The 144,179-nt window shown below is 41.1% G+C and overlaps 1 protein-coding gene and 1 non-coding gene across 4 annotated transcripts; one reads left to right on the forward strand and one right to left on the reverse strand.

Annotated features, from left to right (window-relative positions):
* Window positions 1–2,384: 2,384 nt before the first annotated feature.
* Window positions 2,385–2,491, reverse strand: LOC135269453 (U6 spliceosomal RNA). The gene has a single exon (XR_010337747.1). It is a non-coding gene; the product is annotated as a U6 spliceosomal RNA (small nuclear RNA).
* A 37,874-nt stretch (window positions 2,492–40,365) lies between these two features.
* On the forward strand, window positions 40,366–104,822 carry AMOT (angiomotin). 3 transcript variants are annotated; one of them, XM_012451773.2, is made up of 14 exons: window positions 40,366–40,786; window positions 48,931–49,008; window positions 56,480–56,628; window positions 58,494–59,427; window positions 66,105–66,621; window positions 71,224–71,368; window positions 72,628–72,720; window positions 77,155–77,300; window positions 87,763–87,912; window positions 88,982–89,172; window positions 97,480–97,602; window positions 98,704–98,936; window positions 100,041–100,724; window positions 101,056–104,822. In XM_012451773.2, exons 4-14 carry the CDS (start codon window positions 58,556–58,558, stop codon window positions 101,151–101,153), a joined length of 3,252 nt encoding a protein of 1,083 aa, XP_012307196.1. In that variant the 5' UTR covers window positions 40,366–40,786; window positions 48,931–49,008; window positions 56,480–56,628; window positions 58,494–58,555; the 3' UTR covers window positions 101,154–104,822. The 3 variants fall into 3 exon arrangements, with proteins under 3 accessions (XP_012307196.1, XP_012307198.1, XP_012307199.1); XM_012451775.2 differs by lacking the exons at window positions 56,480–56,628; window positions 58,494–59,427 and having other exon boundaries at window positions 40,371–40,786; XM_012451776.2 differs by lacking the exons at window positions 40,366–40,786; window positions 48,931–49,008; window positions 56,480–56,628; window positions 58,494–59,427 and adding an exon at window positions 62,257–62,342.
* The last annotated feature ends 39,357 nt before the right edge of the window (window positions 104,823–144,179 follow it).

Below are 144,179 nucleotides of genomic sequence, written 5' to 3' on the forward strand. Positions count from 1 at the left end.
TCTGCCCGTTTGGCTTTGCTGTTTCTACCTCAGCAATAAGAGCTCAACTGTCTGTAGCCCCATTATGAAAACTATAATAGGATCCCTGCTTCCTTTATTTGAATTCCTGCCCTTACATCTCTCTCATTTGTCCTATTATCCTCTATTCCATATTGATCTAATTCTCCCTTTCCATTCCTCTTAGTTTACTCTCTTTGTCCTCTAGCCAGCACCCTTTTAAAGCCCAGTGATCAACCCTGGTAATATCCCAAGTCACTCTATGATAAGGCCTGAAAACCCATAATACCTTTCTTAATGGAGTATGCATATTTTCCAGACTTCCTGGACTCCAGGGCTGCCACAGCTATCATGGAATCCAGCTTGCCTAACCAGAGAAACCTGTATCAGTGAAGCCATCGGAGTCTCTCAAAGCTAACTGATTGTCTCTGGAATGTAGAAATCTTCTTCAACAGTCAATCTTCTAAAAAATATCATCATTGCCAGGTGTGGTGGCTCACACCTATGGTCCCAGCACTTTGGGAGGCTGAGGCAGGCAGATCACCTGAGGCCAGGAGTTCGAGACCAGCCTGACCAACATGGAGAAATTCCATTTCTACTAAAAAAATATATATATATACAAAATTAGCCAGGTATGGTGGTACATGCCTGCAATCCCAGCTACTTGGGAGTCTGCGGCAGGAGAATCGATTGAACCCAGGAGGTGGAGGTTGTGGTGAGCAGAGATCACGCCATTGCACTCCAGCTTGGGTGACAGAGTGAGACTCCGCCTCAAAAAAGAAAAAATCATCAGGTGTTCATTTGTTCCTCATGGTCACTGTTGTTAGGCAAACATCCAAGATTCTTGCTTTGGTAAGAGTAAGTCTTTGGTTTCTGATCCTCATCAAGAGGTTTTGAAAATCCCCCTAATTTCATGGCATAAAAAGATGTCCATATTGCCTTTGTGAAAGGCTGCCACCCAGTCATGAAACATCTTCTAGAAAATGTAACGTAGTAGAACAAACACTGGATCTGATGTCAGAAAATCTGGATCCTTCTTCTTGTTATGTCACTTATTTATTTAGAGACTGAGTCATTTGCAACAGGATGCAGGTAACTTATATGCATAATGTAGAGGCCAGTCTAGCTGGAAACTTGGTTGTTTCCAGATTATAATGTTCATGACTCATTTCTGTGCCTCTATAACCAATAAGACAGATTTCTAGACATTTTTTATTCTATTTGAAAAGCCACATAATGTTATGGTTTCCTGGACCTTTGTGGCTGTGCTGGGTAGAAGGATATGAAAACAAACAAATAAGCAAAACAAAATAATCAGAATAAAAGGCTGGTTGCAGGTGCTTCTGTTTTACACTTAGACACAGCCGAATTCCAGAAAAGCAGAGTTCACAGTGGTGAGTGTCATGGAAACTGCCTATGAATGTTACAAGACTTGCACATAAACTGAATGCACCATTGCTGGTTGAGGAGATAGAAGTGGAGAGGATTTTGTGCAGATGATTTTCTCCTTTTAATTGAACCACTCCAGTAGCGGGAACCAAACTGAAACTCCCTTAGACATTTAAATGACTCACATATTTTAGTGCTTAAACGTCAGCTCTGTGAATACCTAAAATGGGGCTAAGTGAAAATTGGATAACATTTGCCTGACATTGTCATTGGCCTTTCTCTAATGTCAAAGATGGATTTGCATAATTATGCTGAAAGCTAGGAAACTGCACCCAGCAGGAGGTTTCCTTGCTGGTGTTAGGTTTTAGTTCTACTCCAGCTGTGACTCTCAGGATGAAGAAAATCTTTCAGAAATTAACAGACAGAGTGCACACTTTCTAAGACAGTATAGTAACAGCCTAATGACAATTTAACTTGCTTACTGATTTCCAAGGTATAATTAAGATAGGCCTGATAAGCAACTGATTGACTGAACGACCTTTTGCTTGGTATGAAAAGGGCTTCAGAGAGTAGAGTGTCCAAGCAATGTTGCCTCATAAACTCTTCCTGATTAAAATTCTTTTAAGCTGGCCAGATGCCTGATAGAAGCAAACTTCTAAAGACTGCCACTGTAACAGGTGTGTGTCTATGGTGCAATCTTGTCTTTCCAAGGTCACTGCAGTCATAAAACATCTCTTGAATGTATCTACAAGGGGAAAATGCTGAAGCAGGTGAGGCCTCTCAGGGTTCCAACTTTTTCCCTTTACATGGGGCACTTACTAATCTCAGGCTCTCTTTCTCCATCTGCTTGTTCATTTTCAACTCCTGCTGTCACAAAAGAATTTGAACCCCTTAATATACTAGAGAATCACTTCTCTTAGTCTCTCAAGAAATCATCACAATGTTTTTAGCTTTCACTTGTAAATGACAACAGGTCTGTTTTGCTATAATTGCTTTTTTTAAATATGGAATGCTTCATGAATTTGCATGTCATCCTTGCGCAGGGGCCATGCTGATCTTCTCTGTATCGTTCCAATTTTCGTATATGTGCTGCCGAAGCGAGCACTGTTTTCCTATAATTTTCAATAACACCTAAGTACTTGCAATATATTAATAAGAAAAATAATAAGTATAAAATTCTTAAACTCCTGGAACAAAGCTCCAACAGAAAGTGAACATCCAGATTGCAGTCAACTAACAGAGAGCCACATTCCTGAGGATGACTACTAGTCGGTTCACCTGGTACTTGTGAAATCATAGCATTTAGACAGCAATAAGCTTGGTTTTCCAAAGCAATATTTTCAAGCAGACCTAACAATGTATTTCTCATTGAGATTTCACGGCTTACAAAACCTTATATGCTTGTTGTTCACTCTCCTGTTAATTAAAAGAATGTCCATGCTACCTCTGGGTTTCACTACAGAATTCATCAATATCTAAGATTATTTCATGGAGAAAAGCACAGATGAAAAGTAGCCCTTTTTCATTCACATGCACTACTTGCTAGGTTCAAAATATGATTGTTTCTGTTTGCTTTTACTGCTTGTATGGCGCTAATAAGCAGAATCTGCACATGTAGTTCTCCTCTGACCATGTTATCCTGTCTTGCACATATATAGAGAGATAACTTTTGTCAGACTTCAAATGCCAAAGGGCAGAGCATATCTTCCAGCTTATTTCTGGTTTGAGCTGGAGGTCGCAGCTTGTGCAATTTGCTAGACAGCAATTCGCCGTGGAACAAGCTCATAAACACTGATTAGGCAGATAGATTGATTCAGAATTTCTGAATTTTTTTAAAGGGCAAGAGAGCAAATGTCTAGTTTCTAAGGCAAAAAGGTAGCAGCAGAAAGAAAAGCTACACATATTTTAAACGAGTACTATTGTTATTATTAACACATTGCACTACTATCACACTTTACAGTTTACAATGACCTTTTACAGCCGTTATCTCATTTGATACACCCACCCTGTGGAACAGATATTCACTAATATAGGCATTTGACAGATGAAGAAATTCGGGCACAAAAAGGTTAGGGAACTTACCCAAGGTTGTACTGTAAGTTGGTATACATATGTTGCCTTTTGTGCTAGAAAGATAAGGAATGGAGGCATCTGAAGAACTCTCAATTCTATTTTTTCTTTATCTTTTTTTTCTTAGAAGATTTAGTAATAGTAACATATCAATTCTGTTTTTTATGAGTCCCAATTGAGAAGAAAATCCCACAGCAGTATGCTGCATGCTCATCTTTATTTCAACTAATGTTTTCAGTATGTAAAACACTGTAGAGGAGCAGCACACTTGCAGGTTGCTCAGTGAAATTGGCATGATGCAAATGTGATGGGTAATGTTCAATAATGAACTAAGGCTCAACATTATTTGCCATTTAATCAATGTGTAGTGTGGCCTAACCACTAGAAAACATCCAGATTTAAAGCATTAATTCTCATGGATTTTATTTCCTGATAAATTTGGTAAATGAAAGTCTGCCCCTCAAGCAAGTCATGGAGTAATTATTCTCATGGTTTGATTTTTACTAACCATCAGGCAGCCCACTTAACAAATGTCGAACAATAACCTGTTGTTGATGTGTCTCCCAGACTGTGAGAGACACGTCTCAAAGCTGAGATATTCTGTGATATCTGTTAGGATTAATTTCCAAGATCTAGAATGGTCATGCTCCCCAATGTCTCTGGAGTATAGCAACAAATACCAATTAGCGAGAATACTGGGATACTTCCAAATCCCCTTCCTACTAATTTTTTTAAAGGAAAAAACTGAAATGGAAGTTATAACATATTCCATGAAGGCCGTCTTTCAAACATAAAAAAGTGGGAGCTTTGCAGCATTTGTAGCAAAACTTTGCCTTCCTTGGAGATATTTTTAAGATAATTTTATATTCTGTGTTTTAAAAGCTACTTCTATAGGGAAAAATAAGGTTTAGTCACCAAATTTTATTGTTGAAAGATAGCTACTAAACCTGCTAGCTGAAATGTGTTTACGTGAAAAAGCTGCACTTTGAAGATGATAATTACCACTTTATATGTTTCCACTGCTACTGCTCAATTCCAATTTTCATAGTTTAAAAAGAAAAGCAGGTTTAAATAATGCAATGCTTATTAGCGTATGAATATGGACCTAATTGTCTGTTTTTAACTCTAAGAGTTAATTTGGAATATAGTCTATGTAAGTGGTTTAAGAAATGTGCCATTTATGCAATTATGACTAAAAACTTTCATTTTGAAAATTGCAACCTTATCTCATTGTCTTTTCATAGCAATGTCTTTCGTGCTGCCTGTCACTCTGCACTTTCCTTAAAAGGTGTTTATAGGAGTATGTGTAGAGTAGTAAAACCAGTGCGTTAAATCAGAGCAGAGTTGATCAGTGCCTTGTAGCACTGTCTAATACTGCATATACGCAAGTTGCATCAAACAAAGCCACAACGATAGTTGAAAAATGAAAATAAAAACAAAATGGTTATTTGACATCATGTAGACCCTGAGATAGCCCCCAGGTTTTTCTTTTAAATTCAGTTTCCTTTTGAACTGGAAAAACCTATTCAGGAAGTGACATAGCCTTAAAATGTTCTAGAAGTTTCTCAGAGATGTCTTCAGTGACCTTTCCTAAGACTTGACAAAAAATGCTTCCACCCAACACTGCAAGTTTCTTCTTTCTACCAGCTCAGAAAATGCCTGTCACATTTCAAAACATGTGCTAGTGACCAATGAGATTTTAGTTACATTTGCTTAATGATGATAAGCACTCATTTTTAAAACACTGGTCTCATTTATATATGTGATTGCTCAACCTCTTAAAGTGAAAACTCTCTTGAAGAACCAGATTTCCTTTGGACTGTGTATTAACAAATAGTAGTTTGGTTAATTGTGTTTCTGTGGTTGGACTTTTATCCAGAATGACTAATCAAACTGCCATTTCATAGACCATATATATGAATTTCAAAATATCCTTGCTATGCACACTTGATATCACATGCAACCATTTTTAATATACTTGTTCTATGTTATACTGACATCTATGGACCCCATAAGAGAAATTCAGCTTTTTAGAAAAATTCTGTTAGCTGTTTATGAGCAACTTAAAATGTGTCTCAACTATGTAGACTTAGGGTCCTTCAATCTATTGTGTGTGAGTGACTAGTTGATCTTTGAACTTCATCACTTTTTTCAAAATCATTATAGAGTTATTCTCCCTACCTACAATCAAAACCTAAGAGAGGCAATGAGTGAACCTCCCTTAGTAAAGAATTAGGGCCTCTTAAATAAAAGAGTGGTCCTTGGCTGGGCACGGTGGTTCATGCCTGTAATCCTAGCACTTCGGGAGGTGGAGGTGGGTGGATCACCTGAGGTCAGGAGTTCAAGACCAGCCTGGCCAACATGGTGAAACCCCATCTCTACTAAAAATACAAAAAGAAAAAAAAATAAGCTGGGTGTGGTGGCAGGTGCCTGTAATCCCAGCTATTCGGGAGGCTGAGGCAGGAGAATCGCTTGAATCCGGGAGGTAGAGGTTGCAGTGAGCCAAGATCACGCCACTGCACTCCAGCCTAGGTAAGAAGAGCAAAACTCTGTCTCAAAAAAAGAAAAGAAAAGAAAAGAAAAAAAAAGAGTGGTCCTTATTGGTGAGACAGTAAGGGGGGTCCTGTTAGTTCACTTGTATCTATTTATAGTATTCATTCAACAAGATTTATTATTATAATTATACTGTATACTGAATACTGCACTAACAACTAGGGGTACAATGATGATATATCTAGAAGTTTCTCAGAGATTTCTTCAGTGACCTTTCCTAAGACTCGACAAAAAATGCTTCCACCCAACACTGCAAGTTTCTTCTTCCTACTGATATAAAAAGATATACTGATCCTGTCCCTCAAAGAATTTCCAATCTAATGGAGGAGATAAAGTACAAAAATATATAATGTACAAGAGAGGACAATAAGTACTATTATAGTGTGTTTTTGTCAGGATAGGCTAAATGCTACAAGAAACCTCAAGATTTCAGTGGCTTAAGTCAGTAAAGTTTTGTTTTTGTTTTTGTTTTGAGACAGACTCTGGTTCTATCACTAAGCTGGAGTGCAGTGGCACGATGTCAGCTCACTGCAACCTCTGACTTCGTCGTTCAAGAGATTCTCCTGCCTCAGCCTTCTGAGTAGCTGGGATTACAGGCATGCGCTACCACGCCCAGCTAATTTTTGTATTTTTAGTAGAAACAGGTTTTCACCATGTTGGCCAGTATGGTTTCTATCTCCTGACCTCATGATCCGCCTGCCTCAGCCTCCCGAAGTGCTGGGATTACAGGCGTGAGTGACCATGCTCAGCCAAGATTTTTTTTGCTAATTGGAGTCAAAGTCCAATGTGATCAGTAGGAGCAGAGAAGTATCTAATCCAGCCAATCACTTAAGGACTGAGACTCCTTCAGTCTTATAATGCTATCATCTTCCGTGCATGTTGTTCAGGGTCATTGTGAAGAGGAAAGACAGAGCGTGAAGAAAACAAATCCACTCCTACCTGCCTCAGCCCAGAAGAGACACATCACTTGTGCTCACATTCTATAGGGGAGAACCAGTCACAGTGACCCACTTACACAAAGGGAGACTGGGAAAGGTATTTCAGCTCTGTTCCTAAGAAAAAAGGTTTGATGAACAACTAATGATAACTAGATGTAACTGTTAGTAACTAACTTGGTAACTAAAGGTAACTAAAGATAACTAGAAAAGCCAAGAAGCAAAAAACAAACAAAACCAAAATCCTCTAGAATCTAACTTATTTCATGTTAAAATCATAGTGACAACTATAGAAAACTAGAAAAAACAGATGATCATCTTAACTAGTAACTACCTAACTAGATAATCAGGATAACTGGAACAAGCCAAGAAACTCAGATGATATTTTCATCTCAACTGTAATTTCTCATCTCTTGCTTAACTAACTACTGATAAGTAGATATAACTAATGTTAATTATATAATTAATTAGAGATAACTAGAATAACTGGAGTAAACCAAGAAGCTAAAAAGTATTCCTCTGGTGTTTCATTATGGGAAAGTACATTTTCAAATGACAGAAACCCAAATCAAACTCACTTGGGAAAAAAATCCAAAATGATAGGCTTCTCTAACTGGGAAGTCCAAGGTAGACATGGAATATTTGAGTCACATGCTCAAATGATACCATCAAGAATTTTTCTGTTCATCTTTTGCTCTCCTTTGTTTGTTGGCTCCATTGTCTTCTCCTATGATAGATCTTTCCATGTGGCAGGAATGATGCCTGTCTGGGGCTCCCTTTCTTCTTCTAGATTTATGATCTCAAAAGATACCTGTTTTCTCTAGATCAAAATTGAAAATTTCAAGGAAGCAATCTGATAGGCTAAGCTTAGTCATATACTCAACCCAGAGTAATTAGTGTAATTACAGAAATGGAGTTTTATGTTTGAAGGGGCTTAGGTCAGAAGCCAATCCCTGTGACCAATGAGATAGACCACTATGATTAGCAGCTGCCTCAACAAAAATCACATGATTGTACAGCATGAGCAGTTCCGCCAAATGAGGTAAGGGTGCTGTACAGAAAAACCAAGATATATCCACTACAGTATCCAAGCACTTGTAATCTAATTTTTTTGAGCAGACAAGTCCACACCTCTATTCAGATGTCCTCCGGGGGTTTCTCATGGGTTGGAACTAAGTTTATTCTAAGGTATTGCTTACTGAAGGATATTTCTGCCGTTTGACTATTTGTCAGGTAGTCATCTATGATGAAGACAGCATTGGACATGGATTTGGAAGATACAAAGATGAAAACCACATTTGGTGTAGAGTGAAGTATTCTTGGTAGATATGTAATGGGGTCAGTGTAAGAGACATCCAGTGAGGGTGGTAAGACTACCTGCATATTTTGCTATAGCAGGTATAGAAATTGAGTCATTGCTCAAAAACCTGGGACTGATATACAGGAGATAAGTTTGTGATCAGTAAGATGTCAAAGAGAGACTTTCTAGATCCAAGAGTTGAATTTAGATAGAAAGCAGAACATTTACCTAAGGATGCATATTTGTACAACGTATTTTTAAGAGAATCTAGTTTCAAAGTAATGGATGGCATCATAGCCCCAAAGTTGTGAGTCATCTGTGATCAAATCAGAATTATGAAGGTCCATGTTAAAAACAGTGTTGGATATATTAAATTATATAATACATAGTAAATGCTTAACACAATCAGCACATATTAAATATTCTCATAATGGGAGACAATGGTTCTCTCATTATTACTATGTGCATGGCATCATGCCAGGTATTTTAGATACATTATGTGACAATAATCTTATTTAGATCAATATTGTTACAATATTTTTAAAAATTTGCTAAGATGACATAAATTTTTATCTGCAGAGTTGGAATTTAGCCTAGATCCATTTGACTCCAAAGCTTGTGTTCTTACCATTATGCCACAGGCCTCCCATGAAAGTTTGGTAACATCCCATGAAACCTAGATAGGTACTATATGGTATATTTTAGAGTATGGTATGGTTTTTTTGAGTTAACATCTGAATTCCTTACAAGATAAGAAACTTTGACATTAAAAGGTTAAATTGAGGTGAAATTTCTAGAGTTCTTTATAGAATTGATGCTGCCACTAGATCTGTCCAGAATGTGATGTTCTATTCACTCAAACATTCCATTATTGCTGAAGTAGACTGATAACCCCACACTCTTCTAGTACATCATGAAATATAACTTTCAAGAATTTCTGAAACACTTCAAGGCTGTTATGGAGAGTACAGTGTCTGACCTGGTGCACATTGTACTTAGTCTGGAAGGTAGTTTTCTTCTAATCTTCCTTCCAAGTTTATACTGATTTGAATGTCTTTTAGAAACCTAGGTGAGAGGAAATGTAGTCTAAGAAGTCATGGATAAGAGGCATCAGTTATCTATCCTGGACAGTGATGACACGGAAGCTTCAATAATACTTATGAAACTGCAGTGGGAAGTAGGAAGTGGTAGACTGGCTCTGTGTAGGTACTCTTAAAGAACTTGAAATTATGGATTTAAAATTCATTAAACTATTTGGCAGAAATCATCACCCCAGGCATCTTGGAGATAGTCTAATCACATTTAAAGATGAGGACATCTCTCCTTAACTTCTTGCTTCTCTAGCTAGTTCTGTATCTTTTATACCTGGGGTGCTACGTCAGGGCAGCATTTGTAGTTACCTAGATGGCTGATATAACCAAGTCAAGAGGCTACCTACTCACTGTGCTTCTGTGTTTCATAGAACACTAGAGTCCCACCACACATATATTGATAGATTAGATAGATAGATAGATAGACAGACAGACAGACAGATAGATAGATGATAGATGTTGCTAGGGAGAAAAGAAAATATATATGGTGGTCAAAATATCTTGGAAGTAGTGGTTTAAATGTTTAATAGGGCCAGGTGTGGTGGCTCACACCTGTAATCCCTATACTTTGGGCGGCCAAGGCAGGAGGATTGCTTGAACCCAGGTCTATTGTCAAGACCAGCTTGGGCAATATAGTGAGATCCCATTTCTGTAAAAAATATTAAAATTTTGGCTGGGTGCGGTGGCTCATGCCTGTAATCCCAGCACTTTGAAAGGCCAGGGTGGGCAGATAACCTGAGGTCAGGAGTTCAAGACCAGGCTGACCAGCATGGAGAAACCCCATCTCTACTAAAAACAGAAAATTAGCCGGGCATGGTGGCACATGCCTATAATCCCAGCTACTTGGGAGGCTAAGGTAGGAGCTTAGCCATTGCACTCCAGCCTGGGCAACAAGAGCAAAACTCCATCTCAAAATAAATAAATAAAATATAAAAATTAGCTGGGCATGGTGATGCCTATAGCCTCAGCTACTCAGGAGACTGAGGTAGGTGATAGCTTGAGCCCAGGAGGTCAAGACTGCAGTAAGCCAATATTGTGTCACTGCGCTTCGGCCTGGGCAACAGAGCAAGGTTCCGTCTCAAAAATAAAAATAAATAAATAATAAGTGTTCAACAGTTTTATTATTTATTAAATAAATTCTCAGAGATTTTAATAAGCTCATGTACTTTGAATCTTTAGGAGAAGCAGCTACTATGAACTGTTTTCAAATGTATTTGACCAGGGATTTGTTTGCTTGTTTGTTTTTGATGACTACGTGCTAACACACCATAGAAAACCAGTATGTTTCCATGAAATACAGTTTAGAGGATGCTGGTCTAGGCTAGCATAGGAATAGGTATGACACAAACCAATTGGTATCCACACTGGACGATCAAGGCACTAGATATTTCTGGCAGCCAACCGAAAAATTCTTGAATTAACCCAGAGAAAGCTTGATAAGAGTACTTTCCTCACCACACAGCACGTCTGCCAAGCATCTTTTAAGCCCAGGAACCAATGTGTCTGAGGACAGTCCTGTGAACTCTGGGCCCACTCAGGTTATATACCCTCCCCAGGCCTTGCTTTGCTGAGTTCACTGATAAAGGCTGGGCTTCCTGTTTCCAGAGCACACTCTTGTTCTCTCACTGGCACAGAAACTCTTCTCTCCATTCCAGTCTCTATGGCATTTACCCTGACCTCTTGCTTAATTCTTATCAGATTCCTCTCCTTGGAAACTCTCAATGATTAAATAACAATGTATGATAAATAAGTGACATTGCCTATGTTTTAAGAGGTAAATTACACATGTAAAACACTCAACACAGTGTCATTTGGCATATACTCAGTAGATGTTAGTTTCTAAACAGATGTTAAAGATTTCTTTAACAAAGCCACCATCCATCCCAGACTTTTACTTTTCATTTTATACACTTTGATATTATTTGGAATTTTTAAAGCCACAAACTTAAATTACCCTCATTTTAAAAATTAAAATAACTTAATAAGCCCATCACAAAGAAAAAAGCACTCTGTGATTCCACTTACGTGACATACCTGGAGCATTCACAGAGGCAGAACATATAATGGTGGTTGCCAGGGGACGTGGGGAGGAGGAAGTGTTGAGTTAGTGTTTAATGGGTATAGATTTCTAGGCTTGCGAGATGAAAAGAGTTCTGGAGCTTGGTTGCACAAAAATGTAAATGTACTTAACACCTGTAAGCTGTACATTAAAAATAGAGACTGGTTGTACAAAAAAAAAATGGTTGAGATGGTGAATTTTGCATTATACACATTTTACCCCAATTAACAGTTTTAAAAATTAAAATAACAATGAAAACACATCTCTCCCTTCCTCTTGTGCTGCTTAAAAGTCTCTGCCTATCCTTTGTCTCACCTTAAACTATTTTCCATATTGCCATTGGAATGGTAAATCTGAACACAGTACTCCCCATTAATCACTATAGGATAAATGCAAAGTTTTCCACCTGATATGCAAGGCTCTTTAACTAAAGCCCCTACATAGCCTCATCTCCTAACACTGCCCCATTTTGTACCTCTGATCAAGCCATACCACATTGCTCTAACTTTTCAAAATGTGGTATTTCATGACTTCTTGTCTCTGCCTAAAATGCCTTCTCAGAATTCTTTGTATGCCTGCTGAACACCTCATCCTTCAAGACTAGGCTTAGTGTCTGCTCTGTGGAGCTTTCTTTGACCAAGCAGAACACTGCCTCTTTTGTATCACCACTCTACCTGGTAGAGCACTCTATCACTGCAGGTAGCATGCTGTATTGCAATGGTTTGTTTATATGTCTGCATCCCTCAGTAGACTGGGAGGACCTCAAGGGCTCATTCACGTTTGTATCCCCGGGGTTTAGAGCATGGTGCCTGCTACATAGGAATTGATTAATACATGGTTGTTGAGTGAGTGAATGAATGTATAGAATTGGAAGCACACATCTGAGAATTTGTATCACTGTTTTCACTACTACTATCAATAAAAATCCACAAAAAAAATCCTTGAAGAGACTGTGCATTGTCAGGATAGCAGGCAGACCAATACCTGGTGATAGAAAAGGGGGGGGGGGAAGCCTCAAATGCCTAAAAGTCTCTGCCTTCCTTCTCCTTTCCTGTCCCTGAAGAGATCACCACTCTCTGGGAGTCAGGGGCATTCTCTTTCACACTGCCTGTCTGTTAAAGGATTGAGTAAGAGTAGGGAACAGCACTGGAGGGGAGTCACCTCAGGAAAGGGGAATTTATTCTGGTCTTCCTATATTGGATCAGGACTGTTTTTCTTTTTCTTTTTTTTTTTTAATTTATTTTACTTTAACTTCTGGGATACATGTGCAGAACATGCAGGTTAGTTACATAGGTATACATGTGCCATGGTGGTTTGCTGCACCTATCAACCCGTCATCTAGGTTATTTGTCCTAATGCTCTCCCTCCCCTTGCCCCCCACTCCCCAACAGACCCTAATGTGTGATGCTCCCCTCCCTGCGTCCATATGTGTCCACATTGCAGAACTGTTTTTCATAGAAATGTTATTATATATGACGTACACAAATCTTTACTTCAAGTACATTATAGGTTAAGTAGCCTTGGGTGGACTGGTTTGGGAATATAACCATAATTTATAACATTGTTTATATAGGAAATTTGTTTCTGAGTTCAAAAAAAACTTTTGGAACAAAACATGAGAACTCCCTAAATTCTTTTTGGACATATAGTAAGTGTATCAATAGGAATCTAGAGATTTATGAACATGAAAAGTTTTAATTAGGGGAAAAGTGATCATGGCAATATTTAGCTGTAACACTGTAGGCATTATGACTAATTTATACCAATCCTATACTGTAGTTCTCAAATTACCCACTAGTCTTAAACTCTACAACAAGGTAATTGAAATAAAGTTTAAAAATGCAAGTTTCCATTTTAAACCCAGTCTCATAAAGGTCCAGCATCCAATATAACCTGTGTTGTGTCATACACGATGCCTGCAACTTGCTTTAGGATGCCAACAGCCTGTAAAAGTGATGCACCCTCTCTCAAGCACTTTAACAGCAAAATATCAAGCCATGAAAATGACTCACTAACTTACAGTTTGTCATCAGGGTAAAACATTCTCTGAAATGAAACAGTCTTCTGTAGGAACCCTCTGTATGTAAACAGATGCATTTGAAACCCATATGACCTATATGGTTATTTCTGGCCATTCCCCTTCCCACATCCAAATGTTTGTGATATATTACTATGCAGTTGAAGGCTGCAAGGCAATACGCATGATTTGAGAGGAAACAGTTCATTTACTGACACTACACAGAAAAGTTGAAGAAAGAGGCTTTCTTTAAAAAAAAAAGAATCTAAAACTGCTTTTAAGAATCACCCATTTTCCTGTTACAAAAAGCAATCGTGGATATCTGTCAAATACTAATGACAGTCTGTCAATCATACCCAACCCACCCCTCCCTGTTTTCAAGAGCTTGTCTTCTTATTGTAAAACTAGCTTTTAACTTTTTCCAAAGCAACAGAATTATATTGCTGCTATGTGTGACTGAAATGTGTGACAGGTTGTTTGGATTGTAATTCCAAGGTCCCAGTTATGACCTACCAGCTAATACACTCTCCTTATTCAATAGAGCCTTGTGTCTACATAATGTCAAACAAATGGTAGGGCACTAAATAAATAATGAGCTAATTTAGTAACCTGTGGAGTGTCTCAGGTTATGCTTGCTACATAGTAGGTTGGCAACTTACTATTCTGAGAGGCACAGTGAGGCTTGTCCCATGGTAACACTGTGATGTTGAGTGATTGTCTGAGCCACTGTCCCACATCTTGTCTGGGTACATAGTACTGAACATGGTAAACACATTCATTCACTAAATACTTAAATGAATGGACCCTGAGGAAAGACTTTCAGATCTTTCTGAGATAGACTAAACTCACCTATTTTTTTTTTTCCTATTTTAACCAACCGATTCACACACATTTCAAGGAATCAACTACTCAAACAGCAGCAATATTTTCTTAAATGTTCCCCCAGGGAAAACTTAGGCTATGGCAAATTAAGAGAATTGCTCTGTCTGGTGACTCAGGGCCCGGCTGGATTCAAAGAAAACGATATATTAAGTGTGGGTCCTGTGGAGAGCAGGAGTGGGAAATGGCCTGAAGTGTTCAGGGAAGGTAACAAAGAAAATATGGGCCTTGGGAACTGCTTTTTAAAACAGATGACACTTGTCCTCTCAAACTCTGCTTCTCTCTACCACTGAATTAATGAAAGCATCATTCTGTCTAATTCCAAAATATGATGTACACCTAGTCATTCTCCATGTTCAACCTTCCTGGATTTCCTATGGACATTTCTAATATTTATTGTCACATTCAGCATGGACAACTCTACTAATGTAGCTAGTACCGTGGCTTGTGTACACAGCTGAATCATAACCTACCTGAACAGAGGGAGGGGCCTTGCCCTCTACTTCTCACTGCGATAGCTTTGCAATGCTGAGTATCTTTTCTCTTCCTGCTCCTGCTGGATGTTTTGACTCTTCTTTGCTTACTAAGATGCACAGGACCTTCTCACTGATTAAAAAAAAAAACAACAAAATCATGACTCTGACTTCCCTAATGTTTTATCAACAATCTTCTTACTGTATTCCTTTCCCTAGATGATATCATCCACTCTCAGGATTTCAACCAACAACTACAAAGATGGTTTCTTTTTTCTTTCTTTCTTTTATTTTTTTTTTTTGAGATGGAGTCTTGCTCTGTTGCCCAGGCTAGAGTGCGATGGCATGATCTCAGCTCACTGCAACCTCTGCATCCCGGGTTCAAGCAGTTTTCCTGCCTCATCCTCCTGAGTAGCTGGGATTACAGGCACACACCACCACTCCTGGCTAATTTTTGTATTTTTAGTAGAGATGGGGTTTCACCATGTTGGTCAGGCTGGTGGTCTCTAACTCCTGACCTCGTGATCTGCCCACCTCAGCCTCTCAAAGTGCTGGGATTATAAGCGTGAGCCACCGCGCCTGGCCAGAAGATGGTTTCTGGATGGCAATCTGCAGCCCTGATTTTGTCTTAGAATTCCAGTACTACCTCTCAAAACTGCCTGATGCCTTGCATAAGTTTTTGTCATCTCTTACCTGTCCTAGGAATAAAATCCCCCTCTAACTTCCAAACTCACTTTTCCTCCCTGACATTAAGATTTCTACTAATGGAGCATGAGTCTTCATATTATCATATTGAGTTTACTTTATTTCAGCTAATATTAATTGTGGGCTTACCATGAATAAGACATTAAGCCCAGAAATCTTGCTGGCATATTTAAATATTTCCTCTCATTCTCTGTGTTCAGTCTAACCTAAATTCAGTATGTTCTTCGTTTGAAATGTCACCTGTATCTAAACCTTCCTCTTCTCTATTCCCCTTGCCACTCACCTCAGCAGTCCCAGGACTCATGATCTTATTATGCCTATGTTATCACAGCCTTTTGGCTAGTTTCCATAGTATCTCTCTTTTCTCTATTGAAGTGGTTCTCAAACTTTCCTGAATGTTAAGAATACCCGGAGATCTTTAAAATCTTAAGGCCCAGGCTATATCCCATACTATTAAATCAATCTCTGAAGTTAAGAGGAAGACATCAGTATTTTTTAAATCTCCCCAGTTGATTTTAATGTGCATCCAGGTTTGAGAACCCAGACTATTCCTCTCTACTCACTATTGCCCGGACATTTACAAACACTGCTCTCATTATGTAACTTACTGGTTCAAAAACCTTTAATCACCCCCTATTGATGGATTTCAAGGCTCTTTACATTCTGATTCAATACTAGCTCATAAAACCTATGCCTTCCCACCTCCATGACCATCCACTGGAATGCCTATCCTCTGCTTATCCAAATCTTACTTGTCCTTTAAGGTCCAGTTTTTTTTTTTTTGTTTTTGTTTTTTTTTTTTTTTTGAGGCGGAGTTTCGCTCTTGTTACCCAGGCAGGAGTGCAATGGCGCGATCTCGGCTCACTGCAACCTCCGCCTCCTGGGTTCAGGCAATTCTCCTGCCTCAGCCTCCTGAGTAGCTGGGATTACAGGCACGCGCCACCATGCCCAGCTAATTTTTTGTATTAGTAGAGATGGGGTTTCACCATGTTGACCAGGATGGTCTCGATCTCTTGACCTTGTGATCCACCCGCCTCGGCCTCCCAAAGTGCTGGGATTACAGGCTTGAGCCACCGTGCCCGGCCGGTCCAGTTTATTTTTTTAAAAAGCATTCCCTAAGAAATCTAGACCACAGTGATTATCTCCCCTCTGCACACTGACAGCACTTTTGCCTATATAGTCCTTTCCTAAGTATCACTTTATATTGCAGTAATATTTTCTGCTCCTATATCTCATTTTCAAACTAGTTTGTATGGTTTTGAGGACATCGTCTGTATCTATCATATGCCCCCTACCATACCTACTGCACAGTGCTGCAGTGCTATGAAAATTACAGACATTCAATAAATACATAGACTGATTTATGTCCATCCAATCATAAAGAATATTTCAATCCACATGTAACTAACCTTAAATGTTTGTGCCATGTTGTAATATAATAAAATTAAACAGTATGCTTAATATTCTCTACTTTTTGTCAGTAGACAGATGAACAGAAAAGAGGCTATCACTTTGAGATGGGGCTACTTGTCTTGAATACCTCCTAAGTGAGTATATTCAAAGTATGTAAATAGATTGTATGTAATAAACCCAAGGGAGGATATTAACAAGTCAACATTTCCTGTTCATGTGGGAATGCTAATTCCATTTATCAAACAAAGATAGAAACAGTATTCTTTTAGTCTGATCCTCCCTTTTCAGCTCCTCATGGCCCAAGACTATCATCACTAGTAGAGCCAAGGGAAGAGAGAAAACCCTCCCACTGACCTTCTGACCACAGGGTAAGAAAGTTAGGCTAACAATAAAGATTTTTAAGTTCAGAAATGATTAAATGGGCTATTTGTAACTGGAGGTAGCTAGGGGTCATGTAAAAGAGAAGCCGGGTTCAAATCCCAGCTCTGTCACTAAATAGTCCCTGTGACTTTAAGCAAGTCACCAAGTCTCTGTGAAACTCAGTTTCTTCATCAGAAAAATGGGATGGGTAATAGAGAGCATAGTGTTTGGGAGATTATTAAATAATACAATATACTGACTGTCCCTAGCACATAGTAGGTACTCAATGAACATTAGCAGATTCAAATAAGAAGGCTAAAATAATCAGGCTGGGCATGGTGGCTCACCCTTGTAATCCCAGCACTTTGGTAGGCTGAGGCAGGTGAATCACTTGAGGTCAGGAGTTCAAAACCAGCCTGGCCAACACGGTGAAATGCCATCTCTACTGAAAATACAAAAAAAAAAAAAATTAGCTGAGTGTGGTGGCAGGTGATTGTAATCCTAGCTACTCAAGAGGCTGAGGCAGGAGATTCCCTTGAACCCCAGAGGTGGAGGTTGCAGTGAGCCGAGATCACGCAACTGCACTCCAGCCTGAGTGACAGAGCAAGACTCTGTCTCAAAAAAAAAAAAAGGCTAAAATATGTTATTTGCATATTTAGCATCTAATGCAAATATTTCAACCAAAGGGAGCCATCCAGCTCCCCAAGAATGATCCACAGATTTTTTAAAATGAATTTGTTTGGAAATAATTTCAAACTTAGAAAAATTACAAGAATAAAATGGCACAATGAATACTCACCTATACTTTACCTATAATAACCCTATTATAAACATTTTACCCTACTTGCTTTATCATTTTTATCTATCTATCTACTCTATCTAAATTTCCAAATCATTTGAGAGTAAACTGCATATATCATGGCCCGTTGCCTCTAATTGCTTTGGTGTACATTTCCTAGCTATGAGGATATTCTCTTACATATCACAGTGCAGTTAATAATTTCAGTAATATTAACATCAGTCCAATATTTTATGTAATCTACTAACTCATTTCTAGTTTTTTAAATTGTCCTAATAATGCCCTCTATAGGATTGCTCCTTTCCCATACAAGATTCAGTCTAGGATACGGTATCTCATTTAATTATCGTGTCTATTTAGCCCCATTTTATCTAGAGCATTTCCATAGCAGTTCTTTGTCTATTATGACAATGGATGTTCCCTAAATTTTGAAATTGAAACAAGATACTTTTACAAAGTATAGCAGTTAAGAGCATAGGCTCTGAGGCTAAATTGGCTGAATTAGAATCTTACCCCTGACACCAGTTAGCTGTGTGACCTTAGGCAAGTTACTTAATGTCTCTGTGCCTCAGCTTTTTCATAAAAAACGGGGCTGATAATGTTACTTCATGAGGTTGTTGCGTAGATAAAATAAATTAATACACGGAAGACATTTGGAAAGTGCTTACCACATGGTAAGTCCTTAATGTTACATATTAATATTATTATAATTCCAATGCCAAATGAGACATACCCAAATTTACTGAGTACCTCTTACATGCAAGGTATTAACTAAGACCAAGTCATATGTATCACAACAATTACAAAGTCATAGAATTTTGAACTTAAAAAGAGCTTAATGATCGTGGGTTCTTAATTTTTATTTGTATCACAGCCCCCAGAGAATCTGGTAAAATCTATAAACAGATTTCTCTGCCCATCCCCCACCCCACACATATATACACACACACACTCTTTCTCTCTCTCTCTCTCTCTCTCTCTCTCTCTGTAGTGGTTTGAATGGTTGCTCCCAGAAAGATATGTTCACATCCTAATCTCTGGAACATGTGAATGTGACCTTATTTAGAAAAAGAGCCTTTTCGGATGTAATTAAATTAAGGATCTTGAGATGAGGCAATCATATTGGATTATCCAGTCCGGCCCTAAATCAAATAGCAAGTGTCCTTCTAGGAAGCACACAGGCAAGACAGAAGAGAAGGAAGCGATATGAAAATGGAGGTAGAGATTGGAGTGAAATAGCTGCAAGTCAGGACATTCTGGCAGTTACCAGAAGTGGGTAAAGGCAAGAAACAGACTCTCTCCTAGAGCCTCTGGAGGAAGCTTGACCCTCCTGACCTTTTGATTTCTGACACCTGGCATCCAGAACCATGAGATAATAAATTTCTGTGGTAATTTGTTATAGCAGCCTCAGTAAATACAAATACACATATGCACACACAATTTGGTAGATTTCAGCTAGTCTGTGGATCCCGGGTTGAGAAATCCTACTCTTATCCTACTTTATAATTTACCAATCAGGCACCAGATTCAGATAGACCTATAGCTAGGTATTGAACTAGAGTGAGAGAGGGCTGATAGTGACAACCCCAAGGCCCTGAGATGGGATGAGATATGGCTCATCTCAGGAAACACAGCCTAACTAGTTAGGCCTAGCAAATCAAGGGACAGGGCTGGAACATTTTCCCTGCACTTCATCAGCATCTCAGCCCTTCTTGCTTCCTCAAGACCCGTCTTTTCCACCACCATCAATATTTGCAAACTAAAGAAAATAAACATAGTTACACTGAAAGAATTTGAACAAAGAATACTTGAACAAAGAAAGCAAACAGTGGGGAGGGTATACCATTTGTCCAAGTAAATTAAGATATTGGCTGGGCGAGGTGGCTTACTCCTGTAATCCCAGCACTTTAGGAGGCTGAGGTGGGTGGATCACAAGGTCAGCAGTTCAAGACCAGCCTGGTCAACATGGTGAAACCCCATCTCTACTAAAAATACAAAAATCAGCCAGGCGTGGTGGCGGGTGCCTGTAATCCCAGCTACTTAGGAGGCTGAGGCAGGAGAATTGCTTGAACCTGGGAGGTGGAGGCTGCAGTGAGCTGAGATCATGCCACTGCACTCCAGCCTGGGCGACAGAGTAAGAGTCTATCTTGGGGGGGAAAAAAAGTAAATTAAGATATTGAAAACATGATCATTCAAAAAAAATAAAAAGATTGTACAAAGGAAGTTAGACAGAAAAAGTGAGAGCTTGACCATGATAGAGATCAAGCCCAAAGCTAGGTCTGGAAAAATTATGTTCCCTAAACGTAATAACCAAAAAATGCTGTTAGGATCCTGGGTTCATTTGGGCCCTGTGGGTTAAATTGTGTCACTGAAAAGATGTGTTGAAATCCTAATCCCAGTACCTGTGAACACGACCTATTTTGAAAATGGGGTCTTACAGATGTAATCAAGTGAAGATGAGGTCATTGGGGTAAGCCCTAATCCAAATACGACTAATGTCCTTCTAAGACAAGGAGAAGAAACAGAGAGAGACACAGAGAGAAGAATGCCATGTAGAGACACAAAGACACACAGAAGGAAGACAACCTTGTAAAGATGGAGACAGACATTGGAGTGATGCTGCCATGAGCCAATGAATACCTGTGGTTACCCGTAGCTAGAAGAACCAAGGAAGGATCCTTCCCTAGGCGCTTCAGAGGGAGCCTGGCCCTACCAGCACCTTGATTTGGGGCTTCAGGCCTCTAGGACTGTGATAAAATAAATTTCTATTGCTTTAAACCACCCAGTTTGTCTCACTTTGTTATGGCAGCCCTAGAAAACTGATACCAACCCTTATGTGGGAATCCAAAAGACATTTACTGAATAATATGTGCCAGGTACTATGCTAAGCCCTGGGGAAATACAAAGGTTAGACAGCCTGTTTTCTTGCTTTAAAGCTGACTTCAGTTTTCTACGATGGAGTAGGTAATTTCTAGGGCACCACAGATGCCTTTCTCTATCCTGTGACCTGCAACCATATCTAGTTTTCATCCTATTTGCTCATGCATGTAGAGTATGTAGGTGCTTTAAAGACAAGATGTCTCCTGGCATTTCTGACTATTCTATTTCATATTTATCCAGGAACACAGTCATTCAGACAGCTCCTTCTCCATTTTAAGGTTCCAAGGAAAGAGGAATGGGGAAGGAGAAAGGGAGGTTCCAGGATAGCTTTTATTTTATTTCTGGCCCATACCTTTCCTGGTAAAGCCATATTACCAATAACATCTCCCCTGCTCTAAAGTGAGGAGCTGTAATCCCAGCACTTTGGGAGGCCAAGGTGGGCGGATCACAAGGTCATGAGTTTGAGACCAGCCTGGCCAACATGGTAAAACCCCCATCTCTACTAAAAATACAAAAATTAGCCAGGCGTGGTCTCTACCAAAAGTACACAAATTAGCCAGGCATGGTGGCACACATCTGTAATCCCAGCTACTCAGGATGCCGAGGCAGGAGAATCACTTGAACTGGGTCCCGGGAGGCGGAGGCTGCAGTGAGCCAAGATTGCACCACTGCACTCCAGCCTGGGCTACAGAGCGAGACTCTGTCTCAAAAAATAATAATAATAAATAAACATAAAATAAAACAAAACAAAGCAAAACAAAATGAGGAGCTCCTCACACACTTTATCAAACTCTGTACACGGACCACAATGTGGCACTGTTTCATTCCCAAAATTTAATAAAATACACAGTTTATTTCATAACATAATATGAGGCCTTCGCCTCATGGTTTATGGTGTGTCTGTAGGGTACATATTTAAAACCAATCAAATGTCTACCTCAGTAACAGAGCCTAGGCTTTATCACTTGGTGATATTGTGCTGCTATTATGGGGAAGCCCTTGGCAAATTGATGAAATAGGCAGTATTTACCTTAATTTGATTCCCATATTCATAATTAGAGATCCCATTTTCTATCATGCTCTACTTTCTCCCCTCTGTTTACCCTAGTAAGGCATTTCTTACCTTGGGTCCTTGTCACAGTCTTGCTTTGGCTGGTTGTGGTAACTTATAACAGGGTGACGTCTTGAGATATGATCCCTCGGAAAGGCATTTATTTTTAAAGTGGGATATCTTAGAGATGAAAAAACCCTTGAATCTAGCTTATCGTATTCTTCACAACAACCTTGTGAAGTGGATATTCACATGTTCATTTTAAAGAGAAGGAAACTGAGGGCCAGAGAACTGAAGTGACTTGCCCACGGGCAGAAAGCAGGAATGCGTCAAAGTTAGAACAAGTTCTTCATGCCTCTCTGATTTCCAGTCAGTACTCTTTCTTCTATACCACACTGCCTCATTTGACATGTTACAGATGGAAGGAATGCCTTCTATGTGCAGGATTCTGCCTTGAGCCTTCTGGGATGATGCAGAAAAGGGTACAGCATGTCCATGCCCTCTAGCAACTTAGAATCTATTTTCCATCAAATTGTATGCGGGCAGTGCCTCAAGGCCAGACTATCTCATGCCTTATCTTGCCCAAGTCTAAAGAACTCTCTTTCAGGTTGGGTGAAAGGGGGAGGTGGTTAACCATGCTTTCATTCGGATGCTTTCTTGTGACCGAAAGTCTGAAAATCTTTTTCCTTCTATACACAATGTCTATTTTCCCCTGGGTGAGCAGTAGCCTTCTGTTAACCTCCAGAATCCTGTTGTGCTCTACCCTCCCAGGAAGTCAGCTATTTCTTCTGGTTAGGCTGGACTGTTTCTCTGTTGGAACAGAGATTCCTATCTTGCCAGGGCTTGCCCTCTCCAATGATGGGCAGTTTCTGTGGGACCTTCAGCGTGACTTTCTCTCTGTTCATGGCATCCCCTAATGTTCCACATAATAACATCTTCCCCGTATTTCAAGTCCTCTGCCACCTTCATGCTTTCTTTGCTCTGTACCTATCAAACCTGCTATTCTCTCAAAGGGGTCAGGTATCAGCCCTTTATATTGTCACTTTGAATACGTTTAAATTTATTCACCTATCTATCCCAATTACAAATACTTTAAAAAATGTAGGTATTGATGATAGAAAAAAGACATGGGCCCTTTCCCTCAAAGAACTCATTTTCCTTTAGAAGAGACAAACAGACCATTACAATATAATGGAATGTGATGCCTTTTCTATTCAAAGTATGACTAGAGTACCATAGGGGCCACAGAGGAACATCTGACCCACACTAGAAGGATTCAGGAAGGGTTTCTCAAGGAGGTGATGGCGAATGATAAGTAGTAAACAAAGAAGCAAAGAAGAGGTAAGAATTTCCAGAGAGAGTGTATGCACACAGTATGGGCTAAGGCACTGGGGCATGAGCAGGCACTTAACGAAGGAGTAGGTGTTCTGTGTGAATGGAACACAAGTCATGAGTTGGAAAGAAGAGTGAAATACGCTAGAAGGCTTGTGAGCCAAACTAAGGAGTTTGGGTTTTATCTCGAAAGGAATATGGGGCACTACTTAAGCCCTGTACATAGAGGAGTGGCAAGATTTAATCAATCACTAAAATATTCACTCAATATATCTTCTTTACCACCCATATTTAATCAACCAGTAAAATATCTCAAATCTGTAAAATATCTCAAATCTCTGAGCTATTTTAGTGATTGATTATGGGTGGTGAGGAGTTGGAAAGATTTTTGTAAATCTGTGTTTTGTGACCTCTCTGGGTAATTAGGCAATTAGTGGTACCATTCATGGAGATGAGGCATGTAGGTAGAGGCAGAAGAGATTGATGGGTAGAGATGGAGGCACATGATATGTCTGGGTTTTATATATTCTTTTTTTTTTTCTGATGCAGGGTCTATGTTGCCCAGGTTGTCTACTACTCACAGGCATGATCCCACTACTGATCAGCACAGTAGTTTTTGGTCTGCTTCATTTCCAACCTGGGCTGATTCACCCCTCCTTAGGCAATCTGGTAGTCCCCAACTCCTAGGAGTTCACCACATTGATGCCAAACTTAGTTTGGACACCAAATTAGCATAGCATACTATGGCCCCAAACTCCTAGACTCAAGCAATACTCCCACCTCAGCCTCCTAAGTAGCTGGGACTTCAGATGTTCAGAAATGTTGAAATGTTGAAAGTAGCACCCAGCTGATTTTATACATTCTAATTTGAGATGCCTATCAAACATGCAGAGCATTCCAGCAGGCAGTTTGATACATGGATCTTATAAGAGATCTAGCAGGTGGTACTGATTTTGGAAATATTAGCCACCATGATCAGCTGTCCTTTGAGGCCATAAAACATCTTTGGCGCTGGGCGTGGTGGCTCACGCCTGTAACCCCAGCACTTTGGGAAGCTGAGGCAGGTGGATCACGAGGTCAGGAGTTCAAGACTAACCTGGCCAAGGTGGTAAAACCCCGTTTCAACCAAAAATACAAAAATTAGCCAGTCGTGGTGCTGGGCACCTGTAATCCCAGCTACTCCAGAGGCTGAGGCAGAGATTTGCTTGAACCTGGGAGGCAGAGTTTGCAGTGAGCCACGATCACGCCACTGCACTCCAGCCTGGGTGACAGAGTGAGACTCTATCTCAAACAAACAACAAAAACATCTTTGGCTTCTGAATCTTCAAGAGCAGCTACAAGAGGCATTTTTAAGGGAGAGAAACTTTCAGGTATCTTTAAAACACTTTCATGGTCTTGCCACCTGTTGAATATGCATTACCAGCCCAGTTTAACTGCTCTTAAGCCAGCATGGGTATGTAGATTTGGCTGCAAAATCTGATATATACAGTGGTTAAGGTATTTTTCAGAGGATGGTAAAAGACCCAGGAAGTCAAACTTTGTATTTGTCAGCTTTGCTCCCTAGCTAAATAGCACGTATGCACCCAGGAGAACTAAGCAGAATAAATAAGATATTGTATACTCCTGGTGTTGATCTTCTTGGTTCTTAATGCTCTATAAAATCTTCCTAGCCTCTTGTTTATACACCCTCTAAACCACTCTGAGCCACCACAAGGTTGCTGTGTGTAAAATAGCACTTCCCTCAGTCTCCAAAACCTCTGAAAGAGCAAGTTCCAATTGCTCTAGTTGCCATTCAAGTTCCTCAAAAATTTGGTCCTACTTTACAGAGCTGAACTTAACTTTTCCTAACCTCTACACAAATTATCTGCTCCAACCAGGCCAGTCTGCTCACTTGTATTGGAAACAAACCCAAGTTTTTCAGATTATAAACCTTTGCTAATGCTATTACTCTATGAGGTTGGAAAGCTTTTTTCAACCTCTCTTCATAAAGTCATTCAAAGAATCTGCATTGAATACCTACTATGAATCTTCTTTGATATTCAAAGCTCATAATGATCTCTCTCTTCTCTACTACAGAAGGCATGGTTACAGTGACTGTTTATTCAGAATAAAGTAACAGTTCGATATATATATATTTAATATACATAAATATTTAATATACTTATATAAAAAACTATGGAGAGACAATCAAGAGAGACTACTTAAAATTGAAGCCATTCACTCATCAGGATTGTATCATAGAACCCCTCACGTAGTTATTTAACCATTTTGTCTCTCCAGCTACACTGGAGTTTTTGGAGGTTTGGAGTCCAGTTTTAGACCTCTTTGTGCCCCACATGGCACCAATAACATGCTAGGTATCTAATAGTTATTCAATAGGTATCTGTGTTTGGACTAATAGCTAATGTTCTTTGTTTGAGTTTGGCAACCTTCTTTAGGTGTGGCCTACCCTGGTAACTATGAAGGTGGTGCACAAGGAAAACCAATGAGAGTAAGATTAAATTCAGCAGAAAATACATTTTAACAGAGGAGATTAGTTCTTCTGCTGAGTAAGCTGAGCCCTCGTAAACTGATCCGGCCTTCTTCCAAAGAGCTATGGAAATAAATCACCTTGTGGGTGAAACAGAGTTAGTCTCCATTTGCAGGGGGATTTTAAGTGTCTCCATGGTTTAGTCGTCCACAAAAATCTCCCCGTATTTAACATCTGCTCTGTCTTCAAATTACCCTGAGCATTTTTCTGAGACTGTGAAAATGAGCAAGGAGCTCTCACTTTCCAAAGTGTCCACCAAAAGCCAAAGGGATATTAATTAGAGGCAGGAGGGGAAGGAAGTTATTCCCTGGGAAAGAATGAAATATGCCTTCAGGAGGTAGAACAGAAACCTTTTAAACTCTCCATGGCTAGACTGGAAACTGAATGCAAGGGATAGATAGAGATGGTAAAATGGGGCGATAAAAGTCAGAAATTTCCTGTAACCGTGGAAGAGAAAGTGGTAGGGTCAAAACTGCTTCAAACTCCATTTTTGGATACTAAGGAAAACTCTGTAAGTCAGCACACTTTTTCTCTAATGAGCCAAACAGTAAATATTTTAGGCTTTGCGAGCTACATACCTATAGTCTCTGTTGCATAAACTTTGCTTCATTTAAGAACCCTTTAAAAATGTTACATATATCATATGTATATATAGAGAGAGAGCGAGCTGGGGGGTTCACCAAATACCAGCCAGTGCTGGACAGTAGTTTACCTGGTCTTGCTCTGGAAGATGGTGATAGTGCAAATTCCAATTCCATTTCAACTTGAGAAATACTTACTGAGCACCTACCAAGATAAGATCAACTATGCAAAGCCAGTGGAGGAAGCCCTCTATGATAAACATGAATAGGATTCTGAATGAGGAAAAGACTAAACCTGGCAATAAACTAATCAGGGCTCCTCAACCTGCAATAGACAACGACTTCCAGCAGGAAGAACTAGCTGGAGAGGGGGGCAGGTTTGAGCAAATCTAACAGTCTGTGCAAAAGCTATTCAAAGTGAAAAAAAATAAATGCTGAGTGCAATTTGAGCAGGACACTGAGCATCTGGCCAAATTAAAGCTGGAGAACTCCCTCAGGAGATTTCAGTGCAGACTCGAAAGCAGTCTGGAAGCTGGGGTCAAGGAGAGAGGCAAACGTTGAGGGTGTTTTTTGACCACAAAGGCAGGGGAAGTCCTGGGTTTTGTAATTACCAACCAGCTGACACCACTTTGGGAATAAGTGAAATCTCTGCAAAATGTAACTTACCTGCCTGGGATCAGTCTAAAATATCTTATGGGTAGACTCTGATGGATGTAAAGAAACTATGCCTGAAAAATTGGAGTCTGGGGACCCTGAGAGTTCTGATGCAAGGGAGGAAAGGTTGGAAATGTTCCCTTTTCCCCTTCCCCCACAATAACCACTTTTCACTAGAGAGGACAAAGCTGGCCTGAAGGTAGAAGCTACCATAGTATCTAAAGAGCACCTGACAAGAAGCTTTTGAGAAGCCAAGGGAGTGGCTCCCCCGCACCAGATACTGACTGAAAAAGACTTAAGGGCAACAAGTCTTAAGCCAAGATCAACATGTCAAGAAGATAGGAAGAACAATGCTTTCCCCACCCACTGATAGCCCAGGGCTAGAGTGTTTTAAGAAGGAATCTATGCTTAGTGCCTAATGGGAGGAGGAAGGGTTAGTATGCGTGGTAACCATGCTAACCACAGGTGTCCTGAAAATAACCATCTATTTCAGTTTCCAAGTTGTTTTCACAACCATTGTTTGATCTAAAGCTCGAAAGTCAGTGAGGTACCAAGACATGACAGGAGTTATTCTCTCATTTTTTACAGACGAGGAAATTGAAACTCAGAGGGGTTAAGATGATTGCCCGAGTGTGCACAGCTTGTAAATTGCAACACTGCAGTCAAATATCCTCCAAATCCAACGCTACTTTTACACTAAGGTGGGAAGTGATTGGCAAATAACATTTTTAGGATAGATGATTCTCTTGGGAGTTAGAGTGGGTGGAATGCAGATGAACAATGGAAAGATAAGGATGGTGGAGTCCGGAAAAACAAGACTTTCAGAGGCCTGGAAGTTTAAAAGGCTTTTAAATTAAAACAGTTCTGAATCCAGAGTCTGCGTTCCAAAGAAACAGAGTTGAATTTATGAAAAAAAAAAAGTTGAGGACTACCTGGGAAAGCCGCGGAGATGCAGTCAGGATGGCTTGTAGGGGTTTTCTTGAGACGGAGTCTCGCTCTATTGCAAGGTGGCTTGATCTCAGCTCACTGCAACCTCCGCCTCCAGGTGCAAGGAATTCTCCTGCCTCAGCCTCCTGAGTAGCTGGGATTACAGACACGTGCCACCACACCCAGCTAATTTTCGTATTTTTAGTAGAGATGGGGTTTCACCATGCTAGCCAGGATGGTCTCCATCTCCTGACCTCGTGATCCACCCGCCTACGCCTCCCAAAGTGCTGGGATTACTAAAGGCATGAGCCACCGCACCCAGACCCATAGGGGTTTTCATCTAAGGCAGAGGAATACTCTGTAAGAGCAATGACTTTGCCTGCTGAGTTGACTACAGATACTTAGAAAAAAAAAATAGCTTTGGGCTGGGCGCAGTGGCTCACGCCTGAAATCCCAGAACTTTGGGAGGCCGAGGTGGGGGGATCACGAGGTCAGGAGATCGACATCGAGACCATCCTGGCTAACACTGTGAAACCCAGTCTCTACTGAAAATACAAAAAATTAGCCAGGTGTGGTTGCACGGGCCTGTAGTCCCAGCTACTCAGGAGGCTGAGGTAGGAGAATCGCTTGAACCTGGGAGGCGGAGGTTGCAGTGTTGTAGTGAACTGAGATCGCACCACTGCACTCCAGCCTGGGCAACAGAGCGAGACTCCGTCTCAAAAAAAAAAAAAGAAAAGAAAAGAAAAAAAAATAGCTTTGATTTTGGATTTAAACACAAAGTAGGATGTGGCATCTCAAAGGATGATAAACAATTCACTTACATAAAAACCTATATTTAATAAAAACCCTATATCATAAAATACATGTTTCCTTCATCTGACAAACAACTACAGGGTACCCACTACATGCCAGATACAGCTTGTGCTAGGTGTTGTGGGAGACAGCAGTGAACTGAGACACTGTCTATGATGTAGGAGGCACCTACAGCTTACCTGGCAATACAGAGAATAAACTGTTACAAAACAATATGATAAGTAATCTGATAGAGATAGGAACTAGGATGAGAACTGAAACCTAGGGAAAGGAAGGAAGCTAGGGGGACATGTGCTGCTAGCCCAAGGTATACTGTGTCTCCCTGAACACCTTGAGCTAAATGCCTGCTCCATCCCTGGGGGGAGGGGAAACAGTATTTAAAATGCTGGAAATGTGATAGTATATGAAACATGGCACTTGGTGAAATTAACCACATAAAGTGTGAAACATAGTCATAGTTCTTTTCTGCAATAAGGTAAAAACTGCAAGTGAAAAAAATCAAACTAGATACTATGAACCATGAAAAGATATGAGCAGCATCTTCTCCTTCCCCCATTCTGACACACTATGCTTCTATAAAGGAGGCTATGGAACTAGAGGAGTGGGATATAGAATTTATGTTAAAAGTTCAATTGGTTAATGTCATCCATGTAACAGTACGATGGGAGTGGTTGTAGGGGAATGTCATTAATCCAGATGCACGCTCTTTGATCTGGAGATAATGAAGCAGGAAAGTTTATCCAAACAAACATTAAGCCTACAGTTCAGGGCCACCCTGGGCTAAATTTTACCTCAGGAGGGACTGCTACTGAGGAAACCATAGAAGAAAAAAAGTACTGGTATTTAGGGTGGAAAAACTCGTGCAAGCCCCCTGCTATTACTATATTGCAAGAATCTCAAGTACTTTTTTCAAACCACTTATTATTGTCCCTTGCACAGAAATTAGCTGGTTTCACCTGACGGTTTTTTTTTTTTTTTTAGATGAAGTCTCGCCCTGGTACCCAGGCTGCAGTGCAATGGCTCGATCTCTGCTCACTGCAACCTCTGCCGCGCAGGCTCAAGTTATTCTCCTGCCTCAGCCACCCGAGTAGATGGGATTACAGGTGCACATCACCACGGCCAGCTAATTTTTTGTATCTTTAGGAGAGACGGTGTTTCACCGTGTTGTCCAGGCTGGTCTTGAACTCCTGACCTTGTGATTCATCTGCCTCAGCCTCCCAAAGTGCTGGGATCACAGGCATGAGCCACCGGGCACGGCCTCACCTGAGTTTTGTTTGTTTGTTTTGAGATGGAGTCTTGCTCTGTCGCCCAGGCTGAAGTGGAGTGGCACAATCTCGGCTCACTGCAACCCCCACCTCCCAGATTCAAGCGATTCTCCTGCCTCAGCCTCCCGAGTAGCTGGGATTACAGGCATGTGCCATCACGCATGGCTAATTTTTGTATTTTTAGTACGGACAGGGTTTCATCATGTTGGCCAGGTTCGTCTCCAACTCCCGACCTCATGATCCTGCCTCGGCCTCCCAAAGTGCTGGGATTACTGGCCTGAGCCACCACGCCCGGCCAGAGTTTTAACAGATGGTAATTGCTTTATTAAAATATCATAATAGTAACAGCTTTATTGAGTACCTACCCAATTCCAAGACTATAAGGACATCATGAATCATCACAGATCTTAAATATCTACCCAGATTCCCATATCCCTCCAAAATATAAGTTCTATAAGGGCAGGAATTTTGCCTATTTTATTCACCAGTGTGTGCCCAAATGCTTAGAAAGTGTTTAACACATAGTGGATGCACAATACACATTTGTTCAACCAATCAATTAGAAAATTGAAACTTGAGAAGTTAAGTGATTTATCCAGGGTCACACAACCAGCTGTATGTGGGGAATTTAGTCCAGTTCTATTTGATTCAAAATCTTTGTTTCTTCCACTATACTTGGCTCACTTTGGGAAAATCTAGTCCTACTTCACAGTTCTGATGGGGGTACAGGAAGTGGCAACAACTGTTAAGTCATCTAGAACCGTCTTTATACCATCACAGGCATTGAGCCAGCCAGTCACATTTCACTCCCTAGTACTCATGGCTGCACTGTCTTTCTCATTTACTAGTACCAAATAAACACTCCACCTTTTGTTTAAAAAGTTCACACCCACATTTCCTAGATATATTTCAAAACTCCCCATTTTACACCAAGATCAAATAACTAGGGGGGCAGGAGGATGCCACTTCAGCTACAGCTTCCCACTCTAGCATTCAGAAAACTTGTCAGCATTCTGACAACTGTTGGAAGTTAACAGTTGCAAGGAACCCTGAAGATCATCTAGTTCAATGCCCTCACTTAGTGTAGGAATAATTCTAAAAATTACGAATTCCTTAGGGGGTAGGAAAGAGGTGCCAGCAGGTGCACAGAGCTGCAGGATAAGCATGAAGGTTCTTCCTGGACCCAAAATCTTCTAGACTGGGAAACAAAGTTAAATAATTTACATATTAAATATTTTAAGTGGCTGAACATGGTGGCTAATGCCTGTAATCCCAGCACTTTGGGAGGCTGAGGTGGGCGAATCACGAAATCAGGAGTTCAAGACCAGCCTTGTCAGGATGGTGAAACCCGGTCTCTACTAAAAATACAAAAATTAGCTTGGAGTGGTGGTGGGCACCTGTAATCCCAGTTACCGGGGAGGCTAAGGCAGAGAATTGCTTGAACCCAGGAGGCGGAGGTTGCAGTGAGACGAGATTGTGCCACTGCACTCCAGCCTAGGCAACAGAGTGAGACTCCATTTCAAAAAAACAAAATTAAATACTATTTTATATTAAAACAACTTCCAATATAGTTTATCATGTAGAATGCACAATTCACATAAATATTTAAAAACAAACAAGAGAAGGGAGTGTAAATTACCACTCATGGACTATTTCTCTGAAAAGATGACATTTAAGTTGAAGCCTGAGAAATGAATTGAATTAGTGAGGCGAAGAGTGGGAAGAGAGTGGGGCTGAAGTTGAGGTATGCAGAAGGAGTGGCGTGTACAAGGGTTCTAAGGCAAGGGAAAAGTGTGGAATTAAAAGAGCGGTAGGTAGGCTGGGTGTGGTGGCTCACACCTGTAATCCCAGCACTTTGGGAGGCTGAGGTGCGCAGATCACCTGAGCTCAGGAGTTTTCGACCAGTCTGGGCAACACGGTGAAACCCCATCTCTACTAAAAATACAAAAAATTAACTGAGTGTGGCGGTGTGCGCCTGTAGTCCCAGCTACTCAGGAGGCTGAGGCAGGAGAATTGCTTGAACCCAGGAGGCAGAGGTTGCGGTGAGTCGAGATCGCGCCACTGCACTCCAGTCTGGGCGACAGAGTGAGACTCTGTGTCAAAAAAAAAAAGAAAAAAAAAAAAAGAGTGGCAGGCCTGAGTGTCCCAGGCCCATGCTCACAGCACACATGTTCTATTATCCTGCAATCTCCTGCAGCAGCACCTCCTAGGAGTCTGTCTTTCCATTCACATCCTGCCAAACCCCTGTGAGAATCTTGTAGGTAGGAGGTCCAACACCTAGAACTGAGATGCCTAGGACTGCCCATATCACCCCCAATTCCCTAGCCAAGATCAGGAATCCAGGGACACATAACTGTTATTTGCTTAAGGGTTTTCAACACTCTTACTAAAACCATTCACTGGTTTAAGTTAGAAACTGCTGGTAGAAAAAGTAAACACTAGTCAGTCCATTGTACAAAATATTACAAGTAATAATATCAGCTAATATTTGTATATAATTGTCATTTTATCTTTACAACAATCCTCTGAAATAGATGCTGTCATTTTACAAATGAGGAGACTGATACTCAAAATCTGCCTGAAGTCACATAGTTAGTGAGCAATAAAACAAAGACTATGAAACTAAGTCCGTTTGGTGCCAAAGCCCATAGCTTAGCCTCACACTGCCCTGTGGAGCAGATTTAGTAGAGAAGAGTGATTTTGAGGGCCTTACAGCTAGGCACTTTTTATCTCTATAAGCTACCAAGCAAATCCATTGTCCTACACCCTGGAATGCCCTAAGAAGAATGAATGGAGGGGCATGAAGAAATAAACCGTGTTGGCTGGGCGCAGTGGCTCATGCCTGTAATACTAGCACTTTGGGAGGCCGAGGTAGGGGAATCACCTGAAGTCAGGAGTTCGAGACCAACGTCGCCAACAGGGTGAAACCCCATGTCTACTAAAAATACAAAAATTAGCCAGGTATGGTGGCCCACTCCTGTAGTCCCAGCTACTCAGGAGGCTGAGGCAGGAGAATCGCTTGAACCCAGGAGACGGAGGTTGCAGTTAGCCAAGATTGCACCACTGCACTCCAGCCTGGCTGACAGAGCAGAACTCAGTCTCAAAAAAAAAAAAAAAGTTCTCAAAAAGAAATAAACTGTGTTAAGGGACTACTATATGCCAGGCATCATGATAGGACTTCTAAATGCATTATTTCATTTAATCATCAAAGAAACCCCTTATGGTGGAAAAATTATTATCCCTATTTTACAGATGAGGGAATTGCAGTCCAGGGTGGTTAAGAAATCTGCATCTTTGGTAGGTAGTGGAGCTGTGACTTGAATCTGGGCATGGATAACCCCAAAAGTCTATACCACTTCCACAGAGCACACCAAGGATGGCTTACTATTTAACCCTTCCCAGGTTAATATTTGCACTTTAACAAGAGTCTTTCCTGTGTGAATTTCACAGGACAGTGGCAGACCTGATGAGAAGGCTGATTGGGGCCTGCAAGGTGTGCCTGCCTTAAATCACACTGGAATGGCATTGACCTGCCTTCTCCCTGGAGTTCCTAAAATAGGGCAGCAAGCCAGAGAAGATAAATCTCTACTGCAGTCATAGCTTTCTTCTCCCCCAACTGGGATAACAACTCTCAGACACTCTGGCAACTACAGAAAGAGAGAGAGCTCTGAATCAATCAAGAGTTTATTTGCAAAGGGTAATGTCAGAGGATGAACTTCCTCTAAATCCTGCTAACCCTGTACATTTAATGTGCTTACTGGCTCAGGAATTTGATTTTCCTCTGACTTGCTTTCAGAGATTTGTTTTTTACCATTGACTAAAATTATATTTTCCCTCTCAGCCCACCACCTTTCAGGATAGAGACTGATGTACATTCCTCAGCCTCCTAACTCCCCTCTTGCTCCAGCTAACCTAGGACTTTGCAAATAAACCCTACTGAGAGTATGGACAGTATGGGCCTTTCCAGAAACTCAAGCTGCTGAAGGAGATATGGTATTTAGTTAAGCTGAAGTGAAGCCCTGCATAAATCATAAAGAGGCAAGCCCAGGTTACTCAAACAAGACCTTCAGAGGTGTTTGGGGAATAGACTTGTAGGCAGCTTTATTTTCCTACAGCCGATTTACTTCCAAAATGCTGGGGCCCACAAATACCCCAGGAGTAACTTGGCTCCCAAATGCTGGAGCAGGTCTTGGCCTTGGAGCACAGTTCTGGTGTTGTTTCCTGAATTCCCACATTGCTGTTTTCCACACATGGATCAGGCTTCAAACTTCCTGTGTCTGGACTGTGTGTGCATGCGTGTGTGTGTGTGTGTGTGTGTGTGTGTGTGTGTGTGTATGCTTGGGAAGGGTGGAAGGGGGGAGGGAGGGGATCCAGAAGGAAGAGCATTTAACTGAAGTCTTATAGTGCATATGTGTCCCTTTGTTCCTTTCCTGTTCAGATAAAGCTGATATTTTCTGATCAGCTGGCTTCTGCATGTACAGGGCTACTGCCCTCATGAATCAATAGGAGGCTGATTTTTGGAGGTGTCCAGAAGAAAGCTGCTTCTCAACATTTGTCTTTGGAGGGATTGAGGGGGACAGTTATGTGTAGAGACATAAATCCTTAAGATTTATATTTTCTAGCATACGTGCTTGCCTCTGCTTTTGTTCATAAATGCATTTAAATCATTTAGTTGTTCACTAGGCAACTAGAGGAAGATGTGTGCATTCCATACTCCTAGTTCACTTGGTAAGTAGGGGAGAATGCCATTCAATGCAAAGCACTATGGTTTTATCATCTTTTCTTCAAGAAGAATCTAGCCAGGGATTGGGGAATAGACTATAAGCTATACACGCCTTCCTACTTTTCCTGTACATTGGACAAAAATATTGCACACAAAGGGAAGATTTTTAAATTAAGACATTTATTAGTTGGCAAAATGAAAAACTGGAGATTTTCTATTAAAAACATTTGACTTCTGGTTTCTTTTAAAAAATCAGAAGCTCTGGTCACATTGACAGGCATTTCCCCGTAGTGGCAATCAGGCTGCCCTTTTCACGTGGGTTCTGCCTTCTTGCAACCCCTATCACTGGCATTGTCTCCTGACACTAAGCCTAAGGGTTATTACTTTTTGTGTGTATGTATGTGTGTGTTCGTGCGTGTATGTGTGGGGGGGTAAGAGATACATAACAAAATTTACCATTTTAACAATTTTGTTTTGAGACGGAGTCTTGTTCTGTTGCCCAGGCTGGAGTGCAGTGGTGCCATCTCGGCCCACTGCAACCTCTGTCTCCCAGGTTCAAATGATTCTCCTGCCTCAACCTCCCAAGTAGCTGTGACTACAGGCACTGGTCACCATGCCCAGCTAATTTTTTCCTTTTTAGTAGAGATGAGGTTTCACCATGTTGGCCAGGATGGTCTCGATCTCCTGACCTCATGATCCACCCACCTTGGCCTCCCAAAGTGTTGGGAATACAGGCGTGAGCCACCACACCTCACCAGTTTAACATTTGTTTTTTTGGAGATGGAGTCTCGCTCTGTTGCCCAGGCTGGAGCGCAGTGGTGCCATCTTGGCTCACTGCAAACTCCGCCTCCCGGGTTCAAGCAATTCTCTGCCTCAGCCTTTCGAGTAGCTGGGATAACAGGTGCCCGCCACCATGCCCAGCGAATTTTTGTATTTTTAGTAGAGACGGTGGTTCACCATCTTGGCCAGGCTCGTTGTGAACTTCTGACCTTGTGATCCACCCGCCTCGGCCTCCCAAAGTGCTAGGATTACAGGCGCGAGCCACTGCGTCCAGCCTCATTTTAACAATTTTTAAGTGTACAATTCAGTAGCTTTCAGTACACTCAAAATATTATACAACTGTCACCATTATCTATTTCCAAACCTTTTCATCATCCCAAACAGAAATTGCACCATTAAACGCTAACTTCCCACTCCTCTTCCTCAGCCCCTGATTACCAATACTCTACTATTTCTGAATTTACCTATGCTAGATCGCTCATATAAGTGGAATCATGCAATATTTGTGCTTTTGTATTTGGCTTATTTCATTTTGTGTAATGTTTCCTTTTCAAGGTAGACTTTTGATTTTTTTAATGGACTTTATTTTGTACATGATAGATAATTGATTTTTATTGTGCAATAAAGGTATATTACAAGAAAAATATAAAGGTCAAACAGGACAGGTAGTTTAGGATGAAGAATTGTGACTTCTGAGCCTAAAATGATCCTCCTTTTTTCCGTATTGTTATATGGAGGTTTTTAATGTGTAGTATCTAGGCAACCCCATGTCTTTACACAGGTGTTTTACAGCTAGTGGTTAATTCTCCTGGTCTCCCCCAGAGGGCTTTCTATACTTTATAGTCAGGATATGAAGACACAGGGATGCTGTGGGGATTAGTTAAATGTGTGTGGCACAGTTTGCTGTATAAACTAACTCTCTGGAACTAGTTTTCACTCTCTGCTCTTAACTTCCACAGCTTTTACTGTCAATACCATTCATTTGGCACTTAGCACATGCTTGTTAGTTGTCTTTTTATGTTTATATCCTTGAAGGCAGGAGCTAAGTCTCATGCCTCTTTGTTTTTTCAGTCTTGTCTACAATAGCGGCTCAATCAATGTTTGTTGACGTTGGCCTCCCCTCCCCCTCTCTTTTAAGTAGAGCAGGCAATGCATAGCTTGAAATCCAAACTCGGTTTAAACAAACTGAAAGGTTTTCAGGGTGAAAACAAAGAAGTCTTGCATAGCAGGATAGAAGGCTTGGAAGACCTGGGTTAAACATAAGTACCAAAAAACTGTTTGCCACAGGTTAAGAAGTCACTCGCACACAGCATCAGAGTTCTGCTAACTATTTCATCAACATTTGGAGAAGAGTAATGCCCAAGCAGTGTCTGAGGAGGCGGTGTTAAAGGAATTAAGTGTTTTAGAGCTTTTCATTGCTCCAATTCCATTGCTCCACAGCACTAGTTGCTGTGGCGAAAGCATGTTAGAAAAGTGTTTTGAAGGCAACTTCAAGGCTAGGGGCAGGCATACTACAAATGTAGCCACCAGGCCTTTGTTACCAGGATTTTTTTTTTTAATACCATCTTCTGTAGTGGCAAAAGACAGGAAATAGCCCAAATTTGCCTCCAGTTTTTTGGAGATTAGTTAAGAGCGGAGAGTGAAAACTAGCTCGAGAGAGTCAGTTTATACAGCAAACTGTGTCACTCACATTTAGAGTCTTGCTATGTTGCCCAGGCTGACCTTGAAATTCTGGCCTCAAGGGATTCTCCTCCCTCAACCTCCCTTGTAGTTGGGACTACACACATGTGCCACCACTGTGTCTGGCTCCCAAATCCCCATTTAATAAGTGGATGAATAAAAGAATTTTGGCATAGCAATGTAATAGAATACTGAATTATAATAAAATAAATAAGGTAAACAGTTATCCTGAGATGAAAGGATATTTCAAACGCATTGTTGAGTAAAGAAATGTAAGGTGTGCCATGATTAATGATTTCACTTGTAAGGAACAAAAAGGGAATAGGCACTCATGCTTGAATATGCAAATAATCTATTTGAAAGATGACATACAGTCATAAAGAGAATGGGACTATGGGAGCAGAGTGGTGGGGAGGAACTTTTCACTGTAGTCTTCCATTATTTTTTTTGAGACGGAGTCTCGCTCCATCACCCAGGCTGGAGTGCAGTGGTGTGATCTTGGCTCACTGCAACCTCTGCCTCCTGGGTTCAAGTTATTCTGTCTCAGCCTCTCGAGTAGCTGGGACTACAGGCGTGTGCTACCATGTGTGGCTAATTTTTGTATTTTTAGTAGAGACGAGGTTTCACCATATTGATCAGGCTAGTTTTGAACCCCTGACCTCAAGTGATCCACCCGCCTCACCCTCCCAAAGTGCTGGGATTACAGGCGTGAGCCACCGTGCCCAGTCCAGTATTATTTTATTTGAATTTTTCATGTGCATGTTTAACTTTTTTCACTTGGACAGCATTGATTTTAACAAGTATGCTGTTGCCACTGTGATTAATTGTAGTCCTGCAGCAAATACCGCCCCCCCATCTAGTTCTCCTGTCCACTCCAACAACAAGGCTGAAATAATCTTCCCTTGCTTCACAAACCAGGTATCTCCATATCTTTAATGTTCAAAAACTCACTTTTTCCATGAAAAATCACCCAAATAACCTCACTTCATACATAAACTGAATCATAACGAGAATCATTTTGTGCACACTCCTTCTGAATCTTTCCACAGAGCATGCTGCACACTCCATGATGTGCAATTGTCCCTACTTTTCCTGCACTCAGAGTTACATTCTGAGCCCCAGTTTACTGTGTGATAGTGTTTCCTTTAAGCACACTTCCTCTTGCATGCCTTGATCCATGGCCCCTCAGATGGCTCCCATTAGGCAGGCTTGAATTGGATGTCACTCTCATGGGCATGAGCTCATTATAACAGCCTTGCGCTGTCAAGGCCTTTACAGTTAGGCTTGCTTCCTACTTGAAATGTTTTCTAGGAAATATGGATCTGTAGAGAATGGTGGTTTCCATGGTAAATGGTCCTTCATATTTGTTTTCTCAAGTACACTTTGCAGATACACAGCATGATTTCCTCTTTCAGTACCAGAACCACAATAGCTTTAAGTTGTCATGAAACCGTAGAACTTTAAAAAAGAAATCTCATCCACCCTGCTTAGAAAAGGGGTAATTTATTATTCTAACTGCAGGGAGTCAACTTCATATCCATCCCCAAAATTGTAGGAAAAGAGCTGATTTTTAAAAATAAAGCCACAAAACCTACACGACCTTGGATGTAAATGCTTAAAACAGATGAGAAAATTAATTCTCTAACATATGTAAGACTCTCCACTATGTGTCATACACAAGTAGGAACACATACATGTTGGAGTGCTTTATAGTTTTGACACACATTTCATTTTTACACCAGTGCCATTAAGTTAATAGGGCATATGTTACAGCATTTATTTACAGGTAGAAAAATTAAGGATGAGAAGTTAAGCCACTTAACATTAGTCATACAATTAGCTAGTAAGTGCCAGAGCCCCAAATGAATTCTTCTTTTGGTTCTAAATTCTATGTTATTTTGCTACCCCTACACTGTTTCTTTGTGCCTTCGTTTTCCCAGATGTAAAATGGTAGATTTGCCGTGTCCCAGGATACTGTTCTCAACCCTCTGTTTTTAACCAATGTCAGTTTTTTTTTTTTCTCACAGCCAGGAAATGTGAACGCCACATTGGCACTTCATGTACTTTCCCCCCTCCGGATTTAATGAATTAAGGGGATAGAAAAGTTACCTATTCGCGAAGGGCTGGACAGTGCCATAAACATAAAGGCGTACCAGAGTCAGCCGACACACTGCTGCACTCTTTTATGAGACTGAGAAAGCGTCTCATCTTTCTCTGCCCAGCGGTAGCTGCGGTAGAACATAGAGCTACACAATAGCCTCTTGTTTAGTTTTATTAATTTTGAGGACTGGTGGGACAAAAGGATCAGACTGGCGACTCCCGGGCCCAATCGGAAACGTATACTAGGCCAGGCCCGGCCAACGAGTAGCTGCAAAAGAATGGTGGGCGGGACTTACGCTTCAGGGGCCCGCTCCGCCCAGGCCGCCGCTAACAGCCCGCCCAGGGGCGGAGCCTCTGCAGAGCCCCGCCCACAACCTCCTCCTCCCTCTCCCCGCAGCTTCTGCGGCCCGCCACCGGTAGGCGGGGGAAGCGCCTGGGGTAGGGGAGCGGAGGAAGAAAGGAGGGTGTCTCGCAGAGCTGTGACCTGGGTGGGGGCCTGCTAGTAATAGGAAGCGAGAGGGGAAGGAAAACGAAGGCGCACTGCTCCTTCCTTCATTATTTTAAGCAGGCTTTGGTGGAAGCTGCTTTTTAGCATTTCTATTATTTGCTTTTCTTCCTCCCGCTGTGGGGCGGAGAGCTGCACTGGCTCTCCCACGCGACTATGCCGCGCCGTTGCCGTAGGTTATTATTGTAGTCTTTTGCAAAACCCTTTCCTTCTTCCCAGCCAGTCCCCGCGCAGACTCTCACGGCTACGGCAACCGAGTCGTGCCCCTCTAGTGGAAAGGCGAGAGCGAGGGTCCCCGGCTTTCGCCCGAGCTCCCGGACCCCGCGGTTTAATTGTTTGAAACTTCCCCGCCCCCCGGCCCCGCCTCTCTTCCGCGCTCCCCTTGCTCCTCACTTCCAGGGTCCAGGCAGGCTCCCGCCCTTCTTTCCCCGCCCTCTACTCCGCCTTCCTCCCCAGTCCACCCCCTCCCCGCCGCGCCGCTCCGGGGCGGTCCTAGCCGCTCACCGCAAGAAGAAAAGCCACCCGTTCGTCCCCCTCCCCTACCTCCCATCCTTTGCCCAGGAGCTGCCTTGGCAGTCACGCCCCTTCCTTCCGAGGAGCTTTCTGGCTGCCTAAACTGGTAGACCCCCTGAATTACTCCTCAGTCTCCGCTCTCTTTCGCCTCCTCTTCTCTTAGTTCTCTCCGCCTCCCCCCCCCTCAACTACCACCACCTCCAGTCAATCTCGCCTCCGACCATCCGCTGCTCCACCCTCTGGCCCGGTATCCTGCCTGTCCACTGCCACCAAGGAGAGCCCGGACGGAGCAGCGAAGAGGGGAGCAGCCGGGAGTTGGGGCTTCCCCCCTGCCCATCCCTGGCCGCTGGCCCGGGACCGAAGCCACTTGAGCGAGCAGAGAGTCGTCACCTTGTCTTCGTTGCCTTCAGGGGTAGGAGACGTGTGGTTACTTTTCGCGGGGAACTGGGGCAGGAATCCATGGTGGCATGAACTTGGTCGTGCCCTCGGCGTGAGTGAATCGATCTAGGCGCGTGTGAGAATGCCCGTGTGTTCTACTTTCTTTGCAGCTGGCCATGAGTTTTTTAGGATGTGCAGCAAGTTAAATCGGTTAGAGTGTGCGCTGCTTTCCGGTCCTACTTAGGTGAGGAGATGCTAATGGGTACCACTACTAGATGGTACTTTTACTTCCTTGCCTCCTGGGGTTCTTCTGGGTCTCTAGGAAATTAATCACATTGAGGAGCTAAAGACCCGAGGGAAGCTGAAATCTGCATTTAGCCTAGCATGCAAGTCAGTGCTTATCTCAGATAACTAGATAGGTTTCTCCTAAGTGCTTAGGCTTGGGGTGTGGACTCACACTCCCTGAGGCGGGAGAAGGAGGGGTAGGACCGTGAATTCTTGAAGTTTTAAAGTCTGTGTAATCTAAAACACAAGGCTACTTTTTGAAATGTGTGGTGGTGGTGGTGCTTGTTGTAGTGGTGATAGTGATCATAAGGAGGGAATTGCCCCTATCTACTTTAGAAGATCCAAAGATGTTAGTAAATAGTTTTGGGGGATCAGGCAGGTGTCTTGAGGGTCCAAGCCTGGGCCACTGTACATCGGTGCTTCAACAGTAAGATGAAATTCGTGGACATGTGAAAATCAAGAGAAAGAAAAGTGGGAGAAAAAATAAGTCTTTAATAGACTGTGAGCAGTTCCTGGTAAATTTCCACTAATAATAATATATGCATAAAGGGACTAAATAAGATTAAATGAGCAAGGAAAGAGGAAGTCGGTGAGAAACAGCATTTTCAATCTCTAGCGTATGTTTTAGAAAGAATTTTTCAACAACCTGGGATGTTTAGTTCAGTTCTCCTCCCTCCCCACCATGAAGAGTGGAAGTTGGGAGGCAGTTTAAAACTTTTATGAATATAACCCTCTTCTCCCATTCAGAGAGGAAGATAATTAGTCACCATAATCTTCAATGATGAAGGGCTAAGGGTATTTACGTCTCCTCGAGCTAGGCTTTGTGAAAAGTTCTTTCTCAGGCCAGCCTTTGTGAAGCCTTCTCAGACCTTTCAGCACCCTCATTTAGTAGCTAAGAATAGTTTGAAATGCCATTTTGGATGTGGGATACATTTTCATCCATCTCCCACCTATCTTCAATTGGACAAGTGCATCAAGCTTGTAAGTGGTGGTGTTCAAAGACTTATTACTGAGATGTCCTGAACCCATTGCTTATTTGGGAACACATTATTTACATACATTTGAAAATAGCTTTGGTTGATTTTAATGAGGGAAAGGAAAGTAGGAAGGTAGAGAAGGAACGTTACATGGTGACAATTTTAAAGGCTATCCTGTTTCAGATCAGCTGGGGGGGAAAAGCTGGCCTAACCAAACTACATTTTATAACTGGCCTGGGACATTTTAACAGCCAGGTGGTTGTAGAGTAGTTGCATCTATTTACAGATGATAACTCAGGTTCCAACTATTCTGTATGGGTTTATCTGGTGTCATTGACAGACACTTTCTGGCACGACATCATACTTCATTTTAAATTACTTCTTTCTTTGGAAAAGTTTGTGGCTTTGTAAAATTGAAAGTGTTTTTTCTACCTTCATGGTGTAGATGTGAAGTAAACCTCGTTGTATGTGGAGTCACTTTTACATGAAATTTGTGGATCTGTTTAGCTATTTAAAAGATTTTAGAAAGGGAATTTTAATAATTCATAGTCAATGCAATTTTGGATTTAGAAATTAAAATCTCATTTCCGGTTTATGAAGTTGGATTTATTAGACTAATTCCCAACTAGGACATTTGTAGAGTTGCTTTCTCTGAGGTTTTGTAAAGATCACATCAGACTCTAGAATGCTTTAAGAATAGCCTAATCAGAAGGCAGGGGGATGGATACTATGACCTTGAGGTCCCATTGAGTGCCAGAATTCTAAGTGGGTACATCTGCTTCTGTGCCTCTCCTAAGAGCCCTCTCCCAGGGCCTGCGCCTTCTTTAAAAGGGTGTCTTTGTAATTAAGCAGCCCTTCTTCCCCATCCCCCTTTCTTCCTTTGATCCAGCTTTTTAAGGCCTTTTTTTCCATTTGGAGACAAGAGGAGTTTCTCACACTTTCCTGTTCCCCTCTTAACGTTTCTTTTCCTTTACCTCAGAAAAGTCCCCTGAAGTTCTCAGGATGGTTAGAAGTTGTTTTGTTTTGTTTGGGGCGTGGGGGTGGAGTGGGGGAGTTGTTACCAGTGAGGAGGAATAGAGGATATATTCCCTCTTGGGAAATGCTTGCGACCAGGTAGCCTCCTCCATGGAGACTGAGCATTTGGAATGCATGAGAACAGTCTATTCTTGGGGACTGTCTGGTAGAAATTGTCCTTTGCACCCATTAAGCCCAGCTTAAACACATTGAAAGGGGTGGGGAGAGGTGTGTGTGGTCGTAGTGGAGCCTTTTAGGATGGTAAATGGGTAAATGTTTCCAAATCTCCTATTACATCATCTCTTTCTCCCATGGATTCAGTAGGTTTAGCGATCTGCTTGACAAGTTAATTAGCTGGGGACTAAACCAATTTGTTTAGAATTGTGATCCATTGATTTCCTGTCCCCAGGAATTTTTGTTGGTGTTTTACTATGATGTGTTGTCTTTAGTCTTACTTACTTTTCCCTCCTTGCTGCCTTTTGTGGACTTTGGTCCAAAATCTAGGGTTCCACCCCCAAGTCAAAGGTTAGAATTTTGTCCCAGGAACTAAGGGGGTATTAAACAGACTGGCCATACTGCATTACTCTCCTCCATGGTGGGCTTCTGACCCCTTTTAACCCAGAGAAAGGAGGGAAGTCGCCCCTTCCACACACAACACACACAATCTGAACAAAAAAGAAAAAGAAAAAGAAAGAAAGAAAATAGGAGGTCATTTGCTTTATAAAAGAATCCACAACAGGTTTCTTTGTAAGTACTAGCTTTCCTAGTTAGTGCCTTTAAACTGTGACTTGATATATAAAAATTCACTCTAACTGGGCCTTCTCAGAAGCATATTTATTGCATAAAGGAATACATAAGAATTTGTAATGATTTATCGCTTAAATGAAGTGAGGCCATTATTTGGCCTTTGAAATCTTTTTGTTATATGGAATGGAGTTAGTTAATTGTCTAAATCATTCTGGCTTGTAATAATGCTGGCCACGTTAGCTCCGGCCTACAACTGCTTGCAGAAGAGAGCTAGTATTACTTTTTGAAAATAAATCAGACTTTATAGATTTTGAATAATTCTAAGGATGAGACTATCCACCCCATATAGGTAAAATATTTTATTTCCCATCACTGTATTTGACTTACCCGGGGATCCAGAAAGTTATTTCTAGTAAATAGTGGCAACTGATGCCACTTTTAACCTAAGAATCTGCAATAAGATTTCCTAGTGAGCCTATTGGTGAGAAGGACCTGGGCTCTAGGCCCAACTGTAACTCCGTTTACTACTTCTGTTAAGATTTTTTTTTCCACTGTAAATTGTGGGTTGGGACAGGGTGATTTTGAGAGCCAGTTCTCATAAGTTTATGGTTTTCTTTCTAGGCCTCAATATCTAGTATGAATGTGAATGATTGCTACTAGAAGGGAATACAACAGTTGTTAGAAATTCAGTCATCTAGTCATCATGTTAAAACAAAAGATCCTGTAAGGATATGTCAATATAGATGCATTTTGTTTTGTATTTTAACAACTCCAAATTAAGAAGCTAAGACTCTGCCTAAAACTTTATGAAGAATTCCATCATCCTAACAGATCACCTGCTTTCATTTTTTCTAGTTCCTTTCAAGTCCTGGTTCCTGTACTAACATGAATTTTAGATAATTAAAGCCACAGATATATGCAATGTTGCTTTTCAATAAGAGCCCACCTTAGACTTAGCTTTGTAAACCCATGTGGAGGAACGAAGGCAGAATCTGACCGAGGACACATGAAGACTCCCATATATTTTGTTTCTCAAATACCAGGAGAGGTTAACGGATATAATAAGTAATCCCTAAACACTTTCTGTGATTCAGGAGTTGTTCATGTATCTAGCAAGGCTGTTAATTCAATTCCTTTGACCTCCTGTTATCTCTCCCCCATTCTTGTTAACAACAACAACAACAAACTAGGGTTCACTGTTTACTTTGTCTAAATCGTTGGCAATGATTTTTAAATCACTGTATGGTGATATCCCATCAAGTGAGTACAAATTTGGGTGGACTATGAAATCTCCAGTATGAGAAAGGAGAAGCAGGAAAGCACAGATATACTTGTTTTATAGCACGGAAAATAATGTTTAAATTAGACTAAAAGATAGCAGAGAAACTAAGGATTTTAGACAGTTAAATAAAAGACATTAGGTAAGCAGCAGAATGCGCCATGCATAATGGGTTCTTCATCTGAGATCTTCACCATATAGTAAAAGTTCAATTTCATAGTCCTTTAATTTTTCTTTGATAACAAAAGTATGGTATACATGTGATCTTTAAGATTTGATGGATTCACTGGGCGCAGTGGCTCACACCTGTAATCCCAGCACTTTGGGAGGCAGAGGCAGGTGGATCACCTAAGGTCAGGAGTTTGAGACCAGCCTGACCAATATGGTGAAACCCTGTTTCTACTAAAAATACAAAATTAGCTTTGCATGGTGGCACATGCCTATAATCCCAGCTACTTGGGAGCCTGAGGCACAAGAATCCCTTGAACCCTAGGAGGCGGAGGTTGCAGTGAGCCAAGATCACGCCATTGCACTCCAGCCTGAGCAACAAGAGTGAAACTCTGTCTCAGAAAAAAAAAAAGAAAGAAAGAAAAAAAGATTTGATGGATTCATTCCTGGAAACCAGTGGCTCATCATAAATTAGATTAAATTTCTCTAACTGGAATAGAAAGTGTGGTACTGGTTTTTAGTATTTAGAAAGTACCAAATGAGTAACAGGAACATTTTTTTTTTTTTTGGTAATATATGATCCTGGAGAAAATGCAAATGAACATATTTGCCGATGTTTCCTGAGGCAATTCTTGAAAATCTACTCTTTTAAGTCTGTGGGCTTGCCTTGACATTTGTAAAGGCACTTTCACTCTTACCCTAACTCCATGAAATATCATTAGCTTGTGTGACTTGAAGCCAGCCTTTGTGACTTGAAGCCGAGATCTGGTTTTCTCTGCCCAGCCCCTCTCTGGCTTACCATGTGACCAAGGGTGAATGAATTAGCCACTCTAAGCTTCAGTTACCCTTCTGGGAAGCAAAGATAGTAATACCTTACAGAGGTGTTTCAGCATGCTTCATATTGGGCACATGCTTTGAGGTCATTGGATGAAAGGTGTTTGCATTATGGCAAAGCAGGTTTATTATAGGGTCTTGAGCAGGTGTTCCTTTTTAATGAGCTTTGCTCTCTTATAACATACAATGCCCTTTGGTGCCCCATTACCTTACTGACTGTAATTATCATTAACCCAACATTTGGATTATTTGCCCTCTCGGCTTTTTGGAAAAAAAATTAAACAGTTTTGTACTGTGTGGTAAGTTGAGGTACAAATAAGAGGACTCTAGCATCTTCCAGGGTGGTGAAAAATAGCTTCAAAAAGAAACATTAGTTGAAAAGGACCATAGAGATCAGTGAGTTCTTCAAAGCTCCTCCAAAAGATGAAAAAGAATAAAGCAAACGTCTGTGTGTATGTGAGCATGCGTGTTTTAAGGGAGAAAGTTTTCAGTAATATTTGCTTGTGACACATACTGATGATAGCCAGTAACTGAAACCCAGCCATTGTAGTGTTTTATACACAGCTGGTTTTTATTAATGATGGAATATTTATGCTTGCTGTACAATTCGTGGCTCATTTCCATGTGTATGTCAGAACTTAAATACCCCCAAAAGAAACATTAAGATAACATGAAATATAAATGTGGCCAAGCTAGGAAGGGTGGATTTGGTGGGAAGTCTCCCTTATTCTTATTGGTGTCATATCAGACCACAATAACTGTGCCCCCCCCCACCACCACTACCAACTTTAGGCATTGATACTGATCTTTTTTTCCCCTTATATATACCCCATAGCAAACTTTATATTTTGATCTTTTTGATATGGACAAATGATCTGCTCTCCCCTTTATAATGCAGATAAAACTGATGTATGTGTTTTTTAAGAGCATATTTTCCCTGCACATGCTTCTCATTATCCGAGAGGCCTGGACTCAATCAGTAAAGGAGCAGAGAAACCACATAATTGAAAGGAGAATGACGGTGGTGCATACTTGGAATATTTGTGGGAAGGGGATTGCTGACATCAGAAAATGTAGTGGCCTGAGTGTTAACAGCATTGAAGAGAAATCAGCTTTCTGTGTGTCTGTGTATTGAGAATTATTTTTAAGGGCATAAAAATATGGGCCAGGTTTGACATCCTTTTATGAAGTTGCCCTGGAAACTTTGATGAAGGTTGTTAAAGAATAGCTCAATTAAAACCTTCCCCATTAGGAAGCTAATTAGTACATCCCTTACTCATTTTGGTTGTTTTCAAGGGGCATGTATTTGCATTGAATTAGTGACATTTGTTCCATGTGATAGCAAACTAAGATAAAAATCACAGACGGGGAAAATTATTTAGATTGCCTATTTTGAAGAAACTAATTTCCTCTTTATTACATTTAGATTTTCAGTTCAGATTTTTGTTTTACTATATTTATATACAATGATCACATTTGAATGTGGTAGCCAGTTTTGCTTTCTGGATCATGGGCTGTAAACCAAAGCTTATTTGAATTTCCCATATGAATTAGGGAAATAGAACAAATGACAATAAACCATTTTATTAAGGTAAGATTTGATTTTTTTTTTTTCTACAGTTAGTTTATCTTTGGCCTCTGTGTGTGCCTGAGAGAGAGAGTGGGGGAGGCAGATTTTTTTTTTTTGTAAAGCAGACAATTTTTGGAGCTAAGAAAATTTTGATGACCCCCTTTACTCCCAGGAACATTCTCTCTGCCTCAGGCTGCCAGTTGGGCTTTCGTTAGGTGAATATGATGAATTTTCTGACTTGGTGCTTTCTGTGACCAGATTAAGTGGTTCTCCCTTGAAAGCCTGAAGGACAGAGGTTATGGTGAGAATAGGAGTGCAAGATTTCTAGCAGGTTCTTTTTGCTGTACTCCATCTTTTTTTTTGGTGGGGGGTGGTGAGTACTTCTGAGATTTCAGGGCTGTTTGCAGTAGAGTCAATGCTCTGTAGCTAAATATAAAATGTGGGTCTGTTGTGGCCCTCCTTTCTCCCCATCACTTCAGGAGATGGTTATTCTGTACCTAGGTTCCCTGATGCTGTGCCCATGGCGTAGATGTATGCCTGCAATAGTTTGTGCAAGTGAGAAAGTTAGCTGAGTTACATGATTTGTGATTTAACTGATCTCACCATAGTCCTTCCTGGGAAGGCACAGTTTAGATGCAGTTCTGCAATGGCACCTCAGGCAAGGCAGGTTCCCTGTGCTTGCAAGGCAACAGCAGGAGGAGGAGGGGCTGCCTTCTGCCTTCAGAGAGTGACTCAAGCCCTTTGGTATGAAGATATGAAATGCTGGCTCCTGTCCATGCACCTGCTGGATGCCACACCTGCAGTCAGCACCTGAGCCCCACTCAGACACAAAAACCAGACTGAAGGCAGATGAGGCTCCCTTCAAAAGGGGTACAGCAAAACAGGGAGCTCCCAATTATGTGAGCAGTCCCCACTGGGAATTGAGTTTAGTTATCCCAATGTTGGCATGGGGAAACATCTTAGATTATTTTCTTTTTTTTTTTGTTAAGATTATTTTCTTTCAGATGCAGCTCACTCACTTAGGTATGATACTGTTGAAGTGCTATGGGAGTTTGCTCTTTCCTGATGAATTTCTCTTGTGAACTGTCCTCCTAAAAACCAGAGAGGCGATTCTGTGGAGGGTTGTGTTTTGAACCAAGCACACAGCAGGAAGTCATAAGACCTGGGTTTTGATCCTGGCCCTACCAGTGGGCAACAGTGAAATTCTGGTCCAATTAGTTATGATTAGCTATTTGTTCTGGACTTGAGCTTCCCTCTCCAGTTCTAAAATGGAGTTAATCACATCTACCTTTATTTCCCCACAGAGCTGCTGAGAAGGACAAATAAGATAGCAGAAGTGAAAGAGCTTTAGTCTCCTTAGAAGGAAGACTGAGAAACTAAAGGTAATATTATTATTATTCCATGTCTTTCTTTGTTTTCTTCTTCTGCTGTGGCCTCTAGCAAAGTTTTGGGGAAGTTATCATTCACTCAATATGCAACTATTAAGCACATTTTATGTACCAGTTAATGTTTTAGGTATTGGGATGGATACAATGAAAAATCACGCACCCAGCCCATGCCCTCTAAGATCTTACAGTCTAGCAACTTCCATTTCCATTTCTGGCTCAACCCGTAACAGTGATTGCTACCTGGGCACTCAGAAGCTTAAAAGGTGAGAATTAACTTCTTTTTTTCTCTCCGCACTACATCTGGGGATTTCTGTCCCTGGAGCAGTATATTCCAAGGTCTAGATTGGAGATATATGGGAGGAAAGGCTGTAGGGACAAATAAAGGAATTTCTTTCCCTCCCACATTTGCAAAGTACCTAACCCTTGAATGATCATTTTTTTCCAGAAGTCCATGTTTAGTTTCATCTTGGGTTCTGTGGTGTTCCTAATCAATATGGTCCAGCCCTCTCTTATGACCTTAGCTGTTATCCTTATGCTGATGACTCCCAAAGATATATCTCAACCTATCTTTGATGTCAAGTTGGTCATCACATTCCATGTCTTCTATTCAGCTCATAGGTTTTTTATTTTTCCTCCTCTTGGAAGCTTTTTCAGGTAGCCTGGGGTTTTTGGCGGGGCTCTCTGTGTTGCTGGAGCTATCAGCTCATACCTCTGTTCTCCCATTGAATTGTGCCTCCTCTGTTTGACTGGGAGCTCCTCGAGGACTGGGACCATTTTTTTGTTTTGTTTTGTTTGTTTGTTTGTTTGTTTTGAGACGGAGTCTTGCTCTGTCACCCAGGCTGGAGTGCAGTGGCCCAATCTCGGCTCACTACAACCTCCGCCTCCCGGGTTCAAGCGATTCTCCTGCTTAGCCTCCCGAGTAGCTGGGATTATAAGCACCCACTACTGCGCCTAATTTTTGTAGTTTTAGGAGAGAGGGGGTTTCACCATCTTGGCCAGGCTGGTCTTGAACTCCTGACCTCATGATCCACCTGTGTTGGCCTCCCAAAGTGCTAGGATCATAGGTGTGAGTGAGCCACTGTACCCAGCCGGGCTCTGCTTTATTTTTTTATTTATTTTTTGCCACCCTAGGGCTTACCTAGTACAGTGTCTGGCTACAGTAAGTGCTCAGTAAATGTTTGTGGAAAATATGCTGTGATAAGTGTCATGATAGAGAATTCATTTTCCATATTGAGCAGAGTTGAGGTCAGGAATAGATGGAGAGGGATTAAGGAAAAACCTTGAAAGAGAAGGTGGAAAGCAGAACTGCCTTATTTTGAGAGTTCTGGCTAAGAAGTCAAGGAAAGAATGCCAGTTGTGTCCACTCTTGCTAAACCAGGGGCATCTCTGGACTATTGCCTCCCCTGCTTTAGGATTGGATGACCTTTATGGTCAGGTCTGCAAATAAACCTGTGTATAATACATTGACCATTTAAGACAGGTGTCACTTAGTCATATAATATTAAACAGAGCTGACCTTAAATGTGCCACCTTAACTGAGGCTGAAAATAGAGCTACACACACAGGCTCATTGATCATGCCTGCTTAGCTCTATACAGCAAAATGTTCCTTAAGATATATTGAAGATTGGGATCTAAAAACTGACAAATTCAATTCTCAGAATGTAAGCAGGTTGGGTCATAAGAACTGAATGTCTTCAAGCTGACTGTCAGATCTTTCCAAGGGCAAAAATGAAAGATGATATAAGCTATTACAGGCCATGAACCTGTTCTCACCCACCTGATGCTTTTACTAATTAGCTTCTTGGCTGGGTGGCAATTTGGGGCAAGTGCACGCAAGCTGGATTCACAGGGGAGCCTGCATTCCACTCTGCCATTTTGCAAGCCACTGGGATACTAAACTGCTTCTCTTGGCTTCTTTCCCTCCCAGAAGCCCTGCTCTGCCCTGGTGGAAAAATGAGAACAGGATAAATTTTCATTAAATGAGGGAGGGATTTCATGGGACTGTGGTGTTTTGCTAATTTTATTTTTTAGTGGGTTGTCTAAAAACACTTATGCTTCTTGACCCATCAGTTTCGCTTCTGGGATTCTATCACGGAGAAACAATCTACAATATTGATAAAGGTTAAATCACAAAGATGTTTTTGTAACATTATTTAAACTAACATAAAATTGGAAGCAATTTATATATCTTAATAATTGAAGAATGGGTAAGTGAATGCTGATATACTTGTTTAATGCACTATTATGCAGCCATTACAATGTTATGAAGTTATTGCCACAACACGGAAAAAGTATGACGAAGTGAAATGCAGGATCCAAAATTACATCTTATTAATAATTAATTGCTTTGTAAAAACACAAATACACATAGGAAAACTAAAGGAAATATAATGTTAACAATGTTTAAGTTAAGGTGCTGGGATTATAAGTGATTTTTTTCTTTATTAAAATAGATGCATGCTGTGCTTATATTACTTTTAAAATAAAAGATAAGTAGATATGAAAATGGATGGTCTGCCATTGGAGGTTAGAGATTGGTAAAGCGGGCAGCTTCTAGGTATATTCTTAAACTTTTCTCATTTTAGACTCAATCTGATTACAGGGTTCCTTTATACTTTTCCTGAGACAATAAGGAAGGGGATGTGATGACATTGTCTACTCCTCTTTTGGAATGGATGTTTGTGCTGGTGGATAGAGGGAGGTGGCAGCCGGATTCTCCTTGCTACCCAGTATGTCACTGGTCACATGCACTTGAGGGTTGATCACATTTGTTGCCTATAAACATGTTCAAGGTAATTGCTTCAGAGCAAAGCAAAGTCAAACTGGGACCAAAAACAACAAAGACCTTGAGTTATCATCTCAGAAACGGATCTCTCACACTGATCTCCAGTAAGATTTGCAAATGCCAAGGCTTTGCTGTGGTTCTTAAAATAATTTTTCAACCTAATCTAATAGGTTGGTGCAAAAATAATTGCGGTTTTTGCAATAGAGTGTATTAAACCGTTCTTGCATTGCTATAAAGAAATACCTGAGACGGGGTAATTTATAAAGAAAAAAGTTTTAATTGGCTCACAGTTCTGCAGGCTTTATGGGAAGCATGGTGTGAACATCTACTTGGCTTCACAGGCAAGGGCCTCAGGAAGCTTTCAATCATGGCAGAAGGTGATGGGGGAGCAAGCATATCACATGGCAAAAGCAAAAAGCAAGAGACAACAGGGGAAGGTGCCACACATTTTTAAACTACCAGATCTTGTGGGAACTCACTATCAGAACAGCACCAAGAAGTTCTGCTCCCATGATCCAATCACCTCTCACCAAACCTCACAATTCAACATGAGATTTGGGCAGGGACACACATCCAGACTATACCACAGAGGAGCAAAGAAGAGTTGGGGCTAACTCTTCTCTTAAGCCTTTTCTTAAACTCGTGCTAGAGTTAAGTAAGAGCAAACCCCAAGATGGAATGATGTTGAAAAGACCTGGAATAGGGACCCTGGAAACATCCATCCATGGAAGTTCATGTTGCTGTTCAATCCATCTCACATCTTAGCCTAAAAAGAGAATTTGCAAAGCCCTTCTATAATACTTCTAACTAAACACTTCCCTCATACCTCCTTGAATTTTCCTTCCTTTCATTAACATTTTACTTCCAATGGAACTGGAAAAGCAGTGGTAGCATTAAGGCAGGTTTATAGCCTTTTAAAACCAGGGTCAATTTATGTAATAAATAGTTATGAAGCATCTTCTTTGTACAAGCAAATAATGCTAGATAATATGTAGTAGTGGAAGGGCTCTTGTCCTAGGTGTTATAAAGACTTTCATTTTGGTACTGGCTCTCTCTCTCTTATCCCTTAGAGGCCTTGGCATCTTCATCTGTAGAAGAAGAGAGTGGGACCACTAGGTGGTCTCCCAAAAGCCTTTCCAGTTCTGGCTTTTAGTGATCTAAGGACCCCTGTGTAGTAGACTGAGTTGCAAATAAAGGTTTCTTTAAAAAAAACAACCTTTCTTCATAAAATTGCTGTACACTTCTAAAAAAAAAGGCTACTTAAAAATAATAATTATAGTAATAGCTTACTTTTATTGAGGCCTTACTATGTGCCAGGCTCCATGCTTAGCACTTTAAATGTATTAATTCCCTTAGTCTTTATAATAATCCTATGAAGTATGAGCACCATTATCCCTATTTTGTAGATGATGAAATTGAGACTCAATTCATCAAGAATTGATGGGAGATGAAGAGACATGTACAAGGTCTGTTAGTAAGCCATAGATCCAGAATTTAAACTTGGGCAGTGTGATTCTAGGCCCAGACTCTGTACCATGGTGCTTATGATGCCTACCCATTACCTGTTGAAAGTTTAGGGAATAACCTGCAAAAGGACCATTGTTTTTCACATCCCAAATGAGGTTAATTGGTATCTTGGGTTGCAAGACTGTTGGGAAAGGTATTCTCTAGGGTACTTTGGCTACAATATGGACCAACCTGAGAGAACGTAAGAATTTACTGGGGCCTCTCACTTTTTGTGAGAGGTTTTGTGTGTGTGTGTTTTGTGTGTGTGTGTGTTTGTGTGTGTTTGCACAAATGTATACACATAAGTACAGGAAAAACTTTGAACTGGTCCCTTTCCATTTATCTGGGAGTCAAATTGGATGAAACAAGTTGACCAAGATTTGGCAGAGAAACAGGTTTCTTTGACTTAGATTCTTCATCCTGCTTGGAAGAATGAGAGGTAGGGGCAGAATGTGGGAGGGTTTAGAAGAGGGAATAGAAAGAAGATATTATAGGTATATTGCACAATTTATTTGAAGGGTGGGAATTTGGTCTGTCCTGACCACCTAGTAATGTTGATTTTCTGGGACTTTTCTTGGGAAACATCAGGGCTCTCATTAACATGTTTTGGCTCAACCTCCCAGGTGTATTGGGAGAGGCCAATGACTGCAAATGGAGTAAGAATTTAGCTTGGCCTTGCTTCCCTGTGGTTGTTACAGAAGAGTCAATTATATAGATTCGAATTGCATTTTAAAAGACAGAACCACAGTTATTCTTTTTTTTTTCTATCAAATATTCTCAGAGACATTCTGTGTGCCCAGGAGAAACAAGGTTATTTTATTGATTGAAGATGGTGTCAGACCCCTGGCAGTGGCATGATTAAAGCTATGGGGAGATTAAAGGTTACAGAGTTCATACTGTTTTAGTTCTTGTGCATGAAACAAGGAGGCTTTTCCTTTCCTTCTCTAATAAATAAATGGAGTAGTGTTTTCCTCATTATGTGACTCTTGACATGTAGATGAACATAAGTTCTAAGAAAAAAATAGTAAACTGGAGAGGACTCTGCAAAGCTTTTATCTTAGGCTGATTTCTTTTTCTCTTTCAGACAGAAACAAAGATGGCAGGAGGGGTGTGAGGGTAGGGGAACGATCTGTGTTCAGTTAACATGAAGTGATTTGGGTTTTCAAAAGGATATGGAGGGGCCGAGTGTGGTGGCTGATGCCTGTAATCCCAGCACTTTGGGAGGCTGAGGTGGGCAGATCACCTGAGGTCAGGAGTTCAAGACCGGCCTGGCCAATATGGTGAAGCCCTGCCTCTACTAAAAATATGAAAATTAGCCAGACATGGTGACACACATCTGTTATCCTGGCTACATGGGAGGCTGAAGCAGAAGAATCACTTGAACCTGGGAGGCAGAGGTTGCAGTGAGCCGAGATCCCACCACTGCACTCCAGCCTGGGCAACAGAGCAAGACTCATCTCAAAAATGAATGAATGAATGAATGAATAAGTAAATAAATAAATGATACAGAGGACAAAATTGAGAGAAGAGAGTAAGACCTTGCACAAGTAAAGTTTTCTCAATGAGGAGCTGAGTATCAGGAGAAAGCCAGTAATATCAGCATGAAGATCTAAATAGTACTGGAAAAGAATCATATGGTAGTTTCTCTCCAGGGACTCAAGTTTAAAAGCCTTGGGCTGTTTTCTGGTGTTTCAGTTGGAATAAAAGGATGAATGTTTTGTTCAGAATTGGACAATAGAAGCATGGTGGTTATTTACCATAGCTCTGTTAACAGTCCATCTTTGATTCCCATTAGTAGTTGTTCCTCTGCTTCGAAATTAGGGGAGACACCCTAAAATAATTACCTTGCAGATTGGAGATGATTTTGCTTTTGATCATGATTATATGTTGTATCAAAACAAGATGGAAAGACACGTTTCCATGTTTGTTCACTCTATATCTGTACACTTTGTTTTTGGCAACATTGCAAGGAAATAATGTTAAATTAATCACTGTGTGGTTTTGTGGATTTTTTTTTAAACTTAAATGTTTTCAACACACTCTCAAAATACAGAGATGTTTGTGTACTTCTTTTGCATTGCTTTCCTCCTCACGTGGAGTCACTGGTGTGGATTAAGCCTTTCCTTTAAGTGATATGAATGAATCATAGATAGGCCAGGACAGAAGATAGGAATGTGGTTCATGTGCATGTCACTTAACTCAAACTGCTGAGTCTTAGAGTCATTTTGATTAGGCTGGCAGGGCTTTGCAGAGAGTCCAGGCAGAAATTAGACATAAGGACTATCTCAAATCCAGGTTTAGTAGGCATTTACATCTAGTCTATATAATGTACCTCTGTGAGTTTTCTTTGCTGAGACACTGGGGCAATGGAAATGCCAAGAAAGCAATTGGAGGCATCTTCTGCTTGGAGAAGGGTTGTACTCTGTGTTGAGGAGGGCAGTCTACTTTCCTACTCTAAGAATGGATGGACCATTGATCAAGATAATCAGAGTGTAAGCTCCATGAGGGCAGGAATTATATTTTATGTGTCTTTGTAGCCCTCATTGTGTCTAGCATGAAGCTGACAAATGTGTGGAATAGTCAATATGCAATAAATACTTAATGGCTTGGTTGAAAAGAAGTTTCTTTTTTTTTTTTTTTTTTTTTTTTTTTTTTTTTTTCCTGCCCATCTGAGGTTGAGGCACTCAACTTGGGAGCCTCACTGAGTGTTCTTTTTTTTCTTTTTGACCAAAAACCTACCTTATGATGACTGCCCTCCCTTCTGGGAGGTGGGACAGTGAGCCTTACTAACCTGCCCTGATAGTAATAGCAGTTTAAAGGTTGTACCCTAAAGGGGACAGTGGTTTTGGTTTTTATCATCATCCACCATTCCAACTGGGAGTGGAAGCGGTAGCTTTCTAGGGCTGTGAGGTCAGAACAGAGCAAGCCTTTCTAGTCTCAGACCTGAACATTTCCATCACTGGAGACCGGCCTGGCCTTCCGGACACAGCTGCTGGACACTGAGGTTTCTTTTCTGCCCTAGTGGAGATGGACTCTGCTACTCATTTAAAAGCCAGGCAGCATAGGAGGACAACTCATTCTCTTGGAAGAATTGGTTTGGTTAACTGCTGGCCATTGGTGGCAAAATAGAAACGACGTTTTTATTTCTCCCTCCCCCTCCTGAACATTTCAGAGTGACCAGTGGTTGGACTCTTGGCGGCGCTTACCCTGAACCTGAGTGTTAGGGGAGAGGGAATCTGCCGTTGCGGTTTCTGGAGCTGCTCATAAGCAAGAATTCCCTATCCTGATCAAGGCTTTAAGCCTAAAAGAAAGCAGAAATAGGTATGGAATATCTCTGTTTGAGTGTATGTGTGCTCACATGTGTATGTATGCATGTGTGCCTGTGTGCATGCTGGGTGGGAAGGGTGTGATGTGGGAGGGGGTGGTATACTTTTCAGGGTCCAGGGCAGCTCAATGTCTGCATTTCCCTGCTTTGCAGGGAGGGTTTGTAAGTCATTTTTGCTTTAATACCATGCATTTTCCTGTTTCCATTTTTTGAGCAAGGAACAGTAATTTGGTAGTCATCTCTCTAGTTTTGGGCACCAAAAAAGATGTATATATTATGTTTGTCAGCCTATCAGAATATCCCAATTTGACAGTCCTGGAGGGACACTGGGAGGAAGGGAAAAGGGACTGGGTTGCTTAACCGACTGGTGTGCTCTTCCTAAGAGAATATGATAAAAGAGACTTTGGAGGGTCCCTGTGTGTTGTCAGACTGCCCAACACAACAGCTGGAAGCCAGGTAGCAGTAAACAACAAGAAGTGAAGAAAGAAAGAAGATGAACTTTCTTTATATACTATACATACATTCTGGGCCACTCTTTCTGCATGACCAAAAGTAAGGGGTTCGTGTTTCCAGAGAGACTGCAGGCCATTTAATGTCATGAAAATAAGAGCCTGGGAGCCAGGGATCCAGAGTAGTCCTCTGGAAACCTGACACTGGTTAAATTGACCTTTATTGTGACTTTTTCTGTGACATTGTGTTCATTCTCCACCAATTACTTAAGATCCTTAGAGCGAAAGTTTCATTATTGAACATTAGTATTTAATTCCAGTACTTAACATGACAGATTTTGTCCAAAGAATTTTTGAATCTCTGATGAATTAGTGTGTACTATGCAGTGCTAAGAGAGAGAGAAGTCATCTAGCACTCATTTTTCAGTTGAGAAAATAGAAGTCAAGAAAAGACAAATCAGTTGTTTATCCTATAAACCGATAGTATGATTCAAATTTGAACATTAAATTGTGTTACTAAAGTTATCAGTTTCAGTCAACCCATATTACCTTTTTAGAAGAATTGATGGTGAGGGAGGGTATATGCTAATCATATGCCCTTTCCAGAAGGATGACTTTTATATTTTTCAATTTCTAAATTTTGTCCGAGGCGCACTTCAAATGAAAGCGGCTTCCCCTTTAAGCTTCTCTTATCCAATAACAACAACAACAAATCTCAATGACTATTTCTGGAGGGCCGAAAGAGCAACTTTGTCAGTAATAAGTATTCCAAGTCCTTCCCTTATTAAGCCAAGGAGCATCCAAAATGGACACTACAAAAAGGATTTTTTAAAAAGATGTTTCAGAGCCTTATGAGATCAGAGGAAAAGATTTGCATCAAGGCAGGGATCATTACTATCTGGTGCAAGCTAAGCTCTCTTCACTTTTTATTTATTTGAGTCTTTATTTTGGATTTTGTAGCTCCCTTCATATGCCGAGGTGCTTTACAAATCCTGTCATGGGGTGACTTTCCCCACTGTCCTGCCCCCACTTCCACAGCCATTAGAGTTGGGTTTTTAATTTAAATAGAATACAGAGAGATGAAGCCTGTGAGTGTGGACCTTGAAAGGTTACACACTTTGATTACCCTACTTGACTGTTCCAGGTTTCTCAAGCATTCTTAGGAGTTAAGTCCAAATTAAATATTTAACTCATGCTAAAAGTGAAAGAGGAAACCTAGAGCTCTTATGCCTCTGCGTTCCTCATCATATCAGTGCTAGAGTCCAGAATCCCCAACAGTCTATTAATTTTAGATTCAGTTCTCTACTTTGTTTCTGCAATAGAACCCTCACCCTCCAATATCCATTTTGTTTCCTTTAGAGGACTGATTTCTCCATCAACTAGGTGTTAAGCTTCCTGTTTCCCCTTCCCAGGTCAAGGGCAGCCCAGGTGCCCAATTTCTCTCTCTCTTCACAAGGCACCACCAGCAATAGAGATGAGAAATTCTGAAGAACAGCCAAGTGGAGGGACCACAGTATTGCAGCGTCTGCTACAAGAGCAGCTTCGCTATGGCAATCCTAGTGAGAATCGCAGCCTACTTGCCATACACCAGCAAGCCACAGGGAATGGCCCTCCTTTCCCCAGTGGCAGTGGGAACCCAGTCCCTCAGAGTGATGTGTTGAGTCCCCAAGACCACCACCAACAGCTAGTGGCTCATGCAGCTCGACAAGAACCCCAGGGGCAGGAAATCCAGTCAGAAAACATCATCATGGAGAAGCAGCTGTCTCCTCGAATGCAGAATAATGAAGAACTCCCGACCTATGAAGAAGCCAAGGTCCAGTCCCAGTACTTTCGGGGCCAACAGCATGCCAGTGTTGGAGCTGCCTTCTATGTCACTGGAGTCACCAACCAGAAGATGAGGACCGAGGGACGCCCATCAGTTCAGCGGCTCAATCCTGGAAAGATGCACCAAGATGAAGGACTCAGAGACCTTAAGCAAGGGCATGTCCGTTCCTTGAGTGAACGACTAATGCAGATGTCACTGGCCACCAGTGGAGTTAAGGCCCATCCACCTGTTACCAGTGCTCCCCTCTCCCCACCACAACCCAATGACCTCTACAAGAATCCCACAAGTACCAGTGAATTCTACAAGGCCCAAGGGCCACTTCCTAACCAGCATAGCCTGAAGGGCATGGAACACCGAGGCCCCCCACCAGAGTATCCCTTCAAGGGCATGCCACCCCAATCTGTAGTGTGCAAGCCCCAAGAGCCAGGGCACTTCTATAGTGAGCATCGCCTGAACCAGCCAGGGAGAACAGAGGGGCAACTGATGAGGTATCAGCATCCCCCTGAGTATGGAGCAGCCAGGTAAGAGAGTTCTCTTTCTGTCATTTGCTGACCTCATCCCCAACCAGCTTCTGCTGTGTATTGGGAATCTTAGGGAAGGAATGGGCAGGTGTTTGGTGTAACAAACTGCAATGCATGACAGGCCTCTGGCTTAGTGAATTGCCTGCCAGCCTGAACTTGTAGCCTCTTTAGCCATAATTGGCACTGTATTAGCATTCCCTTAGCTTTGTAGGTTGACCATGGCGTCAACTGCCTAGTGGATGAACAGGAGCAGAAGTCTTGATTTCAGCAGCTATTCACTGTCCTCTCTCCTAGGATGTTGAAGAAGGGGTCTGTGTTTCTCTGAAGCCCTCCTAGAGAAGTAGAAACAAATGATCTTGCACATTAATTAGTCCAGAATATCCTATCACTTGCACATACTCCCCTCTGTCATTTATTTTTGCAAACAAATCTGTGTATTTCTTGTCAGTTATCATTTTCCATAGAATTATCATAATTCTTCTGGACACTAAACAAACGCCCAGATGTTATGGTGGGGGAGCTCTGTATGTATGTAGGTTCAGAATGTTACTTGCCTTATACTTGCAATTTATGAAGTCTGGACTGTTTTATCTTTTTTTGGTAGAGAGTTTATTAGTTGCCTGTCACATTTTTAAACCTTTGAGTTAAATTCCCATCACATTGCAATAGAAATTTTGGTCAGATGCTAAAATACAGAAGGAAAAATATTACCATGGTTCCTGTCTTACATATTTAGTTGTTCCTATATATATTTCTTAATTATTCAGAGGTCCATTGTCCCACTGCTGTATTCACTAGACCTTATGATTCTGTGATTCTGTTCATTGTTCCTATTGTTAGTATTTGGGCCATGTCTCTGATCAGTAGTATTTCAGCATAGAGGGCAGGGGAAAAGGCTTAAACCGTGGGCACCGATGGTGGCATTTAAGTGTGGTATTCCTGCCTCATGACCATGAGTAATGATGGGTGGCCATCAGGTTTGAAGTGCTTGGTCCTAGGCTGGCCTTCATCTATATGCGGCTTACAGACTAGGTCTGTGATGTCCTTTGATGTTCACTTCTTTGTGTCCTGTACTCTACTTGCTCATTTTGGAAAAAATATCTTGGCTTGAAGTTCCATTGAGTGACTCAGGAGAAAAGGTCATTCAGGGGGTGGAGTAGGGTGAAAGTAAGAGAAGGCACCTAGCATTTCCTGGTATTTCTTTTTTCCCCCTCCAGGTCCTGCTTTTTTTAGCTAGAGGCAATTCACTTTGGACTCCACCCCTAACTTTTCCAGTTTAGGATTTTTTTTTTTTTTCTCTTTTAACCCAGGTTGATTTCCTAACCCTTTTCAACCTACTCTGTGCAGTTTTCAAAGGGCAGGAGCCTATGTTCTGATAAGTGTCTTGGAACGGGAAATGGGGTAACCGGCAGGGCCATTCAGGTTTAAAACAGAGCAAGAACCAGATTCCCATCTGACCAATGAAACAGAAGACCCAGGGGTGGGTTGGTCTGTTCAAGACTGCTTCACTTAGTGGAAACCCATTCAAGACAGCAAAATGTCAATGAAGCTGGGGGTTTTTTGTTTTGCTTTTCCCATCAGTATGGAAGAGTCTGTCGATGGGGCTGACGTCGGCTGCCTTGTGGGAGGGGAGTGTGTTGGCTGGGGTGTGGAGCAGAAGCCACAGCCCCACTCAGCACACAGCCCGCCTTCCCAAGAAAGCTATTTTCAGAACTCATTCACCAGTATTGTTGGTGATCTGAAATGACTCCCACAGTGTTTGAAGCTAGATGGAAAAGCCCTTTGATCTGCCTAAATAAATAATAAAGAGCCCAAAGAGGTTTTCTTTTCTTCCCATGCTGATTAAACCACCAGAGAAATTTATCTGCATGTATTTTACAGGAAGATACATATTTTTTATCCTCCTACCTAAGTTATCTGTGGATTTCTCTTTTCTTTCTGTCCTCAAAAGTAACAGAGTCCATACTGATATACCCTTGTTGAGTAGCATTTTAATACACAGTTTTGCTGTAACAGTTTTTTTCTCTATGGGAGAGGAGCGGAGTACTTGATAATGCTTGATGAATAAGCAAACCTAAAATGGCCCTAGTGGGAGGATGCTCCATGTGAAATTTGGGTCTGCATCAGGCAAATTCTGGCTGTAAAATTGTTACAGAGACCTACATGAGGGAGTGGCAACTATTGACAAATTACTGGCAAAAGGAGGTGGTTGAACTGCTTTCCAGAAGTGTACTGCTTTTAGGTGGCGACACATTTTCCCTCCTTTATTTCCTTTAACCAACTAGCTATACAGTTTGTGAGTACCTTTCCAAGTAACTGCTCCTAGCAGCAACCAATTAGAAGACTAAATTCTGAGTCCTTAATCCACAAATTACAGATCAGGATGCAAAGCAGGCTCTTTGAGCAAATTGCTGTTAAGAAAACATTTGTTTGCTTTTAGAGGTACAGTGAACTGCTGGAGATTTGCTGTTAAAATGAACAAAATGTTATAAACAATCCTTTTATTACTTCATCTTTCCTATGCCCTCCTCCCTACTTAAAAAATAAATATCTTGGATGCCCAGAACTCCAGATGAGAAACAAGGCCAAGCCATATGAAGAATTTTAAAATTTCAGAATCTTTGTCTTTCTAAGTGCTGAACCTTTTCTGCATCCTGGGTTTATACATTTATTAACTGCTTTTAAAAATTAAATCATTTCTGTTTATAAAGCAGCCACCTCCTTTCAATTGTTGAAATCATGCCCAGATCTGAGGTTTCTTGAAATTGTTGTTTAGTGGAATCTAAGGGTGACCTAACTCTAGTTCAGAGCAGAGCTGGTTGTGCAAGAGAAACCATCAGGAATTTGCAGCCTGCTCCAGGATTCACAGATTCACCGATTCACCATTGCAGAGCCTGGGAAAGGCAGTTTCTGTGGTGAGGATCAATTGAGTTCCAGGCTATTGGTGGCACCTACTCTGGTGAGAGTGTGTGTGCAGGCTTGCACATGTGTGGGCCAGGAGTGTGGAGTGTGTGCGTGTGTGTGTGCCTGCACACGTGTGCAAGTGTGTGTGGCTGGGGAGGGTGAGGGCTCCCAGTCATTGAGGTGGTAGGGTGGAAGGTACTGTGTCAGCTGGGTAGAGTGGCTTTTACTTTCCCTTTGTGTCCTTACAATTGTCTCTGAGAGAGAGTGTACTCCCAACCCTGTTTCCCAAGCTTTGGGGAGGATCCTGATTTTAGTCACCAGCCTTTGTCCTGCATGCATGCTATGTCCCTTTTTCTGCAGAGCCCCAGTGGCCCACGTAGCCTTAGGAAGGAGCAGAGTGAAGGGAGGGAAGTGACGGGAGGCAGGTCAGGGCTTGCATGGAATCATATGATTCTGTTGTCTGCAGGTGGCTTGTTGTTCCTGGTTAACATGTCAGTGGGGAGTGATTCAGACTGCTGTGTGCCGCTCACGTGGCTGCCACCTTTTTTATTACTGTCATTACTCTTACTGTTATTATTTAATCTTGGGTGTATTTTGGCTTCCTCTGACATCCCCCCACACTCTTCCTTACCCCTGTCATTCCTTAATCTCTTTTTCTCAGGGGGAGCTTCACCCCAGTTTTCATTACCTCCTGTTTCCTCCTGGTGGGTGGATGCTGGAGCCCAGATGGAGTTCTTCGCTGAAGGGCTTTCTCTCCCTTTTCAACTGCCCAAGCCGTTGCTTGTTTGCAAACCAGCCGGTGACGGGCTGCCTTGGTTTTTCCAACATCACAGTGCACTGAGATCTGCTTCCTTTTCCAGCCTGAGGAACTGAGGGGCAGCTGTCTTGTCTCTGTTTATCTTCATCCTCAGCTTATCTGACCCTAGAGACCTCCTTCTAGAGACCTTGTGGTCTCCTTCCCAACGACCCTGGAAGGCTATGTGTTGTTGTCCAGGGAATGGAGGGGCCTTTCAGTCTGCAGGCAGGAGGGAGGCCAGTGGCCGAGTTTGTTTGAGAGAAATGCCTGGGTTGTTTGATGAGGCCCAGGGGAGCAGTGGGGAGAAAGCCCAGTTCAGAACTGGGCATTCAGTCTTTAAAAGAGAACACCTCCCAGGTCTTGGACTTGCAAATCCTGGGAACGAGAATGAAGGTTAATACTGTGATTTTTTTTTCCTTAAATTTTGAGAGCTGCATTGGAGAACATGAAACTTAAGCCTCTCTTTTTCTTTTATTTATTTTTCTTTCTTTTTTTTTTCTTTGAGACAGAGTCTTGCTCTGTCTCCCAGGCTGGAGTACAATGGTGTGATCTCAGCTCACTGCAACCTTCGCCTTCTGGGTTCAAGTGATTCTCCTGCCTTAGCCTCCTAAGTAGCTGGGATTATAGGCGCGCACCACCATGCCTGGCTAATTTTTGTATTTTTAGTAAAGATAGGGGTTTCACCATGTTGGACAGACTGGTCTCGAATTCCTGACCTTGTGATCTGCCCACCTTGGCCTCCCAAAGTGCTGGGATTACATGGGTGAGCCACTATACCTGGCCCAGCCCCTCTTTTCTGCCTTCAAAGCAGAAAAGAAACACAAGCCCCAACAAATCTCAGGACATTATATTTTAACTCTGTGGACATGTAGAAATTGCAATAGCTCTTATTCAAACAGGAAAGAGAGCACATAGTCTTTTACCTGTGAGGAAACCGAAGATCCATAGAATGGAAAACAGGAGATTTTCACCAAATAAATGTATAAATAACTCCGAGGCTTTTGATTGAATGAGTGCCTTGAGCTCTAGGGAAAAAATGTTGTGTATGGCAGCATCTTTCTAGTTGTGCACTGAGATCTGCTTCCTGAGTACCATGTCAGTTCTTCTGTGCCCAAGTAGTTTGCATGCCCTCTTCAATATTTGGCAGTTATTTGTAATAACAGATATATGTGATTAGAAGAATGTGGGTACACCAGAGGCATAGATGGGGCTGAGGGACAGAATCCAGGGTTTGAACAGGTTTGAAGACTCTTGGAAAGATATATGTGATTGTGTATCCGTAAGAAAGTGTTTGGAATGATTTTGTAGCTATAAAAAGCCCTTCTAGTGAAGATCTCTTGTAGAGTTGGATAAATGAACAGTAATGGCAACTGGAGTGTGTGTGGGAGGAATGTGCTTTAGCATCTGGAATGCCAGTTAAAAGTTAATTGCTTCTGGTGATTTGTCCCAGTTCCACCATGAATTTTATGCAATTTACTGCGAAGATTAAATGGATATCCTTTAAGTAACAAGCTAACAAGGTCAGCTTATCTCACTGGGAGGTAGAGAAGAGACTCTTTGTAATTCCTATTGCGCCAAAAATGAGAAGACCCCAGTATTTTTGCAATTTATTTGTGACCTCAAGAATAAAACCGGCTCATGCAGATTAAGTAACTTGTGCAAGGTTACACAGCTAGTGAGCAGTAGAAGAGGTCTCCAGACTCCCTCTGTTGGGATCCAGATCCCATGCACTTAGCCATCTGTCTTCCCAGGATTGAGAAATATCAACTGTAGAACAAGTATCCACAGGACATGGGAGCATATGAGGATAGTTGGGTATGAGCTGGGGGGTGAAGAAGCTTTTTGCCTTCAGTGCACACTGACAGATACTATTCCTGGTAGTGGTGATGGTGGAAGTGATCCATCCACATAGTCTGTTTCCCTTAATGGCTAATAGTCATTAGGTACGAATTATTTGTACCTAGGTATTAGCATTTTGTACCTGGTAATTAGGTATAAAAATGGGAGAACCACATTAAACAATATACCAAAGGTCTCTTTCTGGAACTTTCTATGAGCAATAGGCTGGAAATCTGAATATCAGTGCACAGAAATCAGTGCACTATGGCAGTAGAAAAAGCCAGAAAATGGGAATTGGGAAAGAAGGATTCTACCCTGGCACTACCACTCTATTATTTGGCAAATCTCTTCCCCTTTCTGGACCTCATTCCCCATCTGTCCAATGATGGAGTTGAGCTAAGTAATTTTCTTTAAGGCCTTTCCAGTTCTTACATTTTGTGGTTCATTACATCAAAAATAGTATGTTAGTGTTGCTTGTATCCCTCTTCAAGTCTTTTTATGGTTACTGCTAATGGGAATCATTAAATCGTTAACAACTGGAAACAATAATAATTATCTAGTGTCTCTACTACTACTATCTACCTATCCTCGAATAGATTTTTGGTGAATGTATGAATTACCTATTACCTAAGGGAGTTGCAGATAGCAAGATGAGGGGTGGTTTTTATGGCTGTTTATTTTTTCCTTCCAGGCAAGTGGAACATAATTTCTAAACTAGGATCTTTATGTGTGCTGGACCGCATGCATAATGTCAGAAAAGGTTTAATTTAAAATAATGAGATGAAAATTACCTTGTAAAAGAATCATTTGAAATGTTTAGACTTGAGCAACGGGTCTACGGGTGTGTGTCACTACGATTTTCACAAAGTGACCATGGAGGTTGTCTGGTTCTGTCCCTTATGGGATCACACCTCTGTTTGTCAGGCAGAGTCACAGAAGATCAGGCCGGGAAAGGGCTATAGTCTTTGCAGAGATAGAGCAGGCAGGGTTAGACTTCCACATAGTCAGACCCTGCCTGTTCTTCATTTTGTATGTGTCCTGGAGGCCTCAGAAGCCTCCCCATCTCACTTTCGTGTGCCCTTCTCCCCTAGTGCCTTGGGAGAGAACGTAACCCGCACCTGCCCTTCATATTTTACAGGCCAACGCAGGACATCTCATTGCCATTGTCAGCCAGGAACTCTCAGCCTCACAGCCCTACTTCTTCTCTGACCTCTGGGGGGTCCCTGCCCTTGCTACAATCTCCACCATCCACTAGATTGTCTCCTGGCCGACACCCCTTGGTCCCAAACCAGGGAGACCATTCAGCTCACCTGCCTAGGCCGCAGCAGCATTTTCTTCCTAATCAGGCTCACCAGGGGGATCATTACCGTCTCTCCCAACCTGGCCTGAGTCAACAACAGCAGCAACAGCAGCAGCAGCACCATCATCACCATCACCACCAACAGCAGCAGCAGCCGCCACAGCAGCAGCCAGGAGAAGCCTATTCAGCTATGCCTCGGGCTCAGCCATCCTCTGCTTCTTATCAGCCAATGCCAGCAGACCCTTTTGCCATTGTTTCCAGAGCCCAGCAGATGGTTGAGATCCTCTCAGATGAGAACAGGAACTTGCGGCAGGAGTTGGAAGGATGCTATGAGAAGGTGGCCAGACTGCAGAAGGTGAGGCTTCCATTTTGGGGTATCAGGGTCTCTAAGTCTTATTTGTGGGACTTGTTTAATACCCATATTAAGTCTCCACTTGTGAATCCCCAGCATTACTTATGGCAGGTCTTCTGGATTTTTATATCTGAAGTTTAGATATGGGTCAAACTTTGGAAAAAGCCTTCTACCTATATACCTAGGAGAAGTAACATCTTATATTTACACAAGGAGGAAAAAATTTATGCAGTATTTCTAGATGCCATAGCCCTGAAGAAACATGATTGATTCTTTTAGACTTCCGAAAAGCAGCAATACTTCTCTTTTTTTTTTTTTTTTTTTTTTTTGAGACAGAGTTTTGCTCTTATTGCCCAGGCTGGAGTACAGTGGCGCGATCTTGGCTCACTGCAAACTCCACCTCCTGGGTTCAAGCGATTCTCCTGCCTCAGCCTCCTGAGTAGCAGGGATTACAGGCCTGCACCATCATGCCTGGCTAAATTTTTGTATTTTTTTTAAGAGATGGGGTCTTGCTATGTTGCCCAGGCTGGCGTGCAATGTCTATTCACAGGTGTGATCCCACTACTGATCAGCACAGTAGTTTTGACCAGCTTTGTTTCTGACCTGGGCTGGTTCACCCCTCCTTAGGCAACCTAGTGGTCCCCTGTGCCTGGGAGGTCACCATATTGATGCCAAACTTAGTGCAGACATCCGATAGGCATAGCACACTACAACCCAGAACTCCTGGACTCAAGCAAGTCCTCCCACTCCCACCTCAGCCTCCCAAGTAGCTGGGATTATAGACACGAGCCACTGTGCCCGGCAATTTTTTGTATGTTTAGTAGAGACTGGGTTTCACCATATAAGCCAGGCTTGTCTCGAACTCCTGACCTCGGGTGATCCACCTGCCTCGGCCTCCCAAAGTGCTGGGATTACAGGCGTGAGCCATCCCGCCCAGCTGATACTTCTTGATAAGAATATTGGTGATGCCTGTGTAGGTACAGGATCTGATGGCACCTTAAGGCTCATTGTCTTGGTCACATTTTCCCAAATATAAATTTGAATTTTAAATTTAAAAATAAATGTAGTTCCTAGAAAAATCTCACCAGCTGAAGTTAGAGCAGTCCTGCCTTGTTCTGGAAAAGGCTCAGAATACTTTTCCTAGTGGGAGTTCTCATAGTAACTCTCTTTCAACAATCCCTCCTCCCCACCCTTTGATTTGGTCCCTCCCTGCAGCTCAAATTCAACATCTGCTCTCATTCACTGGTTGTCGGGGCAGGAGGGGTTTAGCACCACAGCTGGGTGACAGGTGACAGCCCTAAGCTAAGGAAATAGAAAAAGGAGTGTATCCCCAGTTTACATTCTTCTCTGCCCGCCCCTCCTCCTGCAGCTGGGACTTGAGCTCTGGAGTACCCCAAGCGAGGAACCTTAGCTCTTGGCTTCCATTGGCTGCTGGTGAATAGGGTTATGCCTTTGACAGCTTCTTTGCAGCTTTTGTTATTGTGGAGCTCATGTGGTTTGATCTCCCTACAATGTGAACTGTTCAGAGAGGTGAGGGTGAAGGTGGGGGAGGGATGGAAGGATGCCTTGTATTGTCCAGCAACTCTGTCCTTAGAAGACACCAGGAGTGGAAATTTCAGAGGCCTGAATGAAGCTGAGTATTTGTAAACAAACACCAAATCTTGGGGCCTAAAGGTGACAAGGGCTTATTACCAGTAGAGGACTTTTATATAGGAAAATGGCTTCCGTGTCCATTAGTTTTCCTAAATCTGGATGAGGGTTGTTGGAGTGGTCTGAGAATTGTTTCTTCCTGGCATTTCCCTGAGTTTGTATTTTCACCCCTCATTTTAACTATATCCCTGCCCCCATCACTTTGGTGGAATAAATTAATTATATCCATATACTAGAAACCCAATCTGGCTGATTAGGTTAACAGTTGACACCCACTCTCCAAACTCTCTCTTCAGGGTGACCCCAGCCAATTTTTTATAAAATCACTGAAGGATGAACCTAGCTCTTCTACAGGCCCTTTTTGCCAAAGGATCCATGGTGATTTTTTCTTTTCTTTTCTTTTTTTTTTTTGAGATAGAGTGTCACTCTGTTGCCCAGGCTGGAGTGCAGTGGCCTGATCTCGGCTCACTTCAACATCTGCTCCCTGGGTTCAAGCGATTTTCCTGTCTCAGCTTCCCGAGTAGCTGGGATTACAGGCACCTGCCACTGCACCTGGCTAATTTTTGTATTTTTAGTAGAGACAGGGTTTCACCATCTTGGCCAGGCCAGTCTTGAACTCCTGACCTCATGATCCATCTGCCTCGGCTTCCCAAAGTGCTGGGATTATAGGCATGAGCCACGGTGCCCTGCCTCCATGCTGTTTTTTTGTTGGGAGTCGGTGGGTTCAGCCAGTGATAGGAAAGAGGAGCAGAATAGGGTTGCTGTTGTGTGTTCCCCAAAATGGGAAAAGATGCCTTAAATAAGTGTAACTGGAACAGCTTGAGTATTGGGAGAAGTAGAGGCTGACTCTGTGTCGAGGTAGAGTAGAGGTGAAGGCGGAACAGGAGAAAAGAAGGAAAGTGGGGAAAATTAAGGTAGATTCCAGGTAGAGCTGGAGGAAATGAAAAGGCCTGAGGCTCATGACAGGAATAAATAGACAGAGTAAGTCTGCAAAACCTGCTGCCACCCTCCTCTCTCCTGCCCCCACCACCACCTAGCCCAAACCAGTGGATATATCCTTCTGTGATGGCTTTTCCTGGAAGGCCTCACTGAGAGCTGTGCGACTTGCCCTTTTGGATACAGTATCTACACAGGGGGTAGGGGAAGGATTAGTATAAGATCTTGAAATAGCAGTCTGCACACCTTGAGGAAAGGGACTGCCTTCCAGGTGTGACATTCTGTGTGCAACTGGACAGCCTTGAACTGTAAATGCTGCCTAGAGCAGACCAACACCAAGCCTGCTCTTTCAGATGGAAATGTTTATTTTCTCTACCGAGCGCTTGAGTTACATTCAAAAGCTTCATCAGGCACAGGCCTTGCAGATCTTGTCTCTAAATGCCATTCACCAGTTTTCACCTTCTGTGCTGCTATCTTGGTGCCATCTGTGAAGAGAAAAACACTTTGGAGTCTGCTCTTTTCTGTGGTGTAAGCCTCATTTGTTTTCAGGCAGTCCTGTCTCTGGCAGAATTTTGGAGATGGAGGCGGGTTGAATCTTACTGGTTTGGCGACCTTACCTTTTCCCCAGTGTCCCACTAGGGACCTGATATTTCTCCCCATATAATACCCTGAGCTTTGTTAAGGAGGATAGTGGAAAACACAGGAGGAATGCAGAATGGTTGCAGAGTCCAATTTAATCTGAAATTTGCTTAATAGGCCATGGGTTTATTTGTCTTATACAAATTATATGCAAATATCTGTGTGGTTATTATATGTGCAATGGAGCTATACCAGTTACAGAAAGACTCTGGAGTCTAATTTCTCATTTTCTGCCTGATTTTGGTTGATTCAGGGCAAGATCCTTTCTTGAGTTCTTTTCCCCCATTTTACAAGATTTGCAGGGGTGTCATAAAACACAACTCTGATTACGAATTTCTGTTCAAAAATCTATACTGGTTTCCCACTGACTATGGGATAAAGTCCAAATGCCTGGCATTAAAAGCCTTTTATGATCTGACTCCAATCTATCTTAGCAGCCATATCTCGCCAGCTTCCTTCTGTGTACCCCACAGTATCCAGCCAAATTAGACGACTGGTCATTCTGGGAATGCATTTGCTTACTCAGAATAGAATACCCTTCCCCTCACCTCTGCTCATTGAAATCTGACCCAGCTTTCAGGATCTGACTCTTAAGTGCTACCTCCTCCAAAAAGTGTTCTCCTCCCCACTTCCCCCAACCAGGAATAACTTCTTCCTTCTCTGTGCTTTATGGCACTACTACGTTTCTTAAAGATGTATCTTGCCCTATATTCTTTCATTTGATTGGATTGAAACCTCCTTGAGAGCAATGAGAATGTTTTCATTCATATTTACACCCTCCTAATAGTGTTTTAAAAGTTCATGTAAATATTTGGCCCTTGGTCAATGTTTGTTAAATTGAACTGAACTACTTCATGAGGCTTGGGATTTTTAGGGTTGGTCTCTACTGCTAACACTTGCTCTTCAGAGGCAATTTAAACTTTCTCTCTACTAAAATGAGAGGAGGTATCCTGCCTAGGCAGATATCAGTACAAACTGGAACCAACATGTGAGAGCCCTTTGAATGGTTTGGAATAAAGTATCTACATACTATATATATTATTACTAATATTTTCAAAATTAAGAGTTTTTTTCAGAAATTAAAATCATTAATAACTATTTATAAAATTTATTCTTACTATCTCCTCTGAAGGCAGAAACTGTATATGTATATTTTTTAACCCAAGGAAAGACCATGACACAGTGAGTTAAATACTAAGCTTATGGTTGAACTTGGAGATCCTTCCTTGAAACTTTTCTCATCTGACTGTGTTATGCTTCCTCCTGGCCATCTGTGAGCACTGAGAGAAGCTGTCACTGAGGATTTGCATGTATGTTTTCAGACCATTTTCCCCATCAATCTCCTACCATCACCACCATCTTCCTTTTTCTGTTGTTAAGGTGGAGACAGAAATCCAGCGAGTCTCAGAGGCATATGAGAACCTCGTGAAGTCATCCTCCAAAAGAGAGGCCCTAGAGAAAGCCATGAGAAACAAGCTAGAGGGCGAGATTCGGAGGATGCATGACTTCAACAGGGATCTGAGAGGTGAGGGAACCAATGGGCTTGTCTTTATACTTCTGAAGCAGCTGCAGGGTGGTGAAGGGAAGGACCGAGCAGGATCCAGCTAGGCTCTTTGGGGTTGTTCAACCCATCGGTATGGGCAGTAAATGGCTGGGCATGTGCCAGGCTAATTTTTTGTGACTGCAATAATGCTCAGTCCCATGCTTGATCGATCAAAGTGTGGGTACATCTCACTGGTCTTATGAGTGATGAGCTGATGTCTTAGGCAGGATCCCTTCTGGGACTTCTGGACCCACCTGGCCTACCCCTACAATAGGTACTGCCTCTTCCTTTTAACAAGTTTTGCAGAGGCATGCCCTTTGACTGTGCAAGCTTGAAGTATAATGTCCTTTCTTATTTCTGGGACTCACTGGCTTCTTTTATTTTTTTTCACCTGATAATATTGAAGACTTTGGGAAATATTTCTACTTTAAAGCACCTTCAGCACCTTTAAAACTGCTGACCTTGGAGATGATACTTTCTTTTTTTCCTTTTATTTATTTATTTATTTTTTTGAGTTGCAGGCTTGCTCTATTGCCCAGGCTGGAGAGCAGTGGTATGATCTTGGCTCACTGCAACTTCTGCCTCCTGGGTTCAAGCGATTCTCCTGCCTTAGCCTCCCAAGTAGCTGGCTGGGATTACAGGCGTGTGCCACCATGCCTGGCTAATTTTTGTATTTTTAGAGACAGAGTTTTGCCACATTGGCAAAACTTGGACTGGTCTTGGACTCCTGACCAGGCGATCCACCCGCCTCGACCTCTCAAAGTGCTGGGATTGCAGGCATGAGCCACCGCGCCCACCCAGGGATGTTGCTGTCTGTCTTAGAATTTTGGTTATTTTATCTTTAAAATCGGGGGCCCAACTACATGCTGCCAGTTGTCCCTTTCTAGCTTTGACATTACGTGAGTTTAAAGACTTTGTAATAACTGTGATGCTGTTTTTTTTCCTGGTTAATGAAAGATATCATTATATATTTGGGGATGGATAATTTCATTGGAATTTAGAATTCTGCACTTAACTTAGGTTTTGGCAGTGAGGAATGAAAGCATTAAATACTTACCTCCTCCTCCCCTGCCATGGTCTAGTATTTTGGGATTCACATTTGCAAACCTGTGTTAGTTACCTATTCCTGTTTAACATGGAGAAACAGGCTTGTTTTACCAAAGGTCAGTATTTAGAGGGCCAGTAGTATGTGCATGAAAGTTTATATTTGAGACCCTGTTGATTTTCTCCAAATTCCACAGAGCGTCTAGAGACTGCCAACAAGCAGCTTGCAGAGAAGGAATATGAGGGGTCAGAGGACACCAGAAAAACCATCTCACAGCTCTTTGCAAAAAGTAAGTGCAAGCTTCAGAAACAGGTATTAATATGCGGATGGGAGCAAGGTGCATGAAAAGATTACACTGTTCTCTTTAGCCTTTTAGAAGAGCCAGTGCAGAGTGAGTATCACCTAAGGATTGTTTTTCCTATTCAGGCATGAAGTTGGAAGATTGTGTTCTTTTCCTTCTAAGCCAAGAAGGCTGCTTGCCACAACATCTTGTCACATCACCTTGCTCCTTCAGCATTAAACTAGAGAAACCCCTTGAAATCCCTGCTAGTGTCATTGCTAGCTGTATAAAGAGCTTTACTGAACATGAGGTCCCTTTGTGTTGAAGGGATTTTCTTAGAAGATTCCATGTGTTGTCTCTGGTAGAGATGGCATTAACATGCAGGATTGATGATTAGTGTTTGGAATACTTCATCTGTACCTGGGGCTCCCTTTGTTAAGCATCTAGTATTTGTTGTTACAGAGCAGCAGATTACAAGGGGAGCTACTCCTGTGGCCTGAACCAGTGACTCTGGCTACAGAGTTGGAGGACGTGGGGGAGTGCAGAGCTGTGTCTTCCTCATAATAGTGTTTTCTTTGTCTGGAAATACTCCTAGGACCATGACAATGAATTAATCCTCTTTTTTATCGGTCTCTAATGGACCCCACCCAGCGAGACAATGCTTAATTCTTTCCAGTTGCCTTCATAAAACCAGCAATAAAAACTTCATAGTAGATTGAGTCCACAGGGAGAATTAGTTGGTGGGGGGGACGGGAAACAGATGAACTGCTCTCATTTCTGCAGATGCCCATGGTTGGTTTCCTCTACCCCCAGCCTCCCTCAATGTAGCTCTGGCTATAGTTGTGCTCAGTAGGGATTTGTCAGTTTCTTCCATCTTTGCTGGATCTCCAAATGACCCTTTCAACTCATTCCATGCAGCTTCTAGCCAGCTTTTACAAGTTCGTTTGATCTTCACTTACAATACTGCCCTCCCTTCCTGGGTTGTTCTGTTGTGCTCTGGCTTCAGAACAGGTTTTTTTTTCCTCTTTTCCCTGTACCTCCTGTTCCTTTGTTGGTATATCTTAGAGTAAGGAATGTAGTTTTTCTGGTGTCATCAGTACCTAGTATAAATTTTTGTGAAATTGCTTTTGTGGTGTCACAGTGACTCTCAAAGCTAGTTCACTGGCAGAAAGAGGGTGACAGCCTCTCAGATCGAAACAAATAAAATGTATAGATTTTTTGCTGTGGATCAGCTAGATCATACTCCTCTCTGTATGGAGATGGTATTTCAGGTGTCCTAGGAGCTCTTGTACAGGTTTATAAAATGTGGTAACTTAGTAGATCAGACTGTATTACCAGCAGGGCAAAAGACTGTCAAATGGCTCTAGGAGGGAAAAGTGAAGTTCACCAACTAGCCAGGGAAGAGGGCATGACTCTTGCCCCTCCTAATTTCTTTCAGCTTTGGACATTGACAGGGCCCTGCATGGTTGGAACTGTGGCAGAAGGAAGGAATCCTAGAGAAGCCAAACCAACTCAGCCCTAGGAGAAGGCAGCCTGGTATAGTAGAACCAGTCTGGGCTTAAATAGGGGCTCCACTACTTATTTGCCAACTGTGAGACCTTGTGCAAGTTAGTCAAACTGTCTGGGTCTGTTTTCTCATATGCAAATTTAGAAGAGAATAGTACCTTCCTTGTATGGTTGTTCTGAGGATTAAGTTAGTACAATACCTGGTATGCAATATGTATTCAACAAATGTTCCTTACTTTCCAAATGCAAAGTCGGAGTGGGAAGGAAGGTGAGGCTGCCCTATTGACGTTTCTCCTAAAACTTAAGGTTTAAGTCTCCAGATGAAGGACTCTTAACCTTCAAAAAATCAAAACTGCTTGTTTGAGTTTTTGGTGTGAGGTGTGCCTTAGTTAAGAGGAAGAGGAAAGACATGGAACATAACTACATTTGTCATGGTCCCCTGTAGTTATAATGATTTGATTCAAAAACATGGAATTGCTAATTTTAAAGCTCAGGTGAGTCTCAACCTTCTCATTCTAAAAATTAGTGTACAAAATTTGTTGTATCACAATGAAAAGTTTTGAAGCTACAGATTGTCATTATTAATCATGGTGATGATGATCATTATCTGCTTTATGTAGTAAGTTCCTTTGGTGTTTGGTTTGCTTTCTAGCATTTCTTTCACCTAAATAAATCTACTATCTCATTTGATCCTTACAAATATAGTGAGGTTAAATAAGATGGTATTGTTACCTCTGTCTTACTATCTAGCATTGTTGATTCTTTCTTAACATTTCTATCTTTCTGCTTATACTATTGATCTGATCTTGCATACCATCTACTTTTTTCATTAGAGCCCTTAGCATATGAATCATAATTGTTTTAAATTCCCAGTCTGTTAATTCCAGCATCCCTGCTTTATCTCGGGGTCTGGTTCTGATGCTTGCCTTGACTTTTCAAACTGTATATTTTACCTTTTAGTATGGCTTTTAGGTTTTTTTGTGTGTATGCGTGTGAAATGGCAGACCTGATGTATGGGATAAAAGGCATTGCGGTAAAGAGGCCTTTCAGGAGTGATGGTAAAATTTGGGGGAAAGGGAAGTGCTCTAGACCTATGATTAGGTCTCAGTCTTTTAGTGAGCCTGTGCCTCCAGATGTTACAAGTGCATCTCAGTTTTTTTCTCACCCCTTTAGGTGATGCAGGATCACTAGAGAGGGCTTCAACTGGGTATTTCCTTCTCTCGTGTGGAAGGCCAGAGCAGACTGGAGTTGAGTGTTTCCTTTCCCCTGGGTCAGTTAGGCTCTGGAAACAAACAAACAAGCAAACAAAATCCCCCAAACTCATAGATTGGGTTCTGGTTAAATAGTTTCTCTTGGGGGCAGGCCTTGTTAAGAACAGAATGCTCTGGCATATTTCATAATGGTTCCTTTTTCCCTCCCCCTGCTGGAAGCACAAGGGGTCCATTTCACTAACAGACATCTACAACTAGGACCAAGCAATGAAATCTTTAAGTGATCATTTGGGAGGAGTGAGAATTACCTCATTGGAATTCAATGATAATCACTTCAGGTGTAATATTCTGATATTCTCATTAGCTGTGGGTACTGGAACAAGGTACAGCCAGCCACTAGAAGAGGGCGGATTGCGATAAGAATAGTATATGGACCAAAGTTGAAAATCTGTTTAGAGACTACTTATAAACCTGTATTAACTTATGCAAATGCTAGCCTGTGATCATGTTCCTTCATTCTCCTAAAAATTATAGTTTTGGCTACTGTCTCATACTGGTGCTTTCTTCCTCTATTTTTCTTATATCCATCCACAGATATTTATTAAATCCTCATTATATAGGCACTGCTCAACTGAGCTCTCTTTAAAACCCAAGGCAGAAAGACCATTATCTGCCCACTAAGTTCTTCCATTCTAAGGTCATAGATTATATCTGTATACACATATACACATACATGCAAGTATATATATACACACGTTTTTATATATATGCAAGTATATATATATACACACACACACATTTTGTATATATGTATGTATACACATATATAAATGTGTGTGTGTAAGCATACAAGCATATTGGATTACTTTTTTAAAACATCTGAACTTTCAAACTCTAATAGACTTAAAAGGTAGAAAGGGAGATTCGCAAATAGAGGATGTTTTTTCAGGTGAAATGGCTGCCTTAAGTGCTCTGATCCTGATATTTTCCATCTACGTTTGCCCTGTTCTTTCCAGTTCTCCCTCCACACCTATCCTATCCTACCGGAGAAGGAGTAGGATAAAAGCATAGCATGGCTTCAGTTTTACTGTATTATCTTTTAAAAGACATTGGATTCCCAAAGGAAGCAGATGCTGAGATAAAGTGGGTTGCGTTAGGTTTTCCCTGGAGAGGACATGTTGTCTAGTAGACTTGATCTCAGTTACAAAGTAATGTTAGTGTGTGAAGGGTGGGCTTGAGCTTTTATCCATTTTATGAAATGTCATTTTTAGCTCCCTTTAATGTACGGTCATGAAGAAACAATGGGGAAAATGTTTTGAGCTCAATTGCTCTTTTGCCAGTGTAAGACAATTTGGAAGAAATAAAATTGAGGGGACGAGCCTACCTTTTCTTCTGAAGTAGGGGTGTGTGTGTGTGTGTGTGTGTGTGTGTGTGTGTGTGTGTGTATTCTTCTTTATGTAATGCCTAATACTTTTTGGGACACGTTGCATCTATTTTCTTATTGCTTCTGCTCAACAGCCATTAAGTTATTAAGTGACTTTTCTGGATTTCTACAGCAATTTAGTGGTAGAGCCAGTGATAGAATCCAGATCTTAGATATACTGGTTCTTCAGCTGTACACCAAAACAGGAGGTTGTCTAGTAAAGGGTATGATGTGTCAGTTTTGCTCAGGTAAGGCTTTGAGCCAGCTCCAGGCTGGCAGTGTTAATGTTTAATGTCCTGACAGATAAAGAAAGCCAGCGTGAGAAGGAGAAGCTGGAAGCAGAGCTGGCCACTGCCCGTTCTACCAATGAGGACCAAAGACGACACATCGAAATCCGAGACCAGGCCCTGAGTAATGCCCAGGCCAAGGTGGTAAAGCTGGAAGAAGAGGTATGGTTTCCTCAGGTAGCATGAGCCTGGGGATGGGAGGGCTGGGAAATCAGGGACACTGGGCTCCACATTGTGGTGAATTGGCAACTGCATAATCCCCAGTAGGGAGGGGCCATCTGATGATCCTAGTTACCATTGTGATGATGTGAGTGGACTTTGATTTCTTTTCTCTTCTTGGTAAATTCTTTTCTTTTGCTCCAAAATAGGAAATCAGCAGGGTCAAGAAACAATTTCCATTTATTCATTCATATAATAAGCTAACTGCCCCCATACTCTAAGCTCTTACTATATACCTAGCCCTACCTTAAGCCTATGACAGATATATAAATAGATATAGATGTATAGATATGTTTATGTATAGATGTGTATTTTAATTTCTACCCTTAAAGGTATTTTAAAACTTTATAAAACTAGAAAACAATTCTAGGTAGCTTAAAGTACTCTAAGGATTTTAAAATCTGAACAGTCCTTGTCTACCTAAGCTTAGTGGGAACTCAGTCCCTTCTCAGGTCAGAAATTATTCTTGCTGGCCATATCTTTTGCTGTTGGACTGACTTGGCAGATTACTTTTGAATAGAAGCAATTTTGGGAGGTCCGAGGCAGGATGGGACCCAGGGATAGTTTGACGTTTATGTCAGAAAAAAATGCACTGGCCAAAAGCTGTGCTGTGGTTCTCAGAGGCTACTTCTAGAAAATAGTTCTGTAGAGGAATGGACTTGTCAGTTATTTGTGTGCAGAGATGAAGCCTTCCCTGGACAAATGCAAGGGCCCCCAAACTATTAAGCATATGATTAATGTCTATCTGATTAGGCTTGACATAGATGCTATTTGATTGCAACACTAAACTGTACTCGTGAAATAGAGGGAAATTTGCTGCTGGCTTGTCATTAATTCATCTTGGATGTCAGTTGTTATTGCACTGGAGTACTAACTCTTAGATGTTTTGCCCTTCAAGGGATGGGTGTGTTCCAGCAAAAATTGAAGCTAAAGTATAACTTGGTAAAGAAAATGTTGTATCTCAGAGACTCCTATTCTGAAACTAGAATTGTTTTAAAGGAAAAAATAGCCTCCATCATAACAAGTTGAAAAATGTATAGATTTGAAACAAAAGAAAATTATTAGCATTTAAATAGTATTCTGGCTATTGTATATGAGGTATCTTTCCTGCCTTCATTCATTGCCTGCTTCCTCTCCCTGAGTAAGAATAGGTCTAGTTCCTGGAGATTTCCCAACTTATCAATTTCCTCTGCTTTCTTTTTTTTGATATTAAAATGCTTGTTGGAGTTGGGCTGTAAATTCACACTTTACCAGTAGGTAGTGCCATCTAATTCATGATATCCCTTAGCCTGACTTGCTAAAATATCCATAGTATAAAATCAGGTTAATGTCTTGCTTCATCAGTTGTCTACATCAGAACTATGCTAAGTTGCTTAACAGAAAATGAGGAAGACTTGTATCTACCTGATATCTAGATTTAAGGAGCTTAGCGCATCCTTTTGCTTCACCTGATATGTTTCTTTCCCTTACATTTTTGCGAGGACGTTCCAGAGAAAATTATAGGATGGGGTAAGACTGGATTTTTTTTAGAGATGGGCAAACTAAGAGACCTGCTGAGAAGAAGTAACTTGCTGGTGGTCACATGGCCATCTTGGGTAGAGCCAGAAATAAAACTGGTATCTCATGACTCTTCATTCCCTAAACCCTGCTGCCTTTCTCCCTGTCTGAATCATCCTTTGGTTCACCTCCCAAAAGGAAAATGTGGGTGCTTGTTCAGATTTAGTAACCTCTGCATCTTTTAAGTTTTTTAAAAATTGCTTCACTCGTTAGGCCTTTCTTTTCAACAGACTATGAGAAACTTGTCCAGATTGCTTCAAGATTAGGGTGTACAGAGAGTCCTGCTACCCCTCCAGGAAGGGTGCTCAGCCAGTTGGAGATAAATAGGGACAGAGTGTCTGCAACCATTTTTCTTTGCAACTTCTGAGGGCACAGTGGTTACTGGTTGTTTGAAAATAATGAAAATAATATATGTGTTGGGAGAAAATGTTCATCTCTAGTTCCCACTGTGTAGCCCTCGCTGAAAAGGTTGCCTGAAATATATTTCTGGCTTCAGACTTCTGAGGCTTTTCTGGGCATTAGTCCTGGAGATTTTTAGTAGTTTTCCAGGGACCCTCCTCAAAATATGTAGCTTTACAATATAAAGAAGTTCTAAAAATCGGGCTGGGATTGAATGATGGCAACAGCCCATCTCAAATGAGCCCATCAATTATTGTTAAGTTTTCAGTCTTATCCAATTTGTGCTTTCACATGGAGTCTAATCATTAGGAAATTGTGAGTTGCTCTTGTTAAAGGAAGTGAAACCTTTGACTGGGTGACCATGTTTACCACCTTCTACCCAGCGGAATCTCAGAGGCCATGTAATGTCTTCAGACTTTCAAGCTGGCTCACTTCTAGCACATATAAAGGCTTGGAAGACCACATTTCAGAGAAAATCAACTGGTTCTTATTTCCTTTTTTGTTTTAGCAGCCTTTCAGAGCTGGATTTGCTCCTGGGTGTCTCTTCTATACTGTTCAAAGGAAAACATTCCTTTTGCATATTATCCTTAAATATAGGAATTGCTAATTATAGTTTTGCTTTTCTGCTGTGACTCAATCTTCATTAGGTTTTGCTCTTTTGGGGCTGAAATTTCAGTTTGGAACATCAGGGAAGTATTTGAGGTAAACAGGTAGTTCTGGAACAGATCTAGGAAGGAGTCTTCATTGTGATTGCTTCACAAAATCATTGAACATTTCTAAACCAAGAAGGATATTCATGAATGGAAGAGTTATCCTTCCGTCTGTTGGAAATGGCTCCAGTAACGCTGTGTTTGAAGGCAGATGGATATGTTAGATGACCTGCCTATGTTCCATATAAACAGATAATTTAGTGATGGCTTACAAATGGCACCATGAACTTTCCTTTATTCTCAGGCCTTAAGAGTTCTTCCAAGGAAAACCTCTCTAGCCTACTTAGCAAATCAAAATTAGGGACACTTTCTCAGATTAGACCTTTTGTCAGACTATTTTTCTCAGCTTTCTAAGAACAAGGTCACTCAGGTAACTACTTCTCATTGCATCAAGGTGGTCAGGGAAAGGTTATGACTAATGGCCAGAGGACCCTTGCATTTATTTATGTCTTTCTCTTTACAAAGATCTCATTTAGATGCTTTTCCTGAAATTCATTCCATCTTGCTAATCCCATAAAGTCTCTTGCCTGAGGTTCTCTACAATCACTGTGCTCTAAACTCTACATGGAAATGTTGCCTCAGGTTTACAAAGAACGTTCTCCCTCCTGCAATCACAGCTTCCATTTGCCCCCAAGTTCAGTGCATTCTTTCATGGATCTCGCTCTGCTGACATCCAGGAAGGTATCTTGCTGGGGAGGGGATAGCACTGTAATTATAAATCAGACCTGTTTTCTTGGTAAGTCACTCTGATCCAAGCCTTGAACCAGTGTGTACCCTGTGTTCCTATTGCAGCGGCAGCGGAATGAGGTAAATGGTGCCTTTCCATCCTTGCCCTTATCTTTCGGGACACGTAGGTCCTATTGAAGTGAAGGCTCATTAAACTCCAAGTCAAAAGAGCTCTGTGTCCTACAGCAACCACGGTATTCTCCCATTCAAAGAGAGCCTCCCCACCCCCTACCAATTTGACCTCTCTGGAGAGTTTCAACGGATGCCTGGCATATCCTCTCACAAGGCTCAAGGCAGCCCAGGCTTCTGGCTGGCTGCTGTCTTATGATGATCCGGAGTGGAAGCGGCTTGGGTAATTGTTTCAGGGATGGTGGGAAAAAGGCCTTGGCAAGATCAAAGAGGGAAGATGCTGTGGGTGGGCTGCTTACTGAGCTGAGTGCACAGGAAGGGAGAGTGTGGAATGTGAGAGGGCTGGCAGAGAGAGCCAGTAAGCCTTGTTCTTTGGCTTTCGGCTAAAATGAAAGCCATAGAGATTCAACAAGAAGGGGCCCAAATGTTAACCTTTTCTGAACTGTAGTGGCTAGTGATGATTTAGATGTCACATTGATAGCTAGTATTGGAGTACCCAGTGCATTTTCTAGAGTCCTGTTGCCATTCTACTCAATTCTCTAAAATTGAATTCATACTGTTTTACTTTATTTCCACCATTGTTCTTGAGGGTTAATATTTTCCGTTCTTTCTAGATCCCCTTCTACTTATTTGAGATACATAATTTTCTGCTACCACACCTATCCACAAACTATCATAACTAATTTCCTCCTTCCCTGATATTAGAGGAAGATGTCATAGACATAGATATTTATATGTCTAATACTCCAAAATAATTTTCAAACAACAATAGGATTTTATTGGTGAAGGTAAATCTTACCCAGTGATTATGATGGATTATAGATTTGGATGGAAGATCCAAGGATATGAATTATGTGTGCATTTAGAGTGTTGATAGGATACAGGTAAAATACATATCCACCCAGGAATCTTCCAAGGTGTTCTACTGGTGCATTACTAATTTATTTGAAGGGCATTTCATCTAAGGATGACATTCTCCTTATTTATCTCAGTGTATTTGCTTTTCTTTTTTCTTTTTTTTTTTTTTTTGAGATGGAGTCTCACTTTGTTGCCCAGGCTGGAGAGCAGTGGTGTGATCTCGGCTCACTGCAACCCCTGCCTCCTAGGTTCCAGTGAGTCTCTTGCTTCAGCCTCCCAAGTAACTGGGACTACAATCATGTGCCACCATGCCCGGCTAATTTTTTGTATTTAGTAGAGACAGGGTTTCACCATGTTGGCCAGGCTGGTCTCAAACTCCAGACTTCAAGTGATCTACCCTCCTTGGCCTCCCAAGTGCTGGGATTACAGGTATGAGCCACCGCGCCTGGCCGAATTTACTTTTAAGTAGGTGTTTTTCTACCCAATGTGTTAAAAGAAAGAAATTATGTCTACCCCCAAATAGAGATGGAGTGACCTCTTTGAGCTCAATTCTTTCAGTCTTTCCTGTGATTTTGGCTTTCGGAATTCCTAAATTGGAAGCCTTGTGGATTTCTCTTTAGTCTCCTTTATAACATGAGCTCTATTCCTGAGGTAGCAAGTTTTTAGAGGTGGTGGTTTTACTCTTCAATTCTTTTAATATCTACAGTGGACCACAGCCTACTGGCAATGGACAGAGGCAACTTGCTAATACCAGGGTAGTGTTACCAAATTGCTTCAGCATGAACCCTTACTTGGATCCAGTGGCTCCTGGGTAAGACTAAATCAGATCAAACAAAAATCAGGCTCATGGAGCAACATATAACCAGTGGTATGAAGGAGAATAGCAATAAAAGAATACTTCATTGTGAAATTTGTATAATAATGTTTGGGGTTGTGGACATTAGAAGGGAAGAGGAAAATTAGACAATGAAGGCAATGGACTTAGTTTCGTATTTTTAGCCTTAATGTCTTTTAGCCAATGGAGTGTTTGTATATGTTGGTGGTCATCCAGCTAGTATTAATAGTCTGTCCTTTCTGTCTACTGATCTGTATTTTCTTGTTTGTATTTTTCAAACATCAAAAATATTTACAGATATATTAGTATATCCTCCAAAGAACTTTGCAAGTGTTATCCTTATTTGACAGATTAAGAAGTTAAAGTACAGACAGATTAGGTGATATAGTCAGTGATAAATTTAGAAGAAAACCCAGATCTCTTAAATCTAAAACATTTTAACCCTGTTCTTTGTCCACCAGTGAATAAATGGGTAGCTAGCTAAATTATTAAGTCACTTCCTTGCAAATGGCTAAGACTAATGGGGCTCTAGAAATAATTTTGTATATAGCCATCCTTTAAAAAATAAGTTTGAAAGACACCCACAGTTGTTGGAAGGAGGAAAGAGATGCCATCACGTGGTATTCATTTGCAGGGATCAGATTTTCCTGAGTCAGAAGGGGGTTAAGAGATCTGCCAAATTCTTGGGAACTGGTTCAAAATATTACAGAAGTGTAATGGAAAATCACATGATTGATTGAGCTCAAGAGTATTTGCCTTATGCTTCAATAGATTGCCTTCCCACTGTTCTTTCTCCCAATTTTATGATTTCCCTTTAAATACTTATCTCTGAGTAGGAATGATATGAAACTCTTATCTTGACTGGGCCAAACAAAGTAAATACATTTATGAGGCATGTGTTTGTTGTTTGTATATTCGCAGTGTTGTAGATAAGCTATACTGTGCTCATTTTTCTTCTTGAATGTAACAGTTATTTAATATTAACTGTTCACCAAGAATATGGTGACCAGTAAACTAGAACTAGAACTTAAGAGTGATACCAAGGAAAATAGAAGGGCTCTGCCCTTAAGTGGCCTATGGATATTGCCTTTCATTTGAGGAAAAAACTTTGTCTTGTTTCCCACTACATCCCTCCTGCTCTCATATGTAGAATAGGGCCTGATGCATAAGAAGCATTCAGTAAATATCTATTGAATGAATGAATGAATCCATACATGAATAAAATCTTTGAAAAATGACTGTTAATAGAGGACACAGGATGAGAAGCTATAGAGAAAAGCAGCAGTCAGGATCAGGTAAGATTATTCAAGGAAGAACTCTTGGAGAGTTTAGTGATTTTGGTGAGAAGGGATTAAGAAATGATCGGACCAATATGAAGTTTATTTGCATAGTAGACCTGGTAGAATTTTGACGTAGTAGAAGCCTAGATTGATAAGGGCATTATAAAGAGCCATGTCTAGGCTGAACAGGGGAGAGTGTGACAGTAGACTGGGTGGTGAACATAAAAGCATCAAGTGGTTTGAGATATGGATGAGACGGAGCAACAGTTCTGGTCTAAAGGAGAGAGGGGAGGTAGGTGTAAAAGTGCCTTGGATATAATAGACAGATAACAGACAACAAAAATGAACGTGAATACAACACACACAAAGCTCTGGCAATTGTTTTTTCAAATGAAATTTTAAACAGAACCCTAATATGTAAAGCTCATAATAGAGGAGCCATCTGATGTAACCCACCCACCATAGTGACCCCTCAAGCACCTACACCAAATACTAGGACTCTGCAATACCATTTGAAAACCTCTTCCAGGGGTTTGCCAACTGTTTCTCTAAAGGACCATATAGTAAATATTTTGGAGTTTGTGGGCCATGCAGTTTTAGTTGCAATTCCCAACTGCTCGACTCTGCCATTGTAGCTATAAGGCAGCTATAGACAAAATCAAGGGACATGGCTGGATTTGGGCTGCTGCCGGCCATTTTGGTTCACTGACTCCTGAAACCCCCCTCATTTTTTTAAACAAATGAGGTCTCTGTAGCTGAGACTAGAAAGCAAGTTGCTATTAATAGCAGAGCTAGGACTAGAACCCAAGCCTCCTGATTGTCACCTTGTTCCTTTACCTTTCATTGTGTTGTTAGATAGATATTTCTGATATGTATTATCTGTGTGTGTGTCACATACACATACACTCATACACAAACACAGAGAGAAAGGGGGAAGGAGAGAGAAAGAAAGAGAAAGAGAGAGAGAGAGAGAAAGACAATTACTTCTGCCTAAGGGTCTTTAGTTAAATAGTACCTTTGATCTTAGGTAACATATTTCTTTCTCCTAAAGCAGAGGTTCCTTGCAAATCATGTCGTTTGGAGAAAAATACGGTATCCTTGCAGCTACTCAATAGTTGCTTCTTACTGTATTTCCAATGAACAACTTGCTATCCAAAGATATTTGCATCATAAAGTATTTGAGGCCTAGTGTTGCATGTCTTTCTGTGGGAAATTGGCTATATTTGTGTTGTTTTAATTAGATACTGATGTGATCATTAGAGTTACTGAGAGAATGATAGCCATGTCAAGGATGTCTGGAGCAAGTGTTCAAAGTTGAGAGGATTGGAATGTGTATGACTTGGTATTAACTTTTTCTCTAAAAAAGAACAAACAACCCGGAGTACTTTCTGTACCATACACTCTACTAAGCACTTAATGCATAATCTCATTTGATCCGTATAAAGATACATCACGATTTGTCATGACCAAGGTAAAAGTGAAGCACATAATGTCCAAGATAGTAGTTGAGTTAATAAAGCCAATAGGTCGTTGTTCCTTTTTACATGTAGATAAGATCAAGAAAATGTAGAGAGTGTAACTTAGAAGATGGTTGCCTTGTTGATTGCATCTCTAGGATCTTGCACTGATCACATGCAAGAGTTGTCTTTTTCTACCCTAACTTATCTAGAGAGTAAGCATTTACTAGGTGATTATGATGCTTATGGGTGAGTTGCACATTTTCTCCTTTTAAGTGAGGTGGGAGAACTATGCCATACACAGTGGTCCTGCTACCTCATAGAAAATCATCCCAGTGGCAAATCAAAATGAGATATTTTTTGGCCTCCTTTGTGGAATTTATCTGACCTGCATGCCTATCTTCAGCCAACTCAGAGAACTCCCTGGGCCTTTATTGCATTTCCCTTCCAGAGAGTTGGCTCAGTGACTTCTATTGTGGGGGCGCTTTTGCTATGATATTTAGATATTTAGGTTTCCTTTCTCAAGAAATCCACATGGCCCTATATTGCTTATTTTTCAGTTTTCTGAGCTTGCATTGCAGTAGTTTACCACCAAGGCAAGAACTACTTGCTATCTAGGTTTAATTGCCTTTAAGTATAACTGCTGTAAGCTTTAGTAATTATAGCTAACATTCTCTGCATTAACATTGCTCTGCTCCCTTAGGGTTTTCAGAGCAATTCACAAATAAATGCATTCAGCTTTAAATTGCTCATGAGGATTATAAGACCCAAAAGGTAAAGGATAGAGGATGTTTCCTTCTCTCCAATTATTCAAATCTTGGCAAATAGGAAGGCAGAGGCAAAAGTTTTTGTTGCTCTAGTCAGTGTTGTTATAAATAGTCACAAATCCCAGGGAAGAAAGGTTTAAACTTACTGAGATAAAGAGTATGATGATGTTTTGTTTGTTTTATTTCTAGGAAAAGTTCTAATGGATAAAAACATCTAAGTTTTGAATTCACCTCCAGTGGTTTACAAGGCTAGATTGAAGCTTGGAATGAAAGGAAGTGTCAAGAAAGTACAACAAAAGTCAAAAAGTTTTTGTTTTCCAGTCACCTAGGCAAGGCGTACTACAGGTCTGGTAGGAAAATACAAGATAGGATTCCTTCCACTTAAAGAAAGATCAGCGATTCTAATTTGAGTAGAGGGGCATTATAAGACAAGGAGGGTTTTCCCACCAGTACATGCTAGTGTACTGTCTGACTGGAAGTTCTAGCAAGTAGTGATTTGGACTCATTACCATGAAGGTTTCTGCAATGAGGGAGTCAGGTTGGTTCTGCCAGCTGGGCCCCAGCTAAGTAGCTGTTGGGCAATGCTGGTAGGGTGCATAACTTCTTATGTTGCAGTTATCTACCTAGGTAACTTAAGAGCTTGGGAATTTGTTGAAAAGTCAGAATGGGATTCCTGAGTTTCTTTTTGACTAGGTTATCAATAATATTTTTATATTTTAATCTGAAGAATGAAGGTATCCCTAATATCAACTTCCATCAGAAGGATAATGACAGATGTGCCCCACTTGGCAGAATTTCTGCTTTGGAAACAGCTGAGTTGATTTATTAGCATTGAGGGTACCCCACAAGTATTATGAGAAGCATAATCTGCTTATTTATTAACAAGGTGGGAAGCCTGCATTTTCGCCTGCCTTCTGGGTAATGAGAGTATACATATCTTCTTTAAGAGCTCTGAGATCTTTCTCATTATTTTATCTGCATAGAGCCAAGCTTTTGCTTGTAAGTGTCAAGGTTACAAAGAACTCACACTCTTATTCCCTACCTGCTTTTACATTTGTTTTTGGATATGGCCTATAGGCTTGCAAAGAGGAATAATAATGTTTGACTCATTTAGTTTCACTTTTGCTTCACTAGTTTTAGGCTTTCTGGATCTTTTAAGGTTCCAGAATAAAATTTGAGAGACTATAGCCCAGGATCTCCAATTCAGGCTCATCAAGTAGCAATCACAAATAACCTAAAGAACTAGCAAGGCAGTACTAGAGAATGTGAAGGCTAAAGACTTTTGAACCATCACACAACACCTTTACTTTTGAGAAGCAGAAACTTTCCAGAAGAGCAGTGGTGGGTTATATGGGGTGATTACCAGGACCAAAGACTTCAAAAAAGATAATTCTGACCTTCTTGTACCTTCAGCAGTTGACCACCCTTTTACTCCCACTTGGAGAAGAGACAGCTACATAAAAGGGGTTGGGCTTCCTTTCCATACCAAAGCAAACCTTTCTTTCTGGAGATCCCCCCTTTTAAAGCATTTGCCTACTGCAATAACCAAAATAAGATAAACCATCCCCAAGAATATTCCATATAAGAAAAGATCTAAACACAAGGCTGGATTTGGGGGATACATAATTGACCCTGTTGCTTGCTCTTTTTCCTTTCATCTTGCAAACTACCCAACTTGGATTTCTAGCTGAAAAAGAAGCAAGTGTACGTTGACAAGGTGGAGAAGATGCAGCAGGCCCTTGTACAGCTCCAGGCAGCATGTGAAAAACGTGAGCAGCTAGAGCACCGTCTCCGGACACGACTAGAAAGGGAACTGGAATCCCTTAGAATTCAGCAGGTATGGAGAACTTAAAGGAAGAAAGGGAAAAAAAAGCAAGAAAATGGTGTTCTTTCTGGTTGATTATTTTTCAGTTGGCATTTGACGTGAAAACTGAAAGTATACATTCGCTCATCTTTACATTTTTCTGCCCCACCTAATCTTACTTCAGAGCGCCTCCCTATTGTGAATACAAAGTCTGTTTCCTTAGCTTCCTATCTCAGAAATATCCTTTAAGCCTATTATCTTACACCTTTTATTTTTACATGAACTCCAGGAACAGTAGACTTTGTGAGAAGTAGAGCTGCTATGCAAATACATGCCTTGATATTGTAGAACTAGAAATGGTCTTTAGAAATCATCTGGCCATACCACTCTTCAGTTTTAGATGAATGAAAATCAAGAGTAAGAAAATTTTGCAGGAATCATTAATGATAACCACAACAAGGTATGGGCAAGATAGGAACTAAACCTTTGAATTTTTTTTTTCTTGAAATAAAGTCTTGCTCTGTTGCCTAGGTTGGAGAGCAGTGACATGATCTCGGCTCACTGCAACCTCCACCTTCCAGGTTCAAGCCATTCTCCTGCCTCAGCCTTCTGAGTAGCTGTGATTAACAGACATGCATTACCACACTGGCTAACTTTTTGTATTTTTAGTAGAAATGGGGATTCACCATGTTGACCAGGCTGGTCTTGAACTCCTGACCTCAGGTGACCTGCCCGTCTTGGCCTTCCAAAGTGCTGGGATTACAGGTGTGAGCCACTGTGCCTGGCCAGATTTTTGAATTCCCATTTATGTTGTGTGCTATGCTGGCAGGCAGGGATAGCAGTTTTCAGCCCATTAATCTACTTTCTGAGTAACATGACAATTTGATATGGCAGGCCCCTTTCCTGGCCAAGGGAATCTCACATTCAAGCCCATGATAGGAAGTCCTGTGGCCTTAGGAGGAGATCTGAATTCCCCTGGCTTCTTTCTGAATCAGAGTCAAAACAAAAGTAGGCTGGACAGTAATCCTTTCCAAGAATAGGGGCTCAGACACCATGGTTCTTCTCTCACTAACTTGAGGGGTCTCTGCATGTGCCCCAACAGCGTCAGGGCAGCTGTCAGCCCACCAGCGTTTCAGAATACAGTGCCGCTGCGCTGATGGAGCTCCTTCGGGAGAAAGAGGAGAGGATTCTGGCTCTGGAAGCTGATATGACAAAGTGGGAGCAGAAGTATTTGGAGGAGAATGTGATGAGACATTTCGCTCTGGATGCTGCTGCAACTGTGGCTGCTCAGAGGTAAGTAGTTAGCTTGTGGGGTATGAGTGGGAAGAACAGAAAGGTCACTGATGGCATAGATTTCTCCAGTGTTTTATTTTCTTTAATATTCTTGGTTCCCCACCACCAACAACTTCTGCCTAAGTGCGTTTTTTTTCATCTGATTATGCAGGGACTGAACGGCTGTGGAGACAGAGGGTCAGGGATTTGAACATAAAAGTTGCTTTATAAACTTATTAGAGTCATAGTTTAGCTTTCCTCAGGGCCAGAATAATTGCACATGGGATCAGCTGAACATTTGAAGCCCTCCTTCCCCAGAGCCACAGATTCTTCCAGCCACATATGCAGGCTGTTTAGCCCAGGACTGGAGTGAAAGCCCCTCCAGAGAAACTGCCACTCAGAAACTAAATGCCACTCAGTAGTAGCTGCTGTCATTTGATAGCTCTGGCTTGTCCAAGGTATGTCAAAGGCTGTGCTGAACTTGAACCCATCCCTGCCCTTTGGGAAGGTCAGTATTTGAACGCCACATTCTCTGTGTGTATGAGCTCATCACATGTGAGTAGTCACATTCCATCTGGTAAGGGAGATAAAGTGGCGGGAGGATTTTTTTTTTCCTTCTTGTTTGTTTCCCTTTTCAAATTATAAAAGTTAATTATTGGCCTTCGGAGGAAATAGTTGCTCTTACCCCATGTGTCTATCTTGCTGCTGCCCGTATCATCAGCTGGGGTAAAAAGAAAGGAAGAAAGATAGAAAAAAAGAAACAACAGAAGCTAAATTCAAGTCAGGTGATGACTGGGTTGTGGCGATAACAGAGCCTTAGTCTGGAATTGGGTATCAAAGGCAGGCGACAGCATATTGCACCCAGATAGGTCTCTATCCAGAAAGTTATTAAAACCAAAGTGTTATTTTTAACAATGTCCTAAACATGGTAAGCTAGCAGACTCTGGAAGTGCTTGCCAGACTTTGGGTTTGGGTATGTGTGTGGAGGGGGCAGTGGATACATTTATTTTTGAGTCCTTCTCATGCCAAATCAGAGGTGGGGAGGTTCAGTGCTTCAGAGCTGAGCCGGTGCTTTATAAGCCCACTCCAGTTCTTTAGAAAGACAGGTCTCTCTAATGTGATCTGCTTGTCTTCAAATATCATCCATGCTTCAAATGGATGGAAGCTGCCTGTGGCTTGATTTTGAGGTCCTCATGAGCTTAAGCTTGCCTGGCCTTGTTTCCTAAGCAAGGCGTACTCAATACATGCTAGAGTGCACAGAAGCCCCAGCTCTGCCAGAAGGTGGTCTTGAAGTTTGTAGGCAGGTTAGAAGCAGAATCCAATGTAATTTTACCTGCTAGCTCTCAAGGAAACACCTGCATCCAGCACTCGTTCAGAGGTTATGTAAGAAACTCTGACGCTGAAAAAACATAGTTACTATTGAGAGGTGTAAAGATACAGGGTAATTTCATCACCTTTAGGCAGAAGCTTAGAAACATACAGGTTACGAGAGTGTGCAATGTGAGAAAATACTGGAAAGTTAGGGTTCATGGTGCTGACTTCAGCATAGATTCCAGGTCAAAATGCAGGAGAGCTAGGGGGTTACACTGGGGGCCTTGTATAAAGAAACTCCCCTCCTTCTTTCCTCCTTTGAAAGCTTTATGTATTTGGGTAAACCCCTTTCAGATGGATTTTCAGAATCTGTTGGCTCCTACAAGGTAGATTTAATTTAAACTGAATTCCTTTCAATCATTGGGTAGAAAGTTTTCATCTGATCACTGGTTTTGGCAAAATTTGCATGCCTATCACTTAGTAGGATAAAACACAGCCTGTTCCCACCTAGAAAGAACACATTCTGGTAGTTCCACAGGTGAACATTCCAGATCAGGACAGTGTGTCTTTCTGGCATGCTACTAATCCAACCCACAGGAGACACTGAGAGAGAGACTGTATTGAAATTCCTGTAAAATAAGTGAATTGGCCTAGGTGATTTCTCTAGACCTTCCTATTTCTAGGATTATATTATTTTTCCAACGATAGTGCTTCTTTTGCTCTACCATGGAGATTGGTTTTCTTTCCCTCTTTCCTTTCAAATAAGATTTTATATTTGGGAGGTAATATTCAGAAAACTTTGTTTCAAAACCCATGGGTTCTTCTGCCTTTTTTTCCAAAGTTTCTTTTCATTCCTTTTGTCTACTTGTTTTCCTCTTCTTTCTGTCCATCTTAAATGTAGCTATTGACCAAGGTTCTGCCTTTTGACCCTTTCCATGGTAAAAGTTATATATTTTCTTTTCTTTCAAAGTAAATTTTAAGTGTCTAGGATATTGGCTACTGTTGGAAAATGCTCAAATGTATTTGAGTAAGGAAGGAAGGAATGAAAGAAGAAAAAGGGAAGGAAGGAGAAAGAAGGATCTGAAAGCAGGAAGGAAACAATTTCTAAATATATAAATTATATCCCTAAATCTGGTGCCACATTTTTAATGATCTGCTTGGTTTCTGTGTATTCTACCAGGAACTCAAACTTAATATATTCCAAACCTAATAGCTCATCGGTAAATGACAGATTTCACAATGAGGACATCTTGCATGGGTGGTATCAATGGTAGTTGGAGAAGACAAATATTTTCAATTATGATATTGGTTACATATTAAAAAATCACCTGTTTTAAGTGTATGGTCAGATGAATGTTGGTAATTGTATACAATAGTGTAACCACCACCACAGTTAACATAGAGGACCTGTTCTAAAGTGTTCTTGTGCCCCTTGAATTTGATCACTTTCTCCCATGCTTGACTCCAGGCAATGACTAGTCTGTTATTTTGTCATAAAATTATAATTTTCTTTTCTAGAATGTCATATAAAAGGAATCGTATTACATTCACTCTTCTTGTTTGACATATTGCACTCAACAGAATGATTTTGAGCCCCATCCAAGTTGATGCTGATTAGTGTTCCGCAGGGTTGATGTACTGCAGCTTATCTATGCATATTTGGATAAATGCATATTTGGATTGTTTCCAGTTTTTGGTCATTATGAATAATAAAATATAGATTATATTATAAGAATAGGCAAGTGTCTTTTCTTCAGGTGATAAGTCATATTAGGTGGTCTATTTATACCCCTTCCAACACTTTGATACAATTATGCACATCTTGGCTGGGTGCGGTGGCTCACGCCTGTAATCGCAGCACTTTGGGAGGCCAAGGTGGGCGGATCACAAGGTCAAGAGATGGAGACCATCCTGGCCAACATGGTGAAACCCTGTCTCTACTGAAAATACAAAAATTAGCTGGGTGTGGTAGTGCACACCTGTAATCCCAGCTACTCGGGAGGCTGAGGCAGGAGAATCGCTTGAACCCGGGAGGGGAAGGTTGCAGTGAGCCGAGATCACATCACTGCACTCCAGCCTGGTGACAGAGCGAGACTCTGTCTCAAAAAATAAAAAAAGAATAGGCAAGTGTCTTTTCTCAGGTGGTAAGTCATATCAGGTAGTCCATTTATACCCCTTCTAACACTTTGATATTATGATGCACCTCTTGTCAAAGGGAAAGGTGTTGATGTAATGATTTCAGACACCATCAGGGTGTGAAAACCTAGGTTTTTGGCCTTAAAAGAGTCCAGGAAGAGGCATTTTGATGCATATGGAAAGTGCTGGCATTGCCCTTTATCCTGAGATGCATCTTAGCCATCACATACAGCAACTCCTTGAGGTTGGTCAGTTGTATGTTTAGGTGAATTTTACTTGATGTTAAGAGGGCCGAGAGAGAGGGGGCGGGGGAGAGAGAAAGAGAGAGTACATTGAAGATACTTTGGCATATCTAAAATGAGTATTTGATACTTAAAATATTTATTTTGTTCAAAGGCATAACAGGCAACTTATTTTTTTTTATTTCAGTTAGATAATTTGCCCAAGATCACACACAGCTACCAAATGGCAGAAGAACTAGGATTTAAATCTATGTTGTTGACACCTTAGCTGCTATAACTCTGCTGCTTCCTAGAAACGGCGTAGCTCAAAGATGGTAAAGTGGGGATTATTAGCTGTTCAGTAAGAGACTAATTGAGGCTAATTATTTAGTTACTTGGAAATATTATAAATAATCACAATAATATGGCCTCAATTAAGGCTCCATATTATTTTGCCCCTAGGGAGTCCTCTCTAGATGCTTAATATAAATGAGGGGAAATTACTACCGAGTAGGAGTCCCTGTTCATTCGCATAAAAACCAATCTGGCAATGCAGATTTCTAGTTTCAGCTCATAAACAATGAATTTATTTCTGAAGAACAGCAAAAGGATGACAGGATAACACACCCAATCAACCATGTAATTTTTATCAGCTTGCATTTACTGAATTAGGTTGTTGCTTTTCTCAGAATGTGCAATGTTTCATGTTTATTTTGAGCAAAAGTAAATTCTGGCAAGGAGGAAGTAAAGAAAGGAGAAGCAGAAGGTAGAAGCTGTTCACACACATCATGCATGTCTCCCTATTCCCTCTTTGTCGGCATTTCTCAATTTCCTTCCTCTGCTTTCTTCTCATCCTACCGTCTGTCTTAGTTATATTGTTCTCTGCTCTAGCTTCTCAGTAATAATAGCAATAACTGTAATAAAACTCTGATATCTCTAAGATTAAAGTTAGAATTTCCAACAACTTCTTAGATATTGGCATATGGAAATTCTTAAGTCACCTTCACTCCAGCGTACCTCAAATCAAAACCCATTACAGTGCTTTCCAAAAAACCTTCCTCAGTTGCGTTTCACAGCAAACAGCATTTCATCTTTCCTAGGCATTTGAGTTAAAAATAACAAAGTTGTCATTCATTCTTCCATCTCCCTAACTCCCACATTGATATTGTCTCCAGGTTGGATCAGTTCTACTTCCTACAGCCTATTTTCATTTCCCTTGCCACTTCGCTGGTGCGTAGTTTCATAATCTGTTGCTGGGATTATTACAATCACCTTACCGACTGGTCTGCCTGATTCCATTGTTTTACTTCTCTTATCTCTAGATAAGGCCATCTTCCTAAGGCATGGCTCAGATCGTTTTATTCCCTTGGAAAGCTCGAATAATTTTCAGCGCCTATTGGAATAAAGTCCAAACTCACTTCTGTACTAGTTAATTATTTACGTTTTTGTCTTCCCTTGTAAGTTTTCTACAGTCAAGGACTAGTTTTATCCACATTTCTCCTCTCTCCAGCCTCCTAGGAACTTCAAACACAGAGCTCCACTTACGTAGAGTTCACACATTAAATAAACAAAAGGATGCTGCTGATAGGAAAAGATAGGCTTGAAGTTTGAAAGGCCACTAGGTGTTTTAATTAGGAGGTTATTGGTGACATGCTAGAAAGCAGTTTGAGCAATGTGATGGGATAATTTTGTCAGAGAAAAGAAGGAGAAAGAAGATGACAAACTGTTTACTTAAGAACTTGAGATGGAGGATGTCAAAAATCAGGAATATGCAGTTTGGAGTTTGCAGGTTTTGTTTTCAGATTGTAGCCAAGCATTGGCCCAGCATCTCTCCTGATGTCCTTAAAGATTGTCTTGGAGTATTGGAAGGTAGCAGGTCAAGTTGCTCGTTCATATACTGTGCTTGTTTGCTTTTGCCTAAGCCATTGGCCTAGTAGCCCTAGTCTTCTAGAAGGAAGATTGATGCTGAGGGCTGCCCTGGCAGCCCTGTTGGAATTCACTAAGTGCCCCACATTTTCAGGCTCCATTCCTGAGGAGTTCACAGTGTCCATATCAATTAGCTGGCAGGGCTCTGAGTCCCCAAAATGGTCTTTTATGCAATGAAAGTGGCAGCAGGCCAGCACTAGTTCCCCCAGTGACAAACCGTATGCTCAGTTCCCCAGTGTCCGTAGACACCATGCACTTTTCAACAGTCCTGGCTCTAAAGCTCCAACCATCACATTGGAATTCTGCAGTACATGAACTGCTTCCAGGATTTTACCAAGAGCTGGAATTCTTTCAAGTCAGAATCTCTTGCAATCTCTGTATGTTTGTCTCCTTCCATCTATCCACCTATGTGATTCATTTTTTTTTCTCTCTCTCTCTCCCACCTCCCTCTTTCCCTCTTTCTCTCTCTCTCTTTTCCACCTCCCTCTTTCCCTCCTTCTCTCTTTCTTTTAGAGACAAGGGTCTTGCCATTTCACCCAGGCTGGAGTGCAGTGGCACAATCATAACTGACTGCAGCCTTGAACTCTTGCACTTAAGCAATCCTTTTGCCTCCCAAGTTATGTGGTCTCTCTTAATAATAGCTTTGTTGAGTGCTTTTATGGTGCCTGACACTGTTTTTACATGCATATTCTTATTTTATCCTCTATAAGATGAAGTTACAATTATTATTCCCACTTGGCTTATGAAGCAGCATGCTTAGAGCAGGTAACTGACTTTCAGAGGTCATAAAGCTTGTTAGGGGTAGAGACTTCTTAGAGAAGCTGAGACATGCTGAGTTGTCTATAGTCAGAGCCTGTCCTCTCAAGCAGTATGCGAATGCTGCTTCCTCTTGGGTACTCAGTAGGATTACAAGCAGGTGAGTTGCACTAGAGAAAGTATAGAATGCTGAGATGGTAAAATATTTCGAATTTAGCAAATGATGAAAGCCACTGTATTCTTTCCCCTTCTTGTTCTCCAATTATTTCATCATTCCCATAAATGGTTTTAATTTTGCATATAAGGTGCAAGTATTTTGGGGAACAGTAATTTTATAGAGGCTCACCAAAATCCCCCAGCCTTAATAGCAACTTTCTGCCTCTTTCTCCTGCCAATTCATCCCCATCTGTACCGGTCATAATCTTGAAGCTAAGAGAATGTAGCTGCCAACAGAAAATATGCCTGGAGCTCTCCTGCAGATCCCCATTCTCTTAGGTAGTATAATGAAGCAGTGCCAGTTCATTGTTTTCTCTGCCTATTGTCTGATTTCCATTAAGACCAATATAATTACATCAGTATTCTCCCTTATCCTAACACACACACACACACACACACACACACACACGTGCACACACGTTTTTCCTTATTAATTGGTCTTTGAGTTAATGGCCTGAGACACTTTCAGATGGAACATGATGGTCCTTTATGCAGTTAGAACTCTGGCAAGAGAACAGTCACTTTGTTGGGGTAGACCCATTGATTTGGTGCTAGAATGTTTCAGATGCAGGTTAGATAGGAATCGGGTGGGACTGACTCGAAGGCCCTATTTATTAGCTCACACGCCTTACCTGATCGTAGCTGATGTGTCTGTTGTTTGTTTCTAGTACTCAGGTGTATTTACCAATGTTCATCTGTAGCAATAAGCTACTTAGTATACCCTCTGACTTTCTTGAAAGTCTAACCTTTCCCCCTTCATGACTTCCATGAGAATAAAATGGAAATATATATATATTCCTTTTTTTCTTTGAGACAGCTTCTCCCTCTGTCACCTAGGCTAGAGTGCAGTGGCTCGATCTTAGCTCACTACAACCTCCGCCTCCCGGGTTCAAGTGATTCTCCTGCCTCAGTCTCCCAAGTAGCTGGGATTACAGGTGCGTGACACCATGCCTGCCTAATTTTTGCATTTTTAGTAGAGACAGGGTCTCTCCATGTTGGCCAGGCTGGTCTCGAACTCCTGACCTCAGGTGACCCACCTGCCTCAGCCTTCCAAATTGTTGAGATTACAGATGTGAGCCACCACACCTGGCCCAATATATACATGTTCCTATTGCTTGCCCATGACCTAAAAACTTAAAGGGGTAGCTGGGCGTGGTGGCTTATGCCTGTAATTCCAGCACTTTGGGAGGCTGAGGAGGCAGATCACAAAGTCAGGAGACCAGGACCATCCTGGTTAACACAATGAAACCCCATCTCTACTAAAAACACACAAAAAAATTAGTTGGGTGTGGTAGCACACACCTGTAGTCCCAGCTACTTGGTAGGCTGAGGCAGGAGAATTGCTTGAACCCAGGAGGCAGAGGTTGCAGTGAGCTGAGATCATGCCACTGCACTCCAGCCTGGGAAACAGAGCAAGACTCCATCTCAAAAAAAAAAAAAAAAAAAGACTTAAAGGGGTTATGTGCCAGAAGGTTTTGGGATGGTATCTGTTCAGTTCTGAAGGCAAGCCTGTGCATATCTCATAGAATTCCTCGCTGACTTTTGCAGCCACTTCTATACTAATAACAATGTCTTCTACCCTGAATGCTGAACTGTCCTATTTTAGAGGCTCTTACGAGTTAGTCCTTCAGAAACCATCTGTTCTAAATGAGATTGATTTCAGCTTAGGACTTTCCGGAAAAGCCTCCCTTGACTTGGAAGAACAATAACATTCATTGATCTTGCTATGCTGCCATCTCATCACTTCCATTTTCCTCCCCAGGGACACAACAGTCATCAGTCACTCTCCTAACACTAGCTATGACACAGCTCTAGAAGCTCGTATCCAGAAAGAGGAGGAAGAAATCTTGATGGCCAATAAGCGTTGCCTTGACATGGAGGGCAGGTAAAATGTTGTTCTGGACCCTGAGGAATCTGAATCATTGGTATAGAGACCAGATAGGATCTTTATTCACAACTAGGAAACCTGATCATGCAGCCTCCCCCCTCCACCATCACCCCTGCCAGCCTGTCACTTAAAGGTGTGAGATGTGATGACCTTTACCTTGATAATCTCCACTAAACATGGAATTCCAGGTTGGGTTGCTGTCCCCTTGGCCTTCCTAATTGCTTTTCCTTTGCCCTCTGCCTGAGCTGAATTGTTGGCATTTGCACTATGGGGTATTCTTTCTAGCACTGCACTGGAACCCTGTGATACAGCAGATTGCTTAATAAAAGGGTAAAGGAACATCCACTCAGCCAGGCACAATGGCTCATGCCTGTAATGCCAGCACTTTGGAAGGCCGAGGCGGGCCAATCACGTGAGGTCAGGAGTTCAAGACCAACCTGGCTGATATGGTGAAACCCTGTCTTTCCTAAAAATATAAAAATTAGCCAGGTGTGGTGGCAGCTGCCTGTAGTCTCAACTACTCGGAAGGCTGAGGCAGGAAAATTGCTTGAACCTGGGAAATGTAGCTTGCAGTGAGTCGAGAGTGTACCATTGCACTCCAGCCTGGGTGACAGAGCAAGACTCTGTCTCAAAAAAAAAAAAAAAAAAAAAGAACATCTACTCAAAGTGGGAGGTAGGACACCTGATTCCTTTTATAAACTCATGATCACTTACTTATTACCTGAAGGTTGTCGCTCACTCATAGAAGATCTCATCTTCTCACTGAGTACATTATTTCCATTGACTCAGATTCTTCACTACAGCACCCAGTACATCAGTTCATTCTCGTATATTCAGCCTTTTTTTCCACCAGTACTTTATTGTGACTTACTAAGTTTTAAGCAACAGCTCCTGGATGCTCTGCTATATCCATTTGGGTGTGCAGAAAAACATGTTTTAAAAACCGTAGCACACCATTCCTTGTCTTCCAACTCAGAACTAACTAGTCAACCTTTAGTCGAAAAGATAATGGGAGATCCATATAGTCATGTAGTCAATTGGACCAAAATGTGGAGGTAGCAACAAGGTCTTTACATGTTCTTTGTCTTTGGCTCCTAGGATTAAGACCCTCCATGCCCAGATTATTGAGAAGGATGCCATGATCAAAGTACTCCAGCAGCGTTCCCGAAAGGAGCCGAGCAAGACAGAGCAGCTGTCGTGCATGAGGCCAGCGAAGTCTCTGATGTCCATTTCCAATGCTGGATCAGGCTTGCTCTCCCACTCATCCACCCTGACTGGCACCCCCATCATGGAAGAAAAGCGAGACGACAAGAGCTGGAAGGGGAGCCTAGGTAATGACTGTAAAAAAGGAATATTATAGTCACGTGTTCAAAGAGAGCCCTGAGATAAGTGCCCATGCTTAAGGAAAAGGGATGATGGTACAGGTTCTAGAGAGGAAGGGGTACCAGGATTTTGGGGTGTTTTTCCTCCTGAGCTCCTAGTTCTACATTATGGAGCTCCTCCACACTTTGAGGTCTCATGGTGAGAATGCTGATTGAGGCCAAGTCCTAGAGGACAAGAATCTTGAGTTACATTTTGGTGTGAAGGAAGATAACTCTGATTTCCTCTAAAACATTCTCAGATTTGGCCTTTGCCGTGTGGCACCTTCATCTTTCTCCAAAGCCCATGTGGCGTTTGTGTCATTCAAAATTCCAAAATTCTAGCATTTCCATGTTCCTTCCTCCCCTATAATAGGAGGACCCTAAGTTTTAGTTACGCTAAATCATTTGGATAGCACGCTTTGTTCCCAGAATGTTCTGAGATGAGAACAGAATGTAATTTTTCATTCCATTCCTATCCATCCCCTCCCCTCTAATCAAAACCCCAGACATATTGTGGGTACCACGAGGCACATTTTTTTATTTTAGCCCTTTTTGTTGCTTTTAATTCCTTTCTTGGTCCTCTGACACTTGTACTATCTTTTGGTTAGTATAAGCATTTTGGGGCCTATGGCCGTGGTCAGAACCTTAGATCACACAATTATTACCATACTCAATCTGTGTCGACAGACTTCTCCAAATCCTTTTCAGCTCCTTGGTAATGTGTGGTAATGGTTTATAAGTGTAGCTGAGTTAGGAGCATTCTGACAACTTGGTAGAACCCAATCACCATTGGAAAAATAAATCAAAACAGATACCCAGGACACTTAAAGGCTTAATACATTGTGCCACATGATGGATGGATGAGGACCAGAAGGGATCTTTGAAGTCTGAAAGAAACTTTTAGCCATGGTTAGAGGAGCCTCACACACTGATTTCTGGGTTCACTGGAGGTAAAAATAAATAATTGAGACACATGCAAATTTCTTCTGAAATTTGAATGGGAGAACAGGTAATTCGATGTCTGGATTTGAATCACCTATTGTTTTCTAACGTCTGTCCCTCTTTGATTTGTAGGCATTCTCCTGGGTGGAGACTACCGTACTGAATATGTCTCTTCCACACCCTCGCCTGTGCCCCCCTCGACTCCCCTGCTCTCGGCTCACTCCAAGACAGGCAGCCGAGACTGCAGCACCCAAACTGAACGTGGAACGGAATCGAACAAAACCGCAGCTGTTGCTCCCATCTCTGTTCCTGTTGCAGCTGCTGCTGCTGCCACTGCTGCCGCCATCACTGCCACTGCTGCCACCATCACCACCACCATGGTAGCTGCTGCTCCAGCCGCTGTTGCTGCTGCTGCTGCTCCAGCTGCTGCTGCTGTTGCTGTTACCCCATCTCCAGCAACTGCTGCTGCTATTGCTGCTGTTTCTCCAGCTACTGCTGGTCAGATTCCAGCTGCTGCCTCTGTTGCTCCTCCTGCTGCTGTTCCTTCTCTTGCTGCTGCTGCTGTTCAGGTTGCTCCAGCTGCTCCGACTCCAGTTCCAGCTCCAGCTCTGGTTCCGGTTCCAGCTCCAGCAGCGGCTCAGGCTTCTGCTCCTGCTCAGACTCAGGCACCAACTTCAGCTCCGGCTGCGGCTCCAACTCCAGCTCCAACTCCAACTCCAGCTGTGGCTCAGGCTGAGGCTCCTGCAAGTCCAGCTACCGGTCCTGGACCACATCGTTTGTCTACACCAAGTTTGACCTGCAATCCAGACAAAACAGGTAATTATTCCCTTTAGCAGGTAGCTTTTGGTTTAGTTCTGCTCTTAAATACAGATTTACTTATTGGTGCCTGATGTTTGGGCAGAGTTATCATTTAGACGGAGTTTTTCATGTTCTAAAGGAGAGAGAAGAGAGTCCTTAAATGACTTCTCGTCCACCAAGGTGGGAACATCATGAGTAGAGGACGTTATCTTAGCAAAAGTAAATGAGGGAGGTGGCAGGCAAATCTCACTTTCCAATCAGCTTCATGAGGGTTCTGATGGTGTCTAGTTCTAGAAATATGGGTTTTCTCTTCATCCCTAAGTGTTTTCTAACCCTTATTTCCATTTAGACGGCCCTGTGTTCCACTCCAATACTCTGGAAAGAAAAACTCCCATTCAGATCCTGGGACAAGAGCCTGATGCAGAGATGGTGGAATATCTCATCTAAACGGCCAAATCAAGAGCTGCAGATTATCAGCCAAAATTATTTTAATCATTTTCCCCTTTTATTTGTTCTTATTTTGAGGGTGAGGACAAGGGTTGGGGGGAGGGGATGTTTTTTAATGGGACTTTTTATTGGAACAATGTACTACTTAAGTAATACCATAGGAACGCCAGTCTATTCTGGTATGCTTAGGAAGTACCTCTAAAGACAGATTAATCAGAATGTGCTCTAAAGTTTATTGTTTGGATTTATACAAATACTGGGACTGTTAACGGGTGGCTATACATTGATGTTTTCAATGTGCTTGAATTTGTTTAAAATTTCCATATTCTAGATGATTTTTTATTGAAGAGCACAGTATGTGTGGAAGACAGTGTGTAACATGTAGTTCAGAAGTGGGAAGCTGGAGAGAATTGAGTGTGTGCTGTTTTGTATAGTTCCTATCCTGTACAGCAGCCAGAGAATGCTCTCGCCTCAAGCTTACAAAAGGGAGTAGTTTCAGGAGCTATGTAAGCTGGAAAAAGCTAGGGAGTTTTGGGGTGCAGAAGGGTGCTGGAGCTAATTTTTTCTCCCAATTTCCCAGCTACCCTGCCCCAGGGAATTGTGTTTTTCTTCATTTCAGTGGTGCTTTGGAAACGGATTCTTTTGGTTCCCTCCTGGAGGTTCATACATTCATATATATGCTCTGGAGTAATTTATGCATTTGGATAATTAATATATTGCTTTCAGATGCTGGGAGAGTACATTAACTGAGTGATGCACAACTTCCTCTCTCTTAGGGAGTTAGACCATCAGAGGCCATGATGGAGAGTTGCATGAGGTGCTGTATGCAGACTTTCATGGTCTGTGTGTAGCCATGAACACAGCTTGCTGGCATTTAGTAAGACCAATCAGCTTAGTGTTTATTTCTTCTACAGCACAGATTCACTGGCTGGGTCTCCAGTCTCAAATTGCCAATCATTTACAAAGTGAGGAAGGATCTTTGTTGACAGGTTCAATGCTTTGAATTTCTGGTGACTACTTTGAAATAACTTGTTTTGTTTGTCAGATTCTAAGCATATGTCTTAAAAGGCATTTTTGACTATCACCTCCAAGGGAATAGCATCAGAAACCCAAAGTACTATGCTGCAGTCAGGGGAGAGGTTGATTGCGGCAGTATCCTCAACTACCTCTTCTCATTGTCAGTGACTCCATCTTGGAATACCTTTGGGAAGCAGCAGGAAATGTGCATGTGGGTAGAGATCAAAGGAGGCAATGGCTCCAAGCCTTGCCATAGGGCTGCCTCCAAGGACACAGAAGGATGCCATTTGCCACAGGTCCCTGCCCTGTGTCACTTGTCTGCCCTTCATTAAGGTGACAAACCTGCAGATAGCATCATTAAGATCAGTTTTAAGGGGTATGGGGAGGGTGAGGGGAGTGGGGGGGGTGTTAGGTAAGGGTAGGGGGTAGAAGTTTTGAGATGTGTTAGTTAGAAAACAGATTAATAGAAGAGTAGGCTTGATATATTACATCATGAGCCATAGTGGCGGGAAAGAACTTTAGCAGTATAGCCCCACCCCCTCATTTTAGTGATGAGGAATCTGAGAACTGGAGAGGTTCAGTGACTTTTTCAAAGTCACACAACACAGCTAACCATTATGCCAATTACCATGCTTATTTTGGGAAACTCTTGTTTTTTTAAATCCTGTTTTATGAAAAGGCATCTTCATGGTCCAGGGAATATGTATCTTTTACAACGTCCCTGGCTGGTGTAGCTTGTCCAGTCTTGACAAACTACTGAATTTCTGTCTTGCTTCTCCTTCGGTGCCTTTTATAAGGTTTTCCCTTTTCTGATCTGCATTTCAACATTGAGTCACATAAATGTCCCCTTAAGAAATCAATCCTACTTCTTTCTAGGAGATTGGGTGTCTTAGATAATCTTTTGGGGTTCCTCTGTGAGTATAGGAATGGTATCTTTCCTAATTATCTTCCAGAGGAATTACTGTGTGTGTGTACGTGTTTGCACGTAGAGACATAAAGGTGGGTGATGTGATTTTAAGCTAGTTCTTTCACATTTTCAATGAGGAAATCATTTTACATACACATCAGTCCTCAGTTATAAAGTGAATCCAAGATAGAAATTAAAAGTGCAGTTGTGTTAAGACTCTCTCATACTACCCTTTAGTCATAAGGAGGGGGAAAAAAACCCTCAAATAGTAGAAAGCAGCAAGTAGCAGACTTCAGGAGAGCTACTTTCTATCCAAATCAGTAATTTAAAAAATACTTTTCACCTGTTCTTTTCATGATTATAACACGTTGGCAGACTTTTTGCTGGCTCTGGGAGCCATGAGTTTAATCACATTCTGCAAGGTGACAAATGTCATACATTCCACATTGTGTGGTAGCCATGTCTTTAGACTCATGTGTTTTGGGGAAAGGAAGAAGTTCTTGGCTAAGTACTATTTTGAACTTTGCAGAACCTATCTGTCCTCTCACACCAGAGATAGTTCCTCTCTGCTCAGTTACCAATCCCAGGTAATTTGCTAAAATAACATCGTACATCTCAGAGAGGGAAGAAGTGTATGTCAGTATATTATGCAGAAGATAGATACAGTCTTTTCAGAAGATCTCCATTAGTTCTTCCAAAAATTCAAGTTTGTGGGTGAAATCTCGATTAGCCACCTTTTCACAGTTGTGTAGATGTCACATTTGGGGGATCCTTCTGGACTCCTTCCTATCTGTGCATTTTACTGGTACCTCAGGAAAGGAGGGTGACCATGTTGACTTAGCTTGTACTGCCTGGTGGTCTCTGAGGACCTTCTAATTCAGTTGTTCCCCAATTTTCCATGTATAGAAAAACTTCATTAGAACAAACTTTACTTGATATGAAACTCCTATTAACAATCTTTTTTGAAATAAAATTAGCTTGGGCTTTCTTTTAAGATCATGTATCTTGATTGTTGATTTAATGAAGGATTTCCTTTTAATGCTGCTTTTGAGCTTCAGGGTAATAGGACAGCAGGAACCTAAAATATCTGCCATCATCTGCCATAGGAAAGATATCCAGAGACCCGTCACGTTCTCTTTTTGTTGTTACACCGTTGGGTGCGTATAACAATTAGAAAATGAACAAACTGATTGTGCAAACTACTTTTTATGATACGCTTAAACCTTCATAATGCGGCAGCTTAAAGTGTATACATATGCACTAACTTTGATGAATATCTGTTAGCCACACAATCTCCTATTATCTCGATTGCTTAATTGCATATGGAATATGTTACTTAAAATGTGTGCATTCTTACTGAAAATGTTTTCAAAGGAGGGCATCAGTTGTGGGCTAATTGCCACCAATTTCAGCCTGCCACGATTCTTGGAAATATATCTTCCAACAAGTGTTACAAGTGTTGGGAGTTTGTTTATTTATTTCCAGAAACAATGATGGGTTACATGGAGCCATGAAACCTCCTTCTGGCCTCCCTTGTGATTAATGGCATGTGTTTGTGAAATGGATAGCTGGGGTTGGCAGATGGCTAGAGAAGAATCGCCTGTGGTTTAAAATGTATGTGGTCCCCTAATGATTGTGACCCCATTCTGTAATCAACTGAGCTAGTTCCAATAAAATTAAGCAGGTTTAAATCCACTTTGTGCCTATCTTTTCACTGACAATAAAGTTAGCTATTTTAAAATGCAGTACCGTGTGGAAAATGCTTTGGTGTTTACCCGACAGAGGCTTTATTTGTGCTGTATCAGTGATTACTTTCAATTCAGTATGCAGTGAAATTGCCTTTCAAGGGCAGCGTGCAGCAGAATTTGCATTTGCTTGAAGTATGGAATGTGATTATAGATTATAAAGTATTAAGACAACACCACAGGCCACATGCTCTAATCGGTCTCTTTATATACTCAGGCAGCATATATTAAAAGCTTTGCATCTTTTTATCTCTTGGTTCCTAGGGATAAAATGATGGCCACCCAAAGCAGAGAATTCATCCTTTGGTTAGCATTTTGGAAGGTCCCTTGGTAGTCCTTTTGTACCCTTGTTCTGATGCCAATTCATCAGTTTTGGTTGAGGGAGCTTGTTATTAAAAACAAATCAAAACCACAAACGAGTTGGCTCTTCACTGAAAATGTTAAGGCTGCCTTTACACTGCCCTTCCTGTGCCTCCTGTTTACCAGTAAGTTCCAAACCTGACTGGTGAGGCAAGGATCCCCAAAGACGTTGAAATGACACATTTTCACAGTGAAATAGACTTGGGTGTTGCAAAAGGGATGGGGAAGGGGTCTAGAATTCATTCAACTGTAGATTTGATTTTTTTTTAAAGTTGGACTTGATTCCCTCCATATTTATGATAAGTACTTTGAAAACTGTATAGATAAAAGCCCTCCCTCTTTTTCAGGACAAAGAAGATAAGGTATTAAGTTAGCCAGATCTTCTTACAAAGCTTTGCAAAGCATTATTTTCAGAAATGTATTGTGCCCATTTCTTAAGGAGCAGTCACTTGTTGGGAGAAAAAGCAAATGTTCCTTCAAAAATGTGTTAAATTGCATTGTAGGAGCATTTCTTGATATTATCATTATCCAGTTATATAACTGGTCTGTCATCTGCATGATACTTCCTCTCCCTGTGTGCATTTCCCATTGAGATAAGTGATCTGCACAGCCTATATGAGTTACACAGTGGCAGAAAAAAAAAGGCCTGCCTCCCACCTCCATCTTACTCTGCAGGAAGGTTTTTATTGGAGAAAAATTGTAAATGGTTTGGTCTTAGATCACTTTCTACATTGACTGGCAGTTGCCCTGTATTTCAGTGAAGAACCCTGTGTTACAGGACTTAGTTTCCAGGAAGAAAAATGTTCTCCACAGTACCACATTTTATACCACATTACAACTGGTCACTCTAGATGCACAGACTAACCAACCCTATGGTATGTATTTTGGTGTCCGTGTTTTTTTTATTCGCGAGTAGCCTCTACCAATGGATTCAGGCACATGTGAGTTGTTAAAAAACTACTTACTAGATGGTGCCATTATGTAAATGGCCCTAGAATACAAAATTTTAAAATAGTCCATGATACTAGTTTATTACATAAAACTACACACACACACACATTTATAATTAATTGTATGTGAAATCACAAAGGTTTAAACAAGAATGCAGAACTAATGCAAAGATGGGAATGATTGTTGGGATGGCACAGGGAGAAGGGAGTAGAGAGGGAGGGACTAAACTGAGCTTTGAATGATATGTAGATGTTTACCAGGTAAACCAGGGGATGGGGATGAACATTCCATGCACAAAGAATAGCATGTGCAAGGACAGTCTCACTTTGTCAGACCTTCAATCAAATCCAGACTCCATTTCCAAGACCGAAGTCCCTAGAGAACTGCTCTGAATTTTAACAACCTACTAATGGAAACACAAACTCACTCAATCAGGTGGTAGAATAGACTAGTCTAGAAGTCAAGAGAACATGAAGTTTCAGTCCTACATCTGCCACTAAACAGATACTTACTTGTGGACAAGTTCCTTAACAGGCTCAAAGAAGTTTATCAGTAAAATAGGGATAAATACTTGTCTCTGTGAACCTTGTGGAAAGAGATAGAAGAGGCTAACAAAGTAAGAATATAAAAAGATGCCAGTCAAAACAAAGGGCTGAATCTATAAAGAGGAAGTGTTTTTCCTTTTAACTTTTCATTAAGGAAAATATTCAAGCATATGCAAAAACAAGATAGCTAGGGCACCTCCATTTACCCATTTCTAGGTTTCAACAATTAAATATACATGGCTGATCTTGCTTCATTTATCACCCCCACCCACCTATATTATTTTGGAGCATATCCCAGACATCATACCATTTCATCCATAAATATTTCAGTATGCATAATGATAACATTTCTAATAATGAAAAAGTCAAGTGTTACATCTGGAACCAAAATATGTGACACATCAAACAAAAAAAAAAGACAGCATGTTTGTGCTTTGCCACTTAAAAAGCTTCTTCCTTTGATCCCACAACTCCTGCTTTAAACTGAAACATAGTCTCAAAAACAGAGGGGTTCCTTATCCCACAACCCACATATCAAAGGGCAGGAATTTTTTTAAAAGACTCCCCAGTGTAGGTTTCAAGCCATTATTTCTCCTTCACTCATATAAAAAGCTCTGGCTCCTTTAATGTCCCTGTCATCCAATTGTTCCTTGTTTACCCTCATCTACTAAGTTGGTCACTACCCCAAGGGCACTGATGGTTTTGGCCCTTGGATCACAGTTGCCTCTCTAGCCTCAAACAACCAAGACAGCATCTTGACCCATCAGCTCCTTGGCCTCTCTACCTTCACTGACCTCCACATCCATTTCACCCCAGCTCATTGTGCCCATGGCCAACCCAGAGCTGGTCATCAATCAACACTGCTCCACTGCAGACATGTCCACCAGTACCCTACTCTCTGACCACAGTCTCCCATCCTCTCAGTTTGCCTGCTCTGACTCTATCTACCTTTTCACTTCAAAGAGACCTCAAATCCCTCAATGCCTCCATTTCCTCCCAAACTTTTAGCTCTTACCCATCTATTCTTGGCCTCAAACTCAATCACTTGAACCTGCAATCAATTGATACTCTCCCAGAACCTCAACCATTCATCACAAAATCAGAAACTCATGAGCCATCCTTGACACCTCCCTCTCTCTGATAAGGTAACGTCCCATCTACCACTGATTCTATCGAAATAAATCCGAAAACCTCATTCACTTTGTTCTAACTCTACTGCCAACAACCTATTCTAAGCCACCATTATCCTTCACCTAGACTATTTTAGTAGCCTATTAACTGATATGCCATGCTGACTCTTTTGTTTGTTTGTTTGTTTGTTTGTTTTTGAGATGAGAGTCTCTCTCTTGTTGCCCAGGCTGGAGTGCAGTGGTGCAATCTTGGCTCACTGCAACCTTGCCCTCCCAGGTTCAAGCGATTCTCCTGCTTCAGCCTCCTGAATAGCGGCTTACAGGCACTTGCCACTACACTCAACTAATTTTTGTGTTTTTAGTAGAGATGAGGTTTCACCGTGTTGGCCAGGCTGGTCTGGAACTCCTGACCTCAAGTGATCCACCCGCCTTAGCCTCCCAAAGTACTGGGATTACAGGCGTGACCCACCGTGCCCAGCCTGCCATACTCAATCTTCTTCCACTGTTTTTATTCCAGTCACTAGTCAGCAACAAATGTAATTAATATTGTGTAATTTCCCTGCTTACAATCTTTCAAAAGCTTCCAATGGCAATGTGAATAAAATGGTGCCACAAGAGGTAAAACAACTAACCCAAAGTTTTATAATTAGTGAATTTGGAACTAGGATGAACATATCTTGAACTATTATTATTCTATCTGAATCATGATCATGCACTGTAATGAATATATTTTTTTCTTTATGCTCAAAGGATACTACTGACATGACATCATTATTTTCTCTGATATTAACCTAGAGCAACTGTTTTTGAAGTGTGCTCCAAACCATTTGTCTTGAAATTACCTTCCAGGCAAATTCCCTGGCCTTGCTTCCAGAGACACTTATCCTGTACTTCTAGAGCAACACCAAGGAATTTGCATTTTAACAAGCTTCCCAGGAGATTTTTTAAAAAAATTATGATAGACACACAATAATTGTACGTATTTATGGGGTACAATGTGATGTTTCAAAGCATGTACAAATAGTATAATAATCAAATCAGGAATATTAACATATCCATCATCTTAACCATTTGTAATTTCTTTGTAATGAGAAGATTCAGAAACCTCTCTTCTAGCTGTTTTGAAATGTACAATATACAGTTAACTCTAGTCCTCCTACTATGCAATAGACCACCAGAACCTATTCCCTTTAATTATATAGCTTTATATCTGTTGACTAACTTTTATTATCTCTCCTTCCCCTTGCCTTCCCCATCCTCTGGTAAACACTGTTCTATTCTATACTTCTATGAGGACAACTTTTTAGGTTTCACATATGAGTGAGATCATGCGGTATTTCTCTTTCCATGCCTGGCTTGTTTCACGTTGACATGATATCCTCAAGACTCATTCATGTTGCTGCAAATGACAGGATTCTTTTCTTTTTTACAGGTGAATAGTATTCCATCCTATTTTTTGCACATATATATGCAAAATGGAATACTATTCATATGTGCAAAATGGAATACTATTCAGCTGTAAAAAAGAGAATCTAAGTGTTCATCAACAGATGAATGGATAAAGAAAATGTGTGAGTGTATACATATATGGCACTTTCAGTGTTATTAATATTGTGTCATTCCCCTGCTTACAATCTTTCAAAAGCTTCCAATGGCAATGTGAATAAAATGGTACCACAAGAGGTAAAACAACTAACCCAAAGTTTTATAATTAGTGAATTTGGAAGTAGGATGCACATATCTTGAACTTGAATATTTTTTACAGCTGAATAGTATTCCATTTTGCACATATATATGTGTATACTTTCACTGCCATATATGTATACACACACACACATTTTCTTTATCCATTCATCTGTTGATGAACACTAAGATTGATTCCATATCTTTGCTATTGTGAATAGTGCTGCAATGAACACGAGAATGCAGCTATCTCTTGAGCATGCTGATTTCATTTCCTTTGGATATGTACCCAGTAGTGGAATTGCTGGATCTTTGCAGCTCCTTCTGAAAGTACATACTTTGAGAAACACTGGCCAAGGATTTCCTGGCATTTATCTTACTTCTCTTCATCTGTTTAGTCTCCTTGCTACATAACAGACTCTCAACTGCATGTTGTCAAATGGGTAAGTCTGGTGTGGGTATTAGCTATCACACACCCCAGTACTTTAGTGGACAGTCACTTTAGTTTCTCAATTCACCCATAGTACCTATGGTGAAATGGTTGCCTATTCAGCTCCCAGATATGACTCTAAGTGGTTGGATTTACTGCTCTGATCAAACAGGTCATGTTGTTGGCTACTTTTGTTGTTGGTTTACATGGTTTATAGTTCTAGAGGCAACCACAACCACATTTGTAATCTTGGCCAGCTTATTTACCTCCAATGACCGTTCTGTAATATGAGGTCACTGGATTATGATCTCTAATGTCCCTTCTGGCTCTTACATTCTGTGGTTCCATGAGACTAAATACTGCCTCTGAGGTCATAAATTCTTTCACACAGATCCAAAATTGGCTATGCGGCACAGATAAAAGACATTTTAAAATCTGAATATACTGAAAATACTCCACAGGCTGCAAATTTATTCATCAAGCCTAATTTTTTCCCCACTAGTTGTATCTGTACTTGATACTTTAGTCTCCCATTTTGGCTATAGCTACTCCATTCTCCTACTTTGTATACCATTTTCCAAAGAAGACACAAGAATGAATTTCCCCCCAAAATTTGAGAAGACCAAAACGAGAAAAGGCAGGAGAGTTTGTGTATATTTTTAGCCATGAGTCTATGATAATTTGGATTTATACGGTTTTATAGGGACTACATGGCACAAACAAGGGAGGGTAAGAGGGAAATATTCAAGGCATTTGTCATGTCTCAGTAGATGGTCAAGAAAAGTGTGGCAGTTGCTGAGCCACCATGGTACTCATGCGAGTAACTAGAGATAGGAAAAGGGGAAAAGAAAATAACTTTTTTGTGAACTTACAGGTGTTGAAAACTAGTCGTGTGACAGATACATAGCTTAGGTATTCTTTATAACAAGCGAAGTTCTAAGATCCAACAGAAGGCGGCGGGTGCGGGGGAGGTGCATATCTTGCACTACTGACTGTTTTCTTTCTTGCACACCCAAGGGCAGATCCACATTTTGTGAGTCCTAAAGCTTACACAATTTGGAAGGTCCTCTTTAAGAAAAAGAATTCTAAAAACTATGAATACACAACCAGATACTATTTATGTAAAACTAGAAATCACAACTAAGTATAAATTTTTAAAAGCTGAGAAATAGCACAAACATCACAACGTAAAACCCCCAAATAGTATTTTTTAATCAGTTAACTGGCAAACACACCTCCATTGTTCTTTTTTCTTGCACATTTGGCTTCATATTCTTCATTTCCTTCTTTATATGGTAATGGTTTGCAATATTGAGATAATTTAGTCTTTCCATTAGCATGGTTGATAAAAATTTATTATTATTACTGATAGTTGGGAAGCTAACGGATGCAACTTTACACAGAGATGTTCTCAGTGTTTGTAGAACTAATTTATGTTTGTGCTCTATGAACATAAGAATTCTGATAAATTATGTTTTATGCAATTCCCATCACAGATTAAATAAAAATATAATTCATAGTTGTGTACATTGTATTATTGAGTATATTCCTAGCAGAAGTGAACTTCCTCTGTGTTTAGGCATTAATGAGATCTGAATTCTCTACATATTATTTTGCTCATCAGGTGACTGAAGGAATTAGCCATGGACTAGCATCTAAATCCATACATTTCAAATCTTGTTTCTTTTCCAATATCACACACTTTCAGTGCCAAGTACCAAAAGACACTTTCATGTAGTGATAAGACCTCTAGCTTTGCACCTTTGTAATTACCATGCTGGATAAGTTAGCAGAATAAACAGTACGGGTATTTCTGGAAGCCATTCCTTTACCAGGGTAGGTTAGCAATGATTTATCTATACACAGGACTGACTGAAAACCGTACACACAAACCTCACTAAACACAAACTGAATCTATCTCAAACTCAACTTTGCCTTTGTGGGATCTCCAACATGAGAGAAAGTGTAATACAGGGAAATCAGAGTAGAAAGAGATAGTTGTATTAGTCAAGAGTCTTCAAAGAAATATAACCAAGAAACATAACCAAAGAAATATAGCACACACACACACACACACACACACAGGAATATAACATACATATGTTAATTTCTTTGGTTATATTTCTATATATATACATATATGTATATGTGTATATATGTATATATATTGAAATTAACCTATGTAATTCATACTGCACATCCAATCCATCAGCAAATCTCATCAGTTCTACCTTCACAATTTACCCAGAATCCGACCACTTCCACTGAGTTCTGCCAGCTCAAGTTTCACCTTCTTCTGTTGTATCACCATCTCTTCCACAGTTTGTTAATCTCTGCTTTGTATTCTTCATGTAGATGGCTAATTACTTCATTATTTTTTAAATTTTATGGAAGAATGTTTGAATAAAATTTTAATCTACTCAGCAGTAAAACTTTTGTGGTGTTTTGTTTTTGTTACACTTTTCCACCTTTTAAAAAATAGTGTAGTTTTATCAATACTGTGCCAGTCCCTTTTTAATTATCCACCTTTGCATGATTTGGATTATCTTGGCCCAGCTATTTACAGAGGCTCCAGTGATGGAAAAATGGAACAAGGTAGTCCTCTATGTTTCACAATCTGAAAAAAGAAAAAAATTAGACAAAATAAGTTTAATAGTGTTTATTTGATCAAAGTATGATTCATAAATCGAGCAGTACTCAAAACCCGAAGAGGTTCAGAGAACTCCAGTCTGCAACTTCGGCAGTGAGTATTTATAGATAGCAAAAGGCCGAAGAAAGCAGAAACAAGAAACATAAAGCAGATTGGGCATTTGAAACATACTTTCCTTGTAAAGGTTAAAACAGAGGGGACTTCCTTATCATGCCGACTAAAACTGGCCTTTTTGGGTATTTAGCTATTTTCTTTCTTTCTCTCCTGATTTCTCGGAAGATCAGATAAACAACTTAGTTTCAGCTTATTGGTGTATCTTTTGCATGGATGATTCCATTTTAGTTTGGTCTGTTGGGGCCTAGCGCAGGAGCTCAGTCCAAATCAATAGCCTCTTATAAATTTTGTTTACCTCTTCCCCTGTAGGCAGAGAAACAGACTGCTTACTGCAAATATGGCTACTTTGTGTGATTCTTTGTCTAGTCCCACCTCTTCAGCCACTACAAGCCAAACTTCGTCTGGGAGAGCATCTACCCCTGCTTTACTCATCCTGGTTTTTGAACTTGTTGAAAATTAGGGTATAGTTTTACAACTCGGGTGTATCACCCATCTTCAGGAAGTATATTTTTGTTAAAGCTTTCTGAGATCTATGCTGTCTTTTCTATATTCTCAGTGCTTCTTCTCTTCACTGCCTCCCATCCCTTCCTCCCTTTCGTACTGTTTCTCCCTTTTTTCCCATATTTTTGTTACATTGGACAGCTACTACATATATTTTTGAATCTGTACATCATATCTGTCTTAGTAGATGTATGGAACTTGTAGGGTTTTTTGTTGCATTCCCCTTGTTGCTCTTGCATGATTTCCAGGAAATGAAAGGGAATATGCTGACTTCTACAGCCATTTTGGTATTACAAATGACTTTGTCTTATTGTATCTTCAGAGTCTAGAAGAGTGCCAGAGGAAGTGCTCACTAAATACTGTTAATAAATGAATGAATGAATGATTAATCTAGCAAACTGCATTCCCCACTCCTGTATTGAGCTATTGTGGTTGCTGGAGAAAGATGTGCAGATTGGTGCCATCACACATTCATAGGCTCCAATTTCAACTGGGACCTTCTGTACTTGTCCCTGGCCAGTGTCCTGTTCCCCTCAGCAAGTATTCCACACATAGTATTGTTTTCACACAACCTGCAAATATTGACCTCCTTTACTCACAGATAGCAGTCAACTCCCATTTCATTGTGAAAGCAGAGTTTGCAGTTGGGAATACGAGGTTCATACTAAAAACATATAGCAATAAGCAGAGTGCAGTTGTTGAGCCAATAGAAAAGCAGTTCATCTGTAAACAGCTGCTATTGCTGTGCTGGTGTTAACCAGCTCAAAATCCGTCTTAGGAATAACCTCAACTTCCAGCCCTCTCCAATGGCAGACTTACCGACAGGTTCACTCAACTCACATTTTCCTCTGTCTTTGAGGATAAGGCATCCTTCCAGGCCAAGATTAACTTTCACCCCTCAATCTTTGCTCTGGACCTCACCCCTTTCTCATCTTCTCAGGCACCTTGATTCACCCACAAGCTCCCTGTTTCCTTTGTCTGCAACCTCTTCCCTCCTCCCTGTGTCCTCCCCCAATCTAATCAAGGTGTCAAGCTGCAGCCTCATCTCCTCCTTTCCACAGCCAGGTTTCTCAGGCCAGAAACTCAGAGGAGGGATTCAGCCTCCAACCAGAAGCCTTCTTTTCCAAACTAGGGCACGGGTGGGGAAGAAGCTGCAATTCAGAAATTAACAGAACAAAGAAAGTGCCCCAACACAAAGGCCCAGCAATTGGAATTTAGAATGGAGGAGCCTGAGGCAGGCTGCTTGAGTGCTTCCTGAGGTGGGATAGAGTCCTTGGGTTTGATCAGTAGGTCTAGCTTGGGGGTAGTCCAGGCAGGCAGAGGCAGAGACAGGGAAGCATAAGAGGGGTTGGCTGATGATGACAGTTGCCTTCAAATATTTGAAGGCTTGTCAAGCGAAAAGGAAGATTTACACTATATAGCCCAAAGGCTAGGCCTATGAGCAACGGGTGGAACCAAAGGTGAGTGAAATTTCTGCAGTGAGAGCTTTCTATCAATACTCTCCAAAAATGAAATGAGCGGTTTAGAGAAGGATTAGGTCCTCATGATTAGAGAAGTATAGTCCAGAGGCCAAATAGTGACTTATTAGACAGTCATCATGTTGCAGTACTTATTTAGTCACAGACTCCTTTAGTGCAAGAGTACATGTGATTTCTTTATGTATCCCCAGCATTTGTTACAATGCCTGACTTAATGCCTGCTACATAGTAGGTGCTTAACCAGTATTAGTTATTAGTAATAAAAATAATGATAAGTTCTCAATAAATGTTTCATAAAATGGCTACACTAAAATAGGATTAAAATAAGCATCACGAGGATTGGTAGACAAAGTGATCTTTTTAAATATGCTATGCTTGTAGTTTCCATAAAGATAAAATATGTGAAAGCCCTTTGCAAACAGTAGAGTGTTATTATCAACATTAGGTATTGGGCCAAGCATGGTGGCTCACATATGTAAACCCAACACTTTGAGATACCAAGGTAGAAGGATCACTTGAGGCCAGCAATTTAAGACCAGCCTAGGCAACATAGACCCTATCTCTAAAAAAGAAAAAAGAAAGCAAGCAAGCAAAATATCCAAGTATTTTCAGAAAGTTCATCATCTTAGTGCAGTCCTATTATAAGCCTTATGGGCAATACATAAGCCTGGGACCAATTTTGAGAAACTCACAGTTCAAAGAAACCAAATAAATGCAAACAAAGTAATTGGAGGAAACCAGGGCTAAATTGTTTGTTGTGTGTACATAGAACACTTCCAATGCTCAAGGGGCCAGCATGGCCCTGTTACTTTATTGATGACTGCTGATATTCTTTAAGACTTTAGTACTGACTTCAATGGTAATACGGTTTGTGACTTTGGACACTGTCATAGCTCTTTGGTATCTGTCTCCTCATCTGATAAATGAAAATAATAACTCCTAGCTTACTCTGATGAGGTAATGTGCCAGAATATAATTAGTCAAAGTAAACCATACTCTACAAATGCAATTATGATCATCATTATACAAGCATTTCATTTATCTGCTCTTGTGCTACCTAGCTAATACTCATTTTTCTTGCTTATCATGCTGATAATTGGTACCTAAATCATCCAACTTCTCCTTCTCCTTCTTTTTGGAAGGAAGATAATTGAGCCCTATCGAGCATAAATCTACTTCCTGGGGTACCTGCTGAAATGTGGGCTAAAGCCCCTTGGCAGAGGTACACATCTAGCCATTGGGGATGGCAAGGATTGAGTGTTGAAGTGGGGGTGAGGGTTGTGGAATGCAGACTGACTGGTGTGTTGGCAGGTAACTCTTTCCCTTGTCTGATATGTGCTTCTCTTTCCTAGTTGGACCTCTCCAGAAATTGCTTGCAGGCTGGCCTAGGCGTCCGTTTTCAGTGTTTCCACACTGCCTTCCTGCAGGGCTGTTTTCTGAATAGCCTTGGACCTAATAATTTCTTCCCCTTTTCTCGATCATAGTTCTCCAGAAAAACTGTAAAATGTGCTGGGGATGCAACATCCTGAGATAAATGGGGAGCTGGCTGGAGCAGCCCAGGTACCTCCCTACCCCCAAGAAACAGGGATGCTTTAGCCCTGTAAGTCCTGTGATTCTATGTATAAACCCCAGGGTGGGCTGCTTTCTGGGGTCTCTCTTCTACAGTGAAAGCGAGGCATACTCAGTCAAGACTTTAGCCATCCCAGGCAGCTTTCTGAGCCTTGGGAGACCAGTTTGTAAAGAACTCTAGGCATCTGTTGTCCCTTGCTCCCTACCTGTAAGGAATAAATCTGCTTCATGTAACTTATTGCTTGTGTGGGTATTCTGTTTCTCCAGATTCAGACAAGTTGGTAACTGCTGCACAGTGAACCTCCATCATACTTCCTGCTATGGACTGAATTGGGTCCACTCCCACCCAAATCCATGTATCGAAGCCTTAATTCCCAATGTGACTGCATTTGTAGATAGGGCTTTTAAGAGGTAATAAAGTTAAGTGAGGTCATAAAGTTAGGGCCCTAATCCAATAAGCTTGGCGGCCTTTTAAAAAAGAAAGAGAGCACTCTCTCTTTCTCTTCCCACTCCTTTTCTCTTTCTTTCTCCTCCCATGAGCATGCACTGAGGAAAGACCATGTGAGGACATAGTGAGAAGGCTGACCTTGCCTGACGGACTTTGATCTTGGACTTTCCAGCCTCCAGAAGTGTGAGAAAATAAATTTTTGTTATTTAAGCCATCCAGTCTATATAAGTATGCCAGTCTATGATATTTGTTATGGCATCCTGAGCTAAGAAACATCCCATCACACTTCAGGTCCATACAGACTTGCACACAGGAGCCATGGAGGAAGTGGCTACAAATCAAGAGGAACAAACCCCAGCCTGATCTGCGGCCCCAAAACACAGGGAGGAATGGTTTGTGGTACGTGAACAACTGGCGCCTGTATCCCCAGACAGGGATAGCTGAAATTTAGTATTGGGCTGGTGGAATCCACAACTGTTTTTTAGCAGGGGGTCGTTTGTGTTTTAAACTCAAGCCATAATTCTGAGCAAATTGCCGAATCCTTCTGTGGTAAAGCTGGCTAGGTTGAACCACGAGAAGCTGAGTCGCTGAAGCAAGGAATAGTCTGTTTCTTTTTTTAGTGGTCAAGTTCTGTGGAGGCCTTCTGCAGCAGATGGAATTATTTCTGCACCTTCTTCTGGTATGTTTCTCCCCCTGCTTCTCTAGAACTGGAAGTATAAATAGAAATTGAAGTCAATTTAAAAATTAAAATATATTTTTCTTTATTTGTAAATTATTGATATTGCTGTTTTTGATTTTGTGCTACATTGAGCAGATTTATTTCCAGGTATCCAGAGGAACAGGGACTTCTTCAGACTACATCACCTTGCAAGTCAATGCATGGGGACAGAAGGGAAACCCACAGGCTTAGGGGCTGCTTCCTGCACAGGCAAAACTGCCTGCTATCCTTACTTCACAAAGATGCCTAGGAAAATATTTAGTTTCCAGATGCTATGTATGACAGAGCCCTTGTTCTTTCTGATGGTTCATGTGACCTGAGCTGTGGATACTTCGAGAATATGGTCACAACTGATTTCTGTAGACATCGTTTTCAAATAAGTATGTAAAGTTTAGGATAACAGAACAGGTGAGTGGTATAGGCCAGGAAAGATTCAGTGACATCTACTGGCCAACCTTGATTATCTTTAAAGCACTGCTAAAAATTCATTTGGGCAGTATCTAAAAATACAGATTCCTGGGCCTCCATTCCCAGAGGATATGATTAAGTTGGTTGGGCATGGGATCTGAGTATCTGCTGTTTTCAAGAGTCTCCATAAAGAAGAGGTGGACAGAATGGCGCAAAAGTCTGCATCACCTTTCTTTAGTTAGATCAGTTTCAGACCCTCAGGCTGCCAAGTTTTGAAAAAAAGCAGCTATTCAGGCAGATGCTTGATATGTAAGGCAAAATAAATGATCTGTTGTGCTTGCTTTCAGATAAAGAACTATGAAGTAGCATTTTGAGCTAAATGAAATGGAATATGCCATTTGAATGTTGCTATTTAAGTGACATTTATTAAATATTTAATAAGTCCCCACAGTGGGCAGAAGGAGTCCATTCTACTGTTTGGTCAAAAAAATTGGTCCCATCTATAGGTGTTATACCAGCCACAGAACTTCAGCCCAATTTTTTATTCTTTTGTTTATGTATTCATATTTCCATCCAGATCCCGTCATTCATTCATCAAACCATGTATCAGAGACTGTGCTGGCTATGGGCTTATAGTGAAAAAGTCAAGTCTCTGCCTTTAAGGGTGCTAATGATTAAAAAGAAAAAAGCAGTAGCAGCAGTCTGGCACAGATGTAACCATAACAAAGTTGCATTTAGGGTGAACCACATATATGGGCAAAAGAGGCAAAGGCCTCAAAGAAATCTATTTCTTGCCATAAGCCAACAGTTATGTAGCACAGTAGTTCCCCCTTGTATGAGGGGGACACATTCCAAGGCCCCCAGTGAATGTCTGAAACCACAGATAGTATTGAACCCTACATATACCATGTTTTTTCTAATACATACATTCCTATGGTAAAGTTATAATTAGGCAAAGTAAGAGATTAACAATAATAACTAATAATAACATAGAACAATTATAACGATATGCCAGCATCATCACTCTTGCATTTTGGGATTATTATGAAGAAAAACAAGGGTGACTTAAACACTGCAATACCATGGCAGTTGATCTGATCACCTAGACAGCCACTAAATGATTAACAGATGGCTGACATCTACATGGACAAAGGGATGATTCATGTCCTGGGCATGATAAAGCAGGATGGTGAGATATTTAATCATGCTACTCAAAATGGCAGGCAATTTAAAAGTTGTGAATTATTTCTGGAATTTTCCATTCAATGTTTTTGGGCAGCCTGTTGACCAGGGATAACTGAAATCACGGAAAGCTAAACTGCTGATAAGGGGAGATTACTGTATACTAAGCACCTGGTGATGTTTTATGTGTCCTACGTCTATAAACTCACTTCAACTTCAAAATAATGCTGAGAAAGAAAAACTGCTATCCTCATTTTACAGATGAGGAAATTTTGATGCAGAGAGATTAACTCATTTATTAAGAAGCAGAGCTAAGACTCAAAATCCTGTTCTTAATTGCTTTGCTACATTCCCTTTCCTTTGATGTCTGAAATCCCCACCATTAGTGAGTCATTGCTTTAAATCACTGTAACAAGCAACAACGGTACCATTTGTGAAATACTTACTATGTACCAGGTACTGTTTTAAGCACTTAAATATATTGCTTATCTCAATTTTTTTTATAACAGCTATCCCCATTTTAGAAGGAGGAAGCTGAGAATCAGAGTTTAATTCAGTTGCTCATGGTCACACAGATGGTAAGTGTCAAAGCATTGATTTGAAAAAAGTTCTGTCTGAAGAGCGAATACTCTTAACTGCTATATCATATTGCCTTCCAGAAATTAGTAACACAATTAAGGTAATGTGACATCAAGAGAGCAGTGATTAAAAACACACATACTCTAGGGCCCGAATGCCTCGGATTGTACCTGCTCTACCACTTACAAGCTGTGTGATTATGATACAGTGTCCTCATTGATAAAATGAGGATGATAGCGGTATCTATCTCACAGAGCTGTCATGAGGATTAAATTGATTAATATAAGAAAATAAATAAAGAATGCCTGCCACGTGGTAATCACTATATAAATATTGGCTATTACTATTATTATTCCTTCATATGTCCAAAAGAAGCTATCATCACACATCTCAGTATGAATGTCTATCAGATATTAGCTAGCCTGCCACCTAGCAAAGCTCTGACAAGACGTACTATAGGATTTGTGTGGGAGGGGGTTATGAAAAAGGGCATTCCAGACAAAAGCATGAAGATCAGAAGTAGCATGGTGTGTTCGGAGCTGGGGACTGCAAGATTCTCAAGATGACTGGGACAGAATGTATTTGAAAAAGTGTTTAAAGCTGAAGCAGGGCAGACAGGCAAAAACCGCATCGTAAAGGGTCTCACCTGCACACACAGGGATTTAGACTTGACCCTCTGGAGAGTTATAGAAGGTTTTAAGCAGGAGAAGGACATGATCAGCTTTGCTTTTAGAAAATCATTCTCTCAGCAGCCTAGAGAATTGATTGAAAGGGATCAGACTTAAAGCAAGTTGTGACGATAGTTTTTTTTTTTTCTTTCAATGAGTAATAATGAGGGCCTGAACTAGGGCAAGTATTAGTAATGGGAATGAATTTCAGAGACAATTAGGAGGTGGCATTCACAGGACATGGTGGGTGATTGATTGTAGTGGGGGAAAGTAGAGAGAGAAATCTAATATGAATCCTGGGGTTTCTGGCTTGAGTCACTTTGGAGGGGCGGTGGTACAATGGACTATGAATACACAGGAGGAGAAGGCTGGTGGAGTGGGGAGTAGAGATAATCTGTGCAGAAACATTACATTTGATGTCCCTTTGGCACATTCAAGCTGAGATGCCAAGTAGGTAAATGGATATATGGGTCTGAAGCTCAGGAGGGAGCCCTAGAATAGAAATAAATATTTTTTATTCATCCATCTGTATGTTGTACTTAAAAGCCACAGAACCAGCTTAAATTGCATAGAGTGTATACAGAGTGCAAAGAGAAAGGGGACAAGGAAAGAACGGCAGCACTTAGGAAGTAATGGAGCCTGGGATGGAACAGCCTGAGATAAAAAAGAGAACCAGGAGAGAAGCTTTCTGTTAGGAATTGGGGTAAAATTTTGCTAGTATTTAGATGGCATTAGTCTATAGAACCAGAGAGTGCTAAAATCCTGCCTTGGCAACCAGCCCTTCCCCTCATGGGATCCTGTATGGAAAGATTTGCAAGGAACGTTAGCCAAAGGGTGAACAAAGTATCACTTTAATAGAAAAGCTGAAAACTCTGGGCGTGGTGGCTAATGCCTGTAATCCCAGCATTTTGGGAATCAGAGTCGGGCAGATCACTTGAGGCCAGGAGTTTGAGACCAGCCTGATCAACATAGTGAAACCCCATCTCTACTAAAAATACAAAAAAAAAAAAAAAAAAAAAAAAAAAAGCTGGCTGTGGTGACATATGCCTGTAATCCCAGCTAGTGGGGAGGCTGAGGCATGAGAATCACTTGAACCTGGGAGGCAGAGGTCGCAGTGAGCTGAGGTCATGCTGGCACTGCATTCCAGCCTGGGTGACAGAATGAGACTTCATCTCAAAAAAAAGAAAAAAAAAGGAAAAGGAAAAAAAAAGCTAAAAACTCAATACATGGCTCTCTAGAAAAGTTGGAATACATTGTTTAAGCTAGAGGAGTTAAGTAGGGCTTCTACCTCTTGCTAAAACCTATCACTCTCTAGGTAGAAATTGGAGGTAGCTGCAAGAAAAACCAAGCAGAGAGCAAATTCTGCGACTCTTTTATCCACCAGTAGCTGAAAAAGTGGCAATAGGAGAAAAAGAAACTCCAGTTTAATGGAAGAGAGAAAACACAACAGAAGGTGAGCCAGAGAAATAAATAGAAGGACAAGCTAATAGGACACCCCAGAGAGTGTTTAAAAAGAGATGGTTCATCAGTGTTGAAAGCCATAAGAGAAGTCATATATGATAAGGCAACAGAGGCAAGTGCTGGACTTTTCTCTTTATTTTCATTTCTGATCTTGACCCTCAAGCACTGTGACAAGCAAGTTATTTTAATGAGCTCAAATTTTTCTTTGCTTGCACCCTTGGTTTGCAAGGATGGTGGAATGCGTGGCCCTGACTTAAAATCTGAACTGGCTCCTTGCGTGTTCAGAGCCCTACAAAAGAAGTAGTAAACTGGTAGCTGACAGATGTGGTTTATTTGACCTTAGCAATGTTTGCCAACATATAAAAATCAGGAGAGTTCACTAACAATTTGAGTTTCTGTATTCTCTTAAAAATTTAGATTTGGCAAAGCTGGGCCTGCACTGTGAATGATTATAAATCCTGGTTGCCACCATTAGATAGACATGTGCTCTTTAATTTTCTGCACTCTCCCATATTGCTTTATGTCCAGGCTGTGTCAATCACTGATGTCAATAGACTTGCATTTGCCAAGTGCAGAACTTCGGCGCATACTAGCAATGAATAGATGGGCATGCACTAGAGCAGAGGTTGGCAAACTTATTTTGTAAAGGGACAGATTGTAAATATTTTAGGATTTGCAGACCATACAGTTTTGTCACAACTTCTCAACTCTGCCATTGTAGTAGGAAAGCATCCATAGACAAATCTGTAATCCAATAGGTGTGGCTGTGTTCCATTACAACTTTATTTAAGAACTGTAAAATTTGAATTTTATATAATTTTCATGTCATCAAATAGTTTTCCTCTTTTGATTTTTTAAACATTAAACATGTAAAAAACATTCTTAGCTCATAGGCCACATAAAAACAGGCTGCCGAGCAGACTTGGCCCATGGGCTGTAATTTGCTGACTCTAGCCTAGGTAACCAAAGGCCTCATTTCTCCAGTTAGGACATGTGATCATGGATAAGAACTGAGGAGATATGGCTGTGACTATGAGGAAGGTAAGACTGACTTGAGTATATCATTTTGAATGGCTAGGTGTGGCACCTGGCTTTATAAAGAGCCTCCGCCCACTATGGAAGTGCCAAAGGCAATTCAAGAATAAAGAACCCAGAAAAATACAGCCATCTGAAACCAATCAGGCAAAAGGAGGCTGGTGCCAAACAGCAACCCAAATCAGGCAACCCCTCTAGTTAACCTCTTCAGATATCCTCATTTTGATAAATAGCATGACTAATCCCCAGGTCTTAGGGGACTTTGGGTGGACAAGTACCTGAGAAAGAGACTAGCTAATCCTTATGGGGACAGTAACAATAATGAAGAAGCTGTTAAAATGATCAAGGTCAACCTAACTGATATGAATTAGAATGAGTCTGGAGGGTGAGTGCATGTAGGGAGGGGAGGGGGAGAAAGAGGCTTTCTGAGGAAGCTTGGAAAGTTATTCTTTTACTTGGGCTAGAGTTTGTAAAATGAGTACATGACAGAACTCACCTTATAACTAAGGTGACACATCCTGGGACCTTGTCAGAGAATCCATAAGGGTACCAGTTTGGGTAAGGTATGAGCAGGTACCAAAAGACGTCTCTTCATCTCTATGTGAGATGGACATGGGATCCTTTCTTTCTAGCTAACTTAAAAAAAAAATTTGGTCCTGATGATTAAAAAAACACACATCGACGGTAGAAGTAATATGCGTAGTATAGAAAAGTGTTAAACAGCAAGTTAAAAACATCCCCAATTATTTCTTCACCTAGATGAAGCTCCTGTTCATGTTCTGGTCCAGTTTTATTCCAGTGCCTTTAAAATACCTCCACATGATTGAGAAAATTATGTATTTGACTTTTAGCTTACTTTTTTTACTTGATCTTCAAATTTTTCCGTATCATTGAAATTTTTTTGCAAACGTTCTTTTTGCAAATTACGTGTGTGTATGTATACATATATATCCCTCCATTCTCCAAGTCTTCACTTCAGCACCAGCAGTGTTAACCATTTAAGCATGCTTGAAAGTTTTGCTATTATAAATAATGCTCCAAGTAGTGCTTTTATTCATAATTCTCTATCTATATTTAACATGATTTCATTAGGAAAAATATAGTTAGAAGTGGAACTACAGGGTTAAATGGTACTATATTTTTTAACTCTTGCTAAATATTTTCGTCTTTAAAAATTTTTTTTTTATTTTGTCTTACTTTAAAGATCTGTATGGGAGTCTTCATGAAGATTTTCATGATTTTCATTTTTTCTCATCATTATTTTATTTCAGAATCTTCATTATTTTTACCCATTAGTAAACATTCACTATCACCTACTATACGTCAAAGCTCAGAGATGGATACAAATAATTTAAATGTATAAACTATGTTTTTTGGAGCAGGCAGCCTATCCAAAAAGACAAGACCCAAACACAAATTTCTAATGGAATTTCACTTACAGATATAACTCACAATTTCACCAAGACATATGAAGAAGAAGGATATTCACTGCAACTACAATAACAACAAAACCTATGAAACAAAAATAGCAAAAAAATAGAAACAAAAGCTTGGCAATTACCAAAATGTCCATCAATAGTAGACTCATTAAATCAATATTGGTACAGTCATACAGTCATACATTGGAATATTGGTAAGAACATTGAAAATAATAATTCAGATCTGTATGGGCTGATATGAAAAGTCTCTAGTATATGTTATTCAGGAGAAAGAAAAGCAAAGGCAGAGCAGTGCGTGTAGTGCCCTCTTTGCATGTGTGCCTGTGTGTGCATGTGTGTATTTGAGAAAGCAATAAAGAGAGACAGAGAGAACATGAATATAAAGACATTTTCTTATCTGCAGTTCCTTAATTATAAAAAATCTGAAAGTGGATTTTTTTTCTTCAAAATCTGGCACAAACTCATTTGGGGGAGTCTCATAAGAACTGACATGTGATTATTTGTAGTCTTCATTTATCCCACCTAGTGTGATTATTCAAACATGTTGTCCCATAAATTTTAATATTCAATTAATACTAAACATGCATAATTTATGTCTTTGCTGTCCCAAACCCTGCTGAGGGAGTGACATACTAAATGTCGTAGGCACTATATCACCATGTTAAAATCCTAAAAATGTTGCATTCCAACATTTTTCTGACCTCAAGGGTTTGGAATAAGGAGTTATGCCTAGTACAGATACGTGTGTGTGTGTGTGTGTGTGTGTGTGTGTGTCTGTGTGTATGTGTGTGTGTGTCTGTGTGTATTTATATGTGAGTTTATGTTTTCATTTTTTCTGGATGATACCGCATGAAATATTTTATAGCGATCTCTGGGAAAGGAACTAGGAATTTTGGGGAGTGGCTTTTGCTTTTCATTTTGTACCTTTCTGTAGTTTAAATTTTCTGACCTTACATGTGTATTATTTTTATTTATATATTTATTTTAAAATTTTAAATTGCCAAAAAGTGTGTATATATATTTTTTGTAGCTCAAAAGGAGATTTTTATTGTATGCTCACTTATATGACAGCAAAATATTTTGATTAGTTTTTTTGGGGGGGATTTAATATTTTATTTTATTTTATTTTTATTTATTTATTTATTTTTTATTGCATTTTAGGTTTTGGGGTACATGTGAAGAACATGCAAGATTGTTGCATAGGTACACACATGGCAATGTGATGTGCTGCCTTCCTCCTCATCACCTAAAACTGTGTATATTTACAGTGTAGAACATGATGTTTTAAAATACATATATATTGTGGAATGGTTACATCAAGCTAATTAACATGTGTTACCTCACATAATTATTTTTTTCATGGTGAAAACACTTGAATCTACTCTCTTAACAATTTTCAAGTATAAAATATACTGTGATAACTATAGTCATCATTTTATACAATAGATATCTTGAATTAATTCCTCCTGTCTAACTGAAGTTTGTATCCATTGATTAACATCTCCCCAGTCCCTAGGCCCTGCCATGTGTTACCTTGATATATGGGCATCATCATGCCCATTCTGCTTATCATCATCCCAGTACTTATCTTGCAAGTCTATTGATAGATCAAGAGGAATCATCCAGGCCAGGAGCTCCACCCATGACCTGTTTCCCACGTACTCCACGGTCCATTCCTTGCCCTGCTCCTGAGCCAAATCCTGTATAAGCCCTTTATCCTCACACACTTTCTACAATGGCATTCAATAAAGTGCACGTGTTCCTGGTAAACAAACAAACAAACTTGGCAGCCTCATAAGGATGAAGATTATGGCCCATTTTATTTTCTTCTTTGTATCTCTTATTAAAGCAAACTAAATATGGTCTGAGAAGGACTCTGTACTTTTATATTTGAGTCCTTGTGGATGAACTGTAACCTAGTTTAATAGACAAAATTGAAAACCTTACTTAATAGTATACACCTGTAACAATGGCTGAGTGTTGGCCAATCCCAGGAGCCATACTTCAACCACTCATAGACTGCTGAATGTTCAAACTGCCTTCAAATAAGGCAAACGCCGAGCTGTAGCCAATCTTGCTGTTTCTGTACCTCACTTTCAATTCCTGTACATCACTTTACCTTTTTTGTCTGTAAATTTGTTCTGACCATGAGGCACCCTTGGAGTCTCTGTGAATCTGCTGTGATCCTGGGGGCTGCCCCATTCACGAATCATTCATTGCTCTATTAAACTCCTTTAAATTTAATTTGGCTGAAGTTTTTCTTTTATCACTCTCCATATTTAATATCAATCTGAAAGTAATTAACTTTTTTAAAAAGTGCATTTTAAACAATAAAAACAAAAGTACCTATGATGGAAGAGCAGTCTATGTTAAGAATTAGGAGGTGCGTGTCCAATGAGACACAGAAGTCCAAGGGGTCCCTGTAACCTGAGAGAGATCCAGACAGCCTTCATGGGGCAGATGGGACTTGATGCAGACATAATGCGTATTTAGGATATAGTTGGTAGACATGATAGGGAGTTCAAATGGGGAAGGCGGTCCATAAAAAGGCAAGAAAATGAGAATGAATGAACTACTGTCACCTGGGGATTTGGGAGACTAAGTAGGCAGAAGGATACCAGCTATCTTGAAGGTACAAAGGATAGAAGAGTGAAAGGTGGTTCCATTTGCCACTTAAATTTTACCCTGAATGTGCTGCATGGAATACAGATACCACCAAATCGAATGTATGAACTTACCATTTGTCTTCCACCCATCCCCAACCCATTTATTTTCTTTCTTCTATTTTCTTCATAGGCCTTTCATTAAAGAGCCACTTTAAAAAATTCTCAGGACCCTATCTCTAGAAATAGTTACCACTGACATTTCTGGGCATGTTAAAGACATGCACAGAATTATTTTTGGGAGAGAAAAGCTTCAGGAAATCAACTAGTTCACCCCACTCATACACTAGAAAAGGAATACAAGGTCTTGAGAGACGTATCACCTTGCCATGTCACATAGTCCACTGGTGCAGAGGTCCAAATACCACCCAGTCTTCCACCTTACAGGCAAGTTTTAGACTACTCTTCTTCCTTCTGTGTTTACTGATGATACATTCATTTTCCAGACTAGCTTGTGATCTGATAAGACTGCAGGATGCTATTGATGGCTGGGAAAGGTGAAAGAAAACATGTGGAACCAGGTGGTCACAAGAGAAGCTGTGTTAGCTTGTGTAGATTGGAGACTGGGTACTAATGAGTTACCATGGCAACATCTGGGCATGCATTTCAGGCTCGTGGGAGAAGATATAATTCTAATATCCTTCTTGGCCTCTCATTCCTGTCAAGGTATGATTCATCACTCCAAGAGAATGGGCCTCCAACTGTCAAGTTGCGGGGAGGACAGGAGTGATGCGGAAGTAGACACTCCCTCCTGCTTACAGTATCCTTCTTTTTGAAGGGGAGGGAAGGAAGGAAGCAAGGAAGGGAGGGAGGAAGGGAGGGAGGGAAGGACAGATGCTTTTCTTTTCACTGATATTTTGCTTGTGATATAAGACACTATGCTGCCATTAACCTTTCCTGGCCTGGAAAATATTGTTCTAGATATATCTCCTTCCTTAGAAACCCAACAAGACTTACTTCTCTCTCCTGATTCCATATAATGCCACAGGATTTCACTAACAGTCTAACATGGCTGAGCGATTCACAAGCTTTTACGGCTAAATTAAACATTGTTATTCTTAAAGGACTCTTTTAATCTGGGACAAAACCCAAGCTTCAGTAGTGAAGCAAGAGATCTAGATCAGGACAACCATGGTAAGATTCTGAAATACATCTAATTTGCTTTGGAGTCCCAAGGCAGGAAAGGGACCAAGTTTAGCTTAGACCTCACAAGGCCCTCTCTCCTGACCCAACGTATACACCTTACTGCATCTCAGTGGGGTGTACAAAGGGAGACACAAAGGGATAGCCTAGTTGAGAAAGGGAGATCACGACCTTGGAAACTAATGATATAACATGAAGTTTTCTTGTGGGGAGCCCTGAGGGATGATTTAGAAACCTAATCATCTAAAGTGGACGGATTAGGGCGGGATGGCAAAAGATTGCTGCTTCTGGGTCTGAGTCTCTAAATGGGTTGTTCTAGTACCAAGGCTTAATTGTCAGTCTGAGGTGGGAAGGATGATGCTATCAGCCTGACTTCCTACCTTTCTCCATGCTATAGCCTCTGGAACATTCAAGTCAGTCTGTTCTCTTTATTCCACACGCACCAGGCTCATTTCCACCTTCTGTTGCAGTGGTTTCTTCTACTTGGACTTCCCACTCCTCATCCCCCCTGCTTACCCTACTTCTACTTTATGTTTCAAAATCAAATTAGAGTTCTATATCCTCCATAGACCATTCCATTATTGCCCCCAACTCATGATAATTATCCCTTGCACAAAACTTACTTAAGTTTTATATTACATAGTTATTTAATCTCTCTGTGCTTTGATGAGGAAACTAATAGCACCCACTTCCTAGGTTTCTAGTGAGGATTAAATAAAACAATTGATGTAAAGCTCTTATGGGAGTGTCTGAAGCACAGTCAGTGCTCAAGAAGTCTTACCTGTTTTTATTTTCATGGCAAGGCATTATAGAGCCCCAAGTTAGGGCCATCACACATTGCTGTGGTATAGTACATAGTAATAGCATCGAAAGCAGCAGGCAAGACACTTTGTCCTTTTAATATACAAAAGGATACCTTGCCTTCCAGCATAGATAAAGAATAATAGGTAACATTTTTTTTGAGTCCTAACTATGAGTCAGGTGGTATTCTAAGTGCTTTACTTTTATGAACATGTTGAATCTTTATACCACTAAGAGTTCAGGGCTATCATCATTAACCCTATTCTATAGATGAGTAAAGAGATCCAGAGAGGTTGGGTAACTGGCCACAGTTCACACACTTAGCTAGCAAGTAATGGTAGAGTGAGATCTAAACCTAGACAGTGTGGCTCCAGAGCCTGGACTCTTAACCGTTACACTAACCCCTTGCAAATTGGAAGATGAAACCCCAGGCAAGGCCTTTGGGAGCAAGCAGCCTATTTAGAAAAGGGAAGGGGGCTTAGCTGGAAAGTGTCCAGATGCTTTAAAGCACATAAGCTTTGGGGTGGCCCAGATCTGTGGAGAACCAAGCCAGTCTTGCAGGTGAACTGGGTGTGCTCATGCTATCCTTGCTGTCTGTCCCAGGGTGGTTTCAGCTGCAATCAGGAAACCTGTCCTGAGAGTCTGTGGCTGCCATAATGACTCACTGTGAGGAGGGTGACTGGGGATAATGGAAAGGTTGAATAGCATCCTCAGGCTGTGGGCACTAGAAGAGTCCCTGCAAGCCCTGGGGTGGTGGCAGGAAGTCTTGAAGAGAGAAGCCAGCTCGCTGCTGCCCAGCCACTGAGGGATATGAGCATTTTCATAAATCAAACCTTTATGTCTTATCTCTAACTTATTTCTTGGATCCTTCTTGGCCACAATCCTGTTGTTTATCTGGAAGGAATTTCAAGGGTTACACAAAACTGAGAGGGAACATCAATACTTGGTTTTTGATGAAATAGTGCTTTGAGAGGGATTGGCAAGCTCCTCTGAGTGAGGGCTGGGTAGGGGCTTTTAGTCAAAGGGTATGAAGCATGCCCTGCCTTGAAGTTCACAGCTCTGTGGGGAGCTTTTGCTTTTGGTTTCATGCTATTGTGAAATCTCTGGTGACTTCACAATTACTTGGGAGATTAGGTACCACCAGAAGAACTGCTGAAGCCAGGGCTGGAGACTTACATGGTGTTTAGTCATCGGGAATACTAGACAGAGCCTCGTCCCTGAAATGGTGGCCTCACCAACACCTGTCATCTTACTATTGGTATTAGATGTCTGAGTCTTGAAGATTTTATTTTTCCATCTTCAAGAATGTCCACTTAAGAGCTAAAAAAACACATGAAGTTCATTTGGTCCAACCCAGTTAATTCCTATTAAAGCATGAGCATTCTCTGATGCATTATTAGCATATATTAAGTTAACCTGAGGTGTATAGGTAGGATCTTTGAATTCCCTAACCCTGTATGCCAAGTTTCATGTGAATGTCCAGATGTACATTTTTTCCACATTGTAAAGCTCTTATCAAACCAGGGTGTAGTGGGCTGTGTTAATACCCGGGAGGCAGCTGGATACAGTGGAAAGCACAGGCTTGTAGAAAGGCCTGGCTTTGAATTCTGGGTCTTCCACTTACTAGCTGTGTGGCTGTGAAGAAAATGCATAACCATTCTGAGCGTAATTCATAAAATGGAGAAAGTAATAGTACCCAACTTGAGTTGGTATTGTGAGGATCCAATGAAATAAGGTAGGTAAAGTGCAGAATATAGTTCCTGGCACAAAGTAGATCCTTAATAAATATTAATTAATTAATTCAAAAAATATTTATTTACCTCCCACTCTATGCCTTTCATTTTTCTGTGTTCCATAGATACAGCAGTGAACAAAAATTCCTGCTCTCATGGAGTTTACATTCCAGTGGGTTATAATGTGAATATTACTCTGTCAAGCACTATTCATTCACTCATTTATTCCTTTAGCGCATTTCTATTAATTATCTATTATTTTTGATCCACTGTGCTGACAATTAGGCTAAGATGGAAAACAAGACAAATGTGGCCCTTTGTTTCATAGCAATTTGGTGGGAGAGATCCAAAAAATAGCTACACATTCTATAAATAAAATAGCTAAAATTATGACAAAGACCATGAAGGAACAAATAATGGACACAGAGAAGAAGAAGAAGGGGGATGGGAGAAAGGAGACTCATTTTGAGCAGGATGGTCAAGGTATGACCCTGACATATGGTGAAATTTAAGCTAAGATCTCAAAGATGGAAAGGAGATCATTACGAAAAGGGAAGGACTGTGTATTCGTTTTCTATTGCTGCCATAACAAATCACGACAAGCTTAGTGAATTAAAGCAATACTGATTTATTATCTCACAGTTTCCATGGGGCAGCAGTCCAGGTACTTCATGGCTGAGGTAGGTTCTCTGCTTAGGATCTTTAAGACCAAAATCAAGGTGTAAGCCAGCTGCATTTCTTGCTGGAGTCTCTGGGAAAGAATCCACTTTCAAGCTCATTTCCTTTTTGTGTTTTCCACATGGCCTTTTCCATCTTCAAGCCAGCAAGGATGTCTGGAGACTTTCTTATGCTTCAAATATCTTTGACTTCCTTTTCTGCTGCGTTTTTTTCCCCTGCTTTTAAGGGCTCATGTAATTACACTGGACCTACTTGGCTAATTCAGGACAATCTTTCAGTCTTGAAGTCAGTTTCTTAGTAACTGTAATTACATCTGCACATGACAATAGGTTTGACATCAGGCAGTGAAGGGTAAGGGAGCCAAAATTCTGCCTCTCAACAGATAAAAAGAATATTGCAGGCAGAGGGAACAGCATAATGAACAAGTGCACTGAGCTGGACTGCAGCTTGGCATATTTTGGGAACTGAGAAGCCAGTGTAGCTGGAATGTTATGAGCAAGCAGGACAGTGGGACAAAATGAAGTTGGAGAGGTGATCAGGAGTCAGCTCATGCAGAGCTTGTGGATCATGCACAGGAGTCTGCGTTTCAGTCTAAAGGCAATGGGGAGCCATTAATGAGGCTAAATCTGGGAAATGACATGATCTGCTTGACACAATTGAAAGTTCATTCTTGCAACCATGTGGACAATGAGTTGGAAGGGAACAAAAATGAAAGTGAGAAAGTCATCATGAAGAATGAAGAAAATGATTCCAATCCTTAATTCTAGAGCTTCTCACCTTGTTCCAGTAACAGCACTGGAAGTCATAGAGTTCTTTGTGGAAAATTATAAAACATTCATATTTAAATCATAAAATGTTTACAAATATAATTCAATGTTAAATCAGATGCCAACTTTTTCATTCTAGTATAGGCACACAGGAGCAGGGACCAAAGGTTTCAGCAAAATTTATGGGAGCACATTCTATCCATTAACTTACTACTTTTCCTTAAAAAACTTGGTGGAAAAACCATCATTTAATTTCATTTCATTTTTAGTGGCAGAATACTTTTAAGTTCACAAAACACAAAAATTTCTGAGAGGATAGTTTAAAAAAACATTGTTAAGAGGAGAGCCATGCCTTAGGGCATAAACACTAATGTAGGTTAGACCAAAACCAAGGTCCTTCCCGTATCCGTTCAGTCTCTTTTGGTCCTCCCTGCCAGGACTTTTAGCTACCTCTTTGAAATGTGTTATTACAGTGGGAAAAAATTCAAGGTCCAAAGGCTATGCAGATGGAAGAAGGCCAGGTTCACAGAGTAGCCTATTTTGTCAATGAGAGGTGAGATCTTTTCAGCTTCATTGCTAGGTGGGCCCTTTGGTCCCAGATTGAAACTGCTCTAACTCTACCTGGCAGCCCAGTCAGACAAGGCTCCCATAGTCTCCTCTTCTAATGCTCTTTGAGCACAAAGCCCCCAGTCACCGACAGTTTCCCACCCAGCCTCCTCCTCTCCTACCCTCTGGCTTTGAAGAATTCTGTGATCTATGCTCCTAGCAGGCACTTAGATTTCTTTCTCCTACTTTCTCATGCTGTCTGTTCATTTACACACCTCTCACCAAGTCCTTCAAATGTCTCATTTTTCTAAATAACCCTTGTGTTTCCTTTCATCATTTCTAGGTCCCCTCTTCCCAGTGTCACACATCTGGGGCTTTGATGGCACTTATCCATTTCTGTTCCTCACATCGACTTTGTTCAGCTCATCCATGCTCAGGACACACATTTGCATGTCTAAAGTCCCATTAACATTATGATTATGCCTTCCCTATTCATCCTCCAGTTTTCTCAACATCACATACATTGAGAAGAGGGAAAGAGTTTCTATAGGAGCCAGGATGCAGGTGTCAGAATTGTGAGAAAGGCCTTAAAGGTGGCACTGTTGTATTCCTGAGAGCCTGGGCTGAAATAGCTAAGAGAGGGCTGAAGAGGCACTGGAATGTCCACTTAAGGATTTGTGGGAGATTCTAGTATCTGAGAAACAAAAGCAATATTGTCATCCCCTTTGGACAAGTCTACCCAGATTCAAATGGAGTGGGGCCTGCATCCTGTCACATCTTTTTATCTATTTGGAACATTGGGGGCTTCTTTGGTGATGGTGGGGGAGGAGAGCTGTGAGACGAGAGACAGAGAGCGTGAGAGAGCTGGAGAGGGCACTAAGGCAGGAAAGAGATTGATAAAAGGAAAGTCTTTTCAGCATTCGGAGAATGCATTTGAAAGTGTAGAGGGTATAGGCTAGTCTAGTTCCAGCAATTACTCTGAATAAGACAGAATTTTTGCAAAATATGGCTCGGGGGCAGCTCTTTCTTGTACCAAATTATTACAGTAATGTTGAACATTTTTTTGAGTGCCTACAACTATATGTTGAGCCCTGTGAAAGGCTTTTATTTGCCCTAACTCATTTAATCCTCACAATGACATTAAGAAATGGAGGTTATTATTATGTTTCCATTATGGGTGAGAAAAATGAGGCATGGAGAGAGGAAACAACTAGTTCAAAGTCACGTATCTGGTAAGCGACAGAATCAGGATGCAAGGCCAGGTCTGGCTATGTTCAGTGCCCATGCTCATTATTACTATGTTCTGCTGGCATCATTGACCAGTCAGTGAACCATTGTAGAGGCCAGGAAGTCCCTTCTCATTCAACTTACTTCTGTTTTCTTTTTTCTTTCTTTCTTTTTTTTTTTTTTTTTTTGAGAGGCCCAAAGCTTAGGGAATAGGAAAGATTTGGAGTAGGAGTACAGCCAGTTCACAGCAGAAAAACACCCTTTGCTGTTCATACCAAGGCAAGCATTGATGACTAAAGAATCACAAGCTATCTTCATATGAGCCAAATGCTTATTTTGTCCTTGTAACAGAGGAAATTAAAAATCTATACACCCCTTCTGTGTCTGCTCCAGGACCAAGCACCTGCTTGATACGTCAAAGCCAAAGACTCCACGCTGGATTTCTTCAACTCTGTCCTTCACCCTGCATTCCTCCCCTATGCCTTAGCTCTGTCTCCTGCCTTCTGTTCCTTCATCTGTTTTTGTCTCCCACTTCTCTCACTCCCTCTTCGTATTTACTTGCCAAGCCATAGCCAGTAAAGATAGTTGTATTTTTACTTTCCAGGGTAATTTTCTGGCTGGTCACATTCTCCTTTAGTGACTGCCTCTGATTATTACATTCTCTCAACAGCTGCTCACATATATATTTAAGATTTAGGAAGAGGCCGTTTGCAGTGGCTCATGCCTGTAATCTCAGCACCTAGGGAGGCCGAGGCAAGGGGATCACTTGAGCCCAGGAATTGACCACCCTGGGCAACATAGTGAAGCCCCTGTCTGTATTTTATTTTAAAAAAATAATAAAAAGAACTTAGGAAGAGAAGGGCCCACTTTTATTTGGTATGGACAAAGCTGGAATCTAGTTCCTTCATTGAAAAACAATGTGAAATGCCAATTAAAAATAATAGTGTCATTTTGTTTAAATATTACTTTCAATTTCTTAGGATTTTTTTTTCTTTTCCATTCTTTGATATTACAAGGCATGGTCAAGGTGTGGCCTGTGTAAGTGACTATAGAACTTTATATTCATAACTCTCTCTCTCTTTTTCTGTTTATCTCCCTTTGTCTCTCTCTCTCTCTCTCTTCTCTCTCTCTCTCTTTCTCTCTCTGTCTCTGTGTTTCAGGCTAGAGCTGTAAGGTAGACTATGCAAGCATAATTAACCCCATTTGCTCACAAGCAAGTGACTTGCTCATGGTCATACTGCTAGAGAGAGGCAAAACTAGAAATACAACCCAGGCATTCCATCCTTTGCTTCAGAGATCTTTCCACCAAGCCATACCTAGTGAATATGATTCTTCTTCCATGTGTTCTGGATTTTAGGAGGCTGCAGTTGGAAGCAGCTGGTAGATGGTACTCTTGAGTGACAAAATATATGACTCAGGGGCATAAAGAAAGATTATGGCACTAAAGAGAGTACCAAACACATGTTCCTTCATTTTTAAGAGGACACATTTGGGCTAGATGACTTCACAAGTTCCTTCTAGGGCTACCAGTCTAGGAAATCTAAGACTCTAAGGCCTCTCTTCTGAGCCAGCTTTGTCTGAGTAAATGCGCCGGAAGGAACTTTATAAGGAAAGCTTGTCCATTCCTTCGCCTCTTAGCAGAAGTAACCCTTGACCAGCTCAGGCTTCTCAGATCCTTCCGTTCTTTAGGCCCTTCACATTCAATTCCCCTTTTTAGTTGCACATTCCAACATTTCAACATGTTCCACAGCCGGAATGATCACTGTGCACATTTAAGTTTTCTTTCTTTGGGGGATTCTTCTGAATGCAGTATCGGAACCTGCTTACTAGATATCCATAAAAGGGAGACTTGATGATGGGAGACCTGGGTTAGGGCACTAACTGAACCAGTCAGAATGACGATCACTCTCAATTTGAAGCAAGTGATATGTTGAAATGTCAAGGCCATTCAAGGGAATATGAGGACATTGGCTTTCTTCACACCTGACATTACTGAGTCCAGAATCCTGATGGGGATACTTGCTTCAGTTAGAAGTTTGTAATTTGGGCTGCAGCTTCAAATGTTCCCGTCTCTCAGTTTCCACTTAACAAAAAGAAGTACCGTAGTCCCCATCTCTCAAACTCTATTCTAGAAAACATTTCCTCCAGATAAAATATGGAAACCATGAAGTGTACAGTTTAATAAAAATGCCAATAATCTTACTTTATATGATCTTTTGAAGTTAAAAGCCCTGGAGTCAGACAGAGCTCGGTGCAATTACTAGATATTGACCATCACAAGCCAGCCTCTCTTTAATCCACTTTTCTCATGTAGAAAATTGGGCAGTAATAGCTTATCACATCAGGTTTTGTGGGAACTGAATGAGAACATGCAAGTAATGCACAGGAAGTTTCTAGAAAGTGTTTGTGCTATTATTATACTTTTTGGCATACTTTCTCCTGTTACTTCTCTTAAGTCTCACTACTCATTCTGTGAGGCAGAAGCCGGGGTGGAGTGGAATGACTTGCTCAGGACCATACAGAGGCCTGTATACTCTCCTGACAGAATAGTGCTGTCTCCATCAGTGACAAGAGCTCCACCTCAGGGTTTGAGCTCCCAGCTGCCTGAGCATGTTTTAAAGGATTCCATTGAAAATGTATATAATAGACTTTCTTTCTTTCTTTCTTTCTCTTTCTTTCTTTCTTCTTTCTTTCTTTACTTTCTTTCTTCTCTCTCTCTCTCTTATGTTCTTTCTTCTTCAAGGAAGATAAATGAAACCAGATGCTATAAGACCAGGGCAAAATCTCAGGAAAGTCTTGGTTTCTGCTAATTTTTTATATTAATATTTTATTGGCACAGTCTCTGTCTTGCTCTCCTCTTCCTCCATTCCCTTTGCAATTCCATTGCCTTCATCTGCACTTAAAATGGCCAAGGCAAGCAAGGCAGGCTAAAGGCAGTGGGGGCAGGGAGGCCTCCTGGAGATTTCCTGGTGAGGGCTGCCATAGATTTTGTGTCCTTGGAGAGAGGCTTCCTTTTCTGCTGGGCTTGGAAATATCTCCGTCTCTCGGGTTGACACAGTCTCAGGTTCCTTCCTTCAGAATCCCAGGGCCTCTGATGGGGGTAAGAAACAGGCCAGCTCTCCTGTCCTGGTCCCCCCCGCCAAAACACCCACTTCCTTTATAGCAGCTGCAGCTGTTGGGTCAGCCCAGGAGCCCAAGCCCCCTCCCCTTACCCCTTTTCCCCAGGTAAAAATAAATAAAATGTCAGTGAGCTGATTGCTTTTTGGATTGCACCTCACCTCTTTTTTCCTGTTTTGAGCTTTTTGGTTTCTTAGTGGAAACTACAAACCTTGCCTTGACTCCAGTGTGGGTGTGACTTCCTTCTTCCTGGCTCCTGTCCCACTTTTCCCCCACTCCTTCCTTCTCTTATCTTTCTAATTGGGATTTCTCACCAGCAAAGGGTTTTCATCTTCTCTCAAATTAGTAGGTGTCTGGAAAGGATGGTGGAACTAAGTGTTCTGTAACCCAGCAATTGGATCAAAGAAATGAGAACTTCTAATCTATCTCTTATCCAAGACTCACTGTGTGACTGTAAGCCATTCACAATGGCAGTGCCATTTGGCTTGGAGAAAGAGGTATTAGCCTAGGTTAATCAAGTTTTGCCAAAGAAGCTTACAAAAAGTGTGCTTGCTCTACAAACACATTTTCAAGACAAATCCCTTAATTTTTACCTGCCCCACCAAACCACTTCACATAAAGAGGGAAAGTAAATGCAAACAGTAAAAGGGTAGGAGGTGAGTGGGTGCAGCTTCTCTATATAGAAATTTTGGAGCTACTGTTGGTTCTTCACTTTCTATGTTAATCTCTTTTTAAGACTGTAAAACAATATCAACATTTAATATCTTTGGGATAGACCGAGATGCTTGCAGAGTTTACCTGATATATGTAGGTCCCAGATTATGGTGTGGACAAAACCAATCAGAATATTGGCCTGTGTGGTACATTTGTAGTTCTGCTTGTAATCGTTATAAAACTATACTGCAAACAATTAATGAACATTGATTGAAACTCTTATGCAGCATAGGGCCATATTCTGTTCACCTGAAGTGCTCTCAGGCTTCCTCATATGGATCTGGAAAGTATTAAAGTAATTGAGGCAATGGAAAGGAGCAAAGCAGTAGCTGGAGACAGGCTTAGAAATGTAAAGTATGTTGTTTTAGGGCAAGGTGGCTGAATAGCAGGGGGCAATTGAGGGAGGAGAGGTAAAGTGCTGATTATATAAGCAGAGTGAAGGGTTAGAAATCTGCACCCCTATCTCCTGTGGGGAGCAGACTTGAGACAGTTAGAGACTGTGAGTCTAACTTTTAGATGAGGAAAAAAGTAGTTCCTGTCCTAGAGGAGTTCACATTTAGTAGGGATGAGAAAGTGTACACAGATGAATAGTGGTTAAGAGCATCGTCTAGCACCACGCCACATGGGTTCAACTAGATCTTCCACTAACCAACTGTGTGGCCTTAGGCAAGTCATTTCAGCTGCTGAGTCATTGTATCCTCACTTAGAGTATGGAGGCAATAGTTGTATGTACTGTATGAGGACAATGAAATGAATTCATGCATGTAAAGTGCCTGGCACATATTGAGAGCTCAGCTGATGTCAGCTCCTATTTATTCAAGGCTACCTCTGTGCTACATGCTTTGCGTGCATTGCCTTCTTTACTTCTCACCACTACCCTGTAAAGAAGAACTTGTTATTATCCCCTATTTCCAGAGGAGGAAACTGAGGCTAAGATAAGTTAAGTAGATGATTATAATTGAGTGTAGAAAGTGCTATAACAGACAGGTGCAATAGGAATGGAAAGATAAACATGTCTAACTGCCTGGAGAAGTTTGCAGAGGGCATCACAGAGAAGGGCACATTTAAGATGGGCTTTGAAGGGTAAACAAGAGTTCATCAAGAGGGGCACAGAACATGCAACGTTAAACGTACGGTAGTTAAGCATAGTTGTAGTATGGATGTTGGCCAGGTAGGTATTAGCAGGAAATGGGCCTGAAGGTTGCTTGTGAGCAGTTTGTGTATACCACCCTAAGGAGTTTGGACTCTACTCTTTAGAGATTCATCAAAGACTCTCTGTGTTCACGTTGTGTGCAGGGAGTGAGTGTAGATGAGTGATAACTATGGTTTGTACTAGCATTGTAGCAACAGGCATAGAGAGATGAATCCAAATGGAGAGTTCAAAACTAAAGCACTTCTGGTATGGGCAGGTTGGCTCATGCCTGCAATCCCAGCAATTTGGGAGGCAGAGGCAGACAGATAACCTGAGGTCAGGAGTTTGAGATCAACCTGGTCAGCATGGAGAAACCCCATCTTTACTAAAAATATAAAAATTAGCCAAATGTGGTGGCAGGTGCCTGTAATCTCAGCTACTCGGCAGGCTGAGACAGGAGACTCACTTGAACCCGTATATGAGGGTTGCAGTGAGTTGAGATCATGCCACTGCACTCCAATCTGGGTGACAGAGCAAGACTCCATCTCAAACAAATAAAAAAGTAAAGCACTTGTATTGCTTCTTTAAAAATCAACTGAATGGGCTGGGTGCCGTGGTTCACTCCTGTAGTCCCAGCACTTTGGGAGGCCGAGGCAGGCAGATCACTTGAGGCCAGGAGTTTGAAACCAGCCTGAGCAACATGGCGAAACCCCATCTCTACTAAAAATTCAAAAAAATTAGCCGGGCATGATGGCACATGCCTGTAATACCAGCTACTCTGGAGGCTGAGGCAGAGAGTTGCTTGAACGTGGGAGGCACAGGTTGCAATGAGCTGAGATCACTCCACTGCACTCCAGCCTGAGCAACAAAGAGACTGTCTCAAAAAAAAAAAATCAACTGAATATATAGTGCATGCTTGCTTGGGAGTTACAGTGTAGTCTCTACTCCCTCTCAAGGAGTTCACAATAAAGTGCAGAAGACAGGCCTCAAATCAAAGGCAAACCAACAGTTACAATACAATATGGTATGCTCTGTGAGAAAGAAGCACATACAGGGTGCTTGAGGAGCACAGAGAAAGAATATTGTTCTAGGGGTGGAGAGATCAGAAAAGGCTACCCATAGGAGGGACCACTTCTGCTACATTTTTTTTTTCTTTTTTTTGAGACAGAGTCTCTCTCTGTTGCCCAGGCTGGAGTGCAGTGGCATGATCTCGGCTCGCTGCAACTTCTACCTCCCGGATTCAAATGATTTTCCTGCCTCAGCCTCCCGAGTAGTAGCTGTGATTACAGGCATGCACCACCACGCCCAGCTAATTTTTGTATTTTTAGTAGAGACAGGGCTTCTCCATGCTGTCTATGCTGGTCTCGAACTCCCAACCTCAGGTGATCCGCCCACCTCGGCCTCCCAAAGTGCTGAGATTAAAGGTGTGAGCCACTGTGTCCAGCCTGGAACTAAGTTTTGAGGGGTGAAGAAGAGTTATCCAGGCAAACAAAGGATAGGAATGGTTGTCATTCCAGCAGCAGGAATAACAGGAGTAAAGGTACAGAGGTATGCAACAGCATGGAATGTGGGACGTGCTACAAGTATTTCAGGATTGCTGGAGAAAAAAGAGCATCAAAGGTAAACAGCAGAAGAAACAGGGCTAGAGATTAAGGCAGAGACTAAGTTTAGGGGACCTTTGTACACTATGCCGAGGAGTTTGAAATCAGGTGAAAGGGAGCCATTAAGATGATTTAATTAGGAGGCTACCAGATGCACAGATATGCCTCTTAGACTGGTAGCAGAGTTGAGGATAGGATTGGAGGGGGTGAGATTAGAAAAGGCAATACCAGAAGCAGAGAAAGCTGGTAGGAAATTATTATAACAGATGACACTAGAGATGAGGAGTGCCTGGTTTAAGGCAGGGGTGACAGAGAAGGGATAAGTGATTGGAGAATTAAAAGTGGCAGGACTTGGTAACTGATTTGATATGGTGTTTAAGGAAAAAGGAGTTGAAGAGGACTCAGGTTTTTGGCTTTAATGATAAGAGAATTTTGGTTCACCAACCAAGAAAAAGAATGGAGAACTGATTCTGGGAGAACAGTGATGAATTTCATTTTGAGTATCTTCAGTTTTAGATGGTTATGGGAAATCCAGGTGGAGATATCCACTGGATATATATATATATATTTTGCTATGTGAATCTTGAGCCCCGGGGGGATGTTGAGCAGGAGATTTAGATTTGGAAAGCATCAGCATGTAGATGACAGTAAAAGCCATCAGAAGAGCTGAGACCACCTAGAGAGAAGATAGACCAAACATAGAAACTCAGAGGTCTATCAGCACTCAAGGGGAAGATAGAGGAGAAGGTCTAGGAATTGTTGGCACTAGCTCTGGACTGTATCTTTTAGGAACTGTGGGATTGAATAGGAAAGCCCAACATAGTGATCCCAATATTTCCTCTTGGAACTTTCAAAATCTATTCTGTGGTGTACATGATTGAGAATATTAACAAATTTTAGGACTGCATTATCTTCCAATTTCTAATATAATACCTTCTTCTGAGGATTGTTGCAAATTGCTTTGCAATAATATTCATAATAAAAATTTCTGAGCTCTGTGATTGAATTTTTTAAGCAAAAATTGTATTTATTTTCTTTATCTCATTAATCTAAAATGTTTTTGAAGTATCACATCCCCTTTGACGTAGTATCTTAGTCAGCTTGGTCTCCTATAACAAATACTATAGACTGGGTGGCTTAAACAGCATTTAGTTCTCATAGTTGTGGGGACTGGGAAGTTAAAGATCAAGGTGTTGCGGCGGGGATGGAGACAGCAAACCACCATGGCATATATGTACCTATGCAACAATCCTGCAGGATGCAGGACATGCACATGTACCCAGAACCCAAATACAATTAAAACAATAAATCAAGATGTTGACCAATTTCTCTCTTTCTGGTTATACACTGACATCTTCTCTTTATGTGTTCATACAGCAGAGAGGAAATTATCTCTCTCATGTCTCTTCTTATAAGGGCACTAACCCCATCATTAGGAATCCACTCTCATGACCTAATTACTTCCCAAAGGCCCCACCTACAAATGCCATCACACTGAGCATTATGGCTTCAACATATACATTTTGAGGGAAAGCACATTTAGTTCATAACATTCAGGAATATTTTTTCTTCCTGTTAGTTTTAACATATATAAAGCACTAAGCCTTATGAATGTTAAGATATATATGTTAAAATAGTGCCTAGAACATAATAGGTGGGCCACACAGTTCAAGTGGCATTACTCGAATTCATTGTCATTATCTAAATATGCACGCCCTGTTCTGCAGTCACAGACACACATGCAAGTAAGCTAGGTCTTTCTAAACTAGTGATTGCTCACTGTAAGTCTTGCCTTTCAGGTTTTTGTTTCAATTTTTGGCATCGAAGGGCAAATTAGAAAAAGAAAAAGTACTGGTATGTAGATTTGGGGGTTATTTCCCTTTAGATTATGACAGGATGTTAAAAACTGATCACGGTTGATATACAGCAGCTTGCTGGAGTCTCTGCAACATGCCTCAAACACAAAAATCCCTGGTGATGGACGACTGTGGGTAAAAACATACATGCATCAGATTTCTTCTCTGATAGCTTCCAGACCCCATTTTAGTAGTTTGGCTCTCAAGGCAAACTCCATTTGACAGCACAGGAGTAGCTACTCAGTCATTCTCCCAAACTACTCAGTCATTCCCCCACGCTTGGCCTCCATTCAGCAGGCAGGCTTGACTAGCTGCTTACTCCCTCTTCCCTCTTAAGGGAGAAGGGAAGTGAGAGAACTCCCTGGTGGGTGCTGAGTTGCAATCTGTGCATTGGGTTTTATAGGGGAGAACAAAACTACTCTATTTTCTCTTTTTCATTGTAATAAATCTCTGGTTGGATCACATCAGAGAGAGAGAGAAAGAGAGAAAGATTGTGACAGAGAGAGAGGAAGAGAGAGAGGAAGAAAAAGAGAAAAAACAACACGGAGGAGAGGAGAAGGAAGGAGGAAGACAAGAGACAAAGGGAGAGGCCAGAGAAAGAGAAGAGACAATGTGCGTTGTCGCTGACATGCACTGTTTTTGCTTCTGTGTTTGCTTTGTACTTGTAATGGTTAATGCCCAGATGTGTCCTAAACCCCATGAAGCTATTTCCTTCCCAATCACTAGTAAGTAGTAACAGTCCAATCCAAATGTAATCCTTGAGTTTTTTCATGAGTAGAGCATAGAATCCTTTGTTCTCACATACCTTTTTTAGTACATCATTAAATTGAATAGAATAATAATAATAAACACTCAAGTCAATGTTCCAATAAACTACCCCTAACTGCCTCTTCCTACAAAACTGCTACTCTTTGCTACATCACAGCTTTGCTCACATCCAAGGCAAGACTTCGATTGATCAGTTGAGGTGATCTTGTTATACTCTTGCCAGGCTATAGGCCACCACGCCCAATACATCAACCTTAATCAGCGCTAAGTCCCTATGGCTATTGCCACTCTACTGATCTCTGTTTATAGGAGATGAGGGTAAGAGAAATTATTTTACAGTCTTTGACAAAATGAGGAAAGAAGAAAAAGGAAGAAAAGGTGAAGAAAGGAAAGATCCAGAAATGAGAAGAAGAGGGAGAAAAAAAGGATAGGAGCCATATGAAGAAACTCAGAAACAGCTGTCCCAAGGCTCTGCACCTACCTCATGTGCTTTTCCCTGTTTCTCCACTCAGCAATGCATTAAACGTTATCTTTCTTTGAGTCACAGCCTTTCCATGCCTTATTGTGGAGTCAAGAAAAATACATAATATGATGAAGCGAACACAGGCTTTGGAATCAGCTCACCCTAGGTTCTCATTCTAGGACCTAGCAAAGTAACTAACTGATAGTGCCAAATAAACTCCTTTTCTTAAGAAATTTGTTTGAGTCCCGTGCAGCAGTGGCAATGTTCCTGGATTGTATATATTTCTCTACCATCGTATGGTACCAGTAAAAACTCACTGGGAATTCACTTTTCTCAATTGTGTTTGGCTATGAGGGCAAGGAACTTCAATTGACAGGCAAAGTATGTTGTTGCTTATCACACATATATGAACACACATACTTGTACACATACAATGTATACACGGTAAAAAAAAAAAAAAAACCCATACCTAACAAAAGGTATACAACAAAAGGTATACAACAAAAGGTCTCTACTCCCTCCTCCATAACAACTCTTAGATCCTTTCGCAAATGTAACCTCTGGACATTTTGCAAACGTAAGTGTTCCTTGTTTGCCAGATATACTTTAAAATGGAGAGGAGGCTGGTTCAATTTGCTTTCCATTTGCACAGGATTTTGAAGTAGAGGGTACTCAACAGTTTGGCGTGGGTGGCATCAGGACCTTGGGCTTTCATGGGGATAATAGCCATGAAAACAGGTAAGATGAGAGGATGAGAAACATTGCCTGCTTTGCAGTCTTGCTTCTTTCGTGGTATGAC

This window comes from Aotus nancymaae, unplaced genomic scaffold (assembly GCF_030222135.1).
Source record: "Aotus nancymaae isolate 86718 unplaced genomic scaffold, 86718_ANA_hifiasm-v0.15.2.pri h1tg000004l, whole genome shotgun sequence".
Classification (NCBI taxonomy): Eukaryota; Metazoa; Chordata; class Mammalia; order Primates; family Aotidae; genus Aotus; species Aotus nancymaae.

Excerpts from the sequence above, each read along its gene's own strand:
- AMOT (XM_012451773.2), top strand. The coding sequence starts at position 58,556 with ATGAGAAATTCTGAAGAACAGCCAAGTGGAGGGACCACAGTATTGCAG. Across the intron at positions 98,937-100,040 it reads GAGCTGGAAGGGGAGCCTAG|GCATTCTCCTGGGTGGAGAC; the intron begins GTAATGACTGTA and ends TTTGATTTGTAG. Across the intron at positions 100,725-101,055 it reads CTGCAATCCAGACAAAACAG|ACGGCCCTGTGTTCCACTCC; the intron begins GTAATTATTCCC and ends ATTTCCATTTAG.